Raw genomic sequence first — 144,179 nt, forward strand, 5'->3', positions numbered from 1 at the left:
TTCGGTTCCGCCAGGATCACTCAGCTCCCGACCACATTAGAGCTTTGGTCCAAACATGGACAAAAGAGCTGAATTCTAGAGGTGAGGTGAGAGTGACTGCCCTTGACATCAAGGAAGCAATTGACTGAATATGGCATCAAGGAGCCCTATTGAAACTGAAGTCAAAGGGAATCAGGGGGAAAACTATCCACTGGTAGGAGTCATACCTAGCATAAAGGAAGATGGTTGTGGTTGCTGGAGGCCAATCATCTTTGCCCCAGGACATCGCTGCAGGAGTTCCTCAGTCAGTGTCCTAGGCCCAACCATCTTCAGCTGCTTCATCAATGACCTTCCCTCCATCATAAGCTCAGAAGTGGGGATGTTTGCTGATGATTGCAGTGTTCAGTGCCATTCACAACTTCTCAGATAATGAAGCAGTTCATGCCCGCATGCAGCAAAATCTGGACGACATTCAGACTTGGGCTGATAAGTGGCAAGTAACATACGCGCCACACAAGTGCCAGGCAATGACCAAGAGAGAGTCTATCCACCGCCCCTTGATATTCAAAGGCATTACCTTCGCCGAATCCCCCGCCATCAAAATCCTGGGGGTCACCATTGACCAGAAACTCAACTGGACCAGCCACATAAATACTGTGGCTACAAGAGCAGGTCAGAGGCTGGGTATTTTGTGGTGAGTGACTCACCTCCTGACTCCCCAAAGCCTTTCCACCATCTACAAGGCACAAGTCAGGAGTGTGGTGGAATACTCTCTGCTTGCCTGGATGAGTGCAGCTCCAGCAACACTCAAGAAGCTTGACACAATCCAGGACAAAGCAGCTCGTTTGATTGGTACCCCATCCGCCACCTTAAACATTCACTCCCTTCACCACCGGCACACCGTGGCTGCAGTGTGTACCATCTACAAGATGCACTGCAGCAACTCGCCAAGGCATCTTCAGCAGCTCCTCCCAAACCTGAGACCTCCATCGCCCAGAAGGACAAGGGCATCAGATGCATGGGAACACCATCACCTCCAAGTTCCCCAATGTGCAGTATGATTTTGCCATTCCCATTTGCAACATTTTCACAGCATTTTCTTTCAATTCCTTCCTCCCCTCCTAAACCCCTCCCCCCCCTGTCTCTGCACCTGCTTAATATCTGTTACATCTCCAGCTTTTTCCAGTTCTGTTGAAGGGTCCCAGACCTGAAACGTTAACTCTGTTTCTCTCTCCACGGATGCTGCCTGGCCTGCTGAGTATTTCCAGCATTTTATGTTGTTATTTCAGATTTCCAGCATCCGCAGTATTTTGTTATTATATAAGTCATATACCATCCTGACTTGGAAATATATCACCGTTCCTTCATCGCCACTGGGTCAAAATCCTGGAACTCCCTGCCTGACAGCACTGTGGGAGTACCATTACCACATGGACTGCAGCGGTTCAAGAATGCGGCTCACCACCTTCTCAAGGGCAATTAGGGATAGACAATAAATGCTGGCCTTGCCAGCAATGCCCACATCACAGGAACGAATAATTCCCACACCATTGGCACTGACTATGCCCCCCTCCCTGGCCTCTCATTCAGGATCAGCAAAACCATGTTCAGCCTTGGCACCCTATTCAACTCAGAGTTGTGTTTCAAACCTCAGAACCTCTACATCACCAAAACTTCTTATTTTCACCTGCATAACATTGCTTATCTTTATCCTTCTTCCACTGAATCCCATATCTATGCTGTTGTTCATCTCAAGACTCAATTATTCCAATACAAAAAGAAAATACTGCAGATGCTGGAAATCTGAAATAAAAACAGAAAATGCTGGAGAAATTCAGCAGGTCAGGCAGCATCTGTGAAGAGAGAAACAGATTTAGCGTTTCAGGTCGATGACCTTTCGTCAGAACATTTTCTGTGTCAATTATTCCAATGCTCTCTTTGCTGGCCTTCATTTGTCTACAGTTCATATACTCCAACTTATCCAACATGCAGTTGCTTGCATTCCCTAAGCCACTGCTCATCCATCACTTCCTGGCTCTCTGTTCCCCAAAGCGCTAAATTTAACTCCTAGTACAGCTCTTCACATCCCACCTGCAGTGGCCATCTTATATTTATGGCCTTTGTGTTGGAACAAGTGGAAACAATTTCTTTGCATCCATCCTATCCCACCCCTTAATAATTTTAAAGACTTCTATCCACTCTCCACTTAGTCTTCCCTATTGCAGAGAAAAGAATCTCAACCTGCTAAATCTTTCCTGATAGTTGTAACCTCTCAATTCTAATAACATTCTTGTAAATCTTTTCTGTGCTTTCTCCAGTGCTTCAATATCGCTCACTCCACATGGCCTGGCTTTTGTCATGAGTCTCTTTTGTGGCACCTTATCAAAGGCCTTCTGAAAGCCCATGTGTAATACATCCACTTTATTGCCCTTGTCTATTCTTTCTGTTACTTCTTCAAACAATTCAATAAGGTTGATTAAACATGACCTTCCTTTTGGAAATCCTTGCTGACTATTTTTTTATCATTTTATGCGTCACTAGATGATTTGTTTTCTCATATTTTGGCAAAGATTCTAGTGTCATTCTTATCACTAATATTAAGCCAACTGGTCTATTGTTCCCTGTTATACAATCCGACCTGGCTGTAGCCTGACTCAACCAATGTGGACAAATTTAATGGGCATTAGTTTTGTCCAGTTACTTGATCTAGGAAGAACATCAAAGGAAATGGGCAAGTATTTAACAATAGGGTAAATTGACTAATGCTGTGAACCCAACAGAGAGGGGAGAAGGCAGTACGTAAAGGAAGCACAGGCCAAACATAGGGCTACAAGACTGAGGGCTAGAAATTCGGCTCCGTGGTGCCTGATTTTTCGCTGCTGCTGGTGCTGTTTTGTGCTGAAAATGGTGCCCGCGCCACACGAGCACACTTCTGGTGCGTGCCGCAATGGACATCATCTTGATGCAATGCTGATTTGACGGCACTGCTGTCATTTTCACCCTCAATGCTGGCGCTAATGCCCTGTCTTAACCTTGCACATCTGAACATGTGTTCAGCAGCAGCAAAGACTCCAACCCCTTAATACTTCCTCTCTCACTATGGTTATCCCTTCTAATATTTCACATTCTATGATTCTATGATTATTCCAGTTTAACAGATTGGGGATGACCAATGGACATGAGTTTAAACTATGTAAGGGTAGGAATAGGCTAGATGTTAGGTGGTTCTTCTTTCCTCAGAGAGTAGGGAGCCTCTGGAATACAATGTCAGTTGGTGTGGTGGGTACTGACTCCCTGCAATGCCTTCAAGAGGGAGCTCGACCAGTTCTTGATTGGGGCAGAGATCGCATCACATAGGAAAGAGGTGTCTTTATAGACAACACTTGGTCCATGTGATCCCCTGGACTGGATTTGATTGCCTGAGGGGGTCAGAGAGGAATTTTACAGAGTATTTTTTCCACATTTGGCCTCGGGTTTTTTTAATCCATTTTTTTGTCTCTCCCAGGAGATTACATTGCTGAGGAAGCTAAGAAAGTATCTAGTCAAGATGCTCCAGCCATCACGGTGTGGGACAGACTTGATAGACCAGCTGGTCTTTTCCTGCACATCAATTTTGTGTGTTTGTATGCTAACTTCTGTCACTTGCATCTTTAAATGATGTTGCAAGACTTATCTGGTACATCCTATCCCATTACATAAACCATATGGCAACTGTGCATTAGCTATCTGTATTCAAGACGCAAAAAAGCTGTATCAGCATCAAAGCTGAAGGAGTAAGATATAGTGTGCATGTTGAAACATGAATAATGTCCAGGAAGGCAAACCTATTTGGAAATTATAACAGCCTATGTTTTTGTATATACAATTTGTGATGCACACAACTTCCTCTTGTCATCACTCATGGGTTTGCTAATTTCCCAAGATCCTGTCATGAGACAACCACCACAGTCCACTAAACATTCGGCATGCACTTCTTTGAAAGATGACAATTTGCAGAGTCAGGAGCTAAATGGATATTTCCATCATCAAGCAGATTCATACATTCCAACATGACTAAATAAGAGAATTTGCAGAAAATATTTTCTTGCAGCTTTTCACACATGGGTATAGATTGAAATCCCATCCTAATCTGAAAGTTAGAAGGAGAATGAGGCATTATATGCCGAATATATTTTTAGCATTGTTGAGATAGGGTTCTGTTGCTCTGATCAATCTATAATTTGCAATAGATAGAATCGATCTACAATCCAATCTTCAGAAAATAAGACAGCTTTTTTGGGGCATGCTGTATCTTAAATGATGGAGCAGAATATTTCTTGTAAAACACAATGCACTAATAATAGTGGGTTATTTGATCAAGTGATGAGTAAAGGTAGCTTTCAAAGAGTGATGGAGCAATTAGGTAAGAAGTCTAAGCAATTGAATAAGTTGAATACATTTATTGTAATGATTGTTGGAACATGAAATGTGTACATAATGGTATTTATTAGCAAAGGTTGAAAAATAGCTGTAATTATTGGCCTTTCATCAAAATTTGTCACTCAATGTGAAGCTATAATCAACAAGAATAATCAAGTACTTCTATTTAATGAAATGCATCTTAAGAGGGACACAATCTTCATGTACGTGTTTGACAAGTGCTTTTCACTTGATTGCAATGTATGTCAAAATAATGCACAATCTATCTTTTTGAAGAATACAATGCCCTTTTAAGTACTCCTTGTAACATAAACTATGCATTATTAAACTTACCAGCAATGGACATCTGTCAACCTGAAGTTACTTCTTAGATCTCAAATCATCAGGTGTCGTAATACCTGGTAACAGATAAGAAGTGAGACTGAGAGCGAAGGCTACTCAGAGGTTTGGAAGAAGAGCTGAGAGTAGCAAGGGCACAGAATGTACTCTGGGTGGGGGGACTTCAATGTCTATCACCAAGAGTGGCATGGTAGCACCACTACTGACCGAGCTGGACATACTTGCCAGACTAGGGCTACGGCAGGTGGTGAGTGAAGCAACACGAGGGAAAAACCAACTTGACCTTGTCCTCACCAATCTACCTGTCGCAGATGCATCTGTCCATTACAGCATTGGTAGCAGTGATCACCACACAGTTATTGTGGAGACAAAGTCCCGTCTTCACACTGAGGACACCCTCCATCATGTTGTGTGGCAATACCACAATGCTAAATGGGATAGATTCAGAACAGATTTAGCAGCTGAAAATTGGGCATCCATGAGGCGCTGTGGGCCATCAGCAGCAGCAGCAGAATTGTAATCGACCACAATCTGTAACCTCATGGCCTGGCATGTCCCTCACTCTACCATTACCATCAAGCCAGGGGAACAACCTGGTTCACTAAGGAGTGTAGAAGAGCATGCCAGGAGAAGCACTAGGCATACTAAAAATGAGGTGCCAACCTGGGGAAGCTGCAACACAGGACTGCATGCATGCTAAGTGGTGGAAGCAGCATGCTATAGACAGAGCTAAGCAATCCCACAATCAATGGATCAGATCAAAGCTCTGCAGTCCTGCCACATCCAGTTATGAATGGTGGTGGACACTTAAACAACTGGTGGGAGGAGGAGGCTCCATGAATATCCCCATCCTCAATGATGATGGGGTCCAGCATGTAGGTACAAAAGACAAGACAGTAGCATTTGCATCCGTCTTCAGCTAGAAGTGCCGAGTGGATGATCCATATCGGCCTCCTCCTGAGGTCCCCACCATTACAGAAGCCAGTCTTCAGCCAATTCAATTCATTTCACGTGATATCAAGAAATGGCTAAGTGCACTGGATACAGCAAAGGCTATGGGCCTTGACAACATCCCGGCTGTTGTGCTGAAGTCTTGTGCTCCAGAATTAGCTGCACCTCTAGCCGAGCTGTTCCAGTACAGCTACAAAACTGGCATCTACCCGACAATGTGGAAAACTGCCCAGGTATGTCCTTTCCATAAAAAGCAGGACAAATCCAATCCGGCCAATTACTACCCCTTCAGTCTACTCTCAATCAGTAGAAAAGTAATGAAAGGTGTTGTTGACTGTGCTATCAAGCAGCACTTACTCACCAATAACCTGCTCACTGATGCCCAGTTTGGTTCCGCCAGGAGCACTCAGCTCCCGACCTCATTACAGCCTTGGTCCAAACATAAGAACATAAGAAATAGGAGCAGGAGTAGGCCATTTGGCCCCTCGAGCCTGCTCTGCCATTTAATAAGAACATGGTTGATCATTGACCTCAACTCCACTTTCCCGCCCGATCTCCATATCCCTTGATTCCTCTAGAGTCCAAAAATCAATCTATCTCAGCCTTGAATATACTCAAAGACTCAGCATTCACAGCGCTCTGGGGCAGAGAATTCCAAAGATTCACACCCTCTGAGTGAAGAAATACCTCCTCATCTCAGTCTTAAATGGCCAACCCCTTATCCTGAGACTATGCCCTCTAGTTCGAGACACTCCAGTCAGGGGAAACAACCTCTCAGCATCTACCCGATCAATCACCTTCAGAATCTTATGTTTCAATGAGATCACCTCTCATTCTTGTAAACTCCAGAGAGTATAGGCCCATTCTACACAATCTCTCATCATAGGACAGCCCTCTCATCCCAGGAATCAATCTAGTGAACCTTTGTTGCACCGCCTCCAAGGCGAGTATATCCTTCCTTAGATAAGGAGACCAAAACTGTGCACAATACTTCAGGTGTGGTCTCACCAAGGCCCTGTAGAATTGTAGCAAGACTTCCTTATTCTTATACTCCAACCACCTTGCAATAAATGACAACATGCCATATACCTTCCTTATTGCTTGCTGTACCTGCCTGCTAGCTTTCTGTGTTTCTTGCATGAGGACACCCAAATCTCTCTCAACACCAACATTTAAAAGTTTCTGACCATTTAAAAAAGATTCTGTTTTTGTATTCTCCTTCCAAAGTGAATAACCTCATATTTCCCTATATTATACTCCATAGAGTCATAGAGTCATAGAGTTATACAGCACGGATAGAGGCCCTTCGGCCCATCGTGTCCATGCCGGCCATCAAGCCCTGTCTAATCTAATCCCATATTCCAGCATTTGGTCCGTAGCCTTGTATGTTATGGCACTTCAAGTGCTCATCCAAATGCTTCTTAAATGTTGTGAGGGTTCCTGCCTCCACAACCCTTTCAGGCAGTGAGTTCCAGGCTCCAACCACCCTCTGGGTGAAAAAGTTATTTCTCAAATCCCCTCTAAACCTCCCGCCCTTTACCTTGAATCTATGCCCCCTAGTTATTGACCCTTCTACTAAGGGAAAAAGCTCTTCAGTATCCATCCTATCTATGCCCCTCATAATTTTGTACACCTCAATCATGTCCCCCCTCAGCCTCCTCTGCTCCAAGGAAAACAAACCCAATCTGCCCAGTCTTTCTTCATAGCTGAAGCGCTCCAGCCCTGGTAACATCCTGGTGAATCTCCTCTGCACCCTCTCTAAAGCAATCACATCCTTCCTGTAGTGTGGCGACCAGAACTGCACACAGTATTCTAGCTGTGGCCTAACCAGTGTTTTATACAGCTCCATCATAACCTCCTTGCTCTTATATTCTATGCCTTGGCTAATGAAGGCAAGTATCCCATATGCCTTTTTTACCACCTTATCCACCTGTTCCGCCGCCTTCAGGGATCTGTGTACTTGCACACCCAGATCCCTCTGCCCCTCCGTCTTGCCTAGGGTCTTACCATTCATTGTGTATTCCCTTGCCTTGTTAGTCCCCCCAAAGTGCATCACCTCGCACTTTTCCGGGTTAAATTCCATTTGCCACTGTTCCGCCCATCTGACCAACCCATCTATATCGTCCTGCAGATTGAGGCTACCCTCCTCGCTATTTACCACCCTACCAATTTTTGTATCATCCGCGAACTTACTGATCATACCTTTTACATTCATATCCAAGTCATTAATGTAGACCACAAACAGCAAGGGACCCAGCACCGATCCCTGTGGCACCCCACTGGCCACAGGCTTCCAGTCACAAAAACAACCTTCGACCATCACCCTCTGCCTTCTGCCACTAAGCCAGTTTTTTATCCAATGTGCCAAGGCACCCTGGATTCCATGGGCTCTTACCTTCTTGACCAGTCTCCTGTGCGGGACTTTATCGAAGGCCTTACTGAAATCCATGTATACCACATCCACTGCGTTACCCTCATCCACACACCTAGTCACCCCCTCAAAAAATTCAATCAAATTAGGCAGACATGATCTTCCCTTGACAAAGCCATGTTGACTATCCCTGATTAATCCTTGTCTCTCCAAGTGGAGACTAATTTTGTCCCTCAGAATTTTTTCCAATAATTTTCCTACCACTGATGTTAGGCTCACTGGCCTGTAGTTCCCCAGTTTTTCCCTACTTCCCTTCTTGAATAATGGTACTACATTAGCGGTTCTCCAGTCCTCTGGCACATCCCCTGTGGCCAGAGAGGTCCTGAATATATGTGTTAGAGCCCCCGCAATCTCCTCCTTTGCCTCACACAGCAGCCTGGGATACATTTCATCCGGGCCTGGGGATTTATCCATTTTTAGGCCTGCTAAAACCGCCAATACCTCCTCCCTCTCGATGTTAATATGTTCGAGCATATCACAGTCCCCCCGCCCTATTTCTATGTCTACATCGTCCTTCTCCATAGTGAAAACAGATGCAAAAAATTCATTTAGAACCCCTCCTACATCTTCCGGCTCCACACACAGATTGCCACTTTTGTCCCTAATGGGCCCTATTTTTTCCCTAGTTATCCTCTTACCCTTAATATACTTATAAAACATCTTAGGATTTTCCTTTATTTTGCTCGCCAGTGTTATTTCATGGCCCCTCCTTGATCTCCTAATTTCTTTTTTAAGTATCCCCCTGCACTTTTTGTACTCCTCTAGGGCTTCCTCCGTCTTTAGCCTTTTGTAGCTGCCAAAAGCCCTCCTTTTTTACCTAATCCATTCTTGTATATCCCCTGACATCCAAGGTTCCCTGTGGTTTTTGGAACCACCCTTGACCTTTACGGGAACATGTTGCCATTGTATGATCTCAATCTCCCTTCTGAAAGCCTCCCATTGCTCCGATGCGGATTTTCCTACAAGTAGCTGATCCCAGTCCATTTTGGCCAGGTCCTGCCTTATCCTATTAAAATCGGCCTTCCCCCAATTTAGAACCTTTATTTCCGGCCCATCCCTGTCCTTTTCCATGACCACCTTAAATCTCACCATATTATGGTCACTGTCACCAAAGTGCTCACCTACTAGCACTTTTTCCACTTGGCCGGCCACATTCCCTAGAATTAGGTCCAGTACCGCCCCCTCTCTTGTAGGACTTTCTACATGCTGGCTCAAAAAGCTCTCCTGGATGCACTTTAAGAATTCTACACCCTCTGAGCCTTTCACACTTTGACTATCCCAGTTAATATTGGGGAAGTTGGAATCCCCCATTATTATTACCCTATTATTTGCACATTTCTCTGAGATTTGCCTACATATCTGTTCCTCTATCTCCCCCTGACTGTTTGGAGGCCTATAGTACACTCCCAGCAAAGTGCTTGCCCCTTTTTGTTTTTAAGCTCCACCCATATGGCCTCATTAGGGGAACCTGCTAATATATCATCCCTCCTTACTGCAGTAATTGACTCCGTAATTAATATTGCGGCACCCCCTCCTCTTTTACCTCCCCCTCTGTCTCGCCTGAAGATTCTGTACCCCGGAATATTGAGCTGCCAGTCTTGCCCCTCCCTCAACCATGTCTCCGTGATAGCAACAATATCATACTCCCATGTGTTTATCAACACCTTCAGTTCATCCACCTTATTTGCAAGACTCCTTGCATTAAAATAGATGCCATCCAGCCTTGCCCTTATATATTTGCCCTGTCTACCAAGCTGACTTGTTTTTTTCTCTATAATTGGCAGCACATCACCCCCTATTTCAGCTCCCCTCTGTATCCCATCCCCCTGCCAAGTTAGTTTAAACCCCCCCCAACAGTGCTAGCAAACCTCCCCGCAAGGATATTTGTCCCGCTCTGGTTCAGGTGCAACCCGTCCGACTTGTACAAGTCCCACCTTTCCCAGAAGCAGGCCCAGTGATCCAGGAAACTAAAACCCTCCCTCCTACACCAACTCTTTAGCCACGCATTCATTTGCACTATCCTCCTATTCCTATACTCACTAGCACGTGGCACTGGGAGTAATCCAGAGATTACAACCTTTGAGGTCCTGCCCTTTAATCTGTTACCTAGCTCCCTAAATTCTTGATGCAGGACCTCATCCCCCTTCCTACCTATGTCGTTGGTCCCAATGTGGACCACGACCTCTGCCTGCTCCCCCTCCCCCTTAAGAATGCCCTGTAGCCGCTCAGTGACATCCATGACCCTGGCCCCAGGGAGGCAACAAACCATCCTGGAGTCACGTTTGCGGCCACAGAAATGCCTATCTGTTCCCCTTACGATAGAATCCCCTACCACTATTGCTCTCCCACTCTTTTTCCTCCCTTCCTGAGCAGCAGAAGCGTCCCTGGTGCCAGGAAGCTGGCTGCTGCTGCCTTCCCCTGGTGAGTCATCCCCCTCAACAGTATCCAACTTGGTATACCTGTTTGAAAGGGGGATGTCCGCAGGGGTTCCCTGCACTTCCTGCCTGCCTCTATTGCTCCGCCTGATGGTCACCCGCTTTCTTTCTGCCTGTGCAGCCCTACCCTGAGGCGTGAACAACTCGCTAAACGTGCTATCCACGACCCTCTCAGCATCGCGCATGCTCCAAAATTCATCCACCCGCAGCTCGAGCGCCGCAATGCGGTCTACAAGTAGCTGCAGCTGGATGCATTTCCCGCACACATGGTCGTCAGGGACACTGGCAGCGTCCCTGACTTCCCACATGGAGCAAGAGGAGCAGAACACGGGTCTGAACTCTCCTGCCATGACTTACTCCTTTAATTAATTAAAAAATTTATTCAATACCCCAGTTACAGGTGTACTCTGGGGTGCTATATTTACCAACTGTCCCCACTACACCACAGAGACCCTAGAAATTTAACACCACAGAATTCAAGCTTGTATTGAAAAGAGAGAAATACTCACCATCTGCCAGCTTACTGCCCATTCACTTAGTCTATCTATATCTCTGTAGACTCTTTGGGCTGGATTTTATCTGAGGAGGCGGGTTTGAAGGCGGGTCAGGTGGGAAACTTTGAAAAATGACGACGGGTTCCGATCCCGCCATCAACCCACCTCCGTGCAACTATGCCAGAGGCGGGCTTGCAGAGTCCGTTTCGGTCGCGCCCCTGGCGGCGGGATAGGCCCTTAAGGCACTTAACTACTGCTTAAGGACCTCTATAATCCCATTTTGGGAGGCCTTTCACATTTTCCCACATTTCCAGCATGCTGCACGTCTCCCTTGAAACACACCAGCTAATCCTGTTGGGTTCACAAGTGATTGGCTTCCTAACAGCTGCAGCTCCACCATAAAAACAGGGCTCTCATCAAGGATCAGTTGCAGGAGGCAGAACTTTGTTTTTTCAGGTCTTGGAGAACTTTTTGCAGGTCCACTGATTTTGGAAGTGATGAAGCTGAGAACCATCTCCACTGTGACCTCCTGGGAAAACCCTCTCCCCACATTGACTGAGCACTTCCTCAACTGAGGTATCTACCAGCACCATGGGAACCATTTATTCCCTTTCATCCTGGACCTCAGATTCAGATGACGCTCCGCCTTGGCAGCAGCAGAACCAGGCACAACAGCAGTAGCATCAAAAGGAACGCCAACCTGCTGCTCACCCACCTGATGGTGCACAGGGCAGAAGGCGCCAGCGCAGGGAAACACGTCACCGCAGGAGATATCCCCAAAACAGGGTTTACAGGCTGAGAATGAGCTTCCTCAGCATGAGTGAGCAGCAGTGCCAAAGGAGGCTGAGGCTTTCGCGAGAGGTAGTCGCTGACATCTGCGCAAAGCTGCACCATCACCTGGAGCCCAGAGGAGCGGGTGGACAGCCCTTTCCAGTGGCTGTCAAAGTCACCACTGCACTCAACTTTTTTGCTCGAGACTCCTTCCAGGGATTATCAGCAGACATCAGTGGCATCTCCCAGTCAGCCGCACACACTTGCATCATGCAGGTTACCGAGGCCCTCTTTGCAAAGTTGCACAATTACATCCACTTCTCCATGGATCAAGCAAGTATAACCACGCGTGCGGTTGGCTTTGCAAATATGGCAGGCTTGCCAAGGGTGCAGGGCGTCATAGACTGCACACATGTGGCCCTTAAGACACCCCATCACAACCCAGCTCTTTTTGTCAACTGCAAGGGCTTCCACTCCCTCAATGTGCAGCTGGTGTGTAACCACAAGAAGGACATTTTGCATGTTTGCGCCAAGTACCCTTGGCAGTTGCCATGACTCGTTCATCCTGCGGCAGTCCAGTGTGCCTCCGCTCTTCAATCCACCAAACAAACTTTCAGGATGGCTACTTGGAAACAAGGGCTATCCCCTGAAGATGTGGCTTGTGACGCCATTGAGGAGGCCATCGAACGAAGCTGAGGAGCGTTACAACTCCAGCCACATTTCGACCAAATCCATCATCGAGCAAACCATTGGCTTGCTGAAGATGCAATTCAGATGCCTTGACAGATCAGGTAGAGCCCTGCAGTACGCAGCAGCCAATGTCTCCAGAATCGTCGTGGGCTGCTGTGCACTGCACAACATCACACAGCATCGTGGTTTGCAGCTGCCTGAGGAACAAGTGGCTCAGTTCATAGCCTCGTCAGATGAGGAGGAAGAGGAGAACGAGAATGAAGAACTTGCGGATACGCATCAACCAGCTTCAGCAGCACGTGAGCACATTGCTGCCCGGGATGCAAGGGATGCACTCATCTTGACCAGATTTGCTTAAGTTGGCCAATCAAACACATGTGCCTGGCAACTTCTTACCACACCATAGACAATGGACAAAAACCTGTGGCTTCCTATCACTCTGACCACCATCATGACGAAGACAATTTGCCCTGAGTCCTCAGTGTGGAACTTCCATTTCCGAAATGACAGAGTCCAGAGCTTCAACAGTTTGCCATCACTTCATTTTAATACATTGACTAAAGGATGGCATTTAACAATTAAACACAGCAGAACACCCAAGTGACTACCCTTTTGACTACTTGTGCTTTATCTTCCTCTTACATGTGCTCCTACATAGTGCTTCCCCTGTGGCTTCAGCAGATGTGGAGGCCCCTTGCTCACTTTCATGCTGCTCTTGCTTTGACACCTTTGGCAGGCGTCCTCTGAGGGCTTGGCAGCAGTGTGCTCCTCCTGCGTCTGTGCAGGGGCTGAGACGCCCATCTCCGTTGGGTGAGGACCCTGGTGGGGCTCTGACCGAGGGCTCCACAGTGGCATGGGAGTGTGAGCGCTTGGAGAGGAGTCCCCATTTCTTTGTTGTCTGCCACGAACATCCCTCTCATGGGTCAGCCCCACTTCAGTGCTAGCAAGTGGCTTGACAGCACCTTGCTGCACATCAGGGGGGCCATGAGGAACCATATTTGCACTGGCAGTCCTACTCCAGAGGACTTCCATGAAGGTCTGGTTTCTCTGATCAAAGTGTGCCAATCGCTCCTCCAGAGATGTCAGTCTATTCTGAACATTCACCATGTTTTCCACACTCTGGCGACTTAGCTCCTCCATGGCCATAGCCATCCTCTCCTCTACCGTAGCCATCCTTTCCACGGAGGTAGCCATCCTTTCCACAGAGGTTGCCATTGTTTCCGCTTTGATGCGTTCATGCGCCAATTGTAAGTGCAGGGTTCTCAAAATTCCCACACTCCCCAAATTATCGATCAAGGGACCCTGTTTGGACAAGTTCTTAAAAACAGGGTTCCCAAAATGGCTTCTGTAACCTCGTGACCAAAACCGACAGGATTTTTAAAACAGGGCTCTGTAGACAGGCAGGCTTGGAGACGAAACTTAAAATGCAGGAATCTGTGAAAAGGACTCTCTGGAGCCAGCCAGCCAAAGTAAACACAGAATATGCATTCATTCGACTTGAAATAGATCAAGCTAGAATGGGCCTAGAATCGAGGCCATTAGGTTTCTGCATATTTAATCGGTAACAGCTCACAGTAGCCATCAAGTCAGGATGGGGACAAATAAGCTTCATCCATGACAAACAACCAGGACATCGGGGCCATTAGACCCAGAAATAACCACTCCACAAGTCGTTAAAATAAATGGCTGTAATCATTTAAACAAGCCCGCTTAAAGTAAGACAAAAGAACTGACCTGATTTGGCGCGCAGATAAGGAGTTGAAGAATGGGTATAATTGTAGGCCCATCAGTGGCAATCACTCTCTTACTGCTCTTATCTCTTGCCTGTGGCCTTGGCCTGCTGCCTCTCGCTCTCGTGCCCTGGCCTCGTGGCGGGTTCTCTTCTTGCTCCCCGCGCCGCTCAACAACTAAGGACGTCCATTACACCGGGGCCAAACGTGGGAGGAGAACAAGACCCAAGTTCAAAACCACACAGGCCACAAATGGGCAGATGAGACGAGACGAGACGAAGAAGAAGGTAAACCAACAAAGGCAGAGAAGGGCAGCGGAAAGACACATTTGGGGACAAATGCCAAGTTATAAGCTGGTGTTTGGTGAATAAGTTGACGTTACAGTATAACCCCAATTTAAGAATATGCTGGCGTTCGAAGGATGGGTAGCAAAATTGAGACAAACAGCCTAGTTATAAGCTGGCGTTTGTCACCTGGACAGTAATAGCCCAGTTAAAGAATAAACTGGTGTTCGAAGCATGGATAGTGAAATCATTTAGACGGTAAAGACCGCCAAACGACCCCCGACCGTAACATTACCGCGGACGACCGCCCGAGGGAGAAGAAGAAGAAAACCCATCGTGACTCGACGACGACGGTAGCTGAGGAATAGGAGGGTGCTTCGCATCAACAACTTCAGCGCCGCGCCCTGAGACCACGTGGCGACGGGATACCCCAAAGGACAGCAAGAACGGACCTCAAAACTCACAACCGTTAAAGCAACAGGTTTTGGATTGGTGAGCATGAATTCCTGGCCCCTCATAGCTTAATCTAGTTAGGTATAGGGGGTGGGATAAGGATAAGGGGATTGGTTAATGTAGTTGTTTTCCCTCAATGTGCCATGTGTTCCCCATTCCCATATAAGTGTAATTGTTTATGCCTGTATTTCATACCAGTAATTTTTATAAGATTGTTTCATTCTGCTTTTAATAAATTTTGGTTTTCTTACACCAAACCACTTGTCTACTTGATTTTCTGTATCACCGCCTGTACCTAAGTCCGGTGTCTAGAACCCAGGAGTGTGGGAGCGATTCGAACTGCTCAAAGGACAGTCAGAGGTGAAGCTGACTGGGCGCATGCCACCCCCTACACAATGCCTCCACAAAGGCTCTGCTCATGTTAGTGTTGGACTCCTCCATGCTCTCCACACTCAGTGACCCTGGAGACAAAACCTGCCAGAGACTCCTGCACCTATTCCTGGATTTCCAGCACCACTCTACTTCTGGATGGACCTGGAGGCACAGGGTCAACATGCAGCTGAGCAGAGCTGGGAGCGCCCTGCGGCCTCCGATGAGGACCCTCTGCTGTCCCTGTCTCCACCATCTGCTGATGCTCACTTGTGAACTGTGATACAATAGGTGACAACACTACTCTATATTCCGAAGGTCCCACCGAGGTGTGCGTATCTGCACTGGTGCTGGGTGCGCTTAATTCTGCTGATGCTGCGCCCTCAGTGGTTGCAGTTTCCTCTGAGGAGTCTTCCGGCTCTGGCTCTTCCTCCTGAACAGTGGGGAGGAGGGGCTGTCAATGGTCCTGTGGAGGAGTAAAGGCATGAGTTAGACATGCAATATTAACATAGCATGCACATGGGCTTGTACAGATGATCATAAATCAATGGCCCAGTAATTCCGTTCCAAACGCGTGAGTACGGTCGGGTACTCACGCGTCTGGCCGGAGGAAATGCCGGTTTTCAGCATGCACAGCGCATGCGGGGAAAACCGGCATTTCCTGTCCTCTGAACGAAGGGGTTCAGAGGCACAGCGCGTGCGACTGCACAGGCAGCGCGTGCGCAGTGAACTTCGTCGATTTCATTCATGGATTCAGTGAGGTTAAGTCCTTACAACTTACACATGAAAAAAGCATGTGTAAAGTTGCTCCAGAGGCTGCGGAGGAAGATATATTTTTTCGTGGAGCTTCTGAAAGGCAATATTTTTGTTTTGGAAAGGGAGGAAAGTTATTTTAAGAAATGATGAGGTAAGTTTGAAAGTTTAATTATTTTTTTTTAAACGGGTTTTCAGTACTGTAGGTAGAAGGAGCAATTGTGGCTGTGTGAATTGAATTTGCTGTGTTTATTAAATGTGAAAATGACTGTTCTAAAATGAGTAATGTAACATTTCCAACATTTTTAAGAAAGAAACTTTTCATCAGTAATATATTCTTTTAAGTAATTATGTATGTATGTCCGTATATATTCCTTTACGTATATGTATATATTCCTTTAGTTATGTGTATGAATGTATGTATTTAATTATGATTTTCCAATAAGTTACTTTCTCTGAAAGTCATAATTAAATACATACATTCATACACATAAGTAAAGGAATATATACATACATATACGCAAAGGAATATATACAGACATACATACATAATTACTTAAAAGAATATATTACTGATGAAAAGTTTCTTTCTTAAAAATGTTGGAGTCATTTTCACATTTAATAAACACAGCAAATTCAATTCACATAGCCACAATTGCTCCTTCTACCTACAGTACTGAAAACCCGTTTTAAAAAACAAAAATAAACTTTAAAACTGACCTCAGCATTTCTTAAAATAACTTTCCTCCCTTTCCCAAACAAAAATATTGCCTTTCAGAAGCTCCACGATAAAATATATCTTCCTCCACAGCCTCTGGAGCAACTGTACTCATGCTTTTTTCATGTGTAAGTTGTAAGGACTTAACCTCACTGAAAGCATGAATGAAACCGGCGAATTTTACTGCGCACGCGCTGCCTGTGCAGTCGCACGCGTTCTGCCTTTGAACCCCTTCGTTCAGAGGACAGGAAATGCCGGTTTTCCCCGCATGCGCTGTGCATGCTGAAAACCGGCATTTCCTCCAGCCAGACGCGTGAGTACCCCGACCGTACTCACGTGTTTGGAACGGAATTACTGGGCCAACATTTAACATGTCAATAAAATGAAAAATTTAACAATTGCACGATTTGCCACCTCGCATCTGCGACTGAGGGTCCAAGGAGGTGCATTGCGCAAGAGGTCATTGTCGTACGTATCCTCACGCTGTTCCCTTTCGGGAACTGTATGAAGTGGTGGAAGGATTTCTGGCCACGTTAACGCTCCTTCCGTGACCATAACCGTCTTCATACCAGCCATTAGGGTGGTTAGTCCTATGGCGTGAGGGTTTTACGGGCTCCCACAACCCATCTGAGGGGGGGGCCACCCACACCCGCGGACGCAAGTATCCCGCTGGATGTCCACCCAGAATTTATAGTTGGAGCTCCGACTCCACTTGCCGGGACTGTCTGGAGCGGGGTTCGAAACCCTACTCCTTCTGGCCCAGCGGCGGGGTTGCTTACCGCTACGCAAAAGCCCACTCCGCGCAAAAGGTGACACCCATACGTTTCCTGCGCCTTTTCCCTCCCCGTGACTGGAGCCCTATGCTGCCACTTGAAAGACCAAGCTATCATCTGTCCTTTTTGCGGCGCCTTTGACTTCTCATTACCAATGATGAGCAGGCGCTGCGCCTCCACCTCGTTGAGGAGATTGCTGAGGTCATCATCAGTTCAATTGTGAGTTCTTTTAATGCCGTGAATTGTGCTCATTCCAGCCATTTCACGTTGCTAATCGGAGTGGGCCTTTGGCGTAGCGGTAGGATCCCCGCTGCTGGGCCAGACGGGGTAGGGTTTCAAACCCCGCTCCAGACAGTCCCGGCAAGTGGAGTCGGAGCTCCGGCTCTAAATTCTGGGTTGACATCCAGTGGGATATTTGCGTCCGTGGGTGTGGGTGGCCCCCCCTCCTCGTATAGCTTGTGGGAGCCCGTAAAACCCTCCCGCCATAGGACTAACCACCCTAATGGCTGGTACTAAGATGGTTACGGTCACGGAAGGAGCGTTAATCACGGCCATAAATCCTTCCACCACTTCATACAGTTCCCCAAAGGGAACAGTGTGAAGATACGTATGACGACGACGTTGCTAAATAAATAAATGGAATGAAAAAAATTCTTTCAGGGCTTTTAAAAGTCTTTAAATTGCTTTAATTCTGTTTAAAACTACTTCAGATTCTTCAAAATAATGTAAACGTTTTTAAAAGTTTATAAAAGTTACCAAAAGCTTCATAAAAATACCAAAAACCTATTTGAAATGCTGCTCTGCATGTAAAAATGCTTTCCAGCTTGTGAGAAACATTGGGGGCATGTCCTATTAAACTGAGACCTCAAGGGACATGTCTCAGTTGCACAGCGTGCTACAGGCTTCGCGCTGGCTGCACTCCTGGGCGGCGTGACGTCAGACGCTGCCCGGGATTCTTCTGTTTCAAAAAGGAATTCCAGGCGTCCCTGGAGGTGAACGGCAGGCGTGCCGGGTAAGTGCGGATCGTGGGCTTGCACGCGCGGCAAGCTCCCGACCCGAATTTCTGCCCCAATATGTATGAGCATCAGAAGCCGTATCAGTCACTCACGCAATATAAATGAGAGAGCTGCAAATTTATTCTGCCACCAGCTTGCTCTGATGCGCCCGTCTGTCCGTCCCCCACTTCCAGATCCTCCTCGGCTCTAATGGTCTCTAGGGTTGCCTCCTCAGCACAGGTGAGATGGGCTATTGAAGGTGGCCCTCCTGCTGTCTTTGCCCTTTCCCTCTTATTGTAGGCTCTCTTCCTGCAATGAGGGACACAGGTGGAGTTTGAGTGAGAATGATGGAGTGAGTTTAGATAATCCATAGCATAGATGCTTAGAAAGACACAAAGATGGAGTGAGGTCCCAATACTAAGGGCCCTCCCCGTGTGTTGTTAGTTGTTGTCATAGCATAACAGTGATAGAGAGTGTGAGGGCAGCATAGTCGAATAGTGAAGTGATTGTGCATATAGAGAGAGGGAATGGTTAAGGGTGCAAGGGGTGTAAGGGCAAAGTGGGATGTGTAGGAGTAGTTTGACAATGCAGAGTGATGGTGCTGAGAGGAGATGGGGAGCAGAATGAGGGTAAAGGTGATGGTACACTCACTTTGCCTGTTCGGACAAGGTCATTGAACCTCTTTCGGCACTGTAGCCAGGTTCTGCTGCACGTCGATCTGGAACTGACCTCCTTGGCAACTTGCAGCCACGCAGCTTTGGTCTGCTGAGGAGGTTTTTTCCTCCCAGAGGATGGAAACAGCACCTCCTTTTGTGCTCTGGCTTCCTCCACCAAAGCATGGAGTGAGTCATCATTAAAGTGTGGTGAGGCCTTGGGCCTTGAAGTCGACATTCCACCTGCTCCAAAAACTATTGTGAACAGAAGCAAACACAAGCATTTAGGCTGAAAATGAACCAAGGCTGCTTGGAGCCCTTAAATGCAGCTAGCGAAATGACATCATCAGAGGCGAGTTTCAGGCCCAAAAATCTAATTGGGCCAGGGGTTCGCACACGCCGGGAATCAATTGCCAAATTAGGGCAAAATAGATCAATTATCCTGCCTGACAGCGGAGGCGGGAGCAGGACCCAATGACCACCTGACCCGCCCCCAACCCGCCACCAATGGCAAAATCCAGCCCTTTGTGCTCCCCTCATAGCTTACTGTCCCACCTAGCTTTGTATCATCAGCAAACTTGGAAACATTACACTTGGTCCCTTCATCTAGGTCTTTAATATAGATTGTAAATAGCTGAGGCCCCAGCACATGGACAAAAGAGCTGAATTCCAGAGGTGAGGCGAGAATGACTGCCCTTGACATCAAGACAGCATTTGATCGATGGTGGCATCAAGGAGCCCTAGTAAAACTGAAGTCAATGGAAATCGAGGAAAAATCTCCACTGGCTGGAGTCATACCTAGCACAAAGGAAGATGGTTGTAGTTGTTGGTCAATCATCAGCCCAGAACATCGCTGCAGGAGTTCCTCAGGGCAGTGTCCTAGGCCCAACCATCTTCAGCTGCTTCATCAATGAACCTCCCTCCATCATATGGTCAGAAGTGGGGATGTTCGCTGATGACTGCACAGTGTTCAGTTCCATTCGCAACTCCTCTGATATGAAGCTGTTCATGCCCGAATGCAGCAAAACCTGGATGACATTCAGGCTTAGGCTGATGTGTGGCGTGACTGTTATTTGCCACTTAAGTGCCAGGCAACGACTATCTCCAACAAGTGAGAGTCTAACCACTGCCCCTTGACATTCAACGGCATTATCATCACCGAATCACCTACAATCAACAACCTGAGGGTCACCATTGACCAGAAATTTAACTGGACCAGCCACATAAATACTGTGGCTACAAGAGCAGGTCAGAGGCTGGGAATTCTGCGGCGAGTGTCTCACCTCCTGACTCCCCAAAGCCTTTCCACCATCTACAAGGCACAAGTAAGGAGTGTGATGGAATACTCTCCACTTGCCTGGATGAGTGCAGCTCCAACAACACTCAAGAGGCTCGACACCATCCAGGACAAAGCAAACCACTTGATTGACATCCCATCAACCACCTTAAACATTCACTCCCTGCACCACCGGCGCACCGTGGCTGCAGTGTGTACCATCTACAAGATGCACTGCAGCAACTCGCCAAGGCTTCTTCGGCAGCACCTCCCAAACCCATGACCTCCACCACCTAGAAGTACAAGGGCAGCAGGTGCATGGGAATACCACTACCTGCAAGTTCCCCTCCAAGTTACGCCATCCTGAATTGGAAATATGTCGCCGTTCCTTCATTGTCGCTTGGTCAAAATCCTAGAACTCCCTCCCTAACAGCATTGTGAGAGTACCTTCACCACATGGATTGCAGTGGTTCAAGAAAGCAGCTCACCAAGGGTAATTAGGGAAGGGCAATAAATGCTGTCCTTGCCAGCGACACCCACATCCCAGGAACGAATAAAAGAAAAACTCATCTGCAAATATTGATGAATCTCTATCATGACAGCATCGCCAAAGATGGCTTCCTCCATAGATTTTTTTAAAATAAAAGTCCATTGGCATGGGTGGCCAAAGATTGAAACATTCAACTTAAACATTCTACTTATCACTTATCACCTCTTCCCAGCTGAAATCATCATATTATATGATAGTTAACAACTTTGTCACCTTAACCTAGTTAATAACAGTCTCACTCGAGTTGGTAGATTTTGGGTTGTAAAACCACTATGGACTTGAGTATATAATCTAATCTGTGCAGTGCTGAGGGAATGTTGCATTGCCACAGATCTTGGTAATTTTTGACTTACTGCTGGAGCACAATACTGGCATTATGTTTGGGCACCCATTATAGAAATGGCCTGATTATCCTTTAGGAGGATGAGGAGGATCAGACAAGAAGACAGCAGACAGCAGGGGCAGCTGGGACAAGAAGGAGGAGGAGAGCACTGCGCAGGTGGTCATACTCATAGCAGGTCATCAGGGAGCATTTCTCCGACATTTACTTCACTGAGGAGCAATGTCTCAGGCACCTTCACTTCACAAACAACATAAGAAAATAAGAAACAGGAGCAGGAGTAGGCCATCCGGCCCCTCGAGCCTGCTCCGCCATACAATAAGATCATGGCTGATCTGATCCTGGGCCCAGCTCCACTTCCCTGCCCGCTCCCCATATCCCTTGATTCCATTATCGTTCAAAAATCTGTCTATCTCCACCTCAAATATATTCAATGACCCAGCCTCCACAGCTCCCTGGGATAGAGAATTCCACAGATTCACGACCCTCTGAGAGACGAAATTCCTCCTCATCTCAGTTTTAAATGGGTGACCCCTTATTCTGAAACTATGCCCCCCAGTTCTAGATTCCCCCACGAGTGGAAACATCCTCTTTGCATCTACCCTGTCGAGCCCCCTCAGGACCTTATATGTTTCAATAAGATCACCTCTCAATCTTCTAAACTCCAATGAGTATAGGCCCAACTTGCTCAACCTTTCTTCATAAGTCAACCCCTTCATCTCAGGAATCAACCTAGTGAACCTTCTCTGAACTGCCTCCATTGCAAGTATATCCCTCCTTAAATAAGAAGAGCAAAATTGTAAGCAGCACTCCAAGTGTGGTCTCATCAACGCCCTGTATAGTTATAGCAAGACTTCCCTACTTTCATACTCCATCCCCCTTGCAATGAAGGCCACCATTCCATTTGCCTTCCTAATTACTTGCTGCACCTGCATGCTAACTTTTACATACTTTGGTTCTGTTTTCACAAAGGAGGACACAAATAACCTTCCAGAGATGTCGGGGAACATAAGGTCTAATGAAAGGGAGGAACTGATAGAAATCATTATTTGTAGGGAAATGATGTTAGAGAAATTAACGGGATTGAAGGCCGATAAATCCCCAGGGCCTGATAATCTACATCCTAGGGTACTTAAGGAAGTGGCCCTAGAAATACTAGATGCATTGCTGGTCACCTTCCAAAATTTGATAGACTTTGGAACAGTACCCATGGATTGGCAGGTAGCTAATGTTACCCCTCTGTTCAAAAAAGGTGGTAGAAAGAAAACGGGGAATTACAGACCGGTAAGCCTGACATCGGTTGTGGGGAAAATGCTAGGGTCCATTATAAAAGATGTAATAGCAGAACACTTGGAAAACAGTGACCGGATCGGACAAAGTCAACATGGATTTACAAAAGGTAAATCATGCTTGACTAGTCTACTGGAATTTTTTGAGGATGTAACTGGTAAAATAGATAAGGGAGAACCAGTGGATGTGGTGTATTTGGAATTTCAAAAGGCTTTCGATAAGGTCCTGCATAAGAGATTAGCGTGTAAAGTTAAGGCACATGGGATTGGGGGCAAGGTATTGACTTGGATAGAGAACTGGTTGGCAGACAGAAAGCAAAGAGTTGGAATAAATGACTCTTTTTCCGAGTGGCAGGCAGTAACTAGTGGGGTACCGCAGGGATCGGTCCTTGGAACTCAGCTATTCACAATATATATTAATGATCTGGATGAGGGAACTAGATGTAATATCTCCAAGTTTGCAGACGACACAAAGTTGGGTGGGCATGTGTGCTGTGAGGAGGATGCCAAGAATCTCCAGTATGATTTGGACAGGTTGGGTGATTGGGCAGAAGCGTGGCAGACACCATATAACATGGATAAATGCGAGGTTATCCACTTTGGTGTCAAAACCAAGAAGGCAGATTATTATCTGAATGGCAATAGATTGGGAGAAAGGGGAGTGCAACGAGACCTGGGCGTCCTTGTGCACCAGTCGCTGAAGGTAAGCATGCAGGTACAGCAGGCGGTTAAGAAGGCAAATGGTATGTTGGCCTTCGTAGTAAAGTAAGATATTAAAATTGGGCATAACAGGGCAAGACAACCAGGATTCAATTGCAGCACCAATGTACAAGGTGGAGGTAATGGGTTAATTCATACTCTGAGTTAAACGATATAGAGGTCTGTATATTGCATTTACCCAGCTACGTTATAAAACATGATTAGGTGACTGTTGAGAGATAAAACTGCAGAGCAACTCGTAGGAAGATTAGAGAGGATGTCTGGTCGGCCAGGCAGGCAACACACGTACAAGATAACATATCGAAGAATTTGTTTATTATAAATTATAACAGGGTTCCATTCTTCAAAGTATGGTGGGACTAATGAGGATGTGATTGCTTTGCAGAAGTACCCCGAGAACAAGGCCAAAAGTCTGTGCTTTGCGCGCCATAACAAGGACTGTTATCTTAAGGAAACATGTAACGAGCAACACCACCTGGCTATGGGCAATTAGATGGTTGTAAAGCAATTAAGATGAGGCCCATAGTCACAGGACGTGATGGGACCAATTGATAACTGGAATGTGGGACTCGGGGGTGGCAGGAAGAGGAAATGTCATGGTTTTGTGATTGCAATTTAGCTATAACTCTATACGCTGATAAGCTTTACCCCTGCCCCTAGGGCAGGATATGACTGATAAGATTATGTATAAAAATGTAACTCACTAAACTTTTGGTGGAGTTGGATTCAGACAGCGATCTGAAAGGTTCTCCCCAGGCCTGAATAAACCATTGTGACTTCAATTAGTTGGTCTGTCTTTCTTTCAACAAGCCGGTGACGTCGACCTTGTACATCACTTGGTCCGCACTTTGGGGGCTTACATCCATTGGCGACGAGGATGGGATACACGATCTGAACAAGACTCTCGGACAATGATAACCTAAGACGGGTGAGTATGTTTTAATTACCACCTGTATAATTAGGGGTTAATCACTGGCGAGACGTCAAATAAGGATCAACGTACAAAAGAACTATAAAAAGAAAGACACCTTTAATTGAAGGCAGTTAAAAAGTAAAGCTCAGTGAGGGGCAGTGTGTTCCTTAAAGCCGGGAGGCGGCGAAACCTCATTTAGGGGCAGGGCATTCCCTAAAGCCGGGAGGCGGCGAAACCTCAGTTAGGGGCAGGGCGTTCCCTAAAGCCGGGAGGCGGTGAAACATAGAAACATAGAAACATAGAAGATAGCAGCAGGAGTAGGCCATTCGGCCCTTCGAGCCTGCTCAGCCATTCAACGAGATCATGGCTGATCATCCAAACCCTGGCACCCGGTCCCTACACCGACAGCCATCCCACACAAGCCCTATCCCCGTAACCCCGTAACCCCACATATTTAATCCCCCCTAACACTAAGGGCCAATTTTTATCATGGCCAATCAATCTAACCCGCACATCTTTGGACTGTGGGAGGAAACCGGAGCACCCGGAGGAAACCCACGCAAACACGGGGAGAATGTGCAAACTCCACACAGACAGTCACCCGAGGCCAGATTTAAACCCGGGTCCCTGGCGCTGTGAGGCAACAGTGCTAACCATTATGCCACCGTGCTGCCCGAAACCTCATTTAGGGGCAGGGCATTCCCTAAAGCCGAAAGGCGGCGAAACCTCAGTTAGGGGCAGGGCGTTCCCTAAAGCTGGGACACGGCAAAACCTCAGATAGGGGCAGGGCATTCCCTAAAGCTGGGAGGTGGTGAAACCTCAGATAGGGGCAGGACGTTCCCTAAGCCGGGAGGCGGCAAAACCTCAACAAATGAATGAATGGGTGCACCATAGTGAGTGAATGAAATAAAACCCTACAGTCACAAAGACGTTAAAACGGACAAGGGTGAGTTCCGTCCCAATGCCTAGCCTGAGCTGGAATTAAGAGGACAGTAGTCCCACATGATGGCCAGGATCAAGCAGGACGTAGGGAGCCACAGACCCCACAGTATCAAAACCTTGGGACTAAAGGGTTGGTGTGTGTGTTTAACGAAATGGAGTGATTGACAGGAAGTAAAGAAGGAAATCTGAGAAGAGGTATATAACGTGAGACGAGTGAATTTAGAATCATGGAAATAAAGGGAGATGGAAAGGATGATTCCCCACTGTGGGGGGACCTGGATTCTATAACCCGATTCCTGATAGATAAAAAATAAAAGGACAGTGCAGAGAGCCAAAAGGCTTAGTTGCGGGGCGGGGGGGAGAAACCAAAGATAAAGAGGGAATGGTAATCTGAGCTTGTTACCAGAAACAATGTTAGGAATCGAAACAGAAGGTAGAGATAATGAAGGAAAAAGATCTAATTTGCAGGCGAACCAATTTGAAAACTCAACAAAGGAAAAAAAGGAAACAAACAGGGATTTGGAGAGCTAGGGAAAGCTGCCGAGTCACCAATTTAAAAACGAAGAAAAAGATAAACCTAAAGCTTTACCAACATGGAAGTTATTAGCATCTGTACCAAAACAAGTAAAACACAAGATTTGCTGAGTGAAAGGAATCTTGAAAGTATGCTGGAATTTCAGGTTGTATGAAATTGTGTGTTAAAGTGTGAATGTTTTCCTGACTAGGAATGTTTAAGAGGTTACAATATTCCTTTGTCTGAAAATCTGTCCTTTAAAAAAGAAATGTCTGCTGTGTGTGTTTGAGCTCCACCCACTTCTCTGTGTTAAAAAAACATTTAACCCTTTGTCTTGTCTTGGATTTTGGAAGTTTTACAAATGTGCGAATAAGATTGTGCCCTCAGAATGAAAAAAACCTACTACAATTTAAGTTAAGCTGGAATGTAAAAACTGAGAAGAGCAACAAAAAGTTTGTTTAACAAAAGATTAAGTTATGAGGTAAATTAACCTATTAAAACCAGACTTTCATTGTGGCCACAGTGAAATTCTGGTTGGTGTAAATTGGTGTAGTCCGAATTGAATAAGATAACTCCACTCTGCAAGAATATCCGATAGTGGCAGGTCCTCCTAAAATATTTAATTGACTATGGTACTGGGAGCCCTATAGAATGCAGGACTAGAGTTAAACCCTAGAAAGGTACAGGTAGGGGAGGATGAAGTAATCTACCTAGGATACATAGTAACACAAGGGGAGAGACAAATGCCCGAAGACAGAAAGGTGGGTTAATAAAGAACAGTACCTTGAGAGCCAGGTGATAACTAATCAGAATCAGTGTGACGTGTGGCCATTGAAGGAAGAAGATTAAAGACTTAGGGCTGCTCGATTGGGAGCTTGTGATTCTGTGTAATACAGAGGATTTAAGGAAATTGTCCAGTAATATGAATAAGTTGGGGCTAGGAAGGGATCCTTTTAAAAGCTATAGCAGACGTAGAGCAAATGAGACTCCGGCAGCATATGCCGACAGACTGTGGCCCACATGGGAGGGGCACTAGTACCAAGAGGACAGCTGCGTGCTTTGATTTATCAGTCCAGTACTTACAAGCAGCTATGGTCAGATTGTGATCCAGAAGATGGGGTAAATACAAAGGCTAAATTTGTGAGGAAAATGACCCTGCGCTTTGAGGTGCATCATACAGATAAAAGGAGTATCGGGGTACTGAATAAGCAGGGCAAGGTTTGTGAAATGAAAGGGGGAAACCCTCAGAGATGGCAGCAGGAAGGGACTGTGCCAGAGAGGGGAGGGGGTCAGGCAGGTACTAGGGCTATTTAATTATTGCCGGAACTTTATCCCAGAATATGCAGAAATGGCCCAGCCTATACAGGATTTGTTCAAAGGGGGAAACCATCCCAGGAACTGGTGGACCATGAAACAGCTTTTGTAAAGTGAAACAAGCCCTGAGGTTAGCCAAAGGACAAAGTGTAAACATATACAGATAGTCGGATGCCTTTTGGGTGGTGTCTGATTGGCGAGGATATATGACACCAGGAGGAGGACCCATAAGGCATGAGAATATAATCAAGGAATTAGTAGGAGCCTCTCTCCTACCAAAGAGTGCGCAATAATAAATTAAAGCACACAAGAGGATTACAGACCGACACTAACAGGGCAATGCATGGGCAGACGAGACAGCTAAGCGAGCAGCTGAGAAAGGGAATCTGACCAATGAAGCTCAGTTGTTCATGTTTAGTTAAAGTGTGAAACCACAACTGTGTTTCGGGCAGGGATGTTTTTTGGGTTACGTGAAGTGACGCAATAATGTTTTGCTCCACCTTCAAAATCCTGCAAGGGAGTTAACCCTTTCCACTGACAGCTGTTTGAGTTCACCAAGCAACAACTTCAGTATTACTGAATAGAATTTAAGATATTGGACATTATTAAATTTAAGTTTCTTAATGTTAAGTTAATATTTCCCCACAGTGATAGAAGGAAAATTATGATTTGATAAATGGAAGTTATCCTATAAACTAATTGCAGCACTGTCTCAAATGGCAGGAAGACTGCTTGGGAGACTGTCCTGTTACACAAAGATAAATCTGGACAGATAGTTAGAGACATGAGGCCAAAGACCAACAGATTATACGGGATCTAGAACAGGATACATGGGACGACCAGAAAGAGGTCCCAGCAATAGGTAACAAGGTGATGGCAGAAATAATACCAGCCAAACCAGGGCTAGCACCGAGATGGTCAGGACCTTATGAAGCATTAATGAACTGTGACACATGTGCTTGTATAGATGAGTCCGGAACAGGTAAAGGAAGGTGGAAGCACTGGACCCAGTTAGAAATATATAACAAAGACAATGAGTAAGCCAGAGATGGTGCCCTTTTGAGCAGAGTGAGGAGTATGCTAGAAGGTATAAAGAGTGGGAAGGGGAGTTTTTACATGTACCAATGATAGGGCTGTGTATGATAATAATGTTACATGCCATAGTTTGCATCTTCAGGTATGTCTAGAGACAGAGCCACAGACCAAGAAATGAACAAGATGTACAGCAGTTTGAACTGATAGAACGGATAAGAATAGAATAATTCTAATTGGCTGGTGATGACCAGCCCCCTTTTTGTAATTACAGAAACACTGGATGTCCGGAATGAAGTCCTCGCCTTGATCCTAGGGATGAACATAAGTATTGCCATTGTCGAGGGGGATTAGTAATAAGGAGAACACGGGATGAGGTGTATTTTAGTGTGGCACATAGAGTTATTAAGCTTGCCATAAATATGAGTACTTTTGAGATGCAAAACAAATATGGAACTCCCTGTGGGTAAAACAATTAGAGGGTCCACAGGGAAAATCTATCTTACAAAGATGTAAGAAACGGGGAGTATTGGAAATGGCCGGAGCAGGGTATGTGGCCGGGTTAGCAACAGTAATAGCTTGGACATAGAAGGAGTAAACAAAGGAGTAGAAAAATTACAAGCAAAAATACAGAAGTTACTAAAACAAGCTACCGGAAATAGCCAGCAATTGACACTGGCAGGGAAACAAACAATAATGCAATTGTTAGGGGTGGAAGAGATAGTAGCCCCCATGGAGAAACAATCAATACAATTATTGATCGACTTAATAATGCTTCTTGCCAAACCGATAAGGAACTAATATGTGCCATGTATGGCTCATGGCTATTGTCAAATGCTCAGCATAACATGAGGCAAATAAATAATGGACAGATCCCTGATTGGATTACTAATGAGGATCTGGAACCTTGGATTGACACAAATAAAAGCCTATGTAAGGGGCATAAAATGGGACAAGTATACCGAGCAGGCAATTGTCTGACCCCATGGACTAAGATGATTGGCTTTGTATTGGCCATCCCACAACTCCCAGAAGAGGGACAGCCCCTATACGACGTGATTAATATAGGAGAGGTACAAAGGGAAAGTTGGGTTAAATATCATGATGTCCCTACCAAGGCACTTTGGAAAAGGGATGAAGATAATAAACAGAAGAATGGAAACTTAAGGGGGGTGGTAATGGATGGGTGCCACCACAAGGGAAGGACATGGGTGTGCACACACCCCCCCACCGAGGGAGACACATCCGAGTGTGGATTTACAAAAATCACCAATTGCACCCTTGAGGTACACCCAAGGGGGATACACCGGACAAGGGTAGCACCAAGGAACAACGGGACATTTTGTGTCAACACAATTGAACAGAAATATGAATATCAAGATATGACTTGTCCCATTCCCCAACCAAACCTTTGTTTTGGTCTAAAGATACCTACACAGATAGGAAAACCTGGTCACTTGATAATATGGGACTTAATAAAAAGGTCGACACTTATGTCATACCAGAGCCCAAGGCAATTCCTAAGTTAGAGGAAGAGGAAGCTTGGAAGAAATTACAGCAGGAAACGAAGGAAATTTTAAAGTATTATCATAAAATAGAAGAAGACTTAAAGAAACAACAAAAAGACATTAGTACAACATTAGAGGAAACTCACCCACATCCTCCTATTTTGATAATTGGGGATTAGGATGGTTGGGAACGTTGGGTGCCTCAGTGATACAAGGCATAATGATATTCCTCATGATCGTTATTACGATATATTGTGTATTTTTGCTGCTCCAGTGCCTCTGCACCAGAATGAGTAAAGCCAAAATTGGTGCCGTGAAAGAAGTCAAGCCTAAGGAGAGGCAGGTAGAGAAGTTAAGTATGGAAAACTCCCCCGCCTCTCCAAGGCAAATGGTGTAAGACGTGATAGGAAGCCCTGAAATTACAAGGGATTAATTGGGCATGGTAATTAATGACCGGGCCGGCCAACCGTAAGATGGGGGTGGCAGAAGGAGGGTGGCAGAAGGAGGGTGGTGAATGAGGATTGGTGAGTGATGACAGTCTCGAATTGGCACGTCACACACCCAACGCGGGAATGAGGGACAAGCTTGAGCGGAAAGCCTAAACCATTAATGCAGGGTCTGAGGGGCCCCGGGAATGGTTACACCGGAAGGAATGCAGAAAGGAAAGACCACCATAAAGGAAAGCCCACCGTAAAGGAAAGACCACCATACCACATGGGGGGAAGTCAGCCTCCAGATTGATAGGATATATATAAACATGTATAATCTAGACTGGTAGAAGTCCAGGGAGTGCACGCTCTGGCAGACACCAGGAAGTGGAAACGCATGTTGACCTGTATTGGAACAATTGTGGTCACGCACAACTTCAACTCCATCATCAAGTTTGCTGATGACACTACCATTGTAGGCCTGATCACAGATGGCGATGAGACAGGCTACAGGGAGGAGGTAAGAGCCCTAGGAGAATGGTGCAAGTACAACAAGCTCTCCCTCAACATCAGCAAAACAAAGGAGATGATCGTGGATTACAGGAAGCGGCAGGGGGAGGGACACACCCCAATCTACATCGAAGGGGCTGAGGTGGAGAGGGTCAGCAGCTTCAAATTCCTGGGTGTATTCATTACGGAGGATTTAATGTGGTCTCATCACATCGACATTGTAACCAAGAAGGCATGCCAATGCCTGTTCATCCTCAGGAGACTGAAGAAATTTGGAATGGCCCCCCAGATTCTCACCAACTTCTACCGGTGCACCATCGAGAGTATCCTGTCCGGCTACATCACTACCTGGTATGGCAACTGCACCGCCACAGACTGCAAGGCTCTACAGATAGTAGTGAAAGCTGCACAACACACTATAGGAATTAAACTACCTGCTGTGCAGGATATCTGCCCTGAGAGGTGCCGGGGGAAGGCCCTGAGAATGATTAAAGATGCGAGTCACCCCAGCCACAACCTCTTCGCCCTGCTCCCGTCCGGTAAGAGATACCGAAGCATACGGTCTCGTACCAACAGGTTTCAAAACAGCTTCTACCCCCAGGCCCTAAGACTTATGAACGATTAATTTATTATTATTTATTACTGTTGTTTTATTTATTATTACTGTCTTTCTATTAGTATTTTTATCATTGTTATGCCATATTTATTCCAATGTTGGGAGGACTCGTAAAAATCAACATTTCATTGTGCAGTACACACGTCTGTTGCATATATGACAAATAAAATTGAATTGAATTGAAAAAAGGGGGGACTGAAGTAAGATATTAAAATTGGGCATAACAGGGCAAGACAACCAGGATTCAATTGCAGCACCAATGTACAAGGTGGAGGTAATGGGTTCATTCCTATTCTGAGTTAAACGATATAGAGGTCTGTGTATTGCATTTACCCAACTAAGTTTTAAAACATGATTAGGTGACTGTTGAGAGATTAAACTGCAGAGCAACTTGTAGGAAGATTAGGGAGGATGTCTGGTCGGCCAGGCAGGCAACACATGTACAAGATAACATATCGAAGAATTTGTTTATTATAAATTACAACAGGGTTCCATTCTTCAAAGTATGGTGGGACTAATGAGGATGTGATTGCTTTGCAGCAGTAACCCGAGACCAAGGCCAAAAGTCTGTGCATTGCGCGCCATAACAAGGACTGTTATCTTAAGGAAACATGTAACGAGCAACACCACCTGGCTACGGGCAGTTAGATGGTTGTAAAGCAATTAAGGTGAGGCCCATAGTCACAGGACGTGATGGGACCGATTGATAACTGGAATGTGGGACTCGGGGGCGGCAGGAAGAGGAAATGTCACGGTTTTATAATTGCAATTTAGCTATAACTCTATACGCTGATAAGCTTCACCCCTGTCCCTAGGGCAGGATATGACTGATAAGATTATGTATAAAAGTGTAACTCACTAAACTTTCGGTGGAGTTGGATTCAGACAGCGATCTGAAATGTTCTCCCCAGGCCTGAATAAACCATTGTGACTTCAATTAGTTGGCCTGTCTTTCTTTCAACAAGCCGGTGACATCGACCTTGTATATCACTTGGTCCACACTTTGGGGGCTTACATCAGTAGCGAGAGGGTTTGAGTACAGGAACAAGGATGTCTTGCTACAGTTGTACAGGGCATTGGTGAGACCACACCTTGAGTATTGTGTGCAGTTTTGGTCGCCTTATCTGAGGAAGGATGTTCTTGCCATGGAAGGAGTGCAGCAAAGATTCACGAGGCTGATACCTGGGATGGCAGGTATTGACGTATGAGGAGAGAGCGGGTCGATTGGGCTTGTACTCGCTGGAGTTTAGAAGAATGAGAGGGGATCTCATTGAAACTTATAAAATTCTAATAGGACTAGACAAACTAGATGCAGGATGGATGTTCCCAATGGTCGGGGAGTCCAGAACCAGGGGTCACAGTCTAAGGACACGGGGTAAGCCATTTAGGACAGAGATGAGGAGAAATTTCTTCACCCAGAGAGTGGTGAACCTGTGGAAATCTCTTCCACAGAAGGCAGTAGAGGCCAATTCATTAAATATATTCAAGAAGGAGTTGGATATATTTCTTAAGGCTAAAGGGATCAAGGGGTATGGGGAGAAAGCAGGGACAGGGTACTGAATTTGAATGATCAGCCATGATCTCATTGAATGGCGGAGCAGGCTCGAGGGGCCGAATGGCCTACTCCTGCTCCTATCTTCTATGTTTCTATGTGTTGTGTTTCATGTACAAGGATCCCCTGATCCCTCTGTACTGCAGCATTTTGTAATCTCTCCCCATTTAAATAATAATTTGCTTTTTTATTTTTCCTACCAAAGTGGATAACCGCACATTTTCCTACATGATACTACAAATTTTTGCCCACTCACTCAGTCTATCTATATCCCTTTGCAGATTCTATGTGTCCTCTTCACAACTTGCTTTCCACCTATCTTTGTATCATCAGCAAATTTGGCTACATTACACTCAATCCCTTTATCCAAGTCATTAATATAGATGTAAATAGTTGAGGCCCCAGCACTGATCCCTGTGGCACCCCACTAGTTACAGTTAGCCAATCGGAAAGTGACCCATTTATCCCGACTCTCTCTTTTCTGTTAGTTATCTTGTGCAGTAACCTTTTATGTGGCACCTTATTGAATGCTTTCTGGAAATCCAAATACACTCCATCTACTGGTTCCCCTTTATCCACCCTGCTTGTTATATCCTCAAAGAACTCCAGCAAATTTGTCAAACATGATTTCCCTTTCATAAAACCATGCTGACTCTGCTTGACTGTATTATGATTTTCTAAATGTTCTGCTATTACTTCCTTAATAATGGACTCCAGCATTTTCCCAATGACAGTTGTTAGGCTAACTTATCTGTAGTTTCCTGCTTTCTTAAATAGGGGCATTATATTTGAAGTTTTCCAATCTGCTGGGACCTCTCCAGAATCCAGGGAATGTTGGTAGATTGCAACCAATGCATCCATTATCTCTGCAGCCACTTCTTTTAAGACCATAGGATGCAAGCCATCAGGTCCAGGGGACTTGTCCACCTTTAGTCCCATTATTTTACCAAGTACTTTCTCTCTAGTGATAGTGATTTTTTAAGTTCCCCCTCCACCCCACTAGCCCCTTGATTATCCATTATTGGGACGCTTTTACTCTCTTCTACCATACAAAATATTTTTCAAAGTCTCTGCCATTTCCCTGTTTGCCATTATTATTCCCCAGCCTCATCCTCTAAGGGACCAATGTTTACTTTAGCTACTCTCTTCCTTTTTGTATACCTGTAGAAGCTCTTACTATCTGTTTTTATATGTCTTGCTAGTTTACTCTCATAATCTATCTTCTCTCTCTCTTTATTTTTTTAGTCATCCTTTGCTGGTTTCTAAACATTTCCCAATCATCTGGCCTACCACTAATCTTCACAACATTGTATGGCTTTGTTTTCAATTTGATACCATCCTTTACTTCCTTAGTTAGCCACGGATGGTTCATCCTTCTCTTAGTCTTTCCTTCTCACTGGAATATATTTTTGAGAGTTATGAAATATCTTCTTAAATGTCTGCCACTGCTTATCTACCATCTTACCCTTTAATCTATTTTTCCACTCAACTTTAGCCAACTTTGCCTTCATACTTTGGTAATTGCCTTTATTTAAGTTCAGGACATTGGTTTGAGTCCTGACTTTCTCAACCTCAAACTGACTTTGAAATTCTATCATGCTATGATCACTCTTTCCTAGAGGATCCTATACTATGAGATCATTAATTAATCCTGTCTCATTACACAGTACCAGATCTAAGGTAGCCTGCTCCCTGGTTGGTTCCACAATGTATTGTTCTAAGAAACTGCCCCTAATACAGTCTATGAACTCTTCCTCAAGGCTACCTTGGCCAATTTGATTTGTCCAATCAATATGAAGACTAAAATCGCCCATTATTATTGCAAGACCTTTCTCACGAGCCTCCATTATTTCTTGATGTATACCCTGTCCTACAGTGTGGCTACTGTTAGGGGGTCTATAGACTACTCCCACCACTGACTTCTTTCCCTTATTATTTCTTATCTCCACCCAAACTGATTCTACATCAGGAGGCAGACACCGAGCTGTCACCTGCTGCAGCCACAGCTCGAGCCTCAAACCAGAGCATGGACAGCACTGCCTGTCTATCTGTGGCTGTCAAGGTCAACGTGGCCCTTAATGTTTATATAACTGACTCCTTTCAGGCTGCAGCAGGTAGCCTCGGTGACATCTATCGGTTTCCAATCCATCCTTGTATCAGGGAGGTCACTATGGCTCTCTACATCAGGAGGAACACCTACATCTTTTTTTTCTATAGACAGAGCAAAACAGCACGAGCGAGCACTAGGCTTCAACCGCATTGCAGACGTTCCCAAGGTGCAGGGTGCCATAGCCCGCTCCCACAATGCCTTGTGTGCTCTCCACCACTAGCCTGACATCTTTCTGAATACACAGGAATTCCACTCCCTCAACGTCCAGCTTGTTTGCGACCACAGGCAATGCATCATGCAGGCCTGTGCCCGGTTTCCTGGCCGCAGTTATGATGCATTCATCCTGCGCCAGTCCTATGTATCGCCTTTATTCCAACCAGGCAGTCAGATTACAGGCTGCCTACTGGGTGGCCATGGCTATCCCCTTCAGACTTGGCTCCTGACTCCTGTCAGGAATCTAGGCATAGCTGCAGAGCTGGCCTACAATGAGAGCCATGCCACCACTTGGAATGCCATCGAGCAGTCAGCGTGTTCAAGTAACGCTTCCGCTGCCTGGATCATTTGGGTGGAGCTTTGCAGCACACCTCTGAGTGGGTATCCAGATTTGTGGTCGTCTGATTGAAATTTCTCATTTAAAACTTTCATTACTGTGTTTAAATTCCTCCATGGCCTCTGTTGTATCCGTGTGTTAATGGAGACACGGAATGCAGGAGCTGGTTTAACAGGTGTTTACTGAACAAAGTCTGGAGGTGAACTGAAAGATACAAGACACTATACAGGCTTATATAGCCCGAGTGGCCACTACCGGCATTACAGTACACAGGGGCTCTTAAAGGCACATACACCACAATCCCTCCCCTTTTAGACAACCAGTACATAACATTTTAAGTAATCATTAATTAACATGTTTACAAGAACAATAATCTACACATTTGCTGCAGTTAATCAATTATAAGTCAGTCTCTCTGGAGGCTTCCTGACTCGGTCCGGATAACGCCTCGGTGGTGTAGTAGGTTCTCTTGGCAAGGTCGATTCGGCTTGAATGCCAGTGTCGTGTTCATCTGGTTCCAGTATCACCGGATCGGAGGTAGATACTATGGGTATCTCTGCTTCATCATTAGGCGTATAGAGTTGTGGTGTAGGTTGTCCCTTTTCGGATGACTCTATGATCTGGTCAGCATGGCGCCTTATTATGCTTTCTCCAATGTCCACGGTATACATCAACGGTCCTAGTCGTGTGCAAATAGTTCCAGGCTGCCATTTCTCGGTACGGTAGTCCCAGGCCAAAACTTGTTGACCTATCTGGAAGGTTCTAGTTGGCCTTTCATTCATGCCTTGAAATTGCCGTTTCTCTACATCTCTTCTGATGTTTGGCTTGATCAAATCCAGCCGGCATCTTAGTCTTCTATTGAAAAACATCATGGCGGGAGTTTGGTTTGTAACCACATGTGTTGCATTCCTGTATGTAAACAAGAAGTTATGCTGTAGATTTATGTCTTCATTACCCATGGCCTTTATGGCCTTCTTCAAGGTCTGGACAAACCTTTCAGCCAATCCATTGGTGGCGGGATGGTATGGGGCGGACGTGTGGTGCTTAACCCCATTGTTTTTTAAGAACTTCCTGAATTCTTCGGACACAAATTGCGGTCCATTATCAGAACAGATCTGTTCAGGCAGCCCATTCCTGGCAAATATGGTCCTTAATACTGTGATGGTTTTTTCCGTGGTGGTGGAGGACATCTTTATTACCTCCGGCCACTTGGAATGTGCATCAACCGCGATTAAGAACATTGAGTCCATAAATGGGCCAGCAAAGTCGATATGTACCCTTTGCCATGGAGATGAGGGCCACTCCCATGGATGTAGAGGGGCTTGTGGTGGGGCGTTTTGGACCTTCTGGCATCCTAGACAGCCCTTGGTCATTTCTTCGATGTCTCCATCGATACCTGGCCACCACACAAACGCTCTGGCTAGGTTCTTCATTTTCACTCCACCCAGATGCCCCTCGTGAAGCTCCTTTAGCACTTTATCCTGGAGTTTGGGTGGAATCACCACTCTGGATCCACACATCAAGGTTCCTCGGCACACTGACAGCTGTTCTCTTCTTTGCGAGAATGCTGGCAACAGTGGTTCGCCATGTGCTGGCCATCCCTTCACCATTAAATCGTAGACTCGTGAGAGAGTCGGGTCATTTCTTGTTTCCTTTTCAATGGTAGAATTTGTTACTGGTAGACATTCCACTATGGTTGAGTGGAACATCTCCACTGGGTCCACTGTAGGTGCCTCTTCTACCGTTGGTAACGGTAGACGCGATAAACCGTCAGCATTTCCATGCTGTTTTGATCCTTTGTATTCTGTATCATATTGGTGTGCCCCTAGGAAAAGGGACCACCTCTGTAGCCTTTGCGCTGTCATAATGGGAACGCCCTTTTTAGGGTTGAATATGGAGACGAGGGGTTGATGGTCAGTCAACAAGGTAAATTTTTGTCCGTGTAGGTAATGGTTGAATTTCTGCACTCCCCATACCAGGCTGAGTGCTTCCCTGTCGATCTGGGCATAGTTACGCTCAGCAGAGTTCAATGAGCGTGACGCAAAAGCTATCGGCCGCTCCGAGCCATCAGGGAATCTATGAGATAATACCGCTCCTACGCCGTAAGGGGATGCATTGCACGCCAGCCTGATTGGCAGTGATGGGTTGTAATGAGCCAAAACTTCCTTGGACGTGATCAAGCCTTTGCATTTATGGAAGGCACGTTTACAGTCTTCGCTCCATTTCCAATTTACTCCCGTTTGTAGCAGTTCGTTAAGAGGGTGCAGAACAGTTGACAAGTTCGGTAAAAATTTATGATAGTAATTTATCAAACCCAGGAACGACCTTAATTATGAGACATTTTCAGGTGCTGGGGCTTTTATGACCGCTTCAATTTTTTCAGGTGACTTATGCAACCCTTCTTCGTTAATTATGTGGCCACAATATGATATTTGTTTCTGGAAAAATTCGCACTTGGGGCGATTTGCTCGTAGGCCCCGTTCTCTCAGCCTAGTGAGCACCTGCTCCAAATTGGCAAGGTGCTCGTTGTCGTTTTCTCCTGTTACAAGGATGTCGTCTAGGTAGCATTGAGTCCCCGGAATCCCTTGCAGGACTTGCTCCATAGCTCTTTGCCAGATAGCTGGAGCTGATGCTACTCCGAAAACCAATCGATTGTACTGGTACAGGCCTTTGTGTGTGTTTATCGTGAGATACTTTTTAGAAGCCTCCTCAACCTTCATCTGTAGATATGCCTGTGCCAAGTCAATTTTGGTGAAACGTTTCCCTCCGGATAGTGAGGCAAAAATATCTTCTATCCTCGGAAGAGGATACTGTACTGTGTGAAGGACCGGGTTTACAGTCACCTTGAAGTCCCCACAGATGCGAATTTTTCTCTGTTCTTCAGCTTTATCATTATTCAACGTTTTCTTCATGACCGGGACGATGGGTGTTGCCCACTCGCTCCAATCTATCTTGGATAACACGCCTGCCTTTTCCAAATTCTCCAGCTCTGCCTCGACTGCTGGACGAATTGCGTATGGCACCGGCCTTGCCTTAAAAAACTTGGGAATTGCCGCATCTTCCACTTTTATTGAGGCGGTGACGCCTTTCAAGGTTCCTAGTTCCTGTTGAAACACTTCTTTGGCGTTGGCCAAGATGTCTTTTAATCGTTCAGGTATGAAGTCATCATCATTTTTTTTCTTACTGGTCACCGTCAGTGCCTGAATGGAGTGCCAGTCTAAACGTATCTTCCTGAGCCATTCACGTCCCAACAGCGGCGGACCACCATCTTGCAGAAAGCATAAGTACAACTTCTGTATTTCCTTGCCGTTGTATACAACAGGCACCCTTATTTTCCCTCTGGGGTATACTTTCTGCCCCGTATATGTTTTCAAGATAATGGATGTGTCTTTCAAAGGTATATGCGGAAATAGCCGCTCGTAATCCCGTCGACTTATGACGGTCAGAGCTGATCCTGTATCTAGCTCCATTTTAACTGGGGACCCCGCTATCGTGAGGGTAATCCAAATGGTCTGGTAATCTTCTTTGGCAATTACATTATGTAATTTGAGACAGCTTAGTCTCTTGTTTCCGGAGTCGCTATCGCTCTTCTGGTCTTCGGAGCAACTGTCCGTCATCATTTGTACCTTTCTGTACTTTTCCTTATTGATTTTTTTTTTGTCAGTGGATTTTTTGTTTCCAGATCGGCATACACATGCAATGTGTCCCATCTTTCCGCATTGCCTGCATGCTTTGTCCTTGAACCAGCAGTCCCTCTGGTCATGGGTGGATCTGCCGCAGCGAAAACATCTCTCGAAACCTTGTGTCATTTCATGGGTGCCGAAGTCCTGTGGCTTTTACTGTATCTCTGCAGCTCCTCTTGCTGCTGCTTCATATGACACAGCCACACTGAAAGCCTTGTCCAGTGTTAAATCTTTCTCAGAAAGTAGCCTTTTCTGTGTTCCTTCACTTAGGAGACTGCAGACGAATTTGTCTCGAAGAGAACCTGCCAGTCCTGCCCCGAATTGGCAGTGCTTTGACAACTTTCTTAATTCGGTGAGGTAATCAGCGTTACTTTCATTCTTGTGCTGATTCCTCCTGAAGAATTTGAATCGTTCCGCTATCAGCAGTGGTGTTGGCTTTAAGTGCTCCTGTAGGGTATCAACAATCTATTTAAAATTCTTGTCCATCGGTTTGGCTGGAGTGATTAATTTTCGTAACAGCCCGTATGTCCTTGCGCCCATTAGATTTAGAAGTACCGATGCCTTTTTATCATCCTCTATTTCATTCGCTGTGCAATATACCTCCACTCTTTCCACATATGTGGTCCAATCCTCTACATCACTATTGAAAGCAGTAATATTGCCAGTCTTAGGCATCCTGAAAAAAATGGCACCTCCCGCGCTTTCCTTTCTTCCCTGCCGAGAAAAAATGGCGCCTCCTGCGCTTTCCCGCCGCTGCCGCTGCTGACAACGCTGTTCTCCACGGTTTTTATTTATACAGATATTTTTAATAGTTGGAGACTCGTTCCCGCCGGACTCTCTGGGACTTTTCCCTCCCTCTGCTTGGTCTGAACGCCGACCTGCTTTGCAGCGCTGGCCGTCTCCCAAGTGCTCCACCCTCCGTCTCTGTTTGCCTCCGCCTTCGCTGCTCGGCCCCGCTGCAGAGCCAGCCGATCGAGCCCCAGCCCGCCGCCCAGGAAGGATTATTGCAGTACCTGCCACCAGCCCGGCTAGCTGGTGAAACCAGAGTTTTTTTTTCTTCGACCTTCGTCTGAGGAATCGATCTCCTTGAGGTGCTGCCGAATTGCAGGTAAGTCCGTTTCCAATTCGTCGCCACTGTTGTATCTGTGTGTTAATGGAGACATGGAATGCAGGAGCTGGTTTAACAGGTGTTTACTGAACAAAGTCTGGAGGTGAACTAAAAGATACAAGACACTATACAGGCTTATATAGCCCGAGTGGCCACTACCGGCATTACAGTACACAGGGGCTCTTAAAGGCACATACACCACAGCCTCCCCCTCCCCATTTCTGTAACATCCTCTAACCCTCCAAGCTCCACAGAACTCCTCTAAATCCAGCATCTTGTGCGTCACCCTGTCCCTTTTCCCCCATTAGCCACCTAGGACCCACTTTCTGGAATTCCCTCCTCAAACCCCTCTGCCACCTCCCTTTCCTACTTTAAGTTACTCTTTAAAATCCAACGATTTTACTATAGTTTTGGTCCCTCCTCCTCCTTTGGCTTAGCGGCAGTTCTTAAGCAGGCCTTTGTGAAGCATCTGAGGATGTTTTTTGCATTAAACGTTTCAATGAGAGGTGATCTCATTGAAACATACAAAATTCTTACAGGGCTTGACAGGGTAGATGCAGGGAGGATGTTTCCCCTGACTGGGGAGTCTAGAACCAGGGGTCACATTCTCAGAATAAGGGGTTGGCCATTTAGGACTGAGATGAGAAGAAATTTCTTCGCTCAGAGGGTGGTGAATCTTTGGAATTCTCTACACCAGAGGGCTGTGGAGGCTCAGTCATTGAATATATTCAAGACAGAGATTGATAGATTTTTGAATATTAAGGGAATCAAGTGATATGGGGATAGTTCAGGAAAGTGGAGATGAGGTAGAAGATCAGCCATGATCTTATTGAATAGCGAAGCAGGCTCGAAGGGCCAAATGGCCTACTCCTGCTTCTATTTCTTATGTTGTTGTTGGAGGTTTAACTGAAAATCAGTGCAGTGATTCAACGTATTTGACACTGTTTCAGAGTCATGCACACAACATTGCAGTGGGCAGAGAGAAAGCTCCGTTCCTTAATAACCTTACGGGGTGATTCTAACCCTACCTGTCTCAGGGAAACTGGGTGGGTAAACAGTTAAAATCACCCAAGTAACTTATGTGCCCTGGAGCCTCTGGGAGCTGACCTACCATGATGTTAACCTCTTTAAATGAGCAGGCAGCATGGACATCCACCCAAAACTGATGGGATTTAAATGAGGCCCAGGAGTTAAAATATATTGGGCCTCATTTTCGGAGCAGCAGGTGTGATTCTAACTCACACAACTGCTTACCCTCCCAAAACTGGCTGAGTTTAAAAAAAAAATACAACCTTGGTGGAAGCTTTGGAGTTAAAATGAGGCCTGTGAAGTTGGATAGCATACGAGACTGACTTGCCCAGATAATCACTGCATGTCATATACTGTTCCGGGACAGTGTACCTGTTAGTGTGCATGAATCAGTGAAGTGTTTCTTGGTATGTGTAGCCTGGCAACTGTCCAATTTTGAGACAGTAATCGGGCAGATGGCACTGGAAATGGAGCGGAGATCAGCATCTACCTTAACACCCATCCCAGTTTCCGTTGTCCTTTCCAATTAGTGAGAGAAGCATCCAATTCAGAGATGAGGAGCTTAATTTTAATACTTTGAGGGACAGGCACATCCTGCATTCCTTTCCTGCCATTCTGGCATAGTGTCTCAGGTGTAAATTGCGCCCATATGAAATGGGCTTTCAGGGTTTACAGGCAACAGTAGACAGAAGATCATATAAAGGACATTGTAATGTTAAGATTAAGTGTATTTCAGCCATTTCTTAACAATCTTTACTCACTTGACCCTTCTTAACTCAATATTGTTACTTAAAATTGAAGAAGGGTTTGTCAGTGAAATTTAAAATATAAATTCAACAAGGTCAAAAAATGGGCAGGAGCACCACCCAGCACTATTTGTCTGCACCTCTGCTAAGTGATACAGGCAGCACGCAAAATTCATGCTGCCTGCTCATCAGCATGACTGCAGTGCTGATCTCAGCACTAAACATGCTGCTGATTGGATTAGCGCACAGTGCAGGGGTGGGGGGCAGGGGACAAATATCGGGTGCAGTCCACTGGCCAATAAAATTTGGCCTAGGCTCTCTCCACTACTTAAAGGGAAGTTGCGTTGTTGCAGAAGCACCTCATTGTCAAATGAGAAGAAGGGATGGCGCAACAGCCTAGAGAAAGGGCGAGACAGTTCTCGGATTCTGAACTGGCTGCCTTGGTCCTGGGGGTAGAACGGCAATGGGCTGTCCTTTACCCGCATGGGGGCAAGAGGCCATCAAAGGTCATCAGCAGAAGGATTTGGGAAGAGATTGCACAATCGGTCATGGCAACGAGTGTTGGCTCCAGGATATGGATCCAGTGCTGAAAATTTTTTAATGACCTCACACGGCTGGTCAAGGTGAATGAAGACTTCAGAAATGCCATATCCCACCATCTGTACCACAAGCCTCACACACTGCTCAATGCACCACACCCCCATCACTCAAAGAATATCAAAGAAATCTCCAATAGTATTGATTCATAATAGGCCTCCTCTTGATGTGCTAGCGGTTGTGGCTGATTTGTTCTTTTACTTGACAAAAATAATATTTTGTATTTTCTGTGACTGTGTGGTGCTAAGAATCATGGGGGTCTATTTTCCCTCCAAGTAGACTTCATGTGCTCGGCTGGTGAAGTGCAGCGATGAGGCCACCCGTAGATTCCAGTGTGAGGGCCGGGTCTCGTTAGCATTGGGCCGGCAGGCAGTAGCCAAAGTACAAGGGCCCGGGGCAACCCATCAGCTCCAGCCTGCCACAATGTCCAGCAGCTCAGCCAAACTCCATGCCACAAAAGGCAGATATGAAGAGAGGGAGGGCTTGCTATCTGGGGGAGGGGGAGCAGAATTGGCCCAGGCTGGTTTTGTGGAGCCTGGAGGAGCACTGCCACTCCTTCCAGCTCCGCAAAATAAAGAGGGAATTGCCTTTACGATCGTCTGTCTGGGCCAGTAGATACTGCACAGTGCGTACTCTGCCCAGTTCATTCCAGAGATGACAAGTAGGGCTCTGTATACATCAAAGGACCCTGAATAGCATTTTAAATTTGCCTACCGGTTGCCTTGGGGCCACTCCGGCTGCCCTGCAGTCAGTCCCAGGGAAGGTGACTGCAGTCACAGGGCGGTAGGTCTTTTCCCACCACATTCGGGGTGCTGCTGCCCCATTTGTGCCAGGCAGGAGGCCTGATAAATCAGCCCATAGATAGTCGAGTATAATGTGTCACTTAAAGGCATTGTTTTAATTTAGCTTTCATTAGTGAGATGCTTGTGAATCGATATTTTCACATCTTTGTTAAAGGCAAACTGTCTATGCAAATGAGCCGATTCTGTCTTGCGTTTTAATTTATACTTTTCTGATTATGTAACAACACTTCAATGTTCAGTTAGGTCTCTAGAGCAAATAGTTTGCTCCAGTGTCAAATCCGATCATGCAGTACAACTGTTAGCTTGAACCTTCAAAAGTAGTTCAGTGAAAAATTATATCCATCACATTGGTAGCATCACACTACTCAGGGGGCCCCCACCATGATATAAACAGTATTGTCAGCTGAACTTCTGCAAGAAATGTAATGTATTGTCGAAGAAGGATTGTAACATTAAAATGTGGAACACCATTTTCCCTCGAGTTCAGACATTGCTTCTGGCTGTCGCAACTTAATTTATTGCAGGATGTGGATATCAGAATTTGAGAATTTCTGAATGGATGGCAACAATCAACGGTATGGTTCTGAGATTAACTTGTCTCCAGAGAGAACTTGCCGACCAGACTGCTTTTTAGACCTGTAGGACTCTAATCACAGTGGGTGGTGGGATCGCTGGCTTCAATGTTAGACAATACTGCTGTTTTATAAATCTATTTAATGCCACTTTCTGCTTTTCAAATTAAGCCCTCTCTTTGTTTCCAAATTAGATTGGTTCTGGTGTCTTTCTGTTTCTGATTTTCCATTTAGTTGCTGCTGGGTTTTTTCTTGTACACAAATTATGTAACCATAGTACATTGCACATATTACTCCTAGAATGAACCTTGCTTACAATACTCCGTTCATTACAATGTATTCATTCGTTGCCTCCTAAATATTGCATAGGAATAATGGGTTGGGATTTAGTTTTGCTCCTTGGGTTTTTATTTGCGACAGTTAATTAAAGCCTGATCCATTCCAGACAAATCAATTCAATTAAAAAGATCCAGCCACAACTCAGTCATCAGAAGGATGAAATTCAGTGCACATTAAACATTTAACTCTTATTTCACCACAAAGGTATCAGGGACTGAACAGAACACAATTTGATGTAATACTAACTATTTTATTTGGCTGCTTTTGTCAAATTAAAGCTAATACGATCCTTGACTAGACAGAAATAGTATGTTTCAATATAGCAGATGACAATCATGCTCTTCCTGTTTAAATTTACATCTTGGAAGATGTCTATTTAAAAACATGTGACCTCTTTGCCCAAGCAAGTCTAACTTGCACTTTCTCTTTCTCTGAGATGCATAAATTCTGGCTTTTGAGATACATTGTCAGCTAGTCATCTAAATTCTTCATCGTTTCCTGGCTCTTCCTCAATTCCAGCTAATAAATTGCACATTGTTACAATGTTATGCTATATACTTCTTAAAACTTATTTGGCTGTTGGATTGCACTGTTACATATATAAGCTTAAACTGTCATAACTATTGAACTATTCTGAACTACACTTGAACATACTAACACACTAAACATTCTTTTACCTACAAATATCTATTTAAAAGTTTCTTCTTTCATCAAATATAGTCTAACCTCTGAACTCTAAGGCCCTTTTAGTAACCAGGATTGTTAAGATTAAAATATTATTTCAGGCAAATTGACCTATCAATCACTCCTCACCAAAAATATTTATCCAAATAACTTTAACTGTGCAACATCATTCACTTCTGGATTAAATAAAAATCAACATGTAGCATATTATTGTTAATTAAGCAGTTTCAAACACATGGGTACTCTTGCTGTTTATGGCCAACCAAGCATGAAAAATAAAGGATTCTTTACTGAATTTAACCACTTGCTTATCATTGGCTTTTTAAGGTCAACAATGGATAGATAATAAAACAGTACCAAAGTACTTACAGGAAGTTAATCCTATAGATTTGGAATCGCTAATGCAAATCGTACAACTACATTATAACTACAAGAGGATAACTAAAGAAAGAGTAGGTCCTATTAGAGACCAAAAGATTAACCTGTGTGTTGAGGCGGGAGACGTAGGTATGGTTCATAATGAATACTTGTAGTGTATGTGCTTTAAGTCAGAACTACTTTTTACAGCTCCTGTATACTGTAGTACCGGCAGTAACCACACCGGTATATAAGCTGTGCGCATGCCTCTGTACTCCAGTCTAGAGATGACCCTCCTCCAGTAAAGACCTGTTGTTTGTTTATGTCCAGCATCCGTGTAATTCTTTATCCACTGAACCACAGATCTAACAGTGGCGACGAGTGTTGATGCGAATCTACCTGCAACATTAAACAAAAAAAAACAAAAAAAATAGTCGAGTCCAGGAACACGGGCGTCGACCGCGAGCAACCGCCCAGCAGTCAGGCAGAGATCCAACTTCACTGGGGAGGCTGTGGAGAGCCGGGCTTGGTTCCCCAGCCACAACGAGCAGTAAGAGACCGACGACAGGTCCTGAGCAGACCCTTCCTGAGCAGCGGCGGCTGGAGCCGACCGACGGCAGAGAGAGAGAGCCGGGCAGCGTCGACGGGGTAAGAAAAAGGGTGAAGAGAGCAGGGTGCAGCCGGGGGTTGATCACCGAGCGGCGTCGTGGAAAAATACTGCAAAACCGGAGAGAGAGAGGGTAAGAAACAACCGGGTTCTAGACTGAGCGGCGTCGACAAATATCAAGAGAAGAACACGCAGAGCACAGCCAGGGATCACGGGCTGATCAGGGTTCACGGGGCGAAGCAAGGGGAGACGCCATTGAGCCGCGGAGAAGCAGGGAGAGGCGCGGGAGGCGCCACTGAGCTGCGGAGAAGTAGGAAGAGCGAGGGAGACGCCATTTTGCGAAGCCGCAGCGGAGAAGACGGGCGAGCGCGGGAAGGAAGGAAAGTGCGGGAGACGCCATTTTGTGCCAGCGGAGAAGAAGGGGAAGCGCGGGAGGCGCCATTGGGGATAGTTAACGCACAACCAAGGATGCCGAAGAGTGGCAGTATCTCTACGTTCGACAATGAAGTCGAAGATTGGGCGACATATGTGGAACGTATTGAGGTGTACTGCAGGGCGAATGAAGTGCCAAATGCTAATAAAGCACTGGTTCTGTTAAATTCCATGGGTGCAAAAACTTATGGGTTACTGCGAAATCTAATAACCCCAGAGAAGCCGGTAAACAAGGATTTTGGAAGCATAGTAGAAATCCTACAGGACCACTTAAGCCTCACACCGCTGCTGATAGCAGAACGATTTAAGTTCCATAAAAGGAACCAACACAAAGACGAAAGCAATGCTGAGTACCTAACGGAACTGCGCAAGCTATCAAAATACTGCCAGTTTGGAGCGGGACTAGCAGACACGTTAAGGGACAAGTTTGTGTGTGGGCTACAAAGTGAAGGAACCCAGAAACGGCTTCTATCAGAAAAGGACCTTGCGCTGGACAAAGCTTTCAATATGGCAGTATCACACGAAGCAGCCGCAAGGGGCGCTGCAGAGATACAATGGAGACCGCAAGAATACGGCACCAACGAAATGACCTATGGAACAGGGAAGTGCTATCGCTGCGGCAGAACAACACATGACCAGAAAGATTGTTGGTTCAAGGACCAAGTCTGCAGACAGTGTGGGAAAGCAGGACACATAGCAAGAGTCTGCAGGTCTGGGAAGAAAGCCAACAGGAAGAAATCTCCACAGGAGAAGTACAAAAAGGTACACCAGGTGATGGACAGTGGTTCAGACGAACAGAAAAGTGACACAGACTCCGGAAGCAAGGAGCTGGGTTGTCTGAAACTACATAATGTAACCGAAATAGAGGATCACCAGACTATCTGGGTTACACTCAAGATAGACGGAGTCCAAGAGGAAATGGAATTGGACACAGGGTCAGCTCTAACATTCATAAATCAAAGCGACTACAAGCGGCTATTTTCACACATACCCTTGAAAGCTACAGAGATTGTCTTGAAGATGTATACGGGGCAAAAAGTCTACCCCAAAGGAAAAATAAGGGTGAACGTGACATATAAAGGTCAGGAAATACCTAAAATGGATATATATGTATTGCCAAATGGAGGACAACCACTGCTAGGACATGAGTGGATCTGGAAGATACATTTAGGTTGGCATTCCATACAGGCACTGAAGGTGGAGGCCAAAAAGGATGACAACGTCACACCTGGACGACTGTCAAAAATGCTAACTGACGCAAAAGAAGTGTTCCAGGAGGGACTCGGAACACTAAAAGGAATAACAGCAACAATTAAAATAGAGGATAATGCAAGCCCAAAGTTTCTGAAGGCCAGACCAGTGCCTTATGCGATCAGACCAGCGGTTGAAGCAGAGCTGGAAGGGTTGGAACGTTCAGGAGTACTGTCCAAAGTGGACTGGAGCGAGTGGGCTACACCCATCGTCCCTGTAATGAAGAGGTCGTTGAGTAATACGCCTGGGGAACCAAAGAAGATCCGCATCTGTGGGGATTTTAAGGTGACAGTGAACCCAGTCCTTCACACGGTGCAATATCCGCTTCCACGAATTGAGGATATTTTTGCCTCGCTATCTGGTGGTAAACGCTTCACGAAAATTGATCTAGCCCAGGCGTACTTGCAAATGGAGGTAGAAGAAGCTTCAAAACATTACCTTATGATCAACACCCATAAAGGTCTCTATCAATACAACCGGCTGGTGTTTGGAGTAGCCTCGGCTCCGGCTATCTGGCAAAGGGCGATGGATCAGGTCCTGCAAGATATTCCAGGGACCCAGTGTTATTTGGACGACATCTTGGTCACGGGCGAAAATGACGGTGATCACCTCGCTAACTTGGAGAAGGCGCTCGCCAGATTAAAGGAATATGGGCTACGAGCTAATCGCCACAAGTGCGAGTTTTTCCAGAAACAGATCTCGTATTGTGGCCACATCATCGATGAAGAGGGGTTACATAAGTCCCCTGACAAGATTGAGGCAGTAGTCAAGGCTCCAGCACCGGAAAATGTGTCACAACTGAGGTCGTTCCTCGGGCTGGTAAACTATTACCACAAGTTCTTACCAAATTTGTCTGCGGTACTACATCCGCTAAACACCCTATTGCAAACAGGGGTACCATGGAAGTGGGATGGCAAACATAGACGAGCTTTCCAGAAGTGTAAAGAATTGATCACATCAAAAGAGGTGTTGGCCCATTTCAACCCAGCACTACCAATTCATTTGGCATGTGATGCATCACCCTACGGCATTGGAGCGGTGCTGTCGCACAAATTCCCAGACGGGCTGGAGAGGCCAGTGGCCTTTGCGTCTCGGTCACTAACCTCAGACGAGCGCAACTACGCCCAGATTGACAGGGAGGCCCTCAGCCTAGTATGGGGAGTAAAAAAATTCAACCATTATCTGCATGGGCAGAAGTTCACCTTGCTGACTGACCACCAACCACTTGTCTCCATCTTTAATCCTAAGAAGGGCGTGCCAGTAATGACTGCACAACGGTTACAAAGATGGTCCCTGTTTCTAGGGGCGAATCAATATGAAATAGAATATAAAGGCACGAATCAGCATGGGAACGCTGATGGGCTATCGTGCCTGCCACTGCCTACGGTGGAGGAAGCACCAGCAGTGGACCCTATCGAGATATTTTATTCGTCGATAATTGAACGATTGCCAGTAACAAACGTGGATATAGAGAAGGAGACCCGCAATGATTCGACGCTGTCACGGGTATATGAATTGACGGTGAGGGGATGGCTAACACATGGCGACTCACTGTTGCCAGCATTCTCATCCAGAAGAGAACAGCTGTCGGTATGCCAGGGGACAGTGATGTGTGGGTCCAGAGTGGTGATTCCACCCAAGTTAAGGGAGAGAGTGCTAAAGGAGCTACATGAAGGTCACCTGGGGGGAGTGAAAATGAAAAGCCTTGCTAGAGCTTATGTGTGGTGGCCGGGAATCGATCAACAAATCGAAGACCTAACTAAGAGCTGCTTAGGATGCCAGAAGGTCCAAAATGCACCACCACATGCTCCTCTACACCCATGGGAGTGGCCCTCCTCTCCATGGCAACGGGTGCACATTGATTTCGCTGGTCCATTCATGGACTCAATGTTCTTAATAGCAGTGGATGCTCATTCAAAGTGGCCTGAGGTGATAAAGATGTCTTCAACCACTACAGAGAAAACGATTGCAGCCCTACGGACCATATTTGCCAGAAACGGTTTGCCAGAGCAGATCTGCTCTGATAATGGACCACAGTTTGTGTCCGACGAGTTCCAAAAATTCATGAAAAGGAATGGGGTAAGGCATTACACATCCGCCCCGTATCATCCAGCCACTAATGGATTGGCTGAGAGGTTCGTACAAACCTTTAAGAAGGCGATAAAGGCCATGTGCGACAAGGAAATTCCACTACAGCATAAGATGGACAATTTCTTATTAGCCTACCGAAACGCGACACATGCAGTTACCAACCAGACCCCGGCCATGATGTTCTTTAACAGAAGGTTGAGATCTCGTCTGGATTTGCTCAGACCAAATGTGCGAAGAAATGTTGAGGACAAACAATTCCAGCACATCAACGAGAAGCCGACAAGGAGCTTCAATGTAGGGCAACCAGTTTTGACCCGTGACTATCGAACAGAGAAGTGGCAACCCGGAACAATATGTACAAGGCAGGGGCCATTAATGTACACAGTGGATGTCGGGGAGAACATTGTGAGACGCCACGTCAATCAGATCTTAGCGTCACAGGAAGGCGTCAACCCCATGTCTCGAGTACCTGGGGATGAACCCGACATACCGGTAGCATCTACTTCAGACCCAGTAGCAGTGGAACCCGATGAACTACCCGATGAAAAGGGGTCAGAATCGCCTCTGCACCAAGAACAAGAACCTTCGGAAAGGCGCTATCCCGAAAGGGTCAGGAAGCCGCCCCAAAGACTGAATCTATAAATGGACTTTTTGTTATTGAATGTACATGTAAAAATGTAATTGTTATTTGAATATTAAGGGGGTATTATTAATCTAAAAAGGGAGGAATTGTAGTGTATGTGCTTTAAGTCAGAACTACTTTTTACAGCTCCTGTATACTGTAGTACCGGCAGTAACCACACCGGTATATAAGCTGTGCGCATGCCTCTGTACTCCAGTCTAGAGATGACCCTCCTTCAGTAAAGACCTGTTGTTTGTTTATGTCCAGCATCCGTGTAATTCTTTATCCACTGAACCACGGATCCAACAATACTTTGCATCTGTCTTCACAAAAGAGGGGGGAGATGTAGACATTGTAGTTAAGAAGGAGTGTTAAATGTTAGATGAGCTAAACATAGTGGCCGCGATTTTGCTGATCTCGGTGGGTCCGTGGCAGGCGACGTTGGTGGCGGTTCCTGAACTCACTGCTGGCTGCATGCCACTGTCTGAAATGAATTTCCCTTGATGGGGCTTGTTAAGCCCGCACAGCGCGTTTCCTGGCCAATAAGAGGAAGCGGGTCTGGTGACGTCATTTGATGACGCGACATCAGCCAGTTTCCTTAAAGGGACCATGTCCAAATTTAGTTTGACATTTGTGCTATCAGTGTTCTACAGCATTGAGATGCTGCATACACTGATATTGACTGCACAGCAGCACAGGGGTGCACCCAGGCTCTCCTCTGACTCCCTCCATAAGTATATGGAGGGAGTCACAGCACGCATAGAGGTCCCCTTCCCTTCCCATGGGCAGAAGAGACCTCCCCAGGAGATCAACAGCCTGGTTGCACTTTGCAGAGGAGGGCACAAGCAGGGATGTGGTCAGGTGGACCTGGGTGCAGTGCCACAAATGTTTTAATGATCTCAGTAGATCACGAAACATTAGTACAAAGCCACACTCAACCTCATCCTGCTGTGCCTCTCATCACATTCCCATCAATCTGCCTTCCCTACCCTACTCCTGCACATCCTTACTCACACCAACTTACCTTGCACCTCCACCCATCCCTCTCTATCTACATTATCACTTCCCCATCTCACTAGCAACCCCTCACACTCACCCTCATCCTAGTGCAATCATACCAACTAACAACAATGGTAGGCACTTGGGTGTTTTATGTAATGTTCATGTAAAGTTTCTGTTAATGTGGTGTCAACATTGAAACCTTTATTTTCAACACTTTATGTTCTTGGACAGATTTGTGTGCACCTTTGGAAATGGCTTAGTGAGTTGCAGTGAATGGTGAGACCCCCAAACCCCCGCAATGGTGATGAGTGCGAAAGGAATGGCTTGGACATTGTAGGGATGGTTCATGGTGTTGATGTGGGGTGGTGCCAACCATATGGGTGTACAGTGTCAAGTGAAGTAATTCTGGCCATGGGGAGGCCATCCCTGGCCTCCCGGGCAGCAATGTGGTCGGGTGCTGATGCTCTATGTCCTCTGCAGCATCAGTTGATTGCGTAGAAGGTTGGTGTTGTTGCTGGTGTTCCTGTTGCTGCTGGTGTTGGGGCTGATCGTGGTGGGATTGTGAGGACCAAGCTGGGAGAGTATAAAGGGCACCCATGCTGATGGAATAGATTGCAGTTGAAGTTGAGATGACTTAAGCAATCTGTCAATGGTGAAAGTGGTTAATGTGTAGGGTGTGGTGTGGGGTGGCGCGTACGCCCAGTCAGTTATGCCTCTGACTGTTTACGAGCGGTTCGAATCACTCCCACGCCCCTGGGTTCTAGACACCGGACTTAGGTACAGGCGGCGATACAGAGAAGACTCGAGTAGACAAGTGGTTTGGATGTAAGCAAAACCAAGATTTTATTGAAATAGAAATAACACGATCTTATGAAAAGTTACTAGTATGAAATTTACAGGCAAATACAAAATAACTATACTTATACAGGGAATGGGGAACACACGGCACATCGAGGGAAAACGACTATCTTAACAATCCCCTTATCCTTAGCCCACCCCCTATACCTAACTAGATTAAGCCATGAGGGGCCAGAATTCATGCTCACTAATCAAAAGATCTGCTGAATTCAAAACAGCGGTGGGGTTTGGGGTTCGCTCTTTGTGCTCTCTGGAGCCTGCCGTTGTCACGTGGTCTTGTGGTGCTGCAAGGGCATTGTCCAGGTACAAGTACCCCAAAGTTAAAGTCTCTGCTTGGGTACTTTACCTCGCAGGGATGATGGTTCCTCTTCCTCGGTCAGCAGTTGAAGTTTGCATGAAGATAGTCGACGGTGAGCTGGATTGAAGGCCCAATTATTCGAAGCTTTTCTTCAATCGTCTTCCCAGTCGTCTTCCCAATTCGTCTCGCCTCCTCGCCTCGTCGCATCCCACCTCGCCTGGCCTGGTTTGTCCGTGTCCGCCTGGTGCAATGGCGGGCATTCCTGATGGAATGGGAAAGGCACGGGCAGTGGCCGGGCGGCAAGCGCGGGACGGGGAAGAGCAGCAGCCACGAGGGCGAGGGGCCAGAGCAGGAGCCAAGAGCAAGGGCAGAGAGCAGAGAGGGAAGGTTGCCAGTGGGCCTACAATTATACTCCTTCGGATGGCCCTTATCTGCGCGCCAAATCAGGTTATTTCATTGTTCCAATCTTGGCGGGCTAGTTTAAATAATTGTAGCAATCTAAACTAACTATTTTTAGATGGCTGGTAATCGTACCTACTGACCCGATTCCTGAGTTGCTTTTGTTATTAATACGTCTTAATCGGCCTGCCCAGTTTCGATGGCTTCCCTAAGCTGTTTCCGATTATTTATGCAAACAACTTGATGGCCTTAAGTATAGGCCTCACTGGTTTTTGATCTGTCTCCAATCTGACTTAATGCATAATTCAAAGCCCTGTCTGCTTTCAAAATACAGAAGTCTCTCTTCACAGAAACTGCAGCTTGGATTTCGATTTCCCAAAAACTGCTTGTGCCACAGAGTCCAAGCTTTTTTTTTTAATCTTGCAAGCTTTTGGCCATGAGGTGCGGACGCCATCTTTGGGTACCCTTTTCATTAAAATGCCCATGCAGGATCCCTTTTATTATTAATAACCTTTGGGGAAATGTAGAAATTTTGCGAATCTTACAAATGCAATGTGATGACACTGGCTGGACAGTTTACTCTAAACACTTGAGCCTACATAAAGCTCAATCTGTGTTCCAAAGGGAGAAAGCTATAGCCTCTGCGCTTGGAAAGTGAACAGGTGTGAAGTGGGAGCTTTCACGCTACATTTCAAGCTGTCACTCATCAGCTGATTCAATGGCCACTCAACTTTCACCTCAGCTTAACAGACAGGGCCCAGGAGTAGCGTGGAAGCCATGGGCGAGCTGTTAAAGTCAAAAGGTAAGGTTAAATTCACTCGTAAGGGCTTGTCAACAAGCCAATACTTATTTAAATGAGGTCCCCCGCCACTGCCGGTCGGGTCTGCTCACCGCTGGCAGGCCCGACTTTGGAAAAGACAAGTGTGCGCAATTTGACGGCGAGTTTCCGACCCGCTGTCAATCAAATCAAACTTCACTGCCGACCCGCCACGATCCCGTCTGCGAAGCACTGGCAAATTCTAGCCAGTGAGAGACCTGATGCTCCACAGGAGAGAGGGGGTCAGCACAGGGCTGCATCGCGCCAGAGGAGATACCCCCAACACAGGGTATACAGGCAGAGGATGAGCTTCCTCAACATGACTGAGCAGCAGTGCCAAAGGAGGATCAGGCTATCGCACCAGGTCATCGCAGACATTTGTAGCTTATTGGAACAAGATCAGCTGCCTAGAGGTCCTGGTGGACGCTCCTTACCAGTGGCTGTCAAAGTCACCAGTGCCCTCAACTTCTTCACCTCAGGCTCTTTCCAAGGATCTGCAGCAGACATTTGCGGGATCTCGCAGTCGGCTGCCCACAGATGCATCACCCAGGTGACCGATGCCATGTTTCACAAGTCAGCCAACTATGCCTTGACAGATCTGGAGGAGCCCTTTAGAATGCACCAGCCAGGGTCTCCAGAATCATCGTTTTATGCTGCGCTCTGCACAACATAGCACAGCAGCAAGGATTGGAGCTGCAGGAGGAGCAAGGCACAGAGCGCACCGCCTCTTCAGAGGTGGCGGATGAGGAGGAGGCAGAGAAGCAGGTGGAAGATGAGGAGGCAGATTTACTTAACTTGCTGCAATGCACCCATATGGCTGTCGCATGCTGTACTAAGTTCCCCCCCCCAACAATACCATGAGTGCTTTAAGTGGGGCCATTAAGTTAAAGTTGCACTGAACAACACGCTGAGCAAAACATCGTGTTCCCGACCCACTACACGGCCCGCACGCATCCGACCTGACTCCAAGGTAAAGATTCCGGCCTATGCCTCTGTTTATTAGCCAAGGATCCCAGATGCTTTTTTAACAGCTTTCTCAACTTGTCTTGCCTCCTTCAAAGGTTTGTTTACTTACACCCCCAGGTTGCTCTGATCCTGCATCCCCTTTAAAATTGTACCATTTAGTTTATATTGCCTCTCCTCAGTCTTCCTACTGAAATCTATCACTTCACACTTCTCTATGTTAAAATACCTCTCTCATGTGCCTGCCCATTTTGTGAGTCTGTCTATGTCCTCCTGAAGTCTGTTGCTATCCTCCTCACTGTTTACTACATTTTCGAATTTTGTGTCATCTGCAAAGTTAGAAATTATGCCCTGTGTACCCAAGTCCAGGTCATTAATACATATCAAAAATATATATATTTATCAGTAGGGTCGCTATGCAGCCTTTTAACTCTTTTATGGACCTCGATGAGGTCACGCTAAGTCTACACTGTTCTGAACTAACTAAACCAAGGTCCCTAAGCCTATCTGAGTAGATGAGATTCTTTAAGCTAGGAATCATTTTCGTAGCTCCCCTCTGGAATTTTCCATATCACCCACCACTTGGGAGACCAAAACTGGGCACAGTACTCCAGATGCAGCCTGACCAGCGAGCTATATAGTGACAAAATGGTGTCCTTTGATTTATAGTGAATGTTTCCATTAATACATCCCAACACCTGGTTAGCATTAGCTATAGCTTCTCTATATTGATCATGAACCTTCAAGCATCATAAATGTTACTGAACAGTTATGAATTTGGTCATCACCAAATTTGTTTCTAAAATAGCCATTGACTTCTAGGTAAAGTAAGGAATTGTTAGTTTGTTCAAAGTAAATCTCTGGAGTCACTCGTTCTTTGAATACCAAAAATCATTGCAGGAGATTTGCATTTTCATGAATCATGTTCATGGTGGATGACAAAATTCTCCACCTGTCATTTGGCACATATTCCTCTTTTGTGGTAATTAGAATAGAGAAATACTCATCCACTGGTTCTGCCAGTATTTAGGTTAACCATATTCAAGAGGAGACGGGTCTATTTTTTTAAAACCAGGAAGTAATTGAAACCAGATGGGCCAGTTGTGAAACTTGCAACTAATACAATGAGGATCAATGATCTCATCCCAGGTCCATTAGATAACATAGCCCATATTCATCTTGAGAACAGAGGCCTCTTTAACCTCATACACAAAGTGGGGTCACAGCCATGAAAGGGTCACATAGGTAAACAGGTTCTAAAACAACTCACTGTGACAAATTGCCTTGCTCCTGGAAATGGGAGCTAAAATTTGCAGGAGGACAGTTTATGCAATTAGAAGTAGTCTGACGGAAAGGCAATGCCAAAAACAATTAAGTGAGCCCACGAAAGGGACCGGGCATGTGGTTTAGTAATTTTTCCATATTTTTGAAGAGCAAAGTAAGATTGAGCTAACTGTTATCCTGCATGTTCACTTACTGTTGGTAATAAAGCAGGTTAACGACTTGTATCTAGTCTTATCACACCAAATGTTTCAGCACACCTTTGACAAAACTGGGGAAGTGCACTTGAGGGCATATGTAAAATATAGAGGGAATGAACTACCTTAGAGCTTCTATTATTCCGCCTCACTAACCTTGATGGAAATTCGGTGGCAGACCAGGAGCAGCTTTGAGGGAATGCACTGCCCCACAATATCCAGCTCAGATCAGAACAAGTTCCTTTTGTTACACACCTGCGTCACACTATTATTTAGTTAGAGATTGGGCAGAAAGTAAGATGCTCAGAGTGATCAGCATTGCTGTTCCCAAGAGAATATCTAGGACAGACCGAAAAATTTAAAAGATTTGGGGAGAAATATTCAGTTGCTTAGCGCCTCCCATTAGCACCTCCGGGGGAGGACGCTAATGGGGTGCTAGGAAGTTAGCGCCCGAGCGCAGCGGTGTTAGCGCCGCTCGCAAAACTGACCAGACATTTTGTGGCAGCGTTGAACACTACGGCCACGATCTCCTGCGCCCGCAGATCGTGACATCAGTCGAGTGTGCAACACCCCAGTAGCGCTCCGGACTGGATATTGAGTTGCGCCCCCTGCCTTTCTGCCTGCTGCTAGCAACAACAGGTAGAGAGGAATGTTTTGCAATCGGGAAGGGGCTGGGCAAGCGCTATTTAAAGGTGGCCACTTCCTGCCATTTCTTGTCAGCGAAATTTTTGCACCACGCATTCTAAGAGTGAGAGAGACTTCTGGAGAGATTCAACGCTGTGTGAAGGAGATTTGGGTCCTGAGCAGCACTTTGCAGGTTCATTTTGATTTCACCTTCATTCCATCAATTTAGAAGAGACTATGGGGGCTGTAGTGAATCAGGGCATCGTCCTGCACCTGCAGAATCGGAGGCAGCAGAGACACAGAGAGTGGCAAACATGGCCAGAGGGAGGAGGGCCAACAGTCCTCTGCACAGGAGACCTTACCCTCCCAGGGTATCCCGGGAGCAATCCTCCTACATTTATTTGTCTGAGGAGCAGTATTTGCACAGGCTGCACTTCAGTAAGGAGGTGGACACTGAGCTCTGCCACCTGCTGCAACCAGATCTGCAGCCTCTACTGAGGACCAGGACATCTCTGTCGGTGGCAGTGAAGGTGACGGTGGCTCTGAATTTCTTTGCCAGTGGCTCCTTTCAAGCATCTACTGGGGCATCGCTAATATCTCCCAGTTCGCTGTCCATTGCTGTATCCGGGAGGTGAAAAATGCCCTGATAAAAGGAGACGCCAGTACATCTCTTTCCCCATGACCCGGGCCAAACAGCATGAATGCGCATGTGGCTTTGCTAGGATAGCGGACTTCCCCATGGTGCAGGGCGCCATTGACTGCACGCATGTGGCATTGTGGGCACCGCATGAAAATGCAGAGTTATTCCGAAACCGCAAGGGCTAACACTCCTTAAATGTTCAGTTGGTCTGTGACCACAGAGAGCTCATACTCGCCGTCAATGCCCACTATCCTGGCAGCAGCCACGATATTTTCATCCTGCGCCAGACTGGTATGCTAGACCTTTTCCAGGCACAGCTTCACCCAAGTGGATGGCTCCTCGGGGACAAGGGTTATGCACTCTGCACCTGGCTGATGACACTGCTCCATAACCCCAACAGTCCTGCTGAGCTGCGGTATAATGAGAGCCATATCACCACCAGGAACATAATTGAGCAGACGATCGCGTGCTCAAGCAACGGTTCCGCTGCCTGGAACACTCGGGAGGAGCCCTGCAGTACTCGCCTGAGCAAGTCTCCCTCTTCATAGTTGTATGCTGCATGCTTCACAACCTGGCAATCCTGAGGAGCCAGCCAATGCCACCAGGGATTGGTGTACCACCTGAGGAGGAGGAGGAGGAAGAGGATGATCAGCAGCAGCAGCAACGTGGGAGGGAGGCGCACAATGTTGCTAGTGCAAAGGCCGTCTGTGAACGGCTGATAAGAAGCTGCTTCTAGGCCCCTACTCAGAAGATGGCTTCTGGCATAGAGAACAACACCATGGAAAGCAACCCGCACCCCGTATTGCCGGCCAAAGCTGGAATGATTCCAAAGGCCAAAAATGTAAATTTTGAATACAACTGTTTTATTTAACAAACTCTGTGTGTCATTTATTCAGGATAAACAATTAGTTCATGATTTGTTGTGTTGGTTTCTAACAGAACTCGTTCTCACAAGATGGAGATAAATGGCAAAACAGTAAACAAATGTAATCACACGAACCTCGACCTTTACCACAAACATTCCCACCATTTCTTTAGACCTCCTACTGTTTGCTCTTCGAGGGTGATCTCCATCCCCTGCACACTTTCCCCCATACCACCCTAATGCTCCTCCATAATGGGGCCCCAGTGGCTGCAGCAAGGCTGGTGGAAGGCTGCTCAATGCTGGATCCAGACATTGCAGATGCCCTTGAAGGACGCCCTCGACCAGCTCTGGGCCTGGCGGGCCCGGCTGCAGACTGCACCAATTCTGCATGGGCGACAGCAGTCTGGGCTGGCTGTGTTGCAGGCGGTGCCAAGTGCAATGGGAAGTGCCAGTGGTGGGAGCAGGAATGCTGTCATCCTGAGAGAGGACAGCGCCTTCCTGATCGACTGACACACTGGGGCAGTACCTCAGCATCCGGAGCAATCTGCTCGAGCACAGGTTGCTGGCCTGCTGCGGCACCGTGAGAGCCCCAGGGTAACGTGGCCGATCCAGCGAGGATGGCAGCAGTCAGTGCTTGCGTGACATCAATCTGAGACTGCATGTGTTAAGTCTGTGAATTATTTAGTTAATTAAGACACAGACTAATGAGTAACAATGAAAACAGGTCTTTACTGGTTGGAGGTAGGGACTATACGTAGGTCTTTACTTCATGCCCACAGGCGGGAACTGAGGGGAGATCAGTACCCACAGTACTATTTATACCCCTATGGCCAGGAGTGGTACTGCGTATCACTACGCCCTACAAGTAGTGCAGTCCTGTCCATAGGTTTAAAGTAGCGCACATATTACATACACAACATTCCTCCCTTCTTAGCTTTACAGTCATCTCCCCATTTAACATAACGTAATAACATATATACATATATAACTTCAGGTTTACATAACAGAATAACATAGATACATAGATAACTTCATGTCAAAACAGATCACAGATTCAGTCTCTGCGGAGAACAGTTCACAGATTCAATCTCTGCGGAAAATAGTTCACAGATTCAGTCTCTGTGGTGTAGTCGGTTCACGTTGCTGGAGTGACTCATTCAATAGTCCTTCCATGGATTTAACAGCTTGAACTTCCGAACTGATTTGGCTCCGTTCGGAGGGACCACGTGTGTGATCTGGTAGGGGTGATAATGGTTCAGATGGTTATCATCTTCTGCTTCGTCTTTTCCTTTTCTGCTTCTTAGAGACTCTCTGGGCTCCCCTGTCAGCTGCCAGCTATAGCGCCACCATCTCCCTATGTTCCTTAGGCTTTAAGTGATTCATCCTGATTTCTGCACTTTGGGAGTTTTCATCACAAGCTGGGCAGACCAGGTCACTATAATATTCAGTGTCACTCAATAGGTCATGGTAATATTCGGTGTCGTCCTGATCTAGGCCAGCGAGAGGGTCTTCTATTTCCTCCATACCCAGCTGGGCATTAGCCAGCTTTTGTTCCAAGTCCAGACATCTTTCCTGAAGAGACTTCTTCATGCGTACCTCTTCATCCAGCTTTTTCTGGGCTTTCAGCAAGTCGTTTACTAATGACCTCATTTGAGATTTTACTACTTCAACTTCTTTTGGAGATTGATTGATCGGACTATTCAATCCCTCTACCGGAGCAGCTGTTTCAGCGGTCTGTTGTTCTACGTTGACGTGAGTCAGCGTACTTTTGGCATCCAAGGGCTGCTCTGTTGCAGTCATCTCAGTCTGTGTTGCCACCTCAGCTCTTCCAATAACCTTTGAGAGCTCTGAACCCCTTTCGTTTGAATATTGAAGTTCGTGTTCAAGTTTTTCCCATTTCAGAGTCCTGTCCTTCAGCATATGCAGGAGTTGGCTGCCCATTAACTCCTCTGACATCAGACGTTTTGTGTGCTCCTGCTCCATTTGCTCCAGCAGCTGCTTCTGTTGTCTTTCCAGATGTTCCCACTCTATATCAAAGAACTCTTTCGTCGCATTCATCTCTTGCTCAAAACGGCGAATCATTTGTTCTAATTGCTGTTGCAGTTTGAAATGGAGTTGAGTTCGAGCCCGGTGTCCCTCAGAAATGTGCATGTCAGTAGACTGGACAGACTCAGAATTCTCTATCTCAGTGGAATTCTGTGCTGAAACTTTGTCTTTTGCACACGGGTTGGTCTTACCATCATCCGTTCCAGAGTCTGGGTTGATTATGTTCACCGAGTTCTCACTCGTTATTGTTTGTAGGAAATGCCAGTCGATATTCATTTTCCTAATCCACTCCCGTCCTAGTAGTGGAGGACCTCCTTCAGATAGCACATATAAGTCCATTATTTGACTTTCTTCGCCCTTGTGGACCACTGTGACCTCAATTTTCCCGATGGGGTACACTCTTTGCCCCGTGTATGTTTTCAATATGAGCTCTGTATCCTGTAGGGGAATATGTTGGAATAACCTTCCATAATCTTTCTTATTTATGACCGTCAATGCCGATCCAGTGTCCAATTCCAGTTTTACTTGGACTCCTTCTATCTGAAGAGTGACCCAAATTGTCTGGAGGTCTGCACCCTTACCAACGTTGAGTACTCTTAAGCTAGCCAGTTCAATACTGCTTAAGCCAGCCAGTTCATTACTGCTAGCGTCTGAATCGGACTCCTGTTCGGCCACCTTGTGTACTTTTGCGTATTTTCCTTGCGGTGACTTCTTGTTGCTGGTCTTCTTCCCTGACCTGCATACTCTAGCTATGTGACCAAGCCTACCACAAGTTCTACATTCTTGTTTTTAAACCAACACTGGTTCTGATCATGTGTTGTCTTTCCACAACGATAACATTTGCCAGAACTCACACCCAATTTGTGTGCACTGAGCTCCGGTGACCGTAGCTGCATTACTGCCGTGCCTCTCGCTGCGGCTTCGTGTGCTGCTGCCATAGTGACCGCCTTCTCAAGCGTCAGCTCATTCTCCTCGAGCAGTCACTTTTGTGTATCCTGTTTAAATAAACCACACACAAATTTGTCTCGTAGTGCATCTGTCAGTCCCGTTCCAAACTGGCAATATTTCGCTAATTTACGCAATTCCAGCAAATATTCAGCATTGCTTTCATGCTGTAGCTGCCTTCTGTCATAAAATTTAAATCATTCCGCTAGCATCAGCGGCGTGGGGTTTAGATGATCTTTCAGGACAGTAACAATCTCATCGAACGTCTTATCCGCCGGTTCATCTGGTGATAACAGGTGTTTCAATTGCCCGTATGTCTTCGCACCCATTAAATTTAATAATGTTAGAGCTTTATCTTGGTCACGAATTTTATTGGCCTTAGAATAATTTTTTACTATTTCAACATATATGGCCCAATCTTCGAGGTCACTATCAAAGGTGCTAATATTCCCGTGTTTAGGCATTGTAGATTTGCAATTTCTCAGATTTTATTTTCTTTACTTGTTATCAAAGATGGTGGCTTCCCGCTCTTGCCGTCGTCCTCCGCCCACAAAATGGCGGTTTTCCCGCGCTTGGCGGTCTTCACCCGTCCCCCGACGCCGTCTCCCTTCAGCCCCCGAGTGCGGCCCTTATCTTCACCGCGATCGCCCGAGTGCGGCCCTTATCAGCGGATGCGATCGATGGCCCGGCTGCGCCTCGCACTTGAAAGCGGCCAGGCCCTTATCAGTGCTTGCGATCGATGGCCCGGCTGCGCCTCGCACTCCAAAGCCCTTATCTCCCGATCGCGATCGATGGCCCGCGCTGTGCACCGCGGCTCTCGCGCCTTCAATTTCTGCAGCCGCTGCCCTTTCAGCCCGAGTGCGGCCCTTATCGGTGGTTGCGATCGATGGCCCGGCTGCGCCCCTCACTTCAAAGCGGCCCGGCCCTTGTCTGCTGATCGCTATCGCCCTGTACCTCTGTCTTCCCCAGCCCTGTCTTCTACTCCGGTTCACAAGCTGATGGAGGCTTCAGGGTCCTAATGCCTGTCGCTTCCAGTGGGGTGGTGTGGTTTGAAACCTCTCTTCAACCGCCATGGAATAACTGCCGCAGGGTAAGAACCTGACTCGTCGCCAGTGTTAAGTCTGTGAATTATTTAGTTAATTAAGACACAGACTAATGAGTAACAATGAAAACAGGTCTTTACTGGTTGGAGGTAGGGACTATACGTAGGTCTTTACTTCATGCCCACAGGCGGGAACTGAGGGGAGATCAGTACCCACAGTACTATTTATACCCCTATGGCCAGGAGTGGTACTGCGTATCACTACGCCCTACAAGTAGTGCAGTCCTGTCCATAGGTTTAAAGTAGCACACATATTACATACACAACAGCATGAGAGCAGTCTGAGACTGGATGGCACTGGTCAATGACTGAATTGCAGCACTAAGCCGTTGCGTTGCATTGGCCTGTGCTGCAGCAGAGTGATCCACACTCCTCACCAGTCCATCAATGCTTTCAGGCACCTTTGCCATTGCACCCATGAGCTGAATGTGCATGCTCAAGGCCTGGCTATTCATGGCCGCAATGATGCGGTCCTCCTCTGAGTCCAGTGCAGCAGGACTCGCCGGCATACTGTCCCTCTGGGGAGATGGCCCATGAGTTTCCCTACCCCCATGGTGTTGCTGCAGCCCGCTGGGTCCTGGAGCTTCGCCCTCATCAGACCCTACTCCCCTGCTCCCCTCCAGGGAAGGCGTGGTCCCAGTGTCGGAATGGGCTCCCTCGGGAGACGCAGGCGGTGAGGCTCTGGCTTCCTCTTCCTCTTCGCCTGGGGCATCGCTGCCACTGGTTGGTTGAGGGACAGGCTGGTCAGCTGGTGGTTCACTATCTGAAAGCAGGGAGGTACAAGAGTGGCTTTAGCACCAGGACAGGGGGGCGTGAGGGAGCAAAGACTGGAGACAGTTAGTAAGTTGGATTGAAAGAGTAAAAGACTGGTGTTGTGAAGGGCAAGTGGAATGAGAGAGGAGAAAAAGCTGTTGAACATACCATTGCTGTCCCCAAGGGGGCCGACATCTCCAGCAGCCACGGCACCTATGACCTGGCTGGCAACGATCCTGTGTACGCGCGCCTCCACATCGGTGAGGGTGTTTAGGTCAGCTGGTTCTTCTCCCATGTGTTGCTGCTCCCACTTGTTATGAGAGAGCTTGACCTGCAAGAAAAAGGATGGCGTCTGAGTGAATGTGCAGCCATGTGCTTGCCTGATGTGCCTCCCATAGTTGAATATCCCTTAATATATGCAAGGTGTGGAATGTGCGTGTGTGTTTTATGAGATGGCCATAGGTCTTGGATGAGTGTTGGCCATTTGGGGTTTTTAAACCCTCTGGGCACAGAATGAAGTTGAGATGGAGGGATGGAGAGGTAGTGAAAAGCAGCGACTCACCCTGACCACCCGAGTGAGGTCGTTGAACTTCTTACAACATTGGGTGTGGGTCCTCGGCACCAGGCTCCTCGAGGAGACGTGCTGAGCCAACACCCTTCAGACTCTTCTGTATTCACGGGGCAATGGCCTCCTGCCATTCTGTGGGTAGAGCAGTGCCCGTTGCCACTCCACAGCACCAACCAGAGCCAACAAGGCCTGGTCGCTGAAGCACTGAGCTCTTTCCCTGGGATTATCCAGTAGTGGTTCCAGCACAATTTCTTTAGAGGTCTCTGCAGGCCAAGATTCAAGGCTGCAATGAGCAGGGTGTGGCTGATCAGCAACATTAAATCAAATCAAATCAACTTTTATTGTCATTGTTAGTGCACAAGTGCAGTGCAACGAAATGTAGGCTTGCGGCTCCCGAGAGTGTACATTTGGATTAAGACATTTAAACATTCAACATACATTTGGCTTGTAGTATATTAACATAAACATAACCATAATAAAGCGCATTGGCAGATGTGCAGGCTTTAGAGTTTATTTGTGGAGTTCAGTAGGATGACAGCCCTGGGAAAGAAGCTGTTCCTAAATCTGGTCATACGGGTGCGAATGCATCTGTAGCGTCTTCCAGATGGCAGGAGGGCGAACAGACTGTGGCTGGGGTGGGTAGGGTCTTTGATGATGGACCGTGACCTCCGTAGACAGCGTTTCTGGTATATGTGCTCTATGGTCGGTAGCCGGGTGCCGGTAATGTGTTGGGCAGTTTTGACTACCCGCTGCAGGGCTTTCCGGTCATAGTAGCTACAGCTGCCATACCATACTGTGATACAGTTTGTCAGGATGCTCTCTATAGTGCAGCGGTAAAAGTTGGAGAGGATCAGGGGTGACAGGTTACATCCCTTCAGCCTCCTTAGGAAATATAGGCGCTGCTGGGCCTTCTTCACCAGAGAGGAGGTGTTGAGGGACCAGGAGAGGTCTTCCGTGATGTGGACTCCGAGGAACTTAAAGCTGTCCACCCTTTCCACCACAGCCCCATTGATGTGGATGGGGGTGTGACTTCCGCCTTTGGACTTCCTGAAGTCCACAATGATTTCTTTGGTTTTCTTGATGTTAAGGGCCAGGTTGTTATCGGCTCACCACTTCACGAGATGCTGGACCTCCTCCCTGTAGGCTGACTCATCGTTGTTGGTGATCTGGCCTCCCCTTTAAGAACTAACTGGCGCCAGTCTGTCTGTGTTCCATTGCTAACTGACATCACCTGAGCTTCGGTAGCGCTCTGAGGTAGCGCCTCACTCCCCGACATTAGCCCTTAAGACAGATGTGTAGCGCCTGTTTTAGCACTGAAATCACCTCCAGTCGGAGGCGCTAAACTTTGCGCCCAGCCGATAATAGCGCCCCAAACAGGGTGATACCGAATTTCTCCCCCTTGCATTTTAAAACTTTGTATTTTATTGCTTGGAGTTTTCTAAAGACGTGTGTGGTTTAAACTGTTCATATAACATTACAGGTTTGTAGTAGACAGAGGACTGACATCATCAATGTCACATTTGTGCTATTACCTTCTCCTTCATTTTTTTACTGTATTAGATTACATTATGATATTGCAGTGCTTTGAAAGTACATAACACATGAATACATAACCAGCCACAGTCAGTCATGTGCTATTGTGGAAGGTTATGAATGTGCCATATTTATTGGGACAAGTTTGCTCCTTTTTAAATCTCAGAGCAAACATGAATGCAAAGATGGTCTCAATTACACATTACTGCATTAATTAAGAACGTTACAGAGATATGAATCATGGAGGATACTTTCCATCTCATGCGCTGGCAGTGCTAGCATGCTAGGTAGGGGTTAGAACATTGGGAAAGAAACTAAACATCACAAGAACACCCAGTATTTTCTAACTAGGCACTGGGAGGGTAGAAGGCTCACACTATGTCAAGGTGTGAGTCTCATTAGAGATCAGCAACATTGTAAATAGAAGGCCAGCTTCCAAGCCTAGGACTTTCCATTTGGTTGTGTCTATAGCACAACATCAGTGCTGTGCACTGCGTGGCACAATGGGCACACACTGGTCTTCTTTAATGCAATGTGTCTAATGTCTTGGTAAGTGTTTTGTTTTCATGGTTTTTGCCTTCATTTTGTTTCCTTTTGTTTAAATACATTGGCCCAGAATTTGCGGTCAGCGGCGAAGCAACCTCAAAGAAAGTTGCCGACAAAGATCAAGCACTTTCTGTGATGTGAATTTCAGCTCTCTCGACCTTAATTTCCTGCTGGCATCAAGTCTAGGGGATCTCCAGCGTCCGGCAACAGTAATGTCATCAAGCTGGCTATGCAGCCAATTACATTGAAGAATTCTCACAGACAGCAAACCAGGAAGTAAAATGCACTGATTTTCCTTCACTTTTCAATCATTTTAGAGAAATAAAGATTGGGACATACACATGAACAAACTTTAAAAAATATATATCTATTAAAAACAATGGAATTTTTATAATTTGACATTCCACACACCTTTTCAGGGCCAGAACGGTTGTTCAGCAGTAATAATGAATCAGTATGCCATTAAAAACCCAGTTGCACCTCATTCAACAAGGCATAACTTTTTAGGTTTTTCTTAAGAGCGATATAGGGTAAAAGCTTAAATTCTCATTAGTTCAGTGATTTCGCAAAGATTGCCGGCTCTGGGGAGTTCAACAGCGCAACCTATGGAGAAGCATAGCATCACTGACAGCTACTTCTGGATTTTTGCATTTACGTGCGCATGCGCTGACTCCAGAACTTGCTGTCAGTTTCAGAAGGGTAATGATGGCGAACGCTGACAGTTCCACCATCATTACCACTGCAAAATCCAGGCCATTGGGATTATTTTGCTGTTCAGTTTAGTTTAGCGTTTTTTTTACTTGTACTCTTTTTGCGACTTAACATTACTATTTGCAGCAGCCCCTGCTGGTAGTATAAGCATTCTTTTCAAATTCTACTTATCGTCTGGGGGATAGAGGATCAGAATGATTTCCAGAGGATTCTTCAAAGGCAGGTCTGTACCTGAGACACGTGGCACAGCCTCACATACTAGTATAGTGTTAGCACTTCTGTGTTCATAGCCTTGCTTGGTTATAGGAGTGCCAACTAAACACTATGCACATCTGTATAAAAAATGAGTTTTAAATAATGAACAGGTTTACCAAACAAGGACAAGAATTACTTGTTCCTGTGGTAACATTATTGGCTATTTATTGCTACAGCTGCATAGCTAATTTAGCAACAACTCTAACAAGTAATAATTATGGCAAATTTGCATTTTCTGCATTGAACTAAACATGGATATAGTAAATAATCACAATGACTAAAACATTGATTAAAACAGTAATTAAAGGCGCAGTATCCCTAATTAAAAATTGCTAAAAATGTTAATGATTTATTGGGCATTTACACCCTAGAAAATCTACAGTAAAAATAAAAGCTTACTCTGCTTATTTATATATTTTTTAGGGGATCTCCTGTGGCATTGCTCACAGGCAAGGGATGGAGCCAGAAAATTAAAAGAAAAACAAGAGGCTTATTTCTGGCTGAACTTTTGTTGTTTATATGAAATGCGCAAACAAATTAGTTCCTTCTAAAACCAGAAACATTCTCCTCTCAACCTCTTCACGAGTTTAGGACGATTGCTTGAGCAAGACACATAAGAACATAAGAATTATGAGCAGGAGTAGGCCATACAGCCCCTCGAGCCTGCTCCACCATTCAATAGGATCTTGACTGACCTTCGACCTCAACTCCACTTTCCCGCCCGATCTCCGTATCCCTTGATTTCCCTAGAATCCAAAAATCTATCTATCTCAGCCTTGAATATACTCAACGATTTAGCATCCACAGCTCTTTGGGGTAGAGAATTCCAAAGATTCACAACCCTCTGACTGAAGAAATTCCTCCGCATCTCAGTCTTAAATGGCTGATCCCTTATCCTGAGAGTATGACCCCTAGTTCTGGACACTCCAGCCAGGGGAAGCAACCTCTCAGCGTCTACTTCTGTTAAATTGTTGCAATATAAACAGACAAAGTCATCATGTATTCTTATAGGATAGGATAGGATCTAAAGCAGAGGACAGGATTTTTTTTGATTCCACACTCGGTCAAGTACTGCCTTGATGTCAAGGGCAGTCACTCTCACCTCACCTCTGGAATTCAGCTCCTTTGTCCATGTTTGGAGCAAGGCTGTAATGAGGTCGGGAGCAGAGTGGTCTTGGCGGAACCCAAACTGGGCATCAGGGAGCAGGTTTTTGGTGAGTAAGTGCCGTTTGATAGCACTGTTGATGACACCTTCCATCACTTTACTGATGATTGAGTGTAGACTGATGGGGCGGTAATTGAAGTTGTATAAAATGTAAGTAAGTAATTTACCATTCATGTCCAATTCATTGTAGCTTATAATCAAGCAGTGGTGCACTGAACACTGTTACTGGTACATGGACAACCCTTCAGACATTTTTCAGTGGTTTGAAGTTCATATTAGGAATTAGTTTGCTACTCACAGCTTTCCTTTGAAAAGATATTGGTTTAGGATAAACTGGTACTGCTCCATGATGCTTCTGCTGGCAGCCATGGGGACTGCAAAGAACACGTTAATGAAAGACAGCCATGTGTTACAGACATTGCTGTGGCAGCAAACACGTGTGGACAAAGACTGTGAAGCTTCCCATCCAAACCTGGTATACCATATCGTATGTCAAATAAATGCATCTATAATGGCCTGTTTATTTGTATCCAGGGATCCAGCAGGTTTCCCATTTTGGCATTAATATCAAACATAGAAGATAGGAGCAGGAGTAGGCCATTCGGCCCTTTGAGCCTGCTCCGCCATTCAATGAGATCATGGCTGATCATTCAAATTCAGTACCCTGTCCCTGCCTTCTCCCCACATCCCTTGATCCCTTTAGCCTTAAGAAATATATCCAACTCTTTCTTGAATATATTTAATGAACTGGCCTCCACCGCCCTCTGTGGCAGAGAATTCCACAAGTTCACCACTCTCTGGGTGAAGAGATTCCTCCTCATTTCAGTCCTAAATGGCTTACCCCTTATCCTTAGACTATGACCCCTGGTTCTGGACTCCCCAAACATCGGGAACATCCTTCCAGCATCTAGTCTGTCTACGCCTGACAGAATATTATAGGTTTCGATGAGATCCCCTCTCAATCTTCTAAACTCCAGTGAGTATAAGCCCAATCGACACAATCTCTCCTCATACGTCATTCCTGCCATCCCAGGTATCAGCCTGGTGAATCTTCGCTGCACTCCTTCCATGGCAAGAACTTCCTTCCTCAGATAAGGCGACCAAAACTGCACACAATACTCAAGGTGCGGTCTCACCAAGGCCCTGTACAACTGTAGCAAGACATCCTTGTTCCTGTACTCGAACCCTCTTGCTACGAAGGCCAACATACCATTTGCCTTCTTAACCGCCTGCTGCACCTGCATGCTTACCTTCAGCGACTGGTGCACAAGAACACCCAGGTCTCTTTGCACTTCCCCGTCTCCCAATCTATTGCCATTCAAATAATTATGTGCCTTCCTGTTTTTGCCACCAAAGTGGATAACCTCACATTTATCCACATTATAGTGCATTTGCCATGTTTCTGCCCAATCACCTAACCTGTCCAAATCGTACTGGAGTTTCATGACATCCTCCTCGCAGCATAGCCTCCCACCCAGCTTTGTGTCATCTGCAAATTTGGAGATATTACATCGAATTCCCTCGTCCAGATCATTAATATATATTGTGAACAGCTGGGGTCCAAGACCGATCCTTGCGGTACGCCACTAGTCACTGCCTGCCACTTGGAAAATGACCCGTTTATTCCAACTCTTTGCTTTCTGTCCGCCAACCAGTTCTCTATCCAAGTCAATACCTTGCCCCCAATCCCATGTGCCTTAATATTGCACGCTAATCTCTTATGCGGGACCTTATCGAAAGCCTATCGAAGGTCCAAATACACCACATCCACTGGTTCTCCCTTATCTATTTTACCAGTTACATCCTCAAAAAATTCCAGTAGATTAGTCAAGCATGATTTACCTTTTGTAAATCCATGTTGACTTTGTCCGATCCTGTCACTGCTTTCCAAGTGCTATGCTATTACATCTTTTATAATGGACTCTAGCATTTTCCCCACTACCGATGTCAGGCTTACCGGTCTATAATTCCCCGCTTTTTCTCTGCCACCTTTTTTGAATAGTGGGGTAACATCAGCTACCCTCCAATCCATCGGTACTTTTGTGTATGTGCCTTTAAGAGAAGAACTGATTCTATACTGCAGTACTGGCAGTGACCACCCTTGTATATAAAGCCATAGCAGGCTTCTGTATTTCAGTCTTGAATTAATCTCTATTCAGTAAATACCTGCTTTATTGTTCTCCTGCAGTCTGAGTATTATTGATCCTCAGACACTACACTGGCGACGGGCAGGTTTGAACTCACCTGCAGTACTGCATCACCTCACGGGGATCTTTTCCCTGAAGAGAAGCTTCTTGGAGGTCGAAGTCAGAATGGCAGGCGTCGACTGCGGGCAGCCGCCCAGGGATCCATCGGAGAGTTGCAGGGGAGGCTGTGGAGAGCTGGGCCTGGCTACCCAGTCGAGGTGTTCCAGCAAGTCGTGCTGGTAGCAGGTAGTGCGCTGACCCTTCCAGACTGCGGCGGGCTCGGGCTCAATCGAGCGGCTCTGCAAAGGGGCCGTGCAGCGTCGTCGGGAGGAAGAGAGAGAGAGAGGGTGGAGTGCACAGGGCGTGGTCGGTGCTAAAGAACAGGGCAGCGTGGAGAGGATAGAACGCGGGGAAGGAAAAGTGAGACGCGCCAAAGCCGCGGGTTGCCGCCATTACCCTGTAGAATGCTAGGAGCAGCATGGCAGCAAGGGGAAGAAGGAAAAGCACGGGAGGCGCCATTTTATTCCATTGGGGAAGAAGGAAAAGCGCGGGAGGCGCCATTTTATTACATTGGGGAAGAAGAAAAAGCGCGGGAGGCGCCATCACCCAAGATGCCGAAAAGTGGCAGTATCACTGCTTTCGACAACGAGGTAGAAGACTGGACCACGTATGTGGAAAGAATTGAAGTGCACTGCGAGGCAAATGAGGTGGCCGATGGAAAGAAGGCGTCGGTATTATTAAATTTGATGGGCGCAAGAACATACGGACTATTGTGGAATTTAATTACCCCAGCTAAACCAATGGAGAAAAGCTTTGAGGAGATTGTTAATATCTTACAGGAACACCTAAACCCTACACTGCTGCTGATAGCAGAAAGATTCAAGTTCCATAAAAGAAACCAACACAAAGATGAGAGCAATGCTGACTATCTTACGGAACTACGCAAGTTATCGAAGCACTGCCAGTTCGGAGCAGGACTGGCAGACACCTTGCGGGATAAGTTTGTCTGCAGGCTCGAGTGAAGGAACCCAGAAACGACTACTTTCGGAAAAGGACCTGATGCTAGAACAGGCTTTCAGCGTGGCAGTATCCTATGAAGCAGCAGCACGGGGAGCTGCGGAAATACAACAGAAACCACAGGAATACAGCGCTAACAAAATGGCGTATGGAGCAGAAAAGTGCTATCGCTACGGCAGAACAACCCATGATCAGAAGGACTGCTGGGTTAAGGACAAAGTATGCAGGCAATGTGGGAAAATGGGACACATAGCAAGAGTCTGCAAGTCGGGAAAGAAAACCAACACTACAAGAACTACTAAGGAAAAGTACAAGAAAGTAAAGAAATTGACAGACAGTAGTTCAGAAGATCAGGAGAGTGATAAGGACTCAGGGAGCAGGAGACTAAGTTGTCTAAAGTTACACAACGTGACTGCAAAGGAGGATCACCGAACCATTTGGGTCACCCTCATGATTGCAGGGTCCCTAGCAAAGATGGATCTGGACACAGGATCAGCCCTAACTGTCATGATTCAACGAGACTATGAGCGGCTATTCTCACACATACCCTTGAAGGACACGTCCATTGTATTGAAGACATACACGGGGCAAAAAGTCTACCCCAGAGGAAAAATAAGGGTGCCAGTTGAATACAACGGCAAGGAAACACAGAAACTGTATTTATATATACTACCAGATGGAGAACCACCATTATTGGGATGTGAATGGATCTGAAAAATACAATTGGATTGGCATTCCATTCAGGCGCTAACTGTGACTGATAAAAAGGATGATGACGTCATACCTGGACGACTGTCAAAAATTCTAACTGACGCAAAAGAGGTGTTCCAACAAGGACTTGGGAATCTAAAAGGAGTAACAGCAACGATAAAAATCAAAGATAACGCAAACCCAAATTTTTTTAAGGCCAGACCGGTACCTTACGCGATCCGCCCAGCCGTTGAAGCAGAGCTGGAGAGTCTGGAGTGGTCAGGTGTGCTGTCAAAGGTGGACTGGAGTGAGTGGGCCACACCCATCATTCCTGTAATGAAGAAATCATTGAACAGCATGCCTGGGGAACCGAAGAAGGTTCGCATCTGTGGGGACTTCAAGGTAACTGTGAACCCAGTCCTGCACACAGTACAATATCCACTTCCACGGATAGAAGATATTTTCGCCTCACTATCTGGAGGGAAACGCTTTACAAAGATTGATCTGGCCCAAGCGTATCTACAAATGGAGGTAGAAGAAGCGTCTAGGAAATACCTCACGATAAACACTCACAAAGGCCTTTACCAGTACAATCGACTGGTATTCGGGGTAGCATCAGCCCCGGCTATTTGGCAGAGGGCGATGGAACAAGTCCTGCAAGGGATCCCGGGGACCCAGTGTTATTTGGACGACCTCCTGGTTACGGGCGAAAATGACAGTGAACACCTTGCCAACCTGGAGCAGGTGCTCACGAGATTACAGGAATATGGGCTATGAGCCAACCGTCCCAAATGCGAGTTCTTCAGGAGACAAATCTCGTATTGTGGCCACATGATTGATGAGGAAGGGTTGCATAAGTCACCGGACAAGATTGAGACTGTAGTCAAGGCTCCAGCACCGGAAAATGTGTCGCAACTGAGGTCATTCCTCGGGTTGGTGAACTACTACCATAAGTTCTTGCTGAATTTATCTACAATTCTGCACCCACTGAACGCCCTACTGCAAACTGGAGTAACATGGAAATGGAGTGATGAGTGTAAGCGTGCCTTTCAGATATGTAAATGCCTAATCACTTCAAAAGAAGTATTGGCCCACTACAATCCAACACTACCGATTCAGTTAGCATGTGATGCGTCTCCCTACGGCATCGGAGCGGTGCTGTCACACAAATTCCCTGACGGTTCAGAGAGGCCAATAGCCTTTGCGTCGCGCTCGTTAACCTCAGCCGAGTGTAACTACGCCCAGATTGACAGGGAGGCCCTCAGCCTGGTGTGGGGGGTGAAGAAGTACAATCACTATCTGCACGGGCAGAAATTCACCCTACTGACTGATCATCAGCCCCTGGTTTCCATTTTTAACCCAAAGAAGGGCGTTCCGGTGATGACGGCGCAACGGCTGCAAAGATGGTCACTTTTTCTAGGGGCACATCAGTACGACATAGAGTACAAGGTTACGAAACAGCATGGAAATGCTGATGGGCTGTCGCACCTACCGTTGCCTACAGTAGAGGAAGCACCTGCAGTGGACCCTGTTGAGATATTCCATGCGACCATAGTCGAATGTCTACCTGTTACAAACTCAGGTATAGAGAAGGAAACCCGAAATGACCCGACACTCTCTCGGGTCTATGATTTGACGGTGAGGGGATGGCCAGCACATGGCGACTCACTGTTGCCAGCATTCTCGCCAAGGAGAGAACAGCTGTCAGTGTGCCGGGGGACCTTGATGTGTGGATCCCGAGTGGTAATTCCACCCAAGTTGAGAGATAGAGTGCTCAATGAGCTTCATGAGGGTCATCTGGGAGGGGTAAAAATGAAGAGCCTAGCCAGGGCGTTTGTGTGGTGGCCGGGAATCGATAAAGAAATCGAGGATATGACCAAGAGATGCACAGGATGCCAGAAGGTCCAAAACGCTCCACCACAGGCCCCGCTACATCCATGGGAGTGGCCCTCATCTCCATGGCAACGGGTACACATTGATTTTGCTGGTCCATTTATGGACTCAATGTTCCTAATCGCTGTGGACGCCCATTCGAAATGGCCAGAGGTCATCAAAATGTCCTCCACCACCACGGAGAAAACTATTGCAGTCCTACGGACCATCTTCGCCAGGAATGGCTTGTCAGAACAGATTTGCTCCGACAATGGGCCACAGTTTGTGTCAGAGGATCTCCGGAGGTTTCTGAGGAATAATGGGGTGAAGCATTACACATCTGCCCCATATCATCCAGCCACAAATGGATTAGCTGAGAGGTTTGTTCAGACCTTTAAAAAGGCCATAAAGGCAATGCATAATGATGATATACCACTACAACATAAGGTGGAGAATTTCTTGTTTGCTTACCGGAATGCGACACATGCAGTCACCAACCAAGCTCCAGCCATAATGTTCTTCAACCGAAGGCTAAGATGTCGCCTGGATTTGCTCAAACCAAACATAAGACGAGATGTTGAGGATAAGCAATTCCAGCACATAAATGAGAAGCCAACCAGGAGCTTCAAGATAAGGCAACCAGTCTTGGCCCGCGACTACCGAACAGAAAAATGGCAGCCAGGAACGATATGCACACAGCAGGGACCACTAATGTACACAGTGGACGTTGGAGAGAGCATCGTGAGATGCCATGCTGACCAGATTCTAGAGTCACAGGAACAAGCCAAACCCATACCATGAGCAGGTGCACCTGGTAATCAACCCGAAGTACAGGTTGCGTCTACCTCAGAAGCAATGGTACTGGAAGCTGACGAACCAACCAATGACAATGAGCCAGAATCAACTCCGCCACAAGAACAGGATACTTGAGAAAGGCGCTATCCAGTCAGGATCAGGAAGCCTCCTCAAAGACTGAACTCATAAATGATTATTTCAGTTGATGTATATAGTACAGAGAAAATTGTAATTGCAATTAGTTATTATTTAGTTGTTAAATGAATATTATGTACTGTTTATCTAAAAGGGGAAGAATTGTTGTGTATGTGCCTTTAAGAGAAGAACTGATTCTATACTGCAGTACAGGCAGTGACCACCCCTGTATATAAAGCCATAGCAGGCTTTGGAATTTCAGTCTTGAATTACTCTCTGTTCAGTAAATACCTGTTTTATTGTTCTCCTGCAGTCTGAGTATTATTGATCCTCGGACACTACAGGTACTATTACAGAGTCTATTGAGTTCTGGAAGATGACCAGCAATGCATCTACTATTTCTAGGGCCACTTCCTTAAGTACCCTGGGATGTAGATTATCAGGCCCTGGGGATTTATCGGCCTTCAGTCCCATCAATTTTCCTAACACCATTTCCCTACAAATACTGATTTCTTTCAGTTCCACCCTTTCATCAGACCCTATGTTCCCCGGTATTTCTGGGAGGTTATTTGTGTCCTCCTTTGTGAAGACAGAACCAAAATATGTATTTAGTTGGTCTGCCATTTCTTTGTTCCCATTATAAATTCCCCCGATTCTGACTTCAAGCGACCTACGCTTGACTTCACCAATCTTTTTCTCTTCACATATCTATAAAAGCTTTTACAGTCAGTTTTTATGTTCCCTGAAAGCTTACTCTCATATTCTATTTTCCCTTTCTTAATTAATCCCTTTGTCGTCCTTTGTTGAATCCTGAACTGCTCCCAATCCCCAGGATTATTGCTTTTTCTGGCCAATTTGTATGTCCTCTCCTTGGATCTTATGCTATCCCTAATTTCCCTTGTTACCCACGGCTGAGTCACCTTTTTTGTTTTATTTTTATGCCAAACTGGGATGAACAACTTCTGTAGTTCATCCATTCGGTCTTTGAATGTTTGCCATTGCCTATCCACCGTCACCCCTTTGAGTGCCATTCCCCAATCAATCCTACCCAACTCGCTCCTCAGACCATCGTAGTTTCCTTTATTTAAATTGAGGTCCCTTGTTTCTGAGTCAACTGCTTCATTCTCCATCTTAATGAAGAATTCGATCATATTATGATCGCTCTGACCCAAGGGGCCTCATACAACAAGATTGCTAATTAATCCTTTCTCGTTACATAATACCCAGTCTAAGATGGCCTGATCTCTGGTTGGTTCCTCGACATATTGGTCCAGGAAACCATCCCGTAAACACTCCAGGAATTCCTCCTCCACAGTATTGTTACCAATTTGGTTAGCCCAATCTATATGTAGATTAAAGTCACCCATGATGACTTCTGTGCCCTTATTGCACGCTTCTTTAATTTCCCTTTTAATGCCATCCCCAACCTCCGCCTTACTGTTTGGAGGTCTATATACCACTCCCACTAATGTTTTTTTCCCCTTAGTATTTCTCAATTCTACCCATACAGATTCCACATCATCAGAGCTAATATCCTTCATTACAATTGTGTTAATCCCTTCTTTAACCAGTAATGCTACCCCACCTCCCTTTCCTTTTGCCTATCTTTCCTGAATATCGAATACCCCTGGTACTTTCAGAGAATGCTTCTGAACTCATCTAAACTAATAGCTAACAGCAGCAAGGAAGTTATACTAAACCTTTACAAAACACTGGTAAGGCCTCAGCTGGAGTATTGTGTCCTATTCTGGGCACCACACTTTAGGAAAGATGTCAAGGCCTTCGGGGAGTTCAGAGGAGATTTACTGGAATGGTACCAGGGATGAGGGACATTAGTTCTGTGGAGCGACTGGAGAAGCTGGGGTTGTTCTCCTTAGAGCAGAGAAGGCTAGAATATTTAATAGAGGTATTCAAAATCATGAACGGTTTTGATAGAGTAAAGGAGAAACTATTTCCAGTGGCAGAAGAGTCGGTAACCAGAGGACACAGATTTAGAATGATTGACAAAAGAACCAGAGGCCACATGAGGAAACATTTTTATATGTAGCGAGTTGTTATGATCTGGAATGCACTGTCGAAGGATGGTGGAAGCAGATTCAATAGCAACTTTCAAAGGGAATACTTGAAGGGAAATAATTTGCAGGGCTATGGGAAATAGCAGGAGAGTGGGGCTAATTGGATTGCTCTACCAAAGAGCCGGCACAGGCATGATGGGCCAAATGGTCTCCTTCTGTACTGTTGTAGCGGTACCACCGAGTGTCTCTTACTTATTGTACATAATTCCCTTTAACTATGTTTGTATAGAGTTTGCATGTATGGGGCGTTGCCCCTTTAAGAACGTTTACGGGGCATTGCCCCTTTAAGAGCGCGACCTAACACGATGACGTCACGTCGCACAGCACATGACCACCCTAAGCGTGGGCAAACGCGATGACATCACGGCGCACATCACGTGACTGCCCCAAGCGCGGGAAAACACGATGACGTCACGACACAATCCACGGGACTGCCGAGTCAGTCCTCGTGGCATCCCCGTTCGGGTAAGACCTGTTCCAAGGCTCTCCTGCATCGATCCTTGTTGTTTTCTGTCCTTCGTCAAATCCTTCATTAAAGACCTGTTGGATTGTTTCTCCTGAGTCGACCTCAGTGATTTGGTTAGGAATACGCCTATTCCTACATTGGTGACCCCGTCTCCGTGAACGTTTTTCACGGAAGAAGCGCACAGCCTGAACACCGTCTCTGTGAACGTTTTCACAGAAGAACGGCACGACGAACAACAACCGACGAACACCAATTCCTACATTGGTGACCCCGAGATACGCGAACGTTTTTCACGAAAGAAGCGCAGCCGGACTCCGATTTTTGTGAACGATTTTCACAAAAGAAGCACGCCATGGAAGCACCAGCCATTTCGCTGTCGCTACCACAATTCAGGGAGCAGCAACTGCCCTCGTGCTTTATTCAGGTAGAAGCCCCGTTCACCAAGAACATCGATGCAGCACAGACCAACGAGGACTCCGTATTCGACAGCTCTACCGCCTCACGGATCGTCCGCCTCCTCGACATCTCCCAACGGAACAGCAAGTATGAAACCCCTCCAAGCGCGGGTTCTGCAGGTTTTCGGGCCCACAAGATTGGAGCGCGCCCCAGCGGAGAGGCCACGAGGGCTCAGTCCTCGCAAACCACCCCTCGCAACCCACGAGGCCACACCCCTCGCAACCCATGAGGACTCGCCCGTCACAATCCAGAGGATTCGCTCCTCGCAACCCATGAGGACCCACCCCTCGCAAACCACAAGGATTCCTCCCTCGCAAACCACGGGGATTCCTCCCTCATGAACCACGAGGACCCATCCCTCGCAATCCACGAAGATTCGCCCCTCGCAAACCACGAAGACCCATCCCCTGCCGACGTTGCACCAGCCCGTCAGCCTGCTGGTCTGTTTCTTCTACCACACTTTTCGGCGCGAAGGCGAAGCGTTGCCGCCCTCCCGGCAGTTTTCCCCCTAAATCAACAACAACTAGAAGCATTGCCGCCCTCTCTACAGATTTCCCCTCAACGAAACCAAACATCTACTGACGCTGTGACCATCGAGGACAGGTCCAACGGGCATCCCGCGGCCGCGATCGGCCACGCGAACATTGCTGTCACCACTGATCACCGATCAATGCAGCATCGGGTCACTCTCGTCTGCGTTCCCGACTGCCGAAGAGATCGCCGATCAACGCAGCAACGGTTCACTCTCTTCTGTGTTACCATAGTAGCACTACGGCATGCACCGTTCCGTGCGTTCCCGACTGCCGAAGAGTTCGCTCGTCTGTCGGCGAGTTCACCGACCTGCCTAGACCCACGTTCATTTCCTCCTGGATCGCCCGTTCAGCATTCCTGCAGATTTCGTCAGACTGGGGACCTTCTTCCAACAATGACAGCGCCATGGTCCGCATCTGCCCAACCTGCCAGTCACTATGATGCGGCCAGCTGTTTTGCCCCGGCGCCCGCTTTGAACCACGGGCTGCAGAGGTCACACGCTTCCACGGTCCTTCACAGGGCTGAATACGTTTTATTCACCCTTACACACATTGAGATCTGCTCAAGATCCCATCTACCGGACCACATATTTGGACCTCGCCCGCCAAGTTGAGACAGCACGACCGCCGAGACCACCGACCACCCATCGTCGTTACGGCAGACCAAGTACGACCGCCCGCCAGACCGCCAGCCACCCAACAGTCTCCGTCTCGAGACTACAGGAGTCGTTCGGACAGGCTCGTCAGACCATCTCATCATTTGACGTTGTCCGTTAAAGCAAATTCTGGGGGGGCGTATGTAGCGGTACCACCGAGTGTCTCTTACTTATTGTACATAATTCCCTTTAACTATGTTTGTATACAGTTTGCATGTGCGGGGCGTTGCTCCTTTAAGAACATGTACGGGGCGTTGCCCCTTTAAGAATGCGACCTAACGCGATGACGTCACATCGCACAGCACGTGCCCACCCTAAGTGCGGGCAAATGCGATGACGTTACGGCGCACATCGCGTGATCACCCCAAGTGCGGGCAAGCGCGATGACATCACGTCGCACATCATGTGACCGCCCCAAGCATGGGAAAACGCGATGACGTCACGATGCAATCTATGGGACTGCTGAGTCAGTCCTCGTGGCGTCCCCGTTCAGGTAAGACCTGTTCCAAGGCTCTCCTGCATCAATCCTTGTTGTTTTCTGTACTTCGTCAAATCCTTCATTAAAGACCTGTTGGATTGTTTCTCCTGAGTCGACCTCAGTGATTTGGTTAGGGATACACCTATTCCTACACTGTATTATTCTATGATTCTAAAAAGGAAATCACAACAATTTGAGGTGTAGGTATTGAGAATAGTAAATGTAATAGGAGCCAGGTCGGGATCACACAATTTTGCTAAAAATGTGGTAATATCATGAGTACTAGGAATTGTCAATTTTTTGCATCCACAACAAGGTTTTATATTGGAACAGGCTATAGGAGAAAAGGCCCATTAAACCACAGAGTTAAAATAATATATATACTTCTATGCTGATATTCTGACAAAAGCACAAGTGATCATTGCATTTTAAAAAGAACACCTGCCAAGCATTGTTATGTTAAACTTGACTGCACCAGCAGCTCCATGAATTTTGTGTTTCTTGACTACAGCTCATGAAAAGACCTCTAATATTACAGTAATAATACCATATGAATGTCAGGAGCAGCTTCATTACTGCAATCTATCTATATATATTTTATTGCATTAACATGCATGAATGATATAGGAAAATGATATGCCTGTAAGGCACAAAGCATCCTGATTTACTGATGTTTGCCAGGGACCAATCAAAATAATCCTTCAATACTTCATTGTAAGCATGCCTCTCAGAGAAGTTATTTTGAAGTTATTAACATTGGCTAAAAAATCATGCACATTGCTTGCCCAAATTTCTGATAGACACTGCTGATAGCCCAATCCACAATTTTTTTTTGATAATGCAGCCACCGAGCTGTTCCTCCATGAAGTGGGTTAAAGAAAGGTTGACCTGTTTAGTACTGAAAACCTGGACTAATAATCCAAAGAATGTGAGTGCAAATCCCACCATGACAGTCAGAGAATTTGAACTCAGTGTCAAAAGAAAACAGGACATTAAAAAAAATATTGGTATCAGTGAAAGTGACAAAGTACATACAGTATAGCACAAGGAAGAAATAAAGCAAATGGGGCAGGATTTTGCGGTCAGCAATGAACGAATGGTGGCAACTGTTCATTACACTTACACTGCACTGGAATTAGACTTACAATGTCCTGTCCACAAAAAGCAGGACAAATCCAACCCAGCCAATTACCATCCCATCAGTCTACTCTCAATCATCAGCAAAGTGATGGAAGGTGTCATCGACAGTGTTATCAAGTGGCACTTACTCACCAATAACCTGCTCAAAGATGCCCAGTTTGGGTTCCGCCAAGACCACTTGGGCAGAGTGACAGCCCTTGACATCAAGGCAGCATTTGACCGAGTGTGGCATCAATGAGCCCTAGTAAAACTGAAGTCAATGGGAATCATGGGGAAAACGCTTCACCAGCTGGAGTCATACCTAGCACAAAGGAACATGGTTATGGGGGTTGAAGGTCAATCATCACAGCCCCAGGACATCACTGCAGGAGTTCCTCAAGGCAGTGTCCTGGGCCCAAATATTTTCAGCTGCTTCATCAATGACGTTCCCTCCAACATAAGGTCAGAAATGGGGATGTTCGCTGATGACTGCACAGTGTTCAGCGCCATTCACAACTCCTCAGATAATGAAGTAGTCCATGCCTGCATGCAAGAAGACCTAGGCAATTTTCAGACTTGGGTTGATAAGTGGCAGATAACATTCGTGCCACAGAAGTGCCAGGCAATGACTATCTCCAACAAGCGAGAGTCTAAACACCTCCCTTTGACATTCAACGGCATTACCATCACCAAATCCCCCACCATCAACATCCTGGGGGTCACCATTGACCAGCAACATAACTGGACCAGCCATTTAAATACTGTGGCAACAAGAGCAGGTCAGAGGCTAGGTATTCTGCGGCGAGTATCTCACCTCTTAACTCCCCAAAGTCTTTCCACCATCTACAAGGCACAGGTAAGGAGTGTGATGGAATACTCTCCACTTGACTGGATGAGTGCAGCTACAACAACACTCAAGAAGCTCGACACCATCCAGGACAAAACAAACCTGTAGTGTATGTGCCTTTAAGAGCCCCCTGTGTACTGTAATGCCGGTAATGGCCACTCGGGCTATATAAGCCTGTATATTGTGTTGTATCAGTTAGTTCCCCTCCAGACTTTGTTCAGTAAACACCTGTGAAACCAACTCCTGTCTTCAGTGTCTCTATTAACACACGGATACAACAGTGGCGACGAATTGGAAATGGACTTACCTGCAATTCGGCAGCACCTCAAGGACATCGATTCCTCTGGTGTCCAAAGTCGAAGAAAAGCAAGAAAAAGAAAAAGCTGTGGTTTCACCAGCTAGCCGAGCTGGTGGCAGGTACTGCAATAATCCTTCCTGGGCATCGGGCTGGGGCTCCAGCGGCTGGCTCTGCAGCTAGGCCAAGCAGCGAAGGCGGAGGCAAGCAGTAACAGATGGGGAGGGAGCACTCGGGAGACGGCCGGCGCTGCAAGCAGGTCGGCGTTCAGGCCTAGCAGAGAGAGTCCGGCGGGAACGAGTCTCCACCTGTAAATAAATGAATAAAAGGAAGGGAAACCCGCGGAAGACAGCGTTGTCATCGGCAGCAGCGGTGGGGAAGCGCCATATCTTTTCTGCAGAAAAGAAAGAAAAGCGCGGGAAGCGCCATTTTTTTTCCAGGATGCCTAAGTCTGGCAATATTGATGCTTCTGATAACAATATAGAGGATTGGACCACATATGCGGAAAGAGTGGAGGTATATTGCACCGCAAATGGAATAGAAAATGAAAAAAAAGCGTCAGTACTTCTAAATCTAATGGGCACAAAGACATACGGGCTGTTATGAAACGTAATCACTCCAGCCAAACCAAAGGACAAGAATTTTAAAGAAATTGTTGATACCCTACAGGAGCACTTAAACCCAACACCGCTGCTGATAGCGGAACGATTCAAATTCTTCAAGAGGAATCAACACAAGAATGAAAGTAACGCTGATTACCTCACCGAATTAAGAAAGCTATCAAAGCACTGCCAATTCGGGGCAGGACTAGCAGATTATCTTCAAGGCAAATTCGTCTGCGGTCTCCGAAGTGAAGGAACACAGAAAAGGCTGCTTTCTGAGAAAGATTTAACACTGGACAAGGCTTTCAGTATGGCTGTATCATACGAAGCAGCCGCAAGAGGAGCTGCAGAGATACAACAAAAGACACAGGACTTCGGCACCCATGAAATGACACAGGGTTTCGAGAGATGTTATCGCTGCGGCAGATCCACCCATGACCAGAGGGACTGCTGGTTCAAGGACAAAGCATGCAGGCAATGCGGAAAGATTGGACACATTGCACGGGTATGCCGATCTGGACAAAAAAAATCCAAGGACAAGAAAAGAAAAATCAATAAAGAAAAGTACAGAAAGATACAAATGATGACGGACAGTACCTCCGAAGACCCGAAGAGCGATAGCGACTCCGAAAACAAGAGACTAAGCTGTCTCAAATTACATAATGTAATTGCCAAAGAAGATTACCAGACCATTTGGGTTATCCTCACGATAGCAGGGTCCCTAGTTAAAATGGAGCTAGATACAGGATCAGCTCTGACCGTCATAAATTGACGGGATTATGAGCGGCTATTTCCGCATATACCTTTAAAATACACATCAATTATCTTGAAAACATATACGGGGCAGAAAGTATACCCCAAAGGAAAAATAAGGGCGCCTGTTGTATACAACGGCAAGGAAATACAAAAGTTGTATTTATACGTTCGACAAGATGGTGGTCCACCGCTATTGGGACGTGAATGGATCAGGAAAATACGTTTAGACTGGCACTCCATTCAGGCACTGACGGTGACCAGTAAGGAAAAAAACGATGATGACGTCATACTTGAACGATTAAAAGACATCTTGGCCAACGCCAAAGAAGTGTTTCAAGAGAAACTAGGAACCTTGAAAGGCATCACAGCCTCAATAAAAGTGGAAGATGCGGCAATTCCCAGGTTTTTTAAGGCAAGACCGGTGCCATACGCAATTCGTCCAGCAGTCGAGGCAGAGCTGGAGAATTTGGAAAAGGCAGGCGTATTATCCAAAATAGATTGGAGCGAGTGGGCAACACCCATCGTCCCAGTCATGAAGAAAACATTGAATAATGATAAATCTGAAGAGCAGAGAAAAATTCGCATCTGTGGAGACTTCAAGGTGACTGTAAACCCGGTCCTTCACATGGTACAGTATCCTCTTCCGAGGATAGAAGATATTTTCGTCTCACTATCCGGAGGGAAACGTTTCACCAAAATTGACTTGGCACAGGCATATCTACAGATGGAGGTTGAAGAGGTTTCTAAAAAGTATCTCACGATAAATACACACAAAGGCCTGTACCAGTACAATTGACTGGTTTTCGGAGTAGCATCCGCTCCAGCTATCTGGCAAAGAGCAATGGAGCAATTCCTCCAAGATTCCGGGGACTCAATGCTACCTAGATGACATCCTTGTAACAGGAGAAAACGACAACGAACACCTTTCCAATTTGGAACAGGTGCTCACTAGGCTGAGTGAACAGGGCCTATGAGCAAATCGCCCCAAGTGCGAATTTTTCCAGAATCAAATATCATATTGTGGCCACATAATTAATAAGGAAGGGTTGCATAAGTCACCTGAAAAAATTGAAGTGGTCATAAAAGCCCCAGCATCTGAAAATGTTTCACAATTAAGGTTGTTCCTGGGATTAATAAATTACTATCATAAATTTTTACCGAACTTATCAACTCTTCTGCACCCTCTTAATGAACTGCTACAAACAGGAGTAATTTGGAAATGGAGCGAAGACTGTAAACGTGCCTTCCATAAGTGCAAAGACTTAATCACGTCCAAAGAAGTTTTGGCTCATTACAACCCATCACTGCCAATCAGACTGGCATGCGATGCATCCCCTTACGGCGTAGGAGCAGTATTATCGCATAAATTCCCTGATGGCTCTGAACGGCCGATAGCTTTTGCGTCACGCTCATTGAACTCAGCTGAGCGTAACTATGCCCAAATCGACAGGGAAACACTCAGCCTGGTATGGGGAGCGAAGAAATTCAACCATTACCTACACGGACAAAAATTTACCTTCTTGACTGATCATCAACCCCTCATCTCCATATTCAACCCTAAAAAGGGCGTTCCCATTATGACAGCGCAAAGGCTACAGAAGTGGTCCCTTTTTCTAGGACCACACCAATATAACATAGAATACAAAGGATCAAAACAGCATGGGAATGCTGATGGTTTATCGCGCCTACTGTTGCCAACGGTAGAAGAAGCACCTACCGTAGACCCAGTGGAGATTTTCCACTCTCCCATAGTCGAATGTCTACCAGTAACAAATTCTGCCATTGAAAGGGAAACTAGAAATGACCCGACTCTCTCACGAGTCTACGATTTAACAGTGAAGGGATGGCCAGCACATGGCGAACCACTGTTGCCAGCATTCTCGCAAAGAAGAGAACAGCTGTCAGTGTGCCGAGGAACCTTGATGTGTGGATCCAGATTGGTGATTCCACCCAAACTCCAGGATAAAGTTCTAAAGGAGCTTCATGAGGGGCATCTGGGTGGAGTGAAAATGAAGAACCTAGCCAGGGCGTTTGTATGGTGGCCAGGTATCGATGGAGACATTGAAGAAATGACCAAGAGCTGCCTAGGATGCCAGAAGGTCCAAAACGCTCCACCACAAGCCCCTCTACATCAATGGGAGTGGCCCTCATCTCCCTGGCAAAGGGTACACATCGACTTTGCTGGTCCATTTATGGACTCAATGTTCTTAAGCGCGGTTGATGCACACTCCAAGTGGCCGGAGGTAATAAAGATGTCCTCCACCACCACGGAAAAAACCATCACAGTATTAAGGACCATATTTGCCAGGAATGGGCTGCCTGAACAGATCTGTTCTGATAATGGACCGCAATTTGTGTCCGAAGAATTCGGGAAGTTCTTAAAAAACAATGGGGTTAAGCACTACACATCCGCCCCATACCATCCCGCCACCAATGGATTGGCTGAAAGGTTTGTCCAGACCTTCAAGAAGGCCATAAAGGCCATGGGTAATGAAGACATAAAACTTCAGCATAAGGTGGATAACTTCTTGTTTGCATACAGGAATGCAACACATATGGTTACAAACCAAACTCCCGCCATGATGTTCTTCAATAGAAGCCTAAGATGCCGGCTGGATTTGATCAAGCCAAACATCAGAAGGGACGTGGAGAACCGACAATTTCAAGGCATGAATGAAAGGCCAACTGGAACCTTCCAGATAGGTCAACAAGTTTTGGCCCGGGACTACCGTACCGAGAAATGGCAGCCTGGAACTATCTGCACACGACTAGGACAGCTGATGTATACCGTGGACATCGGAGAAGGCATAATAAGGCGCCATGCTGACCAAATCATAGAGCCATCCGAAAAGGGACAACCTACACCACAACTCTATACGCCTAATGATGAAGTAGAGATACCCATAGTATCTACCTCCGATCCGGTGATACTGGAACCCGATGAACCCGACACTGGCATTCAAGCCGAATCAGCCTTGCCAAAAGAACCTACGACACCACCAGAAACTACTACACCACCGAGGCGTTATCCGGACTGAGTCAGGAAGCCTCCAGAGAGACTGACTTATAATTGATTAACTGCAGCAATGTGTAGATTATTTTTCTTGTAACATGTAATTAATGATTACTTAAAATATTATGTACTGGTTGGCTAAAAGGGGAGAAATTGTAGTGTATGTGCCTTTAAGAGCCCCCTGTGTACTGTAATGCCGGTAATGGCCACTCGGGCTATATAAGCCTGTATATTGTGTTGTATCAGTTAGTTCCCCTCCAGACTTTGTTCAGTAAACACCTGTGAAACCAACTCCTGTCTTCAGTGTCTCTATTAACACATGGATACAACAAAACCCACTTGATTGGCACCACATCCACCGCCTCAAACATTCACTCCCTCCACCATCGGCGTACCATGGCTGCAGTGTGTACCATCTACAAAGCAACTCAGCAAGGCTTCTTCGGCAGCACCTCCAAAACCCGTGACCTCTTCCGCCTAGAAGCACAAGGACAGCAGGCGCATGGGAACACCACCACTTCCAACTTCCCCTCCAAGCCACATACCATCCTGACTTACAGGTATATCGCCAATCCTTCAAAGTCACTGGGTCAAAATCCTGGAAATCCCTACCTAACAGCACTGTGGGAGTAGCTTCACCAGACGGACTGCAGCAGTTCAAGAAGGTGGCACACCACCACCTCCTCAAGGGCAATTAGGATGGGCAATAAATGCGTGCCTTGCCAGTGACACACACATCCCATAAACGAATTTAAAAAAACTTGCTGTAATTAGAAAACCATTTTGGCGCATGCCCTCCACAGGGGAGCTGGGAACTGTGTGAACAGTCAGAGGCAATTGAATGGTGCTAGCCATTCATAGAAACATAGAGGCTAGGAGCAGGAGTAGGCCATTCGGCCCCTCGAGCCGGCTCCGTCATTTAATGAGATCATGGCTGATCATCCAAATTCAGTATCCTGTCCCTGCTTTCTCCCCATATCCCTTGATCCCTTTAGCCTTAAGAAATATATCTAACTCCTTCTTGAATACATTTAATGAATTGGTCTCAACTGCCTTTAGTAGTAGAGAATTCCACAGGTTCACCACTCTCTGGGTGAAGAAATTTCTCCTCATCTCTGTCCTAAATGGCTTACCCCTTGTCTTTAGACTGTGACCCCTGGTTCTGGACTCCCCCGCCATCGGGAACATCCTTCCTGCATCTAGTCTGTCTAGTCCTGTTAGAATTTTATAGGTTTCAATGAGATGTACAGATGCCCTCTCATTCTTTTAAACTCCAGCGAATATAAGCCCAATGACCCAATCTCTCCTCATACGTCATTCCTGCCATCCCAGGTATCAGTCTGGTGAATCTTCGCTGCACTCCCTCCATGGCAAGAACATCCTTCCTCAGATAAGGTGACCAAAACTGCACACAATACTCAAGGTGTGGTCTCACCAAGGCCCTGTACAACTGCAGCAAGACATCCTTGCTCCTGTACTCGAATCCTCTCGCTATGAAGGCCAACATATCATTTGCCTTCTTAACCACCTGCTGCACCTGCATGCTCACCTACAGCGACTGGTGCAAAAAGACACCTAGGTCTCGTTGCACTTCCCCTTCTCCCAATCTATTGCCGTTCAGGTAATAATCTGCCTTCCTGTTTTTGCCACCAAAGTGGATAACCTCGCATTTATCCACATTATACTGCATCTGCCATGCATCTGCCCAATCACCCAACCTGTCCAAATCATATTGGAGTTTCTCGGCATCTTCCTCACAGCACACATGCCCACCCAACTTTGTGTCATCTGCAAACTTGGAGATATTACATCTAGTTCCCTCATCTAGATCATTAATATATATTGTGAATAGCTGGGGTCCTAGCACTGATCCCTGCGGTACCCCACTAGTCACTGCCTGCCGCTCAGAACAAGACCCGATTATTCCAACTCTTTGCTCCTGACGAAAAGATTGAGTTTGACTCAGGAAATCAAAATAACGAACTTTAATGGAACAAAACAGGTTTAAACTGGAAACTGCTGCAATACATCAAATACAGGTCTGCTCTATTTGAAGGCTCCACGAGGATTGCTCTTCTGGTCTGAAAGCTGACGTCATGACGTCATCATGTTCTTCCCGCCATTGGTGGATCACGTGACTAACGGCATGACGTCATCACGTTGAAACCGCGCTGTAAATGTAACTCGACATGGTACAGTTAAACAGTGTAATTAAAAGGTATAGACACAGGCTGTAACTACGTTGCTGTTAAAGGAATTATGTACAACCACTCTGAGTCCTTTGGTGGCTCCGCCACATGCACCCCCCCAGAATTGTCTTCAACAGAAAAAGTGAGACGAGGAGGAGGTCTGACAAGTCTGCCTGATCGACTTCGATAACCTGGCAGAGGAAGTTGATGACCGGTGGTCGAGCTGGCAGACGATTGTGGTTGAGCAGGCGTGGCGAGCGTGGTCGAGTTGGCGGGCGGCTTTGGCTGATCTGGCATGGCGGCTGCGGGCGGTCAGCCACGTTTCGGCGGTTGAGCGACAACGACTGGGCGGTCCAGGTCCAGGTGAGCCGGCTTCAATCAGTCCACCAAAATGTGATCCGGCTTTCCTCCAATGTCGACCGAAAAGGATTTGTCTCCTGGTTCGGTGACGCGGAAAGGACCAGTGTAAGGGGGCTTGAGCAGATCCCGGTGAGCGTCGGGGCGGATGAATACATACTCAGCATTCTTCAGTTCCGCTGGCACGTGGGAGTTCTGTAAGCCGTGATTTGATGTAGGCACCGGAGCGAAGCATCTGGCCGCTTCCTGGTGGCTAACGAGTTGCTGGGAGGCGGACCATGGCTCTGTGGGAGAAGGGAGGAAATCCCCTGGTACTCAGAGAGGCTGGCCGTAGACGAGTTCAGCTGAGGACGATTGCAGGTCTTCTTTGGGCGCCGTACGAAGACCCAAAACGGACCCATGGAAGTCTGTCCACCCATCCTGCACCTTGAAGACTGGCCCGAAGGGCGGCTTTAAGCGACCTGTGGAATCGCTCACCAAAGCCGTTCGCCTGTGGATGATAGGCAGTGGTGCGATGAAGTTTGGTGCCGAGCCCCTGAGTTACAGCGTTCCAAAGCTCCGAGGAAAATTGTGGCCCACGGTCGGAAGAAATGTCCGCCGATACCCCGAAACGGGCAACCCAACAGGAGATGAAAGCTCCAGCGACGTCTGCCGAAGTGGTGGAAACCAAAGGAATTGCCTCTGGCCACCTAGTGGTGCAGTCCACCATGGTGAGGAGATGCGTATAACCCTGAGAAGGCAGAAGCGGCCCCTCAAGGTCCACATGCACGTGATCAAAACGATGCTCCGGAACAGCGAACGTAGCCACTGGAGCTTTAACATGACACTGGACCTTGGCCTTCTGGCAGACTACGCAGGTATTAGCCCAGTCACGGACATCGAGGTGCATACCTTTCCAGACGAACTTCGCCGACATAAGCAATTGTGAAGCCTTCATCTCAGGGTGCGACAACCCGTGTATGGCATGAAACACCTTCCAGCACCATGCGACCGGCACGATAGGTCGGGGAACGCCCATGGAAACGTTACAAAGGAGCGTGGCGCCTGTGGCCTGCAAAGTGAGGTGGGTCGCTTGGAAACTAGAGGGGACGGTTCTGTATGATTGGACCTCAGAGTCCGAGGCCTGATCTGCAGCCATGAGGGCGTAGTCAATCCCCAGGTGAACCGCGTGGACCATTGCACGGGAGAGGCAATCCGCCACCAGGTTGTCCTTACCAGACACATGTTGAATATCCGTGGTAAATTCGGAAATAAACGTCAGGTGACGTTGTTGACAAGCGGACCACGGTTCGGCAGTCTTGGCCATGGCGAACGTTAGATGCTTGTGGTCGACAAAAGCCGTGAAGGGACGTCCTTCCAATAAGAACCGGAAATGGCGAATGGCTAGGAAAAGGGCCAGTCACTCCCGATCAAAGGTGCTGTATTTTTTTTCATTTTTCCATAGTTGATGGCTGAAAAACGCCAGCGGTTGCCATGTGCCGTTGACCCACTGCTCTTGCACTGCGGCGATGGCGTAGTCTGACGCGTCCGTGGTAAGGGCGATGGTGGCACCTGGAAGTGGGTACACCAGCATGGTTGCATTGGCCAAGGCGCTCTTGGTGTTGACGAACGCCTGGTCCATCTCGGCTGTCCAGCTGATTGGATCCTTACCGGACTTGCCCTTGAGGGCCCCGCGTAAAGAGGGTACGCAAATGGGAGATGTGCTCTTCCTTGCTACCACTGGTGATGAGAATGTCTTCAAGGTAGACGAAGATGAAGCTTAGGTCTCAGGGCACGGAGTCCATTAAGCGCTGGAACGCCTGTGCCACGTTCTTCAAGCCAAACGGCATCCGCAGGAACTCAAAGAGGCCGAAAGGGGTGATGACTGCGGTTTTCGGGACATCTTGCGGGTGCACAGGAACCTGGTGATAACCCCGGACGAGGTCGACTTTAGAAAAGATAGAATTTCCCGCCAAATGGGCCGAGAAATCCTGAATATGCGGAATCGGGTACCGATCAGGAGTGGCGGGTGCGGGAAAGAGGTAACCACTTCCACCTTCGTCATTAAGGGGACGACGCCGTCCGATGTTATGCAGTGTCCCAAGAAATCGATCTGCTGCAGGCCGAACTGGTACTTGGCCAAGTTGATGATTAAACCATGCTGGCTGAGGCGCGTAAAGAGGGTATGCAAATGGGAGATGTGCTCTTCCTTGCTACCACTGGCGATGAGAATGTCTTCAAGGTAGACGAAGATGAAGTTTAGGTCTCGGTGCACGGAGTCCATTAAGCGCTGGAACGCCTGTGCCACGTTCTTCAAGCCAAACAGCATCCGCAGGAAGTCAAAGAGGCCGAAAGGGGTGATGACTGCGGTTTTCGGGACATCTTGCGGGTGCACGGGAACCTAGTGATAACCCCGGACGAGGTCGACTTTAGAAAAGATAGAATTTCCCGCCAAATGGGCCGAGAAATCCTGAATATGCGGAATCTGGTACCGATCAGGAGTGGCGGGTGCGGGAAAGAGGTAACCACTTCCACCTTCGTCATTAAGGGGACGACGCCGTCCGATGTTATGCAGTGTCCCAAGAAATCGATCTGCTGCAGGCCGAACTGGTACTTGGCCAAGTTGATGATTAAACCATGCTGGCTGAGGCGCGTAAAGAGGGTACGCAAATGGGAGATGTGCTCTTCCTTGCTACCACTGGCGATGAGAATGTCTTCAAGGTAGACGAAGATGAAGTTTAGGTCTCGGTGCACGGAGTCCATTAAGCGCTGGAACGCCTGTGCCACATTCTTCAAGCCAAACAGCATCCGCAGGAAGTCAAAGAGGCCGAAAGGGGTGATGACTGCGGTTTTCGGGACATCTTGCGGGTGCACGGGAACCTAGTGATAACCCCGGACGAGGTCGACTTTAGAAAAGATAGAATTTCCCGCCAAATGGGCCGAGAAATCCTGAATATGCGGAATCGGGTACCGATCAGGAGTGGCGGGTGCGGGAAAGAGGTAACCACTTCCACCTTCGTCATTAAGGGGACGACGCCGTCCGATGTTATGCAGTGTCCCAAGAAATCGATCTGCTGCAGGCCGAACTGGTACTTGGCCAAGTTGATGATTAAACCATGCTGGCTGAGGCGCGTAAAGAGGGTATGCAAATGGGAGATGTGCTCTTCCTTGCTACCACTGGCGATGAGAATGTCTTCAAGGTAGACGAAGATGAAGTTTAGGTCTCGGTGCACGGAGTCCATTAAGCGCTGGAACGCCTGTGCCACGTTCTTCAAGCCAAACAGCATCCGCAGGAAGTCAAAGAGGCCGAAAGGGGTGATGACTGCGGTTTTCGGGACATCTTGCGGGTGCACGGGAACCTAGTGATAACCCCGGACGAGGTCGACTTTAGAAAAGATAGAATTTCCCGCCAAATGGGCCGAGAAATCCTGAATATGCGGAATCTGGTACCGATCAGGAGTGGCGGGTGCGGGAAAGAGGTAACCACTTCCACCTTCGTCATTAAGGGGACGACGCCGTCCGATGTTATGCAGTGTCCCAAGAAATCGATCTGCTGCAGGCCGAACTGGTACTTGGCCAAGTTGATGATTAAACCATGCTGGCTGAGGCGCGTAAAGAGGGTACGCAAATGGGAGATGTGCTCTTCCTTGCTACCACTGGCGATGAGAATGTCTTCAAGGTAGACGAAGATGAAGTTTAGGTCTCGGTGCACGGAGTCCATTAAGCGCTGGAACGCCTGTGCCACATTCTTCAAGCCAAACAGCATCCGCAGGAAGTCAAAGAGGCCGAAAGGGGTGATGACTGCGGTTTTCGGGACATCTTGCGGGTGCACGGGAACCTAGTGATAACCCCGGACGAGGTCGACTTTAGAAAAGATAGAATTTCCCGCCAAATGGGCCAGGAAATCCTGAATATGCAGAATCGGGTACCGATCAAGAGTGGTGGTGTAGTTCAGGCGTCGGTAGTCACCGCATGGCCGCCAGCTGCCGCCCGGTTTCGGAACAATGTGGCGAGGCGAAGACCAGGGACTATTGGATTGGCAAATGATCCCGAGCCACTCCATCGTGTCGAACTCCGCTTTCGCAGCCGCGAGCTTGCCGGGTTCGAGCCTTCTAGCCCGCGCATAAACCGGGGAGCCAGTAGTGGTGATATGATGTTCAACACCATGCTTCGTGGCCGAGGAGGAGAAAGTGGGCCTTGTCAGCTCCGGAAACTCTCCGAGGAGCCGAGTGAAGTCATCCGGAGGAGGGAAAGTGCAGGCAATAGAGCGCGCCACTGTGGTGCCGTGGTAGCACGGAATCGAGTGGAAGGTGGCCGCGTTGATCAACCGGCGGCGCCGGACATCGACGAGGAGGCTGTTGGCACACAGAAAATCCGCCCCTAGGATGGCCTGTAAGACTGTGGCCGTGACGAATTCCCAACAGAAGCGCTGACCGCCGAAACAGACTTGGACCCGCCACTTTCGGAAAGTTTGAATTGCTGCGCCATTAGCCGCTACGAGGGAAAAACCGTGGTTCCCATCTTGCATATCGAGCTTCGACGCAGGTAGAATGCTACACTGCGCCCCGGTGTCACAAAGGAAACGTCGGCCCGATAGGGAATCGGTGATATAAAGAAGTTTCCCCGTAGATCCAATGGCCATCGCAACGGCGGAGCGCCCGTTAGACCCGGTCCTCCTTCGCCAGGAACGCTGCAGGAGCTTTGTTGTTTTTTTGGGTGATAAACTGCAGGGGGAGCGGCAGCATCGTGCTTTCGGGCCAAAACGGGCGTGGTAGGAGCACCAGCCCGCTGCAGGAGGAGCTGGAACTGCATCTGTGGGGGATGGGCGCCTCGTGGCTGTGCAGCACTGCTGGGTTACAGTGAAAATCTTATCGGCTTCAGCAGCAAGCTCGGCGCAGTCTGTAATCTCGGATCTGGCTAGGGCAGCCTGTACCTGCTCTGGCAGTTGATAGAGGAAAAGCTCCCAGAAGAGGAAGCATTCCGTTTCAGCACCCAAGAGCGTGAGCATTTGGCTCATGAGCTCGGACGGTTTGGAGTCCCCGAGGCCAGGCATCGTGATGAGCCGGCGAGCACGCTCCGACTTCAAGAGCCTGAAGACCTGTAGCAACCGCGCCTTTATCGTATCACACTTGCTGTCAGTAGGAGGACTACCGAGGAGGCTGATGATCCATGAGGCAGTTGCGCTGTCGAGGGCGGAGACCACGTAATAATAATGGGTCTGATCCGCGACGAAGTTCCTGATGGTGAACTGGGCTTCAGCCTGGCTACACTAGGCGTCTGGTTGTTGCTCCCAGAACTGTGGCAGTTGCAGAGTCATGGCGTTCGTGTCCATGCTAGAGATCTTCCGCGAAAAATGTTCACGAAATTCGGGGTCACCAATGTAGGAACGAAGGTTCCTAACGAAAAGACTGAGTTCGACTCAGGCAATCAAAACAATGAACTTTAATGGAACAAAACAGGTTTTAACTGGAAACTGCTGGAATACATCGAATACAGGTCTGCTCTCGTTGAAGGCTCCACGAGGACTGCTCCTCTGGTCTGAAAGCTGATGTCATGACGTCATCACGTTCCTCCCGCCATTGGGGGATCATGTGACTAACGGCATGACGTCATCACGTTGAAACCGCGCTGTAAAGGTAACTTGACATGGTACAGTTAAACAGTGTAATTAAAGGTACAGACACAGGCTGTAACTACATTGCTGTTAAAGGAATTATGTACAACTGCTCTGAGTCCTTTGGTGGCTCCGCCACACCTTCCTGTTTTTGCCACCAAGTGGATAACCTCGCATTTATCCACATTATACTGCATCTGCCATGCTGCTGCCCAATCACCCCACCTGTCCAAATCATATTGGAGTTTCTCGGCATCTTCCTCACAGCACACATGCCCACTCAGCTTTGTGTCATCTGCAAACTTGGAGATATTACATCTAGTTCCCTCATCTAGATCATTAATATATATTGTGAATAGCTGGGGTCCTAGCACTGACCCTTGCGGTACCCCACTAGTCACTGCCTGCCGCTCGGAACAACACCCATTTATTCCAACTCTTTGCTTCCTGTCTGCCAACCAGTTCTCTATCCAATTCAGTACCTTACCCCCAATCCCATGTGCTTTAACTTTGCACACTAATTTCTTATGCGGGACCTTATCGAAAGCCTTCTGAAAGTCCAAATACACCACATCCACTGGTTCTCCCTTATCTATTCTACCAGTTACATCCTCAAAAAATTCCAGTAGATTAGTCAAGCACGATTTACCTTTTGTAGATCCATGTTGACTTTGTCCGATCCTGTCACTGTTTTCCAAGTGCTATGCTATTACATCTTTTATAATGGACGTTCATTACGTTTACAGTTGCCCTCAAATTTTCGTGGGCTTTTGCGTGGTGACTTACGGCAATTAGAGATCCATTTCAGCACGGCACTCTCTACAGGGGATCTAGGATCTGTGTGAGCAGGGAAAACAACGGCATGTTTCCTCAACCAATCAGATTGAAGAATCCTTACTGAGGCATGCAGAGTCTAAACCAGGAACTGTAAGTTAGAATATTTAATTCAATGTAAAATCAAGTACAGGAAGCGAAATAAAGAGGAGGAAAGAACGATGGTACTGAGAGAGAGAGATGAAAGAGACAGAAAGAAAAATTAAACAAAAACATTTAATTTTTAATTTTTTTAAAATCTCCAACAATATTTTAAATCTGAAAGAATGAAAGCCCATACTTGTAATAAATAATTTTTAGTGCCAGAGAGTTTATTTGGCAATAATCAAGACTTATCATTGCGTTAAAAATTCACTTCCACTTGAATGGGCTGGCCCTAACTTTTTCTGCCGTGTTTAGAGGGTATCTCGTGGGTAAGTACTGCAACTTCATGCCCTGCATGTGTTTTAATGCCAAATCTTTTGGCAAAATACTGTTATAGCGAAGCTTTTGGAAGAGCAGGGCAACTCGGACAGCAACTGCCTGTTTTCCACATTTAACAGCAGCCGTCGGAAGTTGCTGTCCGATTTACTCCTTAATACTGGTGAGCACTGATAGCCTCTTGGTTATTCTTGCCACAAAATCCGGGCCTGTGTATCTCCTTAACCAATTAGATTGAAGAATTTTTACTGATGTGTGCAGAGTCTGAGCCAGGAAGTGTCAGAATATTTAAATCAATGCCAAATCATCTACTGAAAAAAAGAGAGGGAAAGAAAGATGGGATTAAGAGAGAGAGAGATAAAAGAGGAAGAAAGAAAAAGTAATAAAAAAATGAATTTTTAAATATTTTAAAATCTCCAACAATAATTAAAATCTGAAGGAATGAGATTCCACACTTGTAAAAGTAAATTTTCAGTGCCAGAGAGGTTGTTTGGCGTTAATTAAGACTCATCACGCTGTTAAAAATGTATTTACACTGGAATGGAACAATACAAGAGGTGAAGGGCGGTGAGGTCCGAGTGGGAATGGAGCGGTGAATTAAAATGACAGGTGACCAGAAGCTCGGTGTCACCCTTACGGACTGAACGGAGGTGTTCCGCAAAGCGGTCACCCAATCTGCGTTTGGTCTCCCCAATGTAGAGGAGACCACATCAGCAGCAGCGAATGCAGTATACTAGATTGCAAGAAGTACAAGTAAATCGCTGTTTCACTTGGAAGGGGTGTTTGGGGCCCTGGACAGTGGGAAGGGGGGAGATATAGGGGCAGGTGTTACATCTCCTGCGCTTGCACGGGAAGGTGCCAGGCGAAGGGGAAGGGCTGTTTTGGGTGATAGAGGAGTGGACTAGGGTGTCTCGGAGGGAATGGTCCCTACGGAATGCTGAAAGGGGAGGGGAGGGGAAGATGTGTTTGGTGGTGGGATCACTTTGGAGATAGCGGAAATGGCGGAGGATGATCCGTTGCATGTGGAGGCTGGTGTGATGAAAGGTGAGACCTGTGCCGTGCATGAGTTGGTTCATTATTTATCATGGACATTTTCCCGCCACCACACCATAAAACTGCTCAGAAAAGAAATATTTCTTAGACCAATTAGGATTCAATGCTGGTGTTTAAAAAGAAAGGAACCAATGTAATGCTGTAAAGAATTCTGTTTACCTGCAGCTCATTATCATTCAATCATCAAAACCTCATTATTAAACTCACCTCTCTGTCAGCTCCTATTAATCTCTGCTCGGTCTCTGCTGTTCAAGTCTTTGATACACAGTTCCACCATCACAGCTTTGGTCTTCCACATGGTATTTTCCATCTAGCAATCCATTCCATCACCTTCCAAGAGTATTGCTCTTCATCCAGATGGTACACATGTTCTGACCAATGCAGTCTTCTGTAACATGCTTTGTTACTGCTACTTATTATTTCAACTGTCATCACTGTCTTTCTAGTCAGTATTCACTCTTCTCCTTGTCTAGTATATAGCAAAACATCTAGCCTCATCTTCTATAGCTTAATTAGGATAATGTAGCTCTCAGTACGATACAGTTAATAGTCTCTTACACTCTATTTTCACATACCATGATATGTCTCTCCTCCTTCAGAGTAGTTTCATTGTTTCATTGTCATCTGAAAATGTTTCCAGCTGGAGCATCACACTCTCTCTTCTGCTCCCATTTGGATGTATTGGGGGTTCCACAAACCCTGCCGTAACTTTGTCAGAAACCCTGGAGAAATGGTGTAAACTACTGATTCTTCTGTTTCTCCAAAGTTTCCGCCAATCTTCCATTGAAGTCATGATGGAATATCAGGCAAACTCCTGCAGAAATTACTGGCATTAGCTTACCAGATATTTACACTTGGCCACTCCTTCACCATCAATGCCCACTTTCTTCAGTCTTCGCTCAGGCTTCTGAGCTGAATGTTATATTATTGCCATAATCTTGATCTTTGGAAATTGAATTTTGAGTTCCTTAAAAGCCCAGCTTCTTAGTAAGCTAAATGGCACCAACCGATGAACCAGCAAGACTGTTGATGTCATCTGAATATTGAAGCTCTTTTTCTAGTCCCCACCTAGCACCTTCAATGTCTCTGCTTCTTATTATACAGAACAGGGTATGATAGCATAGTGGTTATGTTACTGGACTAGTAATGCAAAGGCTTGGACAAATGAGCCAGGGACATAAGCTCAAATCCCTCCATAGCAGCTGGGGAATTTAAATTCAGTTAATTAAATAAATCAGCAATGGTGACCCTCTAACTGGATTGTTGTTAAAAACCCACTAATGTTCTTTAGGGAAGAAAATCTACCGTCCTTACCCGGTCTGGCCTATATGTGACTCCAGACCCACAGCAATGTGGTTGACTCTTAACTACCCTAGCAAGCCGCTCAGTTCTACCAAACTGCACACCACACAGACTGCAGTGGTTTAAGAAGGTGGCTCACCACCACTGTCTGAAAAGCAATTAGGGCAATAAATGCTGGCCTTGCCAATAAACAATGCCCACATCCTGAGTATGAATAATAAAAAAAAGACCAGAGATTGAACCTGGGACCATTTTGGTCTGTACAGCTTAAAACTTTTCCAAGCAGTACATTTACCCACTGAGGGAATTTGCATAGGATCAGGACACGCGTTGTTAAAAGGAAACCATCAACTGTTTCTTAAACACCCTTTTTCATTTATTTGCATAAGGCAGTGATGTTAATCATGGTCAATCATCACTCACTTGTGTGATCTCAGCACATAAAACTTACCAATTATTTCTTTGTAATGAAGACAGTATCCTTTTAAGGAATGAGAAAAATAATTGTTTTCAATATTAAAGACATGTACTAGATGTTATAGGAAGATACATACATATTGGACAGCAGGAAAGAAGGAAGAACAAACACTCAAAGCTAATTGGTGGGAATAACATGAGTATAGAAGGAACAGATGAAAAGAGGGAGGACTGACTAGAAAAGTATTATTTATTGGGTAATTTACAACACAAGAAAGCATGACCAAGAGCCAAGGTGAATTTAACTTTCACAAGTAGTAACATTGTCCAAGGAGTTTTTGCAGCAGTCACTTTGAAAATGTGGGAACCAGCAAAAGATAATATATAAGACATTAGTCAAGTATAAATATCCAGATGTTATAAATTGTCTACTTTTTATAAATTGTTCACTTCTAGTTAAAAAAACTGTCAACAGATAATCTATTTATTATTTTTGATTCATGGTGCTTCATGCAAGCAACGAACGACATATGGTAAACAATAGGCTAATCCCAGATTAATTCAGAAAAGGGGAACTGAATGTACTTAGAATAATTGAAGCTCTCTTAAAAGAGGATTGACCCTTTTTGAGGAAGCATGTTGATGTATTCCACATGTGTTGATCTTAGATTTCTAAGATTTTGGAAGGAATACTTCTGTTTATCATTTACAGTGGTGGATGGACACAGATCTAGGGAATTTCTTGTTAGTATATGCTCCCAAGCTATCTTGAATACAAAAAGAATTTTAAAAGAACTTCGTAGTTCTGTGTCCTATATCACCACTGGTTAAAATTAATTGAGTGAATGACGTGCCTGCAAGAAAAAAATTGCTTTTCCTCATGAAGATTTCATTGCACTGCTTTGTGTTTAATGTTCATATTTTCATCTGCCATGACTAATATATCATAAAACATACCTGTGGGAGTGTATGTCTTTGCATTAAAGAAACAGCTGAAGTTTACGATGCTGAAGTACTAGAAATAGTTGTTATCCTTCATCAGTATGGCAACAAGATTTGATTATGATAACATTATACAGCAATATTTGTTTTAGCTGTTAACCATTGGAGTGTTGATGAGCATTGGCTTGGTTTTCCATCTGCCCAATGTCAAATTTTTAATAGATCTGGGGCGGGCAGGACAGAATTTGCCTGGGTGTGATAAGTTGCTTTGGCAGCATCATGCCAATAAGCTGCCTTGTCAAATAGTTTTGTGCCAAAAAAAGCATATTTGAGTTTGACTTGTCTCTGCTACAGTATAATGAAGTCAAACTCCAAAAAATTGGCTGTCTGAGAAATATAATTTAAATAGCTAATCAAAATTATATGGAGCAATATTGGCCTTGGGCTGTAGAGCAAAACAGGTGATAGCCAAACGGCAGCCTGTTTTACATCCCGTCAATGTTCATTGCCATTGAAGAATGTCATATGAATGCGTTAAGTGTGAATCTGTTAATATCACCAACAGTAATTTCTAGGCTTAGTTGAAATTGAAGATTGTTTTTATTTTGGTCACATAACTAATGAAGAAAATCCTGAGTAAATATCAGTCCCTCATTTAAGCATGAAATGCATTTGCTGTTAATCTGAGGATTTGCAGCAATGTAGGTATTTACACTGTCCACGTTGCAGTCTGATGCCATGAACAAGACCATCTCTGCCAAAAGACTAAAATGTAACACCACTGACTGCTGAAATCCAGCACCATAAATTGTTATACAGTATTGTGTATCAAGTGGTGCATGAGATCCACCTGTTTCATTTGGGAAGGGATTGATGACATTTACACATAATTAAATATACCCAGTGCCCCATGAACAATGCCACTGATTACGTTGACTGATATCTCTTTTTTAATGGGAACATATGGGATCAAAGTCAAGCTCTGAGTCATAACTTTTGGGAATAGATTAATCGATAACATTGTTTGGGACAATCCTGCGGACTGTCATTTTTTGGGAATGAATCCCCAAATCCCAGACTTTAAAAAGTTTAATATATTTTCCTCTAACAATCCAATGTTCAGAGCAGTAACTTTGAATTCTATAGAAGGACACTCATAAACTGGAAAATGTAATCTAAAGGTTACTGTGGTAACAGTTAAAAAGTAATTAACAGCCTCTCATGACTGCGGCATAAGAATATTGGGGGGCTTTTTCGGTTGATTTGCGACTCCCGTTAGCGTCCTAAGAGGACTGCCGCCATGAGCCTGCTAGTTTGCCGGCACTCCCGATCCCTGGTGGCCCAGCTTTAATAAGGGGAGGAAGGCCTGCAGTACCGCGGTATGTCGCGCCATGATATTGGCTCGCAGCGTCCCAAGAGGGGCGCAGGGCACTTCCAGTAGCGCCCTTCCTCCCTCTCGGGGCACTACCTGGGAAAATTGGCTGCAGGGGCGCTAACTTTTTCAGGGTGCCAATTGTTACCCCTAGGAGTATGAGTAGGACAGTCAGCCCCTTGAGTTTGTTCCGCCATTCAATTAGATTGTGACTGATCAGTAAGTCAACTCCATTTAGCTGCCTTTGCACCATATCCCTTGATACCTTTCCCTAACAAAACTCTATTGACCTCTGTCTTGAAAATTTTAATTGACCCAGCATCCAGTCTTTTGGGGGAGAGTTCCAGATTTTCACTACCCTTTGTGTGGAAAAATTGCTTCCTTATTTCACTCCTAAATGGCCTAGCTCTTAGTTTAAGATTATGGCATGGAAATTCAATTGCGCGCTGCACTCCCATTTTGTTAGGTGTAAAATGAGTGCCTAACGATCCAATATATCGGACAGGACACTCACACCTGTTTCCTACATCATGGACACATGCTGGAACGATTCAGGAAGCATATTATAATATTTAAATAACAGTGTGGTACTCATTGTAAAACCCTTTCATGAAATTGGTCTGCCCCAGTACTTGACTCGCCACGTGATAAACTCACCCAGCAAATCATAGCGTTAGCAGTCAGCATAGACTGCCCGAGTACTATTTTTTAAAATTTGTTTATGGGATGTGGGCGTTGCTGGCAATTCCAGCATTTATTACCCATCCCTAGTTGCTCTTGAGAAGGCGGTGGTGACCCGCTTCTTGAACCGCTGCAGTCCGTGTGGTAATGGTACTCCCACAGTGCTGTTAGGTAGGGAGTTCCAGGATTTTGACCCAGCGACGATGAAGGATCGGCGATATACTTCTAAGTCAGGATGGTGTGTGACTTGGAGGGGAACTTGCAGGTGGTGGTGTTCCCATGTGCCTGCTGCCCTTGTCCTTCTAGGTGGAAGAGGTCGTGGGTTTGGGAGGTGCTGCCGAAGAAGCCTTGGCGAGTTGCTGCAGTGCATCTTGTAGATGGTACACATTGCAGCCACGGTATTCCGGTGGTGGAGGGAGTGAATGTTTAAGGTGGTGGATGGGGTGCCAATCAAGCGGGCTGCTTTGTCCTCGATGGTGTCGAGCTTCTTGAGTGTTGTTGGAGCTGCACTCATCCAGGCAAGTGGAGAGTATTCCATCACACTCCTTACATGTGCCTTGTAGATGGTGGAAAGGCTTTGGGGAGTCAGGAGGTGAGACACTCGCTGCAGAATACCTAGCCTCTGACCTGCTCTTGTTGCCACAGTATTTATGTGGCTGGTCCAGTTAAGTTTCTGGTTAATGGTGACCCCCAGGATGTTGATAGTGGGGGATTTGGCGATGGTAATGCCATTGAATGTCAAGGGGAGGTGGTTAGACCCTCGCTTGTTGGAGATAGTCATTGCCTGGCACTTCTGTGGCGTGATTGATACCTGCCACTTATCAGCCCAAGCCTGAACATCGTCCAGGTCTTGTTGCATGTGGGCATGGACTGCTTCATTATCTGTGGAGTTGCGAACACTGTGCAGTCATCAGCGAACAACCCCATTTCTGACCTCAAAAGGGCTCATTCCCTCCACACAGGTTAGTTACTGTTTGTCCTCTTTCACTGCTAGTTTATTTCTTTTTTGTTGGCTATTTTCTGTGTTCGACAAATTATTTCTGACTTCTGGGAACAACTTTGTGCTGATGCTGGATTGCTTTTAACATAAGAACATAAGAAATAGGAGCAGGAGTAGGCCAATCGGCCCCTCGAGCCTGCTCCACCATTCAATAAGATCATGGCTGATCTGATCCTAACCTCAACTCTACTATCACTCTACATCCCTCCCGAACCCATGTGATCTCCTGGGAGAGGCGAAAAACCAGATAAAAAACCCAATGGCCAATTTGGTGTGTGTGGTCAGCTTTGCCGCTGACTCCTGAGCAGTTCAAATCGCTCCCACTCCCTTGGTTCTAGACCTGGACTTATTTGGGGGTTGTAATGAAATTGCAGCAAACAACTGAATTTGATACAAGAACTTTGGTTTTTATTTGAGACAAGAAAATATACACAACACAATAATCTTATACTCTAAAAGGGGGAACACTTCAGAATATGCGAGGGAGAATGACAATAGACAAAATACTTTACCCCTCCCAATCCCACTATACTAACTAGGTTGGATTCCAGGGGACCAGGAAATGCTCACCAAACGACTTTCTTGACAGTTGTAGAGGTTCGCGATTTCGGGGTTCTCTTTAGGTGTGGCGGTTGGGGCCTGCCATACCCCGGACGTGGTGGAATACTGCACCTACTTTGGGTTTTCAGTCTTCGCGTGTCTGCTGATGCGGTCGGGTGCGTAGTTGGATTTATTGGGTAAGTACCCAATTTCCTTTGCTTAGGTATAGTTTTTAGAGTATTTTGTATTAAATCTTACCCAGGGGTAAGTCAGGCTAGCTTGTAGAGTGGAAACAAACTTGCAAATCTTCGGTTTCTTCCAGGTTGGTTTCTTGTTGGTCGCGGTGGCCCAATATTACCTAGTTGTTGGTAATATTGTTGGCTGTTTGTTTCCTGGGGCCCTTGGTTGCCACGATTCCTTCCGTTCTCCTCCTGTTGTCCTTTCGTCAATTGATTGTCCCGAGACTGATGTGTTTCGAATGAGCTGTGCCTTTGTCTATATGAACTGTACCTTCAAGTTCACACACCGTCCGAATAACCTTCACTGACTGTCCATATGACTCTCTGACTGAACTGTACTTATCGAGCTGATCGAACCCATCAAACTAATTTCTTGTGGAGACAGGTCTTTAGTTTAAACTAAACGAAGCCTGCTAATCTTGTTAGATTTTGGGCGGGCTTGTTAATTTTGATTGGCCCCATTTATTTAACTGGTTTCGAGATTGCTTCAAAATCAGTTTAAGTGTGCGAAGTGGTTTTGGATGTCTATCTGAGTGGGTTTAAACTGTTGTTCGATTGTCTTCTCCTGCTGGGGCCAGGGTCTCTTTTGTTGATTAGTGACATGTATTGTATTATTCATGTTCTTGATGGCCCTGTAGGTTTTTGGCGGGAACTGTCCTTCCATGGGCCTATTGTCTTTATGTAGAATGGCTGGGATGGTCCAGAACATTCCCAGACAATCTGGCCTTTTCCAATACTCCAACTGTCTGTCCCACAGTGCCCAACCCAGTTCCTTTGTTGCAGCTTTCCACAGGCATGAACATGCCTTTTAAAATAGCTGAATCTTCCTGGGGTTTTGACTTTAAGTCCCTGTTGGGCCAATATTCTTTGAAACAGTCCAAAATCTCTCCTTTTCTTGGTTTGGGGGAATCTGTAGAATTTTGCGAACCTTACATTTGAAAGTAAGTTATTTGAGTCAATGGTGGTCTGGTTTGTCTGCATTTGAGGCTGGAGGAGGAGGAGGAGCAACGAAGAAAGCAGAAGGTAGCAGGAGCATCTGGGAGAAGAGGGAGGAGGAGAGCACTGTGGAGGAGGCCATACCCACAGCAGGTCTTTAAGGAGCACTTCTGCTACCTCAGCTTCACCAAGGCGCAATGTGTGAGACACCTTCACTGCACAAAGGAGGCTGTCACCGAACTATGTCACCTGCTGCAGCCTCAACTTGTGCCTCAAACAAGGACATGAACAGCACTGCCTGTGATTGTCAAGGTCACCGTGGCCCTTAACTTTTATGCCACGGGGTCATTCTAGGCTGCAGCAGGTGACATCAGCGACACATCGCAGTTTGTTGTGCATCGCGGTATCAGGACTGCCATGAAGGCTCTCTACACCAGGAGGAACACTCACATCACATTCCTCATTAACAGAGCAAAGCAAGACAAGAGAGTACTAGGCTTTGCTCACATTACAGACTTCCCCGGGGTCCAAGGTGCCATAGATTGCATCCATATGGCTCCAAGTGCTCCCCATCAACACCCTGGCATTTTTCTCAATAGAAAGGAATACTCCCTGAACAATCCTGCAATCTTTCCCACCGTCCTTACTACCACCATCTGATTGATTTCCATCAGTATAGTCTCACGGTCTAGATCTCAAATGATTACAAATATGATCACCACTCCAAATCCAGAAAATAAAAAACTTTATTTCAACAACTCACTTCAGATTTGATTAACAGTTAACTGGAATAATTAAGAATCACCATTGTGCAAATCCCTAGGGGGGAGTTTTTCAGGGGGTCAGCGGGTGCATTTGGTGGCGGGTCAGATGGGAATGTTCCATGCTAGTCTCTCAGATGTCGGGTCTGTCATCGCTGAACAGACCCGACACCATGCGGTGGGGGAGGAAATTTAGATCATTAGAGAGATTGTTAAGAAGCACTTAATTAGTATTTTAAGCTTACCTTTCAATTTTACGTGTTTCCTGAGTGGTTACACGCTGCTCAGGCATCATGTCAGTTCAGCATGTCGTGAGTGGATTCAGCATTGAAATACCTGATGACCTGACAGCTGCAAAAGTTGTATAAAAGCTCCCATCTCACAGCTTTTCACTTTCCAATCTCAGAAGCTGTTGCTTACTGCATTTGGAAGACAGATTGAGCTTTATGCAGCTTTCAAGTGTTTGGTGCAAACCCTCTATCCAGTGCCACCTCATTGGAACAACCTCTCTCACCATTGATAGATTTGCTTCTGTTATCTCACCTTCACTTGCCATCTATTACATCAGAATGGCTATGGTTTACACTCTCTCACCTTGGTCCTCGGAATCCCACCACAATGAGCCCCAACACCAGCTAAACCAGGCACACCAGTGGCACCAACAACAACACCAACCTTCTCTGCAATTAACTGATGCTGCACAGGACACAGGGCATCAGTACCCAACCACATTGCTGCCCGGGACGCCAGGGATGGTCTCACCATGGCCAGATGTACTTCACTTGATGCTGTGCACCCTGGCTGCCACATGATGTGCCAGGTTGGCACAACCCCACACCAACACCATAAAGCATCCCTACAATGCTCAATCCATTCCTTTCACACTCATTGCCATTTCAGGAGGTACCGTTATGTCTCACCATTCACTGGAACTCACTAAGCCACTTCCAAATGTGCACACAGATCTGTCCAAGAACGCAAAGTGTTCAAAATAAATATTTCAATGTTTGACAACACATTAACAGAAACGTCACATGAACATTGGCTAAAACACCCAAGTGCCTACCCTTGTGTGTTGTTAGTTGGTATGATTGCACTAGGATGAGGGTGAGCGTGACCTGTGGCTAGTGAGATGGGGAACTGATCATGTAGATAGAGAGGGATGGGTGGAGGTGCAAGATATGTTGGTGTGAGTAAGGATGTGCAGGAGTAGGGTAGGGAAGGCAGAGTGATGTGATGAGTGGCACAGCAGGATGAGGCTGATTGTGGCTTTTGTACGAACGTTTTGTGATCTACTGGGATCATTGAAATGTTTGTGCCATTGCAGCCAGGGACTCCTGACCACATACCTGCTTTTGTCCTCCTGTGCAATGTGCAACCAGGCTGCATCATCTCCTGGGGAGGTGGGTGCTGGGCGGGCTTAACAAGCCCAATCAATGTAAAATCTTTTCACAGAGTGGGATGGAGCCAGCAGCGGGATCGCACCCCACCACCGACCCCGGTCGCACTGGACCCACCTCGGTAGGTGAAATCGCGGCCTAGTGTCTGTCTTGTGTACTCGATTAAATAGCCTAGTGCTCCTACAAGGTGTATCCCCAGTGGCTACAGCTTGGGAGGTAGGAGGCTGCTGAGCTTCCATGGAAGACACTTCAAATGACCGTGATGGTAAACTTCAAGCAACTCTGGGCATTGAGGTCCCAGCTGAAGATTGCAACATCTTGGCATGGGCTGGAGCGGTCTGGCCTAGCTGACTGTGTGGCACTAACAAGGGCACTGGCAGAGTGGATGGTGGGAGAACAGGCTTGCTGTCATCCTAAAAGGAAACAGCAGGTGCCTCTCCCATGGAGCCAAGACTACTCTCCTGGGACTGCGCCCCAGAAATCCTATGGCTCTACATCAGAGCAGGGTGCAGGAGTTATGTGACTTTCTGGAAGTCCCCGTCAACTCAGGCCTCCAGAGCCATTTCCTGATGTATGCCCAACAGACTTCTTTGGTAGCCAGGGTCCTTGAAGTTAGCATCAGAGTCCTCTGCAGCATGTGATGTTGCCCTTCAGTAAGCTGGCACCTGTGGCATTCTATCCCATACCCTTGCTCCTCTAAACTTATGGCTGGTGATTCATCATGTGAAGACCCCTCCTCTAGCCTCCTCTCTAAAAAATGCATGGTGCCAATCTCTGAGCTTGTGCTTGCGAAGATCAGATTGAGTGACACTGTACCTTCAGTAATGCTAGCCTTCTCATCCGAATGGCCTCCGTCTGTGCCGTAAATTTCTATGATTCCACGATTCAAGTGGCAGAAGTAAATCGGCAATTTCAGCACCTGAAATAAAAGATAGGGATAAGGCTTAGTATTAGTGTGAAGGAAGGGCAGAGTGAGATGAGTGGCTGCTGAAAACAGCGAGGTTATGTTATTCAGAGTGTGTAAGGTGAGATAGAAGTTTTTTCAGCCCTGCTATGATTCTGGTGAAACTGCGCTGTATACCCTCCAAGGCCAATATATCCTTCCTGAGGTGCAGTGCCCAGAACTGAACGCAGTGCTACAGACATGCTTTGACCAAGGCTCTGTACAACCAACACATCATTTCCTCACTTTTGTATTCCAACCCCCTTAAGATGAAAGCCAAAATTCCATTAGCCTTTTTGATTACTTTTAGTACACTAGCTTTCAGAGATTTGTGTGCATGGGCACCTAAATCCCTTTGCTCCTTCTCCCATCATTAAGAAAATATTCTGATTTGTCTTTCTTGGATCCAAAGTGGATGACATCACACTTCCCCACATTGAACTCTATCTTCCACAGTTTTAATATATATGGTGAAAAGCTGAGGCCCCAGTACAGATCCCTGGGAAACACCACTTGTCACATCCTGCCAATCAGAGAACATTCCCTTTATACCTACTCTCTGTCTCCTATCTCCAAACCAATTGCCAACTGATGTTTTGCCTGCACATCAAGATGGCACAGAATTCAAAGGAATGGGTTCCATCTGGAGAAAGACTCACAAATCACAAGCTGTTGATTACTTTGGATGAGGCTACCCTGAACATCCTAGCATACTGATGTAGGGTGTAGAGAAAAGTAAAGAAGTAGGTCTCCTCGAAGTTCATGCCTATTCTGCTGTTATATCTTGTCTCTCTTTTCAATCACTCCTGCACAAGCATACATATAAGCACACATGGTATATTGCAATGCAGACTCTTTTTGAAGGTGTGTCATTGGTCCCTTTTCTGTCATCACAAGCTGGTTAGAGGAGCCTGTAAATGTTATTAATGGTCCACAGCAAAGTAGCACCAGATCATACCCTGCATTCTTCTTATCAAAGTTTGCAAGCATCCAAACAGCTGCACAGATCTAGTTAATGAGCAGTTAGGATGTAATTAGTGAAGAGGAGGAAAAGGATGCACAGCAAAGGAGGAGGGCCAAAGAAATTAGTGCAAGAAGTATGGCAGGTGAATTACCGGGATAGACTACTACCTCAGGCAGCATGTCTACCACTGGTGACAGAAATATTTCATCCTGAGGAAGAATGTGTACACTCAGCATGAAATTGTGCCATCTTTTAAAACAAGGAGCAACATCAGTTGCACTTTACCAATCGTGCTGAACATGATAACTGAGCTCAAAGCTTTTGCCACTGGTTCCTTCCAGGCAGTGGTGGGGGGCTTGGCAGAGAGCAATCCGTTTGTAGTTCACAGATCACAGATGCCATATTTCGACAAATAGTAAATACAATGCATTAAATTCAGCACCAGCACAGCAAAAGGAAAGGCTCACAGGGCTTTTTTTGGAATGATTTGGCATTCCCAGGACACGGGGTAACACTGACTGTACAAATGTGGGCTTCAAGCACCTGTACAACATCCAGTGGTATTCATTAATAAAAAAACATATCATTCAATGAACACCCACATTTTTTGCACTACATGCTGAAAATATATGATGTCGGGGGTGATCATGATGCCTAAACCTTAAGGAGATCATGGTTTCACACTAGTTGCAGGGTGAAGACAAGTTAGAAGGTGATCTCCTTGGAGATACTGGTGATCCACTTCAAACACTGCTCCTGACATTGCTATGTGATTCCTGTATCTCTCAACAAGGAGTTTACACAATGCATATTCAAGAAGCAGGAAGTTAATTGAGCCAATATTTGATGTGTTCATATAACAGTTTCAATATTTGGCCCATGTCAGGGACCTCTACAATATATCTCAGAGAGAGCTCTTAGAATTGTACTGTTGTGCCCAGCCCTTGTGTCTGAGGCATTAGTACATTACTGGAAGATTAGCAACCACAAGCCATGGCAGGAGGTGAAAGAAGAGGTGGAGAGAGAAAACGGGGAATTACAGACTGGTAAGCCTGACATCGGTAGTGGGGAAAATGCTAGAGTCCATTATAAAAGATGTAATAGCAGAGCACTTGGAAAACAGTGACAGGATCGGACAAAGTCAACATGGATTTACAAAAGGTAAATCGTGCTTGACTAATCTACTGGATTTTTTTGAGGATGTAACTGGTAAAATAGGTAAGGGAGAACCAGTAGCTGTGGTGTATTTGGACTTTCAGAAGGCTTTCGATAAGGCCCCGCATAAGAGATTAGCGTGTAAAGTTAAGGCACATGGGATTGGGGGCAAGGTATTGACTTGGATATAGAACAGGTTGGCAGACAGAAAGCAAAGAGTTGGAATAAATGGGTCTTTTTCCGAGTGGCAGGCAGTGACTAGTAGGGTACCACAGGGATCGGTCCTTGGACCCCAGCTATTCACAATATATATTAATGATCTAGACAAGGAAACGAGATGTAATATCTCCAAGTTTGCAGATGACACAAAGTTGGGTGGGCGTGTGTGTTGTGAGGAGGATGCCGAGAAACTCCAGGATGATTTGGACAGGTTGGGTGATTGGGCAGAAGCATGGCAGATGCAATATAATGTGGGTAAATGCGAGGGTACCCACTTTGGTGTCAAAAACAGGAAGGCAGATTATTGTCTGAATGGCAATAGATTGGGAGAAGGGGAAGTGCAACGAGACCTGGGTGTCCTTGTGCACCAGTCGCTGAAGGTAAGCATGCAGGTGCAGCAGGTGGTTAAGAAGGCAAATGGTATGTTGGCCTTCGTAGCGAGAGGGATTGAGTACAGGAACAAGGATGTGTAGGGATTTCACAATAATTTCAAGATTTCCTACAGTTCTGAAGATTAATTTTGTTTAAAAGAATACCTGGGGTAATATACCTTTCAAAATCCAGGGATCAAAATGGCTGTCAGACCACATGGCAGAAGACAAAAGGACTTGAAAAGGCAGCCTGCTGTGTCTGTGAGAAAGGTTCAATGGAGCAGTCAACCTGCCAACCAAAGGGGAGTTCCCCTCCCTGCAGGAGACAATCGACAGAAACTGTGTTTATTTATTCAAAGGATTAACCACTTGACTGCGGTTTCAGTTTGACCACAGGACAAAGGCTTTTGTTTACTGAAGCAATCAAGGAAATAGACATTTTTTTTTCAAACCACTGCTGCTTTATTCAATAGCCCATCACAATGAGGACACATTTCAAACCACTGCGGCTTTATTTGATAGCCCATCGCAGACAATGAGGACACATTTAAACTGAAAAGTAAAATAGTTTAAACGAATGGATAATTCATCAAAACCCATTACAGACAATGGGGACACAGAATCACAGAAACCCCACAGTGCAGATAGAGGCCATTTCTGCCCATCGAGCCTGCACTGACACATATCCCACCCGATCCCCGTAACCCCTACACCAACACATATCCCACCCTATCCCAGTAACCCCACGTATTTAATCCCCCCTAACACTAAGGGTCAATTTATCATAGCCAATCAACCTAACCTGCACATCTTTGGACTGTGGGAGGAAACCGGAGCACCCGGAGGAAACCCACGCAAACACGCGGAGAATGTGCAAACTCCACACAGACAGTCACCCGAAGCCGGATTCGAACCCGGGTCCCTGGCGCTGTGAGGCAACAGTGCTAACCACTATGCCACCATGCTGCCCCAGTTTGGATCCCATTTGTTTAGCCCAGATACATCCGGATTTGGGTGGGAAGGGTTCGGCCCCAAATGGGTTATAAAAGTTAGCTTCTCAGAAGCCATCTCTCTCTCTGTGGCCTCGCCTCCATGCTCTCTACAACGTGGGAGCCTGCCTAAAGGAGTGGAACACCAGCAGTTTACTTTTAAAATAGTGGGTTGTTTTTATTTCGGGGCAGTGAAGATCAAGGATCGCAGGGCACAGAGCAGGCGTTCTTCATTGGTGAGCATATATTTTTCTGGCCAATTGCAAGGCAACTTAGAATAGGTATAGGGGTGGGAAATAAGTGGGAATTTTGTTAGAACTGTGATTTTAGTTGATTTTCCCTCGATGTGTCCGTTCTCTCCTCCCCTATTTAGGTAACAGTGTTGCACTAGCAGATAAGGCTGTAGTGAACACTGAGAGTAGCTGTACTAAAGTGCTGTTTTTAAGTAAAAGCCACTAAGCAAAGGTGCTGTAGTGAGCAAGGTGTTTCTATATTAAAAGTGCTATTAAAAAGGGTGTTGCACTAAGCAGAGAAGTGCTTCAGTGGACACTAAGGCTTGGAAATTCAGTTGCTTGCGCCACCAGTTTGCGCCCAAAGAGGCCACTCAGAGGCTTTAGCGCCACTGGCCATAACCACCGCGATATTTAGCGGGGCGCTAATGGCGGCGATAGCCTGTAGCGCTGCGCCACCACCGATGACGTCATCGGTGTGCGCAGCACCCCGCTACCGCCCCGAGCGCCATATTAGGTCGCGGCCGCCTCTTCTGCGCCGGCCGCAAATAGCGACCGGTACACAGGGGCCTACCTGTGGTGGTAGTGGGGTGAGTTAAGGTGGAGGTGCGGCCGGCCGGTTTTTCGGCGGCTGCCTGCATGCACCTCCGTCCCTGGCCTCCTACACCCCCCCCCGCGGCACTGCCGGCTGTTTCCCAAGAGCCCGGCACTTCTCCTTGGTGCCGGGCTCATTTGCCGGCACTCGCGAGCGGGGATTGCTCTGCTGCAGGCACCTCCCCCTTAACAGTGGGAGGAAGGCCTGCAGTACCGCAGCCTGCTGTGCCACAGCGGGTGGCGCTGCAGCACTTTGCGCGCCGAAATTCAGTTTCAGCGCCCCAAGCGGGGCGCCTAAAGCCTTGTTTAGCGGCCGGCTTCCATTTGGGGCGCTGAAACTGAATATCCCGATGGTGCAAGTAGCTCCGCGCGCAGCGGTAATTCCGGCGCCCAGGCGAGCTTGGCGCCCCAAACTGAATTTTTAGCCCTAAGGGTTCGGTATTAAATTGTTGTTTCTAAGTAAAAGCCACTAAGCAAAGGGTTTCTATATTAAAAGTGCTGTGTTTAAATAAAGGAGTGTTGCACTGAGCAAAGAGCGCTCTAGTGGACACTAAGTGTACTGCGTTAAGCAAAAGTGCTGTACCAGGCACAGGTGTGCTGTCGATTATTTTAAGTTGTTTCTTTCCTTTTGTTTCAATAAATGCTGGTCTGTTTTTCACCCAAACTGTAGGGGGGCATCTATTACCTGGTTTATGGTAACATACCTGGCAAGCAGCCTTTTTGCCTGCTGCACTGTAAACCAATTTTAACAGCGGTTCCGAATCGCTACCCCACCTTTCAGTTCTGACTGGAGGACTTGCAATTAATGATGTTAAAGCGGACAATTTGTTTGGATATGAGCAAAGTCAAAATTTATTAAACTAAAGAAACATAATCAAATATAAACTATACCACACGAACACAGTAAATAAATGCAGTAAAAGTATATAACAAGGGGGTACAGATGGCAAAAATGAGGGATACAATGGCTACAATGTTATTTAAACAATCTTAGCAATTCCCTTAAACCACCACCCCAAACTCCTTGCTAGGTTGTCTTGTTGAGGAGTCAGAACACTCTGCTCACCTGTGACCCAGTGAAGTAAAAAGAGACCCGATAGCTTCTCAGTAGCTATCTTTTATACCTGTTGCTGCTGCCGCTCTGTCTGGAAAAATTCCCGCCTAAAGTTCCAGTACACAAACCAAAGGACTGTGATTGGCTGCTGAATCATAGCCAGCCATAATCGACCTCGGGTCAAGTGGGCAACTCCTGACCTCCCTGGTTTGATTGACAGGTCTTTCATTCTGCTGCCGTTCTGTCTGACCAGTACACAAAAAAGGGACTGTGATTGGCTGCTGAATCATAGCCAGCCATAATCGACCTCGGGTCAAGTAGGCAACTCCTGACCTCCCTGGTTTGATTGACAGGTCTTTCACACAAACACATTACAAGCTGTAAACCTCTGTGTTTGACCGGGCTCAAAAGCACAAGCCTTAAAAGATGTTCCTTCTCAATGTGTGTGAATACTTCCACGAATTTCCTCGACTCCGTTGTAGTCCAGTCCAGCAGTCTTTCGTGGCTCTGAGCATGCTTCAAAACATTGATCTGACCCAGAGGCAATTCAAAAACACATAAATCTTCATCCACGATGTGGACCAATGTTTCTCTTGTTTTCAGGGGAATTTTGCGAAACTCTTACATTCCGCCCTTTTGATACTTCAAACTTGATTGTAGTATCGACTCAAAGAAGTGAGCAAAATTCTCTGATCCCCTCACAAACAACCATCCCCTGTATTTAGCTAATAGCTATCTGCCACTGATCCCCGTCCCGTCTATTCCCCTCAAATTCGAGAAAACCAAAACTGTGGTACGGTAGGCATCTTACATATACATCAATTTTCAATAAGGGGTCTCATACCCCTATACGCTTGTAAAATTATACAATGTAATCCAAATTTACAAACTTTATACATTATAACTTAATACATAATGTTACAGTCTTAGTTACACAATGTAATCAAAATGATCCCAAGCACGGAGAGGGTCCTACGCCTCTGCTCAACTTGGGGCTGTAACACAAAATACAAAAAACAACTCCATTAAACATTTTAAACCAAAATGCTGAAATAGAACCATGACCATCCCGTGCCAATGATGGGTCGCAAAACTCGAGTGGGTAATGCTCCTCCCACCCGGGCAGTAAATATTCCTTCCACCCCCCCCTTTAATGGTCTTAAACTTTAAAAAAACTCACAGAATGGATTTTCCCCAACAGTCCGCTCCACCAGCCCCGAGCCGTTCCCTTGTCCCTTTGTGGAGGCAGGGTACCCCTCATGTTTCCCGCGGGCCCCCGGGTGAGTTCCTCCCTCCCCCGAATGCACCCACGTGACTCTTGGGTCTCCCCCTCCCCTATCCAATCTTTCCCGGGCCATCACCACCCACTCCCGGGGAACGCGTCCTTATCTGACCAGGCGCCCGCGCTTCCCCACCATGACTCCTCAACAGCAAGGTCTCCCGCAAGTGAACTTCAGTCAGGATAGTGCTGGGTTGGGGGCCATGCCCCACCCAGCTGGGGCCATCTCCTCCCCGTAGGAGGAGTAGGCAAGTTCCTCCGGACCCGTCCGGTTTTTCCCAAAGATCGCTGCTGGGTCTCCTGGATTCGTCCCGTGGCGAGTTCATCCCCAACACTCTGTCTCCATATCTTCATTTGATGCCCAGCTCGGGCTGGGTGAACATGGCTGCTTCATTTTCCAATCTCCTGCAAAACATAGAAGGACATGCAGCCAGGTATCTCCCTGACCTGCTGCTTTAGGTGGAGGCTTGGTCGGGTCCCTCGACCTCGGACCAAAACACAAACATTTGGCACACTTGTCACTTAAACTCAAAACATTTGAAAACATTCTAAACTTAAAATACATCTTAAAAACACGCTACAATCAAAACACAATCAATACACAGCTATAATACGAATGCCGCCCGTCTCCGGGCGGCCAGACTAATCTCTGGCCCCGTCGCAGATTGCTGCTGGCTGCAGTGAAGCTGGACTGCCTCCTGCTGCTGGTCCCTCGCAGCTTCTGGCTGTTGAGTGGGGACCCCTGCTCTTTGGCTTCTCCCTGGCCTGGGAGACCGCCTTCCTCCGCTGTAAAGTGGGTGACCATGCTTTCTTGGGCTGGGGGACCCGAAGAGACCTTCTGAGGGGCGTCTCTGTGGGGAAACTTTGGCTGGCGGACCCTGAGCTTGGGTCACAGTCCTAGCTGGCTGGGAACATTCTCCCCCATGTTCAAATAGCCCGCACTGTATAATATATCTGGAAGCCTGCTGGTACAAATCTCTCTCTCCTGATCCAAAACCTGGTGTCAGCTCCCTCCCTATGTCTCCTGCAAGAGGGATTGCTATCCCTGCCCCCCCAGGATCCCACATCAAAGGGGGAACCATTCTAGAGGCTGGCTGGGAAGCTGGTCCCTTTAAACAGGCGAGTGCGCCTGCATGAATCTCCTCCCCTGAGTCCCGCGGCAGAGGCTGTGAAGCCTCTGTATCCAAGCAGGCGGCCGCGCCTGTGCAAACAGTTTCAGTGGATGGAGTGGCAACAGCCTGCAGATTTCTGATCCCAGGCTGCTGTTTCTCTGTTCCTAAGCCACCTAACCATTTCAAATTCGAACTTTTGTTAAAATTAGGGTCCCACTGAGGTAGGGAAGTGTCCCAATTTGTGGGCTGGACAACTTCTCCCTTAGACCAAGCCACAGCACCTGTCTTTACAGGCTGTGAACTTGAACTTGACTGGTGGGCAAACTCATGTTCCCTTCCCCGAGTGGCTTTAAATGGGGAATTTTGGACCTGCCTTTGGTCTGGGGCCAAAACTATCCCCTTTGTGCCTCCCTTGTCCCGGATTTCTGCTACTGGACCTGCTCTACAGGGGTCCCAGAACTCTCCTTCCCTGTTCCCTGGCTTAAACAGCTTACTCTGCCCAGGAATGGCTCCTCCCCCCACACAAGCCACCGCACTTGCCTGTGAACTTGTACCTGCTGTGGGCTGAGGATTCCTATTCTCAGGCTCACTCCCAGCTACCTGGTTGGGGTTGACTTTAAACCCCTTTCTTTCCAGTCATTGTGGGGAGGCAGAGGTGGGCGAGGGGGCTGTAGCACCACTGATGGCTGCTCCCCTTCCCTGATTGGCCCGCATGAGAGATTTTAACATCTGCAGGGCAGACTCGATTGTGTCTGTCTCTGCCTTTTGAGTTGGGGCTGCGGGGTTCCTGGCTGTATCTCCCCCAGGCTTTTTACAATCCCTGCGCCAGTGGCCCTCCTCCCCGCACTTGTAACAAGTGACCTTGTTCTGGGAGGGATGGCTCCCCTCCTGGTGCCTCTCTTTCTGATATGGAGCCCCAGCTTTATCTAACTCCCTATCCAGCACCGTTCTGGGTGCTGCCTGTGGGATGGTTCTACTTGGGCTGCCAGTAAAATCCGGCTGACCTGCCTTCGGGCTGATCAGGCAAATCATTCCCCTTGCTGCTTTTAAAGCCATGTTAAGGCTTTCTATCTCTGCCCTACAGGGGCCATGATCTGTTTCACTAAACCGGGCATTCTCTTCCCGCAGTCTCATCTCATTTTCCCTGGCCTCAGCGATTCCCTGCACAAGGCATTCTATAAATGCCTGGCATTTCATGACCTCTAGTGTGAGGCGTGCATTTTCTTCCCACACCCTCATACCACTAGCTCTGGCCTCATTCACCTCTCTCATGAGGCATTCTACCCCCGCCTGGCATTTCTCAAACTGGGACTCCTGACTCTTGGCCTCCTTAACCTCCTCCTGCTCTCTCCTCTCACCCTTCCTAACCCAGCCACCTATACCCCGATAGGTCAGCCTACACGCTGCCACTACCTTCCACAGGACTGCCCACAGACTGAAAGCAAGAAAGAGAAGAGCTGATGCTTGCTGCAGATCCAAATCACTCATCAAACCAAGAACTGCCTCCAGTCCCATCTGGGTCGCCATTTGTAGGGGGGCATCTATTACCTGGTTTATGGTAACATACCTGGCCAGCAGCCTTTTTGCCTGCTGCACTGTAAACCAATTTTAACAGCGGTTCTGAATCGCTACCCCACCTTTCAGTTCTGACTGGAGGACTTACAATTAATGATGTTAAAGCGGACAATTTGTTTGTATATGAGCAAAGTCAAAATTTATTAAACTAAAGAACCATAATCAAATATAAACTATACCACACGAACACAGTAAATAAATGCAGTAAAAGTATATAACAAGGGGGTACAGACAGCAAAAACGAGGGATACAATGGCTACAATGTTATTTAAACAATCTTAGCAATTCCCTTAAATCACCACCCCAAACTCCTTGCTAGGTTGTCTTGTTGAGGAGTCAGAACACTCTGCTCAACTGTGATCCAGTGAAGTAAAAAGAGACCCGATAGCTTCTCAGTAGCTATCTTTTATACCTGTTGCTGCTGCCGCTCTGTCTGGAAAAATTCCCGCCTAAAGTTCCAGTACACAAACCAAAGGACTGTGATTGGCTGCTGAATCATAGCCAGCCATAATCGACCTTGGGTCAAGTGGGCAACTCCTGACCTCCCTGGTTTGATTGACAGGTCTTTCATTCTGCTGCCATTCTGTCTGACCAGTACACAAAAAAGGGACTGTGATTGGCTGCTGAATCATAGCCAGCCATAATCGACCTCGGGTCAAGTAGGCAACTCCTGACCTCCCTGGTTTGATTGACAGGTCTTTCACACAAACACATTACAAGCTGTAAACCTCTGTGTTTGACCGGGCTCAAAAGCACAAGCCTTAAAAGATGTTCCTTCTCAATGTGTGTGAATACTTCCACGAATTTCCTCGACTCCGTTGTAGTCCAGTCCAGCAGTCTTTCGTGGCTCTGAGCATGCTTCAAAACATTGATCTGACCCAGAGGCAATTCAAAAACACATAAATCTTCATCCACGATGTGGACCAATGTTTCTCTTGTTTTCAGGGGAATTTTGTGAAATTCTTACAAAACCACGAGTCACGTTTTTCTGTCCACATCGCTACCAAATAAGTCCGGCGGTCAGAACAAGGAATAGGGGAGGGCTTCGAAACCGCATGGGGGTTCCTGGAGCAGCTCAGAGGCTTCTGACTGGCCAGAGACAATAACCCCAACCCCGTAGTGTTTAATTCCTAAAAATGCCGACCGCGGCAGGACCGTCGGCAACGGTGTGTGATGTGGCAGACAGTGGTTTGAGTCTGGAGAGAGCAGCAGTTATTGGGTTTCTTTTTATCCCACTGGTTTGTTTGTGGTTAGGTTCCCGCAGGCTTGGGGAGGTTACCCGCAGGCTTAGGGAAGCCAGGGCAGAGAGTTGGGATAGGGAAAGGGAGTTTGAAGAATTCCAGGCCAAGATAGAGCGCTTGGTGTTCCAGTTTAGTGAGGGCAAAAGCCACGTGAGGTACGAGTCAGATTACCTGAAGTGCCTAGTGGCAGAAGCCAAGAACAATGAGATGAGGGTTCGGGAGCAGAACGCTCACCTCATACAAGAAATAAAAGTGCAGGAGAGGAAGGTTAGCGAAGTAAAGGCAGCATATAAGCTGGCCTGCGAGCAAAGGTTTGAGGAAGCAGATCATGGCCCCTGTAGGGCAGAGATAGAAAGCCTGAAGATGGCTTTAAGGAGGGCCAAGGTGATGATATGTCTGATCAGCCCGAAGGCAGGTCCGAGCTTTCAGCAGCTCTGGCAGCAAAGGGGGGTGGAAGTTGTGGTGGTAGAGACAGGAATTTCCCCCCCCCCGCGGGTCGAGACACTATTGAAGGCAGTGCGGTCTCTTCTGACTGGCCAGGGGAGCGTGGTGATCCCGTGTGCCCCATCCCACTCCCAGCAATGGCTAGAGCCAGCGCAGCCTGTTGAACTGTGTCCCCGCAAAAATGCTGAGGGGAGCATGCCCTAAGTTGAGATGGTGGTGGAGATGGTGCAGAGGAGATATTCGGTGGAGACTGGAGCCTCCAGCACGGTGGCCCATTCGGAGGACCTGACCAATTCACCCCGGTCTAATGGGGTCCCATCTAGCTTAATGGGACCCACAGGGAAACAGGCAGCTGGGAGTGAACCAGAGAATAGAAATCCCCAGCCCACAGTGGGTACAAGTTCACAGGCTGCACAGGCAGGCACTGTGGCTTGTGTTAGGGGAGGAGCTATTCATGATTTTGGACAGGATTACTGGCAGGCAGTTATATCAAACATGTGGGTTGTTTAAGCAGGGGGCAGGGGAACAGGCAGCTGGGATTGCAGAAGCTCCCCAGTACTTGGCCCGAGCGATTCCCCCTCTCTTGTGGGACTCCAGGGAGGAGCCTGAACCAGGTTTTAGATCTGAAGGGGAAGGCTCTCATAGAAACATAGAAGATAGGAGCAGGAGTAGGCCATTTGGCCCTTCGAGCCTGCTCTGCCATTCAATGAGATCATGGCTGATCATCCAAATTCAGTACCCTGTCCCTGCTTTCTCCCCATATCTCTTGATCGCTTTAGCCTCAAGAAATATATCCAACTCTTTCTTGAATATATTTAATGAACTGGCCTCCACCGCCCTCTGTAGCAGAGAATTCCACAGGTTCACCACTCTCTGGGTGAAGAAATTCCTCCTCATTTCAGTCCTAAATGGCTTACCCCTTATCCTTAGACTATGACCCCTGGTTCTGGACTCCCCGGCCATCCAAAACATCCTTCCTGCATCTAGTCTGTCCAGACCTGACAGAATTTTATAGGTTTCGATGAGATCCCCTCTCAATCTTCTAAACTCCAGTGAGTATAAGCCCAATCGACACAATCTCTCCTCATATAACATTCCTGCCATCCCAGGTATCAGCCTGGTGAATCTTCGCTGCACTCCCTCCATGGCAAGAATGTCCTTCCTCAGGTAAGGTGACCAAAACTGCACACAATACTCAAGGTGCGGTCTCACCAAGGCCCTGTACAACTGTAGCAAGACATCCTTGTTCCTGTACTCGAACCCTCTTGCTACGAAGGCCAACATACCATTTGCCTTCTTAACCGCCTGCTGCACCTGCATGCTTACCTTCAGCGACTGGTGCACACTAACACCCAGGTCTATTTGCACTTCCCCATCTCCCAATCTATTGCCATTCAAATAATAATCTGCCTTCCTGTTTTTGCCACCAAAGTGGATAACCTCATATTTATCCACATTATAGTGCATTTGCCATGTTTCCGCCCAATCACCCAACCTGTCCAAATCGTACTGGAGTTTCACGACATCCTCCTCACAGCTTACCCTCCCACCCAGCTTTGTGTCATCTGCAAATTTGGAGATATTACATCCAATTCCCTCGTCCAGATCATTAATATATATTGTGAACAGCTGGGGTCCTAGGACCGATCCTTGCGGTACCCCACTAGTCACTGCCTGCCACTCGGAAAATGACCCGTTTATTCCAACTTTTTGCTTTCTGTCCGCCAACCAGTTCTCTATCCAAGTCAATACCTTGCCCCCAATCCCATGTGCCTTAATATTGCACGCTAATCTCTTATGCGGGACCTTATCGAAAGCCTTTCGAAGGTCCAAATACACCACATCCACTGGTTCTCCCTTATCTATTTTACCAGTTACATCCTCAAAAAACTCCAATAGATTAGTCAAGCATGATTTACCTTTTGTAAATCCATGTTCACTTTGTCCGATCCTGCCACTGCTTTCGAAGTGCTCTGCTATTACATCTTTTATAATAGACTCTCGCATTTTCCCCACCAGCGATGTCAGGCTTACCAGTCTATAATTCCCCGCTTTTTCTCTACCACCTTTGGCAAGGGATTGCCTGCCCCTAGCCCAGGTTTGGGAAGGGAGGGACCCGAAGGTTGAGGTCCCCAGCCAGCAGGGAGTGTGACCCGAGCTAATGGCCTGCTTGCCAGGGTAGCCCCACTGGCGACACTTCCCAGGAGATCTCTTCGGGTACCCCAGCCCAAGAAAGTATGGTCACCCACTTTCCAGTGGAGTAAGGCAGACTCACGAGTCAGGGAGAGGCCAAAAGGCAGAGGTCCCCAAGTAGCAGCCATAAGCTGCGAGGGACTTGAAGCTGGAATCAGTCCAGCCATGCCGAAGGGAGTAGCCTGTGGCAGCCCAACCAGGGATTAAGCTGGCTGCCCGGAGACGGGCGGCGCTTCTATATAGCTTTGTGCAAGTAATGTATATAGGATTAAGGTAGAACGTGTTAATTTTTTTTTTATATTGCAATTAATATTAGTGTATAAGTTTTAAGTGTGGTACCATTCCAGAATTGTATTGTGGAGCAAGGTCACAGGCCCTGATTACACCCCCCCCAACCCCCCGAGCCAGGGGACCGGGCGAGATGTTTTTTTGGGGGGTTTTTCAGAGCTCCGGAAGGCGCAGAGGACCAGCATGTCATGGGATTCAAGAAAGAAAACACTCCTAGCCCACGAAGGAAGGGGTCTGCAGGAGGCGGATGCCCACAATATTTAAACTGTTACTGGAAATACAAATTAAGACTAAGAATTTACAAAAACATGTTAATTATTTTACTGCTTGTTTGGAGTTAAGGGAACAAACAGCATATGCCCAGGAAATGTTGTGCTTGCAGTTCAAGGATATTTAAAATACATTTCTGTCTGAAGAACAGTGCCATTTTAATAAAGTGCCAGGCAATTGCATTGTAATAAAAAAAAAGGTGGGAAGCTCGTTGTCTTCCATGTGTATTTTTAGCAGATATGTTGGCTGGGTGACAATCCCATTAAAGATGTTGTATCATGTTAAAATTATGTTACAAGCAGTGCATGGGGCATCAGACCCCCTCCATGCTTGACTTATTGTGAATATAAGTGGTGCAGGCTCATTGGACCCTCCGTGTATAGATTATTTAATTAATTTTGGTTTTCTGATGATAGATGCCTACTGTACTGCGATTCTCTCTGGGCAGTGGAGATGCAGGTGTTGGGGGATCAAAGATAGATTTAGATAAGTATAAGGGAAGCTTGTTTGTGGGGGGTCAGAAATTATTGCTCACCTTTGGCCAGGATGCTACAAGCAAGTTTTAGTATCCGATGGGGGAATGTAGGGATTTCGCAATAATTTCAAGATTTCCTACAGTTCTGAAGATTAATTTTGATTAAAAGAATACCTGTGTAATATACCTTTAAAAATCCAGGGATCAAAATGGCTGTCAGACAAATGGCAGAAGACAAAAGGACTTGAAAAGGCAGCCTGCTGTGTCTGTGAGAAAGTTTCAATGGAGCAGTCAATCAGCCAATCAAAGGGGAGTTCCCCTCCCTGCAGAAGACAATCGACAGAAACTGTGTTTATTTATTCAAAGGATTAACCACTTGACTGTGGTTTCAGTTTGACCACAGGACAAAGACTTTTGTTTACTCAAGCAATCAAGGAAATAGACATTTTTTTTTCAAACCACTGCAGCTTTATTCAATAGCCCATCACAGACAATGAGGACACATTTCAAACCACTACAGCTTTATTCGATAACCCATCACAGACAATGAGGACACATTTGAACTGAAAAGAAAAATAGTTTAAACAAATGGTTAATTCATCAAAACCCATTACAGACAATGGGGACAGTTTGGATCCCTTTTGTTTAGCCCAGATACATCCGGATTTGGGCGGGAAGGGTTCGGCCCCAAATGGGGTATAAAAGATAGCTTCTCAGAAGCCATCTCTCTCCCTGTGGCCTCACCTCCATGCTCTCTACAATGTGGGAGCCTGCCTAAAGGAGTGGAACACCAGCAGTTTACTTATAAAATACTGGGGTGTTTTTACTTCGGGGCAGTGAAGATCAAAGATCGCAGGGCACGGAGCAGGTGTTCTTAATTGGTGAGCATATATTTTTCTGGCCCATTACAAGGCAATTTAGAATAGGTATAGGGGTGGGAATTAAGTGGGAATTTTGTTAGAACTGTGATTTTAGTTGATTTTCCCTCGTTGTGTCCGTTCTCTCCTCCCCTATTTAGGTAACAGTGTTGCACTAGCAGATAAGGCTGTAGTGAACACTGAGAGTAGCTGTACTAAAGTGCTGTTTTTAAGTAAAAGCCACTAAGCAAAGGTGCTGTAGTGAGCAAGGTGTTTCTATATTAAAAGTGCTATTAAAAAGGGTGTTGCACTAAGCAGAGAAGTGCTTCAGTGGACACTAAGGGTTCTGTATTAAAGTGCTGCTTTTAAGTAAAAGCCGCTAAGCAAATGTGCTGTAGTGAGCAAGGGGTTTCTATATTAAAAGTGCTGTGTTTAAATAAAGGAGTGTTGCACTGAGCAAAGAGCGCTCTACAGGACACTAAGTGTACTGCGTTAAGTAACAGTGCTGTACCAGGCACAGGTGTGCTGTCGATTATTTTAAGTTGTTTCTTTCCTTTTGTTTCAATAAATGCTGGTCTGTTTTGCACCCAAACCACGAGTCACGCTTTTCTGTCCACATCGCTACCGAATAAGTCCGGCGGTCAGAACCAGAAATGGGGGAGCGCTTCGAAACCGCACGGGGGTCCCTGGAGCAGCTCAGAAGTTTCTGACTGGCCAGTGACAATAACCCCAACCCCGTAGTGTTTAATTCCTACAGATGTCTTGCTGCAGTTTTACAGGGCCTTGCTGAGACCACATCTTGTGTATTGTGTGCAGTTTTGGTCGCCTTATCTGAGGAAGGATATTCTTGCCATGGAAGGAGTGCAGCGAACATTCACCAGGCTGATACCTGGGATGGCAGGAATGATGTATGAGGAGAGATTTGGTCAATTGGGCTTATACTTACTGGAGTTTAGAAGAATGAGAGGGGATCTCATTGAAACTTATAAAATTCTGACAGGACTGGACAGACTAGATGCAGGAAGGATGTTCCCGATGGTCGGGGAGTCCAGAACCAGGGGTCACTGTCTAAGGATAAGGCGTAAGCCATTTAGGACAGAAATGAGGAGGAATTTCTTCACCCAGAGAGTGGTGAACCTTTGGAATTCTCTACCACAGAAGGCAGTAGAGGCCAATTCATTAAATATATTCAAGAAGGAGTTGGATATATTTCTTAAGGCTAAAGGGATCAAGGGGTATGGGGAGAAAGCAGGGACAGGGTACTGAATTTGGATGATCAGCCATGATCGCATTGAATGGCGGAGCAGGCTCGAGGGGCTGAATGGCCTACTCCTGCTCCTATCTTCTATGTTTCTATGTGGAGGATGGTGATCAGGAGTTACCAGAAGCTCAGCAGCCACTGTGGGTTAACTAGGTTCTGTTTGGGCAGCAATTTCATTCAGGGCTGCCATTATCCCTCATTGTTCATTTTTTTCAGTCATTGCTCAGTCATGTTGTTCATGTGAAAACCACTAATTTCAACAGTAAATAATTATTGTAAGTTTATGGTGATATATCTTCATTGAAAATAATGTAGCATGTATTTAATGTGGTGTGCTGCTGTCCTTACCCCTCATGGTCCATGAAATAGTGTGCTACTGTACTTGCATTCTATTACTGCTACATGCTGTACTACTGGAAGCAGTATGTGTAGAGGCTTCCTGAGAAATCTAACGTGCACCTTGTAATTCAGCTGGCTACTTAACTTGATATGTGACAGACCCACATTGTGCACCAGGATGACCTGGTCCTGTTCCAGTTTCAAGGGTTTGCTTGAGTTCATGGTTTAACCTTTCACTTGCCCAGAAGTGCTGTCAGGCAAAGAACTGGCAGTAAGTTAACTGGCAGCTCAATATTCTTCAATATATGAAGGTATAGAATCTTCAGGTGAGACAGAGGGGGCTGTAAAAGAGGAGGTGGTGTCACAATATTAATCAAGGAATCAATTGCTGCTGTAAGGAGGGATGATATCTTAGCAGGTTCCTCTAATGAGGCCATATGGGTAGAATGTAAAAACAAAAAGGGGACAAGCACTTTGCTGGGAGTTTGCTATAGGTCCCCAAACAGTCAGGGAGAGATAGAGGAACAGATATGTAGGCAAATCTCAGAGAAGTTTAGAAATAATAAGGTAATAATAGTAGGAGATTTCAACTTCCCCAATATTAACTGGTGTAGTCAGAGTGTGAAAGGGTTAGAGGGTGCGGAATTCTTAAAGTGCATCCAGTAGAGCTTTTTGAGCCAGCATGTAGAAAGCCCTACAAGAGAGGGGGCAGTACTGGACCTAATTCTAGGGAATGTAGCCGGGCAAGTGATAGAAGTGTCAGTAGGAGAGCATTTTGGTGACAGTGACAATAATTCGGTGAGATTTAAGGTAGTCATGGAAAAGGACAAAGATGGACTGGAAATAAAGGTTCTAAATTGGGGGCAAGCCAATTTTAATATGATAAAGCAGAATCTGGCCAAAGTGGACTGGGATCAGCTACTTGTAGGAAAATCCACATCACAGCAGCGGGAGTTTATACAGAAAGGAAATAGAGAGAGTACAACGCCAACATGTTCCTGTAAAGGTAAAGGGTGGGACCAACAAGCCCAGGGAACCCTGGATGTCAAGGGATATATAAGAATGGATTAGGAAAAAAAGGGAGGCTTTTGGCAGATACAAAGGACTAAAAATAGTGGCAGCCCTAGAGGAGTATAGAAAGTGCAGGGGGGTACTTAAAAAAGAAATTAGGAGAGCGAAAAGGGGGCATGAACAAACACTGGCGGGCAAAATAAAGGAAAATCCCAAGGTGTTTTATAAGTATTTTAAGGGCAAGAGGAAAACCAGTGAAAGAGTAGGGCCCATTAGGGACCAAAGTGGCAATCTGTGTGTAGAGCTGGAAGATGTAGGTGAGGTTTTACATGAATGTTTTGCATCTGTGTTCACTATGGGAAAGGACGATGTAGGCATAGAAATCAGGCAGGGGGATTGTGATATACTTGAACAAATTAGTATTGAGAGGGAGGAGGTACTAGCAGTTTTAGCGGGCTTAAAAGTGGATAAATCCCCAGGCCCAGATGAGACGTATCGCAGGCTGTTGTGTGAGGCAAGGGAGGAGATTGCAGGGGCTCTGACACAAATTTTCCAAACCTCTCTGGCCACAGGGGAGGTGCCAGAGGACTGGAGGACAGCTAATGTAGTACCATTATTCAAGAAGGGTAGTGACGTAAGAAAACTACTAGGCACTTGGTCTGAGTATTAAACAAGACTTTAATCAACTGTTTTTCAACATGGAGATCTAGTTGGTCTTTCACTAGTTCCTGTTAAAGAATGTCCTGAGCAAGCTGGGCCCATGCCCGAGTATTTATACTCTTCCTGGACAGCGCCACCAGCAGGCCGCCCAGTATTATTTCAAAAGTAATTTCCACATGAATGACAAGATTCATGTCATTCTTCCCGCCTGAAAGATTGGAAGTCCGGTCGCTTCCTTCTACTGAATTAATCGGATTAAGAATAGACGCAGTCATTTGGAACTCCGTTGGAGGCCGGAAGGCACGTCTCCTCAGACCGTGTTTTGGTCCCTGGGTCGCTTGGTTCGTACCGGCGGGCCGGCAGAGCCCGTGTCGCCTTGATCGACCTGAGGGGGACTGGGGAGATTGTGGCTCCGGGTACGGGCCCCCACCGGTGCAGAGCTGACCTCACCCTGCTCAGTAGTCAGTGACTGACCGGCGTCCTGGCTTCGGGTGGCCATCCCGCGGGGAGCGCTCTGTTCCATGGGTTGATCTGGCAGATCCCTTGATGTCTCAGGTAGGGCATCATCCTCAGAGGAGCGCAGGGTATCGGCATCATTAATATGGATCCCACTATAGATTGGGTCCGTGGGACCAGGGTACCGCACGTGCGCATACATGGGATTGACATCTGTCAGTTCTACTTCATCGACAAGGGGATCACTTTTAGAGGATCGAACGAATCTTCGGAGCAGCACGGGGCCAGGAGCTGCCAAACATTATGGTAGGGACGTCCCATGAGTGGAGCGACGCTGGAACCCGAAGAATCGTTCGTGAGAAGTAGCATTGGTGGATGTAGAAAGTAGAGACCTGATGCAATGCAACACGTCAGGGAGCATAGTTTCCCACTGCTGGTATGATAGGTTGTGTGTCCTCAGTGCAAGACGAACAGCGTTCCAAATGATGGCGTTATATCTCTCAACCTGTCCATTTCCAATAGGATGATACGGTGTCATTTTACTTGTGGCGATTCCCCATTTGGAAAGATAACTTTTGAGTTCGCTTGACATGAAGGAGGGACCCCGGTCAGAGTGGATGAAATTGGCCATACCACAAAGGGAAAAGACCTGATCGAGGCATTTGATCACTGTGGAAGTAAGCATATTGGGACAGGGGAAAGCAAAGGGAAAGCATGACTATTCATCCACCATAGTAAGCAAGTAAGTGTTTCGCACTGAGGAAGGCAATGGTCCTTTAAAGTCAATGCTGAGTCGCTGCATAGGCTGTGTAGCACGTATAAGCGAGCCAACCGACGGACGGAAGAATTGCGGTTTTAATTCTGTGCAAATTCTACAAGTGAAGCAGGTTCTTTTCACGTCTTCCAGAGAAAATGGGAGATTTTTAGATCACACAAAGTGCAACATATGGGTAACGCCAGGATGGCGCAAGTCAGTATGAAGATCCGTAAGAGTTGAAGTTAACATGGAAGAGCAGAATGCCCGCGTGAGGGTATCTGGGGCCACATTCTCTTTGCCGGGTCGATAATGTATGGTGTAGCCAAAGGCGGCCAATTCCATCCTCCAGAGCTGTATTTTGTTATTCTTGACCATAGTGCATTTCCGGTTATCCAGCATAAAGGCCACAGACCGCTGATCAGTTATGAGCGTGAAATGGCGGCGAACGAGAAAATGATTCCATTTACGTACTGCTTCGATGATAGCCATAGCCTCCTTCTCAACAGGAGGATAATGGAGCTCGCTACCCTGCAAAGTTCTGGACAGAAATGCAAAGAGTCAACCGCCTTGATACAAGGTAGCCAAGATCGTCACCTCCGATGCATTGCACACGACCACGAAAGGGAGATTTTCATCGATGGAATGAAGCGTGGCTTTTTCCAGTTGTTGCTTGAGGAGGTCAAAAGCTGAAATAGCCATCATGTCTAACGAAATGACTTTGCGTGAAGCAGGGGCTGGATCTTGTCAGAAAAGTGGGGTATCCACTTCGCATAATAGGCAAACATGCCGAGATTCGTAGGAGGAGGGAGCTCCTGAAGCGGACGAAGTTGCTCCGGATCCAGTTTGATGACACCATTGCCCACCCAATAGCTCAGGATGTTGACTGATGGTACTGATTTCACAGATTTGGACTCATTTAAGGTTAAGTTGTGACAACGGAGAACATCAAGAAATTTCTGGAGGTTGGCATCATGCTCCTTCTGGTCATGACCAGCAATGGTGATATTATCCGGATATGGAAAAGTGTCCGTTAAGTTCTCCTGTTTGACTAGGCTGTACACTGCCCATTGAAAGACGGCCACCCCATTGGTGACCCCAAATGGAATGCGACAAAACTGGTAAAGCTGACCATTGGCCTCAAAGGGCGTACACTTTTTGTCAGAGTCCTTTAACGGTACTTGATGGTATGCGCTCTTGAAGCCGCCGAAAGCGCACAAAACAGTACTTTGGAAATAGTAAGCTCCGACTTTGGCCCTCCAAACTCGAAAGTGAGTCTTTTGTGTTGTTTCTGGAAATCCTGTCCCAGGAGCACATCACTGCCTAGGTTTTTGAGCACCCCGAGCCGGGTGGAAAAATAAGTGCGGTCATTGAGAATAAGGTCAACAAGACAAAAGCCGGAAGAGTTGGTGGTCAGTGTCGTCAGAGCCATTACAATTTCCCTGTCCAAGGGGTAAATATGCAGTTTTAACTTACTGACAGCCCGCTCACTGATGAAGCTGTCAGAGCTACATGAGTCGATTAATGCACTCAAAATGTGTTGATTTACTGAAACCCTCGTGGCTGCATGGGACAGGCTTTTGGGAAAAACAGTTGTAACACTAGTAGTGGCTCTTGGGGGAGGAGCAGTTTTACAGATAGCAGCTGTAACACTAGTAGTGGCTCCTGAGGGAGGAGCAGTTTTATAGATAGCAGCTGTAACATTAATATTGGCTCTTGGGGGAGGGAGGAGCAGTTTTCTAGATAGCAGCTGTAACACTAGTAGTGGCTCTTGGGAAGGAGCAGTTTTATAGATAACAGCTGTAAGACTAGTAGTGGCTCTTGGGGGAGGAGCAGTTCTTTAGATAGCAGCTGCAACACTAGTAGAGGCTCTTGACTGGCATACTTTAGAAAAGTGACCTTTCTTACTACAATGATTGCAGGTTGCATTACGAGCACGACAAAATTTCCTATAATGGAATGCACCTCCACAGAAGAAATACTTATTTTTAGATTGCCAAGATGCCACTAGGGTAGGCTTCCGCCTGAGGCTTACCGGGGGAGTCAATAAAAGTGGTAGCAGCAGTTCGTGCATATGGTAAAAAAAAGGTATCTGAATTTTTTTGAGCTAAGTCCAGAGAATATGCCTGGTTATAGGCAGCTTGTAACATGAGGGTTTTATTTTCCAACAGACGCTGGCGTATGAGGGAAGAAGCAATTCCGTTAATAAAAGAATCACAAATTAATTCCTCCCAGCACTGCACAACTGAGACAGCTTTGAGGTTACAATCTTTGCTGAGCCTGCAAAGCTCTTGAAGGAATTCGTCAAGTGATACCCTGGGTTGTTGTCGAGTTGTGGCCAGTAGGTGCCGAGCAAAGATTTCGTTTGGGGCCTTAACATATATTTGCGGTAGTGTTTGGATAGCGGAGTCATAGTCTACACAGTCTTCGATATAGTCAGACACATGAGAGGATACATAATTGGCAAGCATTCATAACATATTAGGAACATTCTCACCACACTCCTCGAGAAAGTTGCTGAAGGTACGATACCAGTGTTTCCATACCTTAGCAGCTGTAAGTGAATTCGGGTCCAGATCGAGACGGGCGGGTCTGAGTAGTTTCTCCATGATGGATTGATTGCTACATCTGAGTTCCCTTCTACAGTTTGAATCATAGCTGTCTGTTCCCAAATCACTCAGAGCGTGGAGTGGGTTGCAGTTGATTAAATTGACATAAGAAAACTACTAGGCACTTGGTCTGAGAATTAAACAAGGCTTTAATCAACCGTTTTTCAACATGGAGATCTAGTTGTGTCCTTCACGAGTTCCTGTTAAAGAATGTCCTGAGCAAGCTGGGCCCATGCCCGAGTATTTATACTCTCCCTGGACAGCGCCACCATGTAAGATTCACAAAATTCCCACATTCCCCCAAGGTTATTTATCAAAGGGAAACTGCATGGACAATTTAAAAAGGGTACCCAAAAGATGGCATCCGCACCTCATGACCCAAAGCCTTTAAGATTTTAAAAGCTTGGACTCTGCAGCACAGAGCAGGCAGCTTTGGGAAATTGAAACTTAAAATGCATTTCTGTGAAAAGGACTTTGTGTTTGAAAAACCAGACAGCTAGGCAAACATTGAATATGCATTGCATCACATTGGAACAGATCGAACCCAGTTAGGCCTAAGTATAAGGCCATTAGCTTGTCCGCATAAATAATCGGAAACAGCTTAAGGAAGCCACCGAGGCTGGACAGGCAAATTAAAGTGCGTTAATGACGATACAGCTCGGACATCAGGCCATCAGGTGCAATAAATGGCCATCTAAAGCCAGTTAGTTTAGATTGGTATAATCATTTAAAACAGCCCGCCAAAAGTTAAACAATGGACTGACCTGATTTGGCATGCAGATTAAGGGCCATCGGAAGGAGTATAACTTTAGGCCCTCAGTACCAATCGCCCTCTTGACTCTTGTCTCTCTTGTTCTGCTCTGACCTCTTGGGCTGCTGCCGCCCGCGCTCGTGCCCTGGCCTCGTGACGGGTTCACTTCTCGCTCCCCGCATTGGGTGAATTACAGCCAAGGACATCCATACCAATCGCGGAGAGGGGAACGAGACCCGATTCCAAAGTCACCCAGGACACCCGGGCCATGAAAGAGGGTAGAGGAAATGAGGTGAAATGAAACAAGACGAAGAACAAGGTAGAGACCCGACAAGAGCAGAGAAGGGCAGCAAAGACGCATTGATAAAAGCCAAATGCCTAGTTATAAGCTGGTATTTGGGGAAGAGTTTAGGTGAATAATACCAGCATTCCAAGAATGTGTAGAAAAATCTAAGCAGTGAAAACTGCCAACCGTCCCATAAATGCGACGTTACCGCCGACGACCACCTGAGGGAGAAGAAGAGGAGAACCCATCGCGACGAGACGATGATGGTAGCTGAGGAGAGGAAAGGTGTGCCGCAGCAACAGCACCAGCACCACGCCCTGAGACCATGTGGCGACTGAGTAACCCAAAGGACAGAAGACTAAACCTCAAAACTCGCAACTGTTAAAGCAACATGCCTTGGATTGGTGAGCATGAATTCCTGCCCCCTCATAGCTTAATCTAGTTAGGTATAGGGGGTGGGATAAGGATAAGGGGATTGTTAAAGTAGTTGTTTTTCCCGCAATGTGCCGTGTGTTCCCCATTCCCTGTATAAGTATAGTTATTTCTTTATATTGTTTACCAGTAATTTCTCATAAGACTGTGTTTGTATTCTGTTTTAATAAAATCTTGGTTTTCTTACACCAAACCACTTGTCTACTCGATTTTTCTGTATCGCCACCTGCACCTAAGTCCGATGTCTAGAAGCCAGGGGTGTGGGATTGATTTGAACTGCTCACAGGCAGTCAGGGGCATAACTGACTGGGCGCACGTGCCACGACGCCACCCCCTACAGAAAATGGCGACCGCGGCAGGACTCCGGCAGCAGGGTTTGCGATACAGTAGACAATGGTTCGGATGAGCAAACTATGATGGAGGAAAGGATTTCTGATTATGTGTTTAGCAAGGTGAATATCACAAAGAAGTGGATCATCACTCTGTTAAGGGCTGGGCATCCGGTAGATGCAGCAGCTAAGTGGACAGAGGGAAAGGAACACACAAAGTCCTTAGAGAAGGCAGTATGGCTGATGTGTTTCAAAAAGCAGGTCCAGCTTTTGGACAGGCTTGTTGCAGCACAGGCAGCTGAGTTAAATGAGTCAGCCCTGGAGATCCAGGATAAGGCTCTAGCAGGGGAGAAGTTATTGGTCATATTGCAGGCCCTGAATAAGGTGAGAGTGTATTTAATGGGAGAACACAAGGCCCAGTTGGAATACCTACAGTGCCAAGTCACCGAGGCTAAGGGAAATGAGCTCAGGTTGTGGGAAAAGAACGTCCGCTTGGCAAGGCAAGTTAGGGAACAGGAGGAGAAAGTACAGGAGGTAAAGGCAGCTTACAAGCTAGCGAGCGAATGGGGGTTTGAGGAGGCAGACCACGGCCCCTGCAAAGAGTGGATAGAAAATCTGAGCCTGGCCCTCAGGATGGCAAAAGGCATGGTGTGCCACATAAGCCCAAAGGCAGGTCAGGCGGATTTTATGGGGAACGAGGGAAGGACAGTTCCAACGTCGTCGCTAGTGCCCAGGGACGAACCGGTTGAGGGACAGGAGGTCTCACGACCACCACCCATAGCGGTAAGCTTCAGCGAGGTCTGGCAGCAAGGTGAGGTGGAGCCAGAGTTGGGAGCGGAGGTGGAACAGCCCCTGCCAGAGAGGTCGGAGCCGGGACCGATGTGCCAAGCACAGCATCGGAGGTTCGGCCCACCCGTCAATGGCGACGATGAGAGACCCCTCCAAAACCAGTTTGTATTACCATATAGCACCCAACAGCTTAGGGCTATGGTGAACCATATCCCAAAGCTCTCCGAAAAGAGAGACCCCTCGATCCACTTCAGGGACATAGAGCAGGCAGCCAGCGTCAACCACTGTGATGGCGCTGAGCAGGCCATGATGCTGCTATTCTCCCTGGAAAGTAGTCTCCTCCAATCCCTCTCTGACGAGTATAAGAGGGGGAAGAGAGGGTATGAGGAGCTTAGAGATGCGGTCCTGGAGGCCATGGGGATGAATGAGGGAAGTCCTTTCTCCCGTGTGAAGAAGACAGTCCAGCTCGCAGGGGAAACCCCGCAGGCTTTCGCGGACCGGCTATGGCCGGTGTACCGGAGGACCTGCCCGGGGACACCGAACCGGGTGTTCCTGAAAGGGGATCCCCTGGCCCATTGGCTCCTTTGCCTGGTGGTGAACAGCTTGCCACAGGTCCGGGCCTAGGCAGAAGTCTGGTTTGACCCCAAAAACACCCAGACCACCGAAGTTACGGTGATCAGACAGTTGACTCTGGCCTATAAAAACAGTAGGGGAGCCGATGCACACCCACCTAAGGGGAAGGTGCATGAGGTAAAACCCGGACCGGGTAGGAAACAGTGGCACCAGGAAGGGAGTAACCCCCCCCAACACAAAGACGAATTGTTACCGGTGTGGGAAGGATGGTCACTGGCGGAAGGAATGCATAAACCCTTGGAAAGATAACAAGGGAAAGAATTCCACAGCCCCAGCCCAAAAGGTAGAGGCAGGGATCCCTCCCATCACGGTTGAGTCATTTTTGGATGCCATGAGGTCCATATTGACTGGCCAAGGGAGAGTAGCAGCCGCTGCCGGTGCTCTGACCCCATCAGCCCCATCCAACCCACAGCCCTGACTAGAGCCAACGCAACCTGTCGACCTGTGTCCCCTTGAAAACGATGAGGGGAGCGGGCCCTGTGTTAAGATGCGGGTGGAGATGGTGCAGGGGAGATATACGGTGGAAACTGGAGCTTCCAGCATGGTGGTCCATCCGGAAGACCCGACCAATCCACCCGGGTCTAATGAGGTCCCATTTAGCCCAATGGGAGTCACAGGGAACGGGCAGGCTGGGGAACATTTGGCCATAGTTTTAGGATCCCTCCCTACCACATGGGAGGGTAACCAAAGGACCAATGAGGTATCCGACAAAGGGCTAGGGAAGGAGAGTCCCGTGACCCCTATCGGACAGGTCTGGTAGCCACAGTCCGGGACAAGGAGGGCACACAGGGGGTTGCTTTGGCCCTGGAACTAAAGCAGGTCCAGGCCCTGCAGGATCCCGTCTGTGAGGCCATCCCGGTAAGGGAAGAGAACGGGGAGTCCCTAGAAGGCCCGTTCGTGGCAGTGGACGAGGTTTTAAAACAGGCTGCTGGTCACATTAACCAGTGCAAACTGTTTAAATTGCAAAGGGGAAAACAGCCAGTTGGGGTGAGGTCTGAGGTTAAAAACCCTCAGCCTGCAGCAGGAGCGAGTTCACAGACTGCACAGGCAGGTGCTGTGGCTTGCTTAAGGGGAGGGGCCATCCCGCCCACCGATTGGGACACTCCCCCGCTCTTCTGGGATCCAGATGAGGAGGGACCCGAGGGAGAAAACCCCGCCCCTAACCCAGGTGTAGTGGAGGAGAGACCTGAGGTCGAAAACCCCGCCCCGGACCCAGTTTTGGGACCTGGGGGCGGAGACTCTCAGCCTGCAGCAACAGGCTGCGAAGAGTTACCTGCCCCTAGCCCAGGTTCAGGAGAGGTCAAGCCTGAGGGAGCAGCGGTTCGGGTTAAAGGCCCATCGGCCAAGAAAGCTCCACCCACCAAAGCCTCTAGAAGGGCCTCACGGACGCCCCAGCCAAGGAAGCCATGGTCACCAGCTCCCCAGTTACCAAGGGCCTCCCCTCGAGTTAAGGGGAGGTCCGAGGACAGAGGTCCCCAGCCAGCAGCCACGGGTGGCGAGGGACCAACAGTGTAGGATGGTGCGGCCATGCCGGAGGAAGCAGCGTGCCGCAGTCCAACCAGGAATTAGCCTGGCCGCCCGGAGACGTGCGGCAGATGTATATAGTTTAGGTAATGTAAGTTTACAGTTTAGGTTTAGGTATTTAGCTTAAGTTCGGGTGTTTTAGCTTAAGTTAAGTAAGGTGATGGGCAGTTTTAATTATGTAGTAATCTGCTAAGAGAGTGTGTATTTGAGTCGAGGTCACGGGACCCGACTATGCTTCACCCAAGCCAAACAATCTCTTGTGGACCTGGCTGCATGTTTTTGTATCTGTTGCAGAAAGACTTTCAGGATGAAGGGGATTGTAATTCTACGCCCTGATGGGACTGAGCCTGGGAAAGGGGGGCGACGTAGAAGACTCCCACATCTACGGGTGCTCAGGAGATAGAGCGCCGATAGCAACCGACGGAAGCGGCAAATGGGATGCAGAGGAGACCGCCGTCTACGTCCATGAGGGAAGGTGGCCGGGTGGCTGGGGTCCAATTAATCTCAGTACTCCAGCCAGACCGGGTTCACGTACGGGGCGGCCTCCCTCCTGTGCCCCAGGATACGGGTCGTTACCACAAGGGTCAGCATCACCGTAGGGAATCGTGTATGTTTAACGTGCAAGGGACACATTCCTCTGGATAGGTGGTGGTGGCTCAGAAAGCTGAGCAAAGATATGAGAAACCCCGCAGTCGAGTGGGAACGGTTGGGGAACAATACCAACCGGACGATTACAGGGACTCATGGGGGATTAAGGGTGTGTTGGGACAAGTGGTGGGAACCGGATCAAGGGATTTGCATCTGTATGTGGGGGTCAGAGAGCGTCTGCCCCTCAGGCATATCCATTGTTTTCCACCGGCAGTGGCAAAACACCGGGGAAGGGATGAAGTGGGATACCAGCCTGAAAGCGTGCGCAGTCCCATTCTCCCCGACCCCAGTCAACGCCACTGAGCTTGTTACCCGCCCACGAAAGCCCCCGCCCAAGGCGCAGGCGGTGAGGTTACCCAGGCAAGGGTGCCCCACCACCACCAAGGGACCAGGGAATGGACTGGTACTAGTACCTACCGATCAGATGCTGTACCAGAGGGTACACTACGCGGTAGCCTCCGTGATTTTATATCTCACCGAGGTACATTTGCCCCAAAGAAACAGAGCAGCTGTACCAGGCCCTATTAAACGACATGTTCAAGAAGTTTTATGAGTTTGATTTCGCCCATGCTGACAAAACCGAACTGTACACCACACACTGCGAGTTTTTGGGTAATGCAGGGAGACAAAGAAGGGGAGTATGGAATGATGTTTTTACTGCGTTTAACACTGGGTCCTCTGTCATCAACAGCTTGGATGACATAGAGCTGCAGACCCAGATAAGCGGTTTAAAAACACAGTTAAGGAAGATATTAATGGATGAGAACAAAGTAGTGGGCTCGGAGTTACATAGCTTCTGAAGCCTACCCAGTCCCAATGGATTGTGGGCGGTCCAACCACACCATCATGGGAGTAGTAGTTAGGATGCCGGTCATGGGTAGGACAGCCCGACCTGCACCGGTATAAAGGGTTGAGAACATTGGAGTCATTCAAGGGGGTGCACACATTCGTTTCACAGCGGTCCCGCCTTACGTCATAAAGTGGGAGCACGCTATGACAGGTACTGACCTCTCAGGGTGCCGGAGCCGGGTAGCACACATAATCCTGTGTCCCCAGCACTTGAATGCCTATTCAAAACCACAGTGCGGGTTCAGAGCTGTTGGCGCAAAACCTATAAATTGTACCATGGAGGCAATGGCACAAGGCCATATTCCCCTGCAGGTAGCATATATAGGGGGTGGGACATATTGTGTCACCATAGGTGCGTCCCACTACCAGCATAGACAGCATAGCTGGTGTCTGGTAAGTGACAGCAGTTTCTGCTTTAAACCCAAGGCAGAAGTTCAAGTGGCCCAGGAGTGAATTGTTCCCATTCCTGAACCCTCCACTGTTCACCTCACTGTGAAGGAGAATTTTACCAACCTGCAAAAGTACGTAGCGCATTTCGGCTACGAAATTCCCCCTCTCCCAGAACACCTTACCAAAATACTCAAAGCCGTTATAGTTTCACAGAAACATTTTTACACTCTAGAGCACAAAACAGTAGAGATAGGGACTAAGATATTGGACATTGTGATTCCACCCTGGTGGGACATTTTCAATAACATAGAGGTCCCTTCGTGGATCAGGTTGGCTTCCCACATTCTCGTGGTTCGCCAGTTAGGGATAGTGTTGTATCTAGTCTGCATTCAGTGCAAGGGAAAAGGTCAGATGCTAGAATTCCAAAACCAGAGGATCTGGAATGTAGGGGGTTTTGCTACTTGCTTTGGCCAGTCGGTTATGTCTCCGGCTGCCTTATCTCTGAGTGGTTTGGATCGCTCACCCCTTAGTTCTGATCCCCGGACTTATTGGCAGATAGCGATATAGACAAATGAGCAGACCAGTGGTTTGGTACAAAGAAAACCAAAATTTATTAACAGAGAAAATAAGATAACAATACTATACAAAAGGATGGTATGAATGCAGTACACTTACACTTAACAGAGGAGGAGAAACAGCACATTGAGGGAAAATGGCTTAAATGACAATTCAGCAATCCCCTTAACTCCCACCCTCTACACCTAGCTAGATTATCTTGCGATGGGTCAGAAGTATAATGCTCACCAGTCTGAGATGTTGAAAGAAAAGCCTTGCCCCTTTGCCCTGTTGCCTGCCGATGTCACGTGGTCCCGCTGTTGCACTGACTTCACCGTCCAGGTAGAGATACCCCAGTAATTAAAAGGTCTCTGACAGGGTATCCTACCTCTCTGGATGGGCTCTCCTTCAATGGTCTTCTTCCTTGGTTGATGGTGAGGCAGGGCACAGGAGGCGAGGCGAGAGAGAGCGAATGGCTTCTCGAGAGGCTAGTTATACCCCCCTCGGTAGCCCTTATCTCTTCGCTCAATCAGCTCATTCTTTTGTCTGATTTGAGCGGGCTGGAATTAAACAAAAGGTATCGATCTTGGCCCATCAAATTGGATGGCCGGTAATCGGTTCCTGCCGGTTCTGCAACTGCTCTCCTTTGTCCAACAGGTTTTTGATGGGGGCCAGCCCAGTCTCGATGGCCCCGCTGATTATTTTGATTGTTTGAGCAATCACCTTGATGGCATTTATGCTTAGGTCTGATTGTAATTCGGTTTGTCCCCAATGCATATGCAAAATTCTTGTCTGGTTTCGTGATCTCCTTGCTGCAGACATTGAAATGCACAAACTGTTAGCTTGCCAGGGTCCGAATTGAAACTGACAGGCTTTCGGTCGTGAAGTCTGACCGCAGCCATTTTGTTGTGCCCTGGATTTTAAAACTCAGTCTGACCAGGGTTTCTTTTAAAGAAAAACAAATACATCTTCGGGGGGAGATGTATGACATTTTCGAATCCTTCAGGAAGGAACATGATGTGAAGTTGGAGGGAGATACAACTGTTTGAGTTTTTATGTATTTCTGATTAAAGATTGTTTTTTTTGTGTTTGTTGTTTTAATAAAGATTTTGCGACACATTGTTAATAAAGATATATGTGTACCAAGTGGTGCAGGGGTGCTGGACCCCCTCCATGCTTGGATGTGTGCAAAACACTGTAGTTATTCTATGTATGCTTATGTACACTACATTTTCGCGGAATGGGAATTGCATGTGTCGTGGGTATATTGGATAGGTAATTACAGGGGAAGGTTGACTATGGAGGGTCAGAAATTTTGCTCACCTTGTAAGGATGATACTTTAAGCAAGTTTTATTATCACAGGGGGGAGTGTAAGATTCACAAAATTCCCACATTCCCCCATGGTTATTAATAAAAGGGACCCTGCATGGGCAATTTAAAAAGGGTACCCAAAAGATGGTGTCTGCACCTCGTGACCAAAAGTCTGCAAGATTTTAAAAGCTTGGACTCTGCTGCATAGAGCAGGCAGCTTTGGGAAATCGAAACTTAAATTGCATTTCTGTGAAAAGGACTTTGTGTTTGAAAAACCAAACAGCTAGGCAAACACTGAATACGCATTGCGTCAGATTGGGACAGATCGAACCCAGTTAAGCCTAAGTATAAGGCCATTAGTTTGTCCGCATAAATAATTGGAAACAGCTTAAGGAAGCCACCAAGGCTGGACAGGCTGATTAAAGTGCATTATTGACAATACAGCTTGGACATCAGGCCATCAGCTGTGATAAACAGCCATCTAAAGCCAGTTAGTTTAGATTGGTATAATCATTTAAAACAGCCCGCCAAAAGTTAAACAATGGACTGACCTGATTTGGCGCACAGATTAAGGGCCATCGGAAGGAGTATAACTTTAGGCCCTCAGTACCAATCGCCCTCTTGACTCTTGTCTCTCTTGCTCTGCTCTGACCTCTTGGGCTGCTGCCACCAATGCTCATGCCCTGACCTCGTGGCGGGTTCTCTTCTCGCTCCCCACATTGGGTGAATTACAGCCAAGGACAGCCATACCAATCACGGAGAGGGGAATGAGACCCGAGTCCAAAGTCACCCAGGACACCCGGGCCACGAACGAGGGCAGAGGAAACGAGGCGAAACGAAACAAGATGAAGAACAAGATAGAGACCCGACAAGAGCAGAGAAGGGCAGCAAAAATGCATTGATAAAAGCCAAATGCCTAGTTATAAGCTGACGTTTGGGGAAGAGTTTAGGCGAATAAGACCGGCGTTCCAAGAATGTGTAGAAAAATCTAAGCAGTGAAAACTGCCAACCGTCCCATAAACGCGACGTTACCGCCGACAACTGCCCGAGGGAGAAGAAGAAGAGAACCCATCGTGACGAGATGACGACAGTAGCTGAGGAGAGGAAAGGTGTGCCGCAGCAACAGCTCCAGCACCGCGCCCTGAGATCACGTGGCGACGGAGTACCCCAAAGGACAGAAGACTAAACCTCAAAACTATCAAACTTTTAAAGCAACAGGCCTTGGATTGGTGAGCATGAATTCCTGGCCCCTCATAGCTTAATCTAGTTAAGTATAGGGGGTGGGACAAGGATAAGGGGATTGTTAAAGTAGTTGTTTTTCCCTCGATGTGCCGTGTGTTCCCCATTCCCTATATAAGTATATAGTTATTTGTTTATGCCTGTAATTGTTTACCAGTAATTTCTCATAAGAATGTGTTTGTTTTCTGTTTTAATAAAATCTTGGTTTTCTTACACCAAACCACTTGTCTACTCGATTTTTCTGTATCGCAGCCTGAACCTAAGTCAGGTGTCTAGAACCCAGGGGCATGGGAGTGATTCAAACCGCTCACAGGCAGTCAGGGGCATAACTGACGGCGCACACGCCACAACACCACCCCCTACAACCAGCAGGCCGCCCAGTATTATTTCATAAGCCCTTTCCACATGAATGACAAGATTCATGCCAGGTAGTAGGGATAAACCAGGGAATTACAGGCCAGTGAGCCTAACATCAGTGGTAGGGAAATTATTGGATAAGGTTCTGAGGGACAGGATTAGTCTCCACTTGGAGAGGTAAGGATTAATCAAGAATTTGGCGAGCAGAGATCATGTCTAACCAATTTGATTGAATTTTTCAAGGGGGTGACTAGGTGTGTGGATGAGGGTAGTGCAGTTGATGTAGTCTACATGGACTTCAGTAAGGCATTTGACAAAGTCCCACATGGGAGAATGGTCAAGAAGGTAAGAGCCCATGGGACCAGGGCAATTTGGCACAATGGATCCAAAATTGGCTTAGTGGCAGGAGGCAGAGCATAATGGTCGAAGGTTGTTTTTGTGACTGGAAGCCTGTGTCCAGTGGTGTACCACAGGGATCAGTGCTGGGTCCTTTGCTGTTTGTAGTGTACATTAATGATTTAGATATGAATGTAGGAGGTATGATCAGTAAGTTCGCAGATGACACGAACATTGGTGGAGTGGCAAATAGCGAGGAGGGAAGCCTCAGTCTACAGGACGATATAGATGGGTTGGTTAGATGGGCAGAATAGTGGCAAATGGAATTTAACCCTGAAAAGTGTGAGGTGATGCATTTTGGGAGGACTAACAAGGCAAGGGAAGGATCCTAGGAAGGACAGAGGATCAGAGGGTCTTTGGTGTGCATGTACATAGATCCCTGAAGGCAGCAGTACAGGTCGATAAGGTGGTTGAAAAGGCATATGGGATACTTGCCTTCATTAGCCGAGGCATAGAATATAAGAGCAGGGAGGTTATGATGGAGCTGTACAAAATGCTAGTTAGGCCACAGCTGGAATACTGTGTGCAGTTCTGGTCGCCACACTATAGGAAGGATGTGATTACATTGGAGAGGGTGCAGAGGAGATTCACCAGGATGTTACCTGGGCTGGAGCGCTTCCGCTTTGAAGAGAGACTGGACAGGCTGGGGTTGTTTTTGTTAGAGCAGAGAAGGCTGAGGGGGGACCTGATTGAGGTGCACAAAATGATGAGGGGCATAGATAGGGTAGATAGAAAGGAACTTTCCCCCTTAGTAGTGGGGTCAATAACCAGGGGGCATAGTTTCAAGGTAAGGGGCAGGAGGTTTAGAGGGAATTGAGGAAAACCTTTTCACTCCGAGGGTGGTTGGAATCTGGAACTCACTGCCTGAAAGGGTGGTAGAGGCAGGAACCCTCACAACATTCAAGAAGCATTTAGATGAGCACTTAAAATGCCATAGCATACAAAACTACGGACCAAGTGCTGGAAAATGGGATTAGAATAGACAGGGCTTGATGGCCAGTGTGGACATGATGGGCCAAAGGGCCTCTTTCTGTGCTGTATAACTCTATGACTCTATGGGGCTAGAAATTCGGTATCGCCCCGTTTGGGGCGCTAGTCCTGGCGAAGCGCAAAGTTTAGCGCCAGGTGCAATTTAGCGTCACCTTACGCGATATTGGGTTGCAGCGCCCCTGAAGGTGATTGCGGCGCTAAATCAGGCGCTGCATGATACTCTTAAGGCGCTAACCCGGTGGCGCAACCCAAATTCGCGGCGGAGGGGCGCAGCGCAGGTGCTGCCAATAATCACTTTCCCTGAGACACACTGGCGCCGGCCAGCTCTTAAAGGGGCGGGTCAATTGGCATCACCAGACACACTCACTGCCTTGTAGGCATTCAAATCGGTGGGAGCCTACCTGTGGTGCACCAGCCTAGCAAGACATGGAAAGGGTGAGGCAGAGGGCGGAACGCTTCACTGATGGGGCATTGGATGCTTTGGTTGGCGCAGTGGAATCAAGGCCAAGGAAGATGTTCGGAATGTGATTTATGTTTTGGCAGTCTTCCGGGTGTGAGAGTTAATTATGTGTCAGTGCATTAGTTTTGCTTTCTGTTGCCATTGCTTGCTCATGTTTGAAGGAACCACATTTTGTGCAATAAAACATTTTCTTCATTTACAGTGGTCATGTCTGCTATTTACATGCATCTCGCCCTTCACAGGCTTGGGGGTATCAGACCGGTTCCATTCCTGTTCTTGGAATGGCAGCAAGCATTCCGTGAAAGGGGCCTAGAAGCTACTTCTGATCAGCCTCTGATGCGCAGCCTGAGAAGAGCCGCTCGCGTAGAAGTTCAGGGCAGCAGGCATCTTCTCAGCCACCGACAGAGATGTTCTGCACCCTATCTGAGGCTGCAGATCTGGCTGAAGCAGCTGGCACAGCTCAGTCACCACCTCCTCTGTAAAGCACAGCCTTCTGATACACTGCTCCTCCAACATGTTCATGTAGGGAAACCGCTGTCAGAAAACCCTGCCAGCGTAAGGTCTGGTGTGGCGACGTCTGTTGGCCCTCTTTCGTTTGGCCATGCCCGCCCCTCTCTCCATGTTTCCCTGTGCCCTTCCCCGGTGATTCAGCAGCAGGTCGCTCCCCTCCAATGCAGCCCCCATAATAAGTGCACACAGGAAGTTTTCCCATTGTCAATGCTCACCAACACCAAGGAGATGGTCAGAAGGCTGAAGTTCCTCTGCCAGCGCTGTCACAGTGGTGATATGGCTCTCAGTGTGCAGCCCAGCAACTCTCTGTAACTCTCGAGGAAGTTGTGAGCCAAAACTGGTTGCCCCTTTCAAGCCACACCAGTCCCCTTTAAATAATGCCCCTCCAGCCCGAGAGTGACTGGGGAAGGCTCCAGGTAAGCTGTCCTTATTAGCGCCAGGTGGTACGGAAGGGGGCGCCACTGAATTTCTGGTCCGGGGCGCCCAAAAGGCGTTGCACACTCAAATGACGTCATGATCTGCCTGCGCCCATGAGCGGGCGCTAAGATTTAGCACCGGCGCTAAATGTATGTCCAATATGGGGCAAGGCGCTAGGTTCACTGTGCCCGGTCAGAAATTGGTTAGCGCCCCACTTCTCGGCCTCTTTAGGTGCTAATCGGTGGCGCTACCAACCGAATTTCTCCCCCTATGACTCTAACAGCCACCCATCTGTTCCAGTGCAGCTAGCTTTATGTCGTGCTCGAGCCCAAGACCTTACAATGGCCACCCAATAACATTGGTGACACTTTCAAAGGCTGTAATCATCTCTCTCTTCATTTGGCCCAACTCTTCCATCAGGTGGTCTGCAGAGGCAGGCTTACTACAACCTGATGCTTGTATTGCAGCAGTCTAGACATGAAAGATGTCCAGAGTGGCATTTTGGCATCAGTTATTGGAGACTTCACCACAGACTGACCAGGAACTCTCACTTGCTCTGAGGCAGCCTGAAAGCCCTGCATTCCTTGCAGTAGAATCCCACACATGTGGCTAGTAGACTCCTCTACAGTAGCAGCCGTATGTCAGAAAATGTCAAGTACATGCCCCAAAGACTACAGAAAACTCTCATGCTCAAACAGCATTCTACCTGTAAATTAGGTTTTTCTTAACTGGCAGTTGGGAATCCTCACCCTCTGATAATACATGTATCCTGTTATAAAGATGTAGATCAATTTTGAATTATGTTATATCATCTCACCACACGTAACATATCACAGAATCACAGAAACCCCACAGTGCAGATAGAGGCCATTTCGGCCCATCGAGCCTGCACCGACACATATCCTACCCGATCCCCGTAACCCCTACACCAACACATATCCCACCCTATCCCTGTAACCCCACGTATTTAATCCCCCTAACACTAAGGGTCAATTTATCATAGCCAATCAACCTAACCCGCACATCTTTGGACTGTGGGAGGAAACCGGAGCACCCGGAGAAAACCCACGCAAACACGGGGAGAATGTGCAAACTCCACACAGACAGTCGCCCAAGGCCGGATTCGAACCCGGGTCTCTGGCACTGTGAGGCAACAGTGCTAACCACTATGCCACCGTGCTGCCCTGGCTATAAGCCTCAGGATGGGAAATTCTTTGGATTTAGAAGGAATTTCTAAAAATAAAAATAAATGTTTTGTGAGTGTTCTTCAATTTCTAGCTTTAAGAGTTGTATTATAACATTGGATCAAGCACTGCTTAAGTTATTTAAAGTTAATTGATCAGCGATCCCATCAGTCGGCATTCTTTTGTGTGGGGCAGGGAACGGTTTCTTCGACCTCTCTATATAACGCCAGCAGAAGATTAGCGTAAATGGCCATTTACTACATTTCTCCAGGGTTTCCACCAATCTTTCACTGAGGTGGGAGAGTCGAAGAATCCCCGGAGAATTTCTAAGCGAAGGAGTGTCGCAATGTACAAGTTATAGTCAATCACCATTCACATAATGGTTGAAATTTCTTATTTGTGTCTATAACCTCATTTGTAATTCATAAATAATTTATCTATTAGTGAGGAATGCATCTACCCTATAATAGAAACCTGAGGCACAATTATCTTAGACAGCATCAGAAGAAAGGTTTCCTTTAAAAGCTCATCTTAAATCACTTACAACTGTACTTTCTAAATCCTAACTGTCTAGCCTTTGATCCTCCATTTGCCACAATATTTCTGTAGCTGTCAATCTGCTTAATCACTTTCTTATGACCAACTTTGATGCCCTTGTCACAAGTAAAATCTTTACTCTCTTCCATCCCCTGGTATGGATCCCATCTTTTCTCCCCTACAAGCAGACTTCAGCAGATCTGGTGCTCAGCTGGTTTAGCCGTTCATAACTAGATCTGGCTGGATCACATCAAGTGCTATCAGGCTGCACTTTTCTCTGCCAAACCACAACACTACTCCAGAATCATCCACTAACAGCCATCTCCTTAAACCC

General features: G+C 46.8%; 1 pseudogene; it reads left to right on the top strand.

Annotated features, from left to right (window-relative positions):
• The first annotated feature begins 5,387 nt into the window (after positions 1–5,387).
• On the top strand, positions 5,388–108,237 carry LOC147112508 (uncharacterized; annotated as a pseudogene).
• Positions 108,238–144,179: the final 35,942 nt, after the last annotated feature.

Source organism: Somniosus microcephalus, chromosome 9 (assembly GCF_052327205.1).
Source record: "Somniosus microcephalus isolate GS21.2 chromosome 9, FLI_Smic_1.0, whole genome shotgun sequence".
Taxonomy (NCBI): domain Eukaryota; kingdom Metazoa; phylum Chordata; class Chondrichthyes; order Squaliformes; family Somniosidae; genus Somniosus; species Somniosus microcephalus.